Genomic DNA, 144,179 nt, shown 5'->3' with positions numbered 1-144,179 from the left:
GCAAGCTCTGGGAGATGCTGAAGGACAGGGAAGCCTGGTGTGCTGCAGTCCATGGGGTCTCAAAGAGTCAGACAGGGCTGAGTGAACAGCAGCAACGAAAACAAGGGAGCTATAGTGTCATCAGAATTGTTTCTCTACTTTCCTTTGATGTATTCCTCCACAGGTTAGGTGGGATTAGCCCCCAAGCTCATCAGCTTCACAATGCCAGAGCCAGAACAAGGCAGTGTTTTGGGATGGCTCAAGTGGAAATGTCCTGGAAAGAATTCTGATTGGCCCAGATTTGAGCATGGGATCATCTCTGAATCAATATTCGGGACTGGGGACTGGGAAGCATTTAATTGGCCAACCTAGGTCACATGACCTTTTCCTTTTGTGACTGGAGGCATTCTTTGTGGGAAAGAAGAATTATTACTCAGTTTCTCTTTACTCCTCAGCTATGCCTGAGGAGGAAGATATCAACTTTCAAAAAATCACAAACCTATAGGAGCTACCAGTACACATTAGTGGAAAACCAACTCTGCTTATAATTTTTGGTAAAATTGACACTTATTTTTATTTATTATGATTGTATAAATACTGACTTGCATAATGTACCATGATTGCTTTTCCTTTCTACAACTCTTTATTCTTGATAGAAACTTGGTATTCTCTCAAAATATTCAAACACATCCAGATAATTGATTGTTCTAAGGATTCCCTTGGAGAAGGCAATAGCAACCCACTCCAGTACTCTTGCCTGGGAAATCCCATGGACAGGGGAGCCTGATGGACTGCAGTCCATGGGGTCGCAAAGAGTTGGACAAGACTGAGCGGCTTCACTTCCTTCACTTCACTCACTTCTTACTTTATCACTGGAGAGGGAAATGGGAACCACTCCAGTATTCTTGCCTGGAGAATCCCATGGATGGAGGAGCCTGGCAGGCCATGGTCCATGGGGTTGCAGAGAGTTTGACATGACTGAAGTGACTGAGCACGCACGCATGCAGGGATTCCCTTGGAGGCATTGTGTCCAGAGCCTGCCCTAAGATACACCTGTTCCTCCCTGTACTGCTGCTTTCTTATTCTTTAAAAGTTCCAGGTTTGTTGCATTCTGCTTTTCATTTTGTCATGGATATGATGTTTTTCTCTAGTCCACTTGAATATGTTAATTGTATGATTTTTTAATGGTTCTTTGGTTGCTTGCAGTGTTCCTATTTACTTGGACTTTGTCTTTTCCTGTTTGTTTTGGTCTGTGTCATTCTGGTGATTCGGCTGGCCATCATAATTTGGAGTAGAGCTGCTAAACAGATGTTTGACAGCCTGGAGCTCTTGAATGATACACTAAAGATGGGCAATTGGGTCCTTAACATTTTGTAGGAGGTCTCCAAAATGGCAGAATCTTTAAGTCCTCCAACCTCCTCTCTGGAGTGTGTAATCTTCATTAGTGTTCTAGGAGTCAAGTAGTCAGAGGGCTGCGTGGCTAATGATTTTTAATTAAATCCTTTTTTACCCCCAGTGAAATGACTCCTTCTTGCTCTCAGTTATTCGAGGGCCTTCTGAGCTAACCTTTACATCCTCTGGGGTAGGGGAACCATTCTAGGAGACTGAACTTAGAGGAGAGATCTGAGGATTTAACTTAGTCCTTGTGAAGATTTTCAACCAACCTTCCTGTTTTCAGCTGCATCCTTTATCCTGGTCTTCAGATATATTGACTGCCTCCAACTGCCCTTTCCCTACTTTGAGAACAATTTTGTATAAATTAAAGACTATGTAATACTTGATGGTTCAGGTAAAGCATTTTTAAAAAAACTGTCTTCTTCTGGTGTTTATTTTTCTTCTCATTACAGAAAATTTTCAAACAGTAAAAATAGAAAAAATAATATGATGATCCTTTTGTACCTACAAAACAGTTTCAATAATGCTTTTCAAAAGGCAGCATAACCATTTCAATTAGTGTTATTGTTGTTTAGTCACTAAGTCATGTCTGACTCTTTTGTGACCCCTTAGATTATACCCTGCCAGACTCCTCTGCCCATGGGATTTCACAGGCAACAGTACTAGAGTGGGTAGCCATTTCCTTCTCCAGGGAATCTTTCCAACCAGGGACCAAACTCACATCTCCTGCATTGGCAGGCAGATTCTTTACCACTGAGCCACCAGAGAAGCCCTTTCAATTAATGGTTACTAGTTAATTCAGGTTTTCTAATTCTTTAAAGTTATTTGATTATTTCCATTATTTTTCTAATCAAGTATCTATTTATTAGCCTTGTGTCTAAGAGCTATAGTTCCAAAAACTGTTTCAGACAGTCTGGGTTTGAATCCCTGTTCCCCCATTTCAGCAGTCAGTTAAGCTCTCTGTGCCTCAATTTCCTCATCTGTAAAATGGGAACAATAATGTTACTTAATTCATAGCAAAGATTCAAGTAATTCATATATGCAGAGCAGAGCATTTAAAACAGTGCCTAGCATATTGTAACAGTAGTTGCTATTATTATCTAAGTTAAATATATTGACATGAAATTTTTCAATGCATTCACTTGTAATTTTTACATTCTCTACTATGTTTGTAGTTACATTCCTTTTTCATTCCAAATTATGTTTACTTATGAATATTCTTCTCGATTAGTCTTGCACGATTTGCCTATTTTAATAATCTTTTCAAATAATTGCCTTCATATTCATTAACCATCTCTATGCTTGATTGTTTTCTATTTCATAATTTTTTACTTTCATCTTTTATATTAACATTCTGCTTTCTTTTCTCTCTTATTCTTTTTGTAGGTTCTTTGGTTAAATGCTTATCATATTTATTTTCCTTCTATCCTGCTCTTTCCTTTCTTCCTTCTTTCTCACTCTAAGTATATTACACTCCACAAGTTTCAAGTTGTAATTGTTCACTTCTAAATATGAAATAATTTCCATTGTGATTTTCCATAAAATCCATCTTTAGAGATTATTTTAGTTTCTATATATATGTATGTATAATACATTTATCATATATACATTTATAAATAAATGTTTGTTTGTTTATATATACAGTCATTCTTCAGTATCTGTGGAGGATTTGTTTCAGGTTCACCTCCTCCATACCAAAATCTGTGATGCTTAAGTCCCTTATATGAAATAGCATAGTATTTGTATATAAACCATTTTCCTGTATGCTTTAAATCATCTCTAGATTACTTATAATATCTAACAATGTAAATATTAAGTAAAAAGTTTTAAATACAATGAAATATTATGTAAATAGTTGATAGTGCATGACAGATTCAAATTCATGATTTGTGGAATTCATGAATGCAGAATCCACAGATAATATGTATAGTTTTGGGGGGGTTGTTTTTGTTATCTTATTAATACTATAGAAGTATGATACAGATTCTTTAAAATTTGCTAAAGCTTTCCCAAGACCTAGTTTATGTGCTCTTTTTGTGTGCTCTTTGTAAATATTCCATTTGTACTTGAAAAAGTACACCTCTTTTTTCAAGTACAAATGGAATATTCCCCAACATATGGCTTCTCTGATAGCTCAGTTGATAAAGAATCTGCCTGCAATTCAGGAGACCCTGGGTTGAGAAGATCCCCTAGAAAAGGGAAAGGCTACCCACTCCAGTATTTTGGCCTGGAGAATTCCATGGACTGTATAGTCCATGGGGTCACAAAGAGTCGGACACAACTGAGTGACTTTCACTTTCACTTTCCCCAACATACGTGTATTTGAGGTTCCTCAGTTTGTCTATATGTTCTTTTGTCTTAATTGTTTTCATGCGCACTAAGGTCTTCCGCTGTGAGTATGAATTTGACCATTTCTCCTTGAAATTCTACCTTTTTATGTTGTGTACATTTTGAGGTTGTGTTCATCTTTTACTTTATAGACATGAAGGTGGAGGAGGAAGAGGCTGGGGTAGGGAAGCTGGACCCCGCTAACTACAGGAGGCGATGTCAGGATCAGGAAGGTAAGTAAGGTCACCGTGAGAAATTGATGCCAATTCTCAGAGGGTCTAGACTTTCCTTGGATATCTTTATAACAGCCCTTTCAGTTGGGGGAAGCTACAGAGCTCATCCCTTTCCCCTGACCCACCCACAGTGTCTACCCTAGATCTGGTGGGACGAGCTTTAACCATATCTTAAAGGGACCATGTGGTCAGGTTGGAGACTGGAAACTTGGATTTTGCTAGGATTATGGCATAGCTTCCCCAATTCAAACTCGATTTTACAAGCTCTACAAATCAAGCCAAATATCAACATTTTATAGATTTTAAAAATAGCAGCTCAGTTAAAACCAGTGAAAGAGGGTATTGAGTGGTGATATTTTTGTTGGTCCAGAATTTTTTACCCAGAGACCCTAAGTATACTATATTCTACAGAAAAGCAGTCACAGAGTTTATAAAGAGGCACTTCCCCAACTTTTTGGAAGCAGATAACAATCTTCCTGTCCAGCTTGATGCTCCCTGAGCTGAGGAACATGTAGCACCACTCTGGGGCTGTTGATGGAGAAGAATGTGGTGAGGAGCTGGCACTGTCCTGAGCCAAACTATAAGATGTTCACAGGTCATACAAGCAAAGAAAGAAGCTTTGGTGTGGGTTAGTGATTCCCTACAGTTCACCAGCCGAACAGGCACACTCTGATGGTTATAGTAGAAAAAATAAGACAAGTTAGATCCAGGGCAAAACCAAAATATGTCCCTGACAGCCGTCTCCCCTGATTTTTTTTTAAAAAAGGTGCTCTTTGCACAGTTTTCATAATCATGTTCCCATCCACCATTCTATTCTGCCTTCTCAAAGATCATGCCTAGTTAGTAGAGAAAGAATTTTTATTCCTGCAGTATCAGTGAGAACACTGAGTCCCAGATGCGCATGGTCATACAGCAAGAGAAGAGCAAGTCAGGGAGCAGTCAGGGCAGCTAACACTGGATAAAGGGCCTTTCTGATACATCTGCTGCTTCCCATCTCCATTCCTGGTCTCAGGGCGGAGAATACAATCTCATCATTGAAAGAATCAAGAATGCTAAACCTTTAGAGTAGAACTGCCTGCCTGCCTACTAAGTCACTTCAGCTGTGTCCCACTCTGTGCGACACTTTGGACCATAGCCCACCAGTTTCCTCTGATGGAATACTCCAGGCAAGAATACTGGAGTGGGTTGCCCTTTCCTTCTCTAAGGGATCTTTCCAACCCAGGGATCAAACCTGTGTCTCTTTGTCTCCTGCATTGGCAGGTGGGTTCTTTATCATCAGCGCCACCTAGAGTAGAACTCAGTTCAGTTCAGTTCAGTTCAGTCGCTCAGTCGTGTCCGACTCTCTGAGACCCCATGAATCACAGCATGCCAGGCCTCCCTGTCCATCACCAACTCCCGGAGTTCACTCAAACTCATGTCCATCGAGTTGGTGATGCCATCCAGCCATCTCATTCTCTGTCGTCCCCGTCTCCTCCCGCCCCAATCCCTCCCAGCATCAGACTCTTTTCCAGTGAGTCAACTCTTCGCATGAGGTGGCCAAAGTATTGCAGTTTCAGCTTTAGCATCAGTCCTTCCAATGAACACCCAGGATTGATCTCCTCTAGAATGGACTGGTTGGATCTCCTTGCAGTCCAAGGGACTCTCAAGAGTCTTCTCCAGCACCACAGTTCAAAAGCATCAATTCTTCGGCGATCAGCTTTCTTTACAGTCCAACTCTCACATCCATACATGACCACGGGAAAAACCATAGCCTTGACTAGACGGACCTTTGTTGGCAAAGTAATGTCTCTGCTTTTTAATATGCTATCTAGGTTGGTCATAACTTTCCTTCCAAGGAGTAAGCGTCTTTTAATTTCATGGCTGTAATCAGCATCTGCAGTGATTTTGGAGCCCAAAGAAACAAAGTCTGACACTGTTTCCACTGTTTGTCCATCTATTTCCCATGAAGTGATGGGACCAGATGCCATGATCTTCATTAAGATCATTTAGAGGTAAGAGTAGAACTGCTTACCTCTAAATATTGGTGTTCATGGCTTACCTCAAATTCTAGCTTTGTTCAGGCTTAGGGTGGGGGACAGAAGGAAGGAAAAGCATCAGTCATTCTGATACTGGTTCACTAGGAAGTGAGGCTGCACTTCATAAAAATGTCTACCTCACATTTCTCATTAACCCAAGGGAGACTGAGGATCCAGAAGAGCAAGCAAGGATGTGGTGGGTGAGCTGGAATTCTAAACAGATCTGGACACTAACATCCAGGTAACCTTACTCTCCAGTGCCTAGGAATGCACCAGCCAGAGTAGGCACACACAAAATCTGCTTAGCAGAATGGACACCCAACATGTCTAAAAGGTTTAGACATGCTTCTTCAAGGTTCAGCTTCATGTGGTTTCACTGTGACATGTGCAGTCAGTGATGCCCAAGCATCTGGTATGTCAATTTCAGGAATTTGAATCAAGAGGTAGCCTCTCCTCCAGAAAAAGACTAACAAACAGAAACAACAGGAAAAAAAAAAAAAACAAAGTTAATGTAGAGCTTGATGTAAGAACACAAAGTCTAATTTTTCAGTCTGCCACAGTCTTTCAAATTTTAGTTGCTGGGCTTCCCTGGTGGCTCAGAGTGTAAAACGTCTGCCTGCAATGCGGGAGACCTGGGTTCGATCCCTCGGTCAGAAAGATCCCCTGGAGAAGAAAATGACAACCTACTACAGTATTCTTGCCTGGAGAATCCCATGGACGGAGGAGCCTGGTAGGCTACAGTCCATGGGGTTGCAAAGAGTCAGACATGACTGAGCGACTTCACTTTCTTTCTTGGGCCTCAGAAATAGTCATAATGATCATTGTTTGCTGATCAGTCCTAGGGAAAGCTTTTATCAAAAATTAATCAATGTGAAATGCCACATTAATAAAATGAAGAATAAAAATTATATGGTCATCTCAATAGATGCAGGACAAGCATCTGACAAAATGTAACATCCATTCATGATTTTTTAAAAAAATCACTCAACAAACTAGGTATAGAGGGAATGTATCTCAATATAATAAAGGCCATGTATGACAAGCCCAAACCCATAGCTAGCACCATAGGAAAGGAAAGGAAAGTGAAGCTGCTCAGTTGTATCCAACTCTTTGCGACCCCATGGACTGTAGCATACCACGCTCCTCCATCCGTGGGATTTTCAAGGCAAGGGTACTGGGGTGGGTTGCATTTTCCTTCTACAGAGGATTTTCCTAACCCAGGGATTGAACCCAGGTCTCCCACATTGCAGGCAGACGCTTCACCGTCTGAGCCACCAGGGAAGCAGAGCTGAAAGCTTTCCCTCGAGGATCAAGAATAAGACAAAGATGCTCACTCTTGCCACTTTTATTCAAAATAGTACTGGAAGTCCTAGCCAGAGCAATTAGGCAAGAGAAAGAAAAGATAAGAAGAAATTTTAAAATTTGAAAGGGAGAAGTCAAACTGTCTCTATTTGTAGATGGCTGCTGCTGCTAAGTCACTTCAGTCATGTCCGACTCTGTGTGACCCCATAGACGGCAGCCCACCAGGCTCCCCCGTCCCTGGGATTCTCCAGACAAGAACACTGGAGTGGGGTGCCATTTCCTTCTCCAATGTGTGAAAGTAAAAAGTGAAAGTGAAGTCACTCAGTCGTGTATGACCCTTAGCGACCCCACGGACTGCAGCCTACCAGGCTCCTCCATCCATGGGATTTTCTAGGCAAGAGAACCGGAGTGGCTTGCCATTGCCTTCTCCGATTTGTAGATGGCATGATATTGTAAATAGAAAACCCCCAAAATTCTACCAAACTTTTAGAACTAAAAAAAATTAAGATTTCAGCATACAAAATCAATATACAAAAAATCAGTTGCATTTCTCTATACTAACAATGAACTGTCAGAAAGAGAAATTAAGAGAATAGTTCCATTTACAATTGTGTCAAAACTTAGAAATGAAATTTAACTGAGATTAAACATCTGTACACTGAAAACTATAAAATACTGATGGAAGAAATTGAAGACAACACAAATACATGGAAAGATATTCCATGCTCATGGGTTGGAAGAATTAATATTGTTAAAATGTCCATATTACCCGAAGCAATCTATAGATTCAATGGAATCCCAATCAAAATTTCAGCGATACTTTCCCCCACAGATATATATATATATATATAAATCCACAAATTCATATGAAACTATAAAGGACCTTGAATAACCGACACAATCTTGAGCAAGAAGAACAAAGCTTGAAGATCACACTTCCTGATTTCAAACTATATTACAAAGCTATAGTATTCAACATGGTATTGGCATAAAACCAGACATATAGATCAATAAAGATCAATAGAGAGCCTGGAAATAGGCCCACACATATACAGTCAATTAATGTACAACAAAGGAGCCAAAATATATGATGGGGAAAGGTAGTCTCTTCAATAAATGATGTTGGGAAAACTAAACAGCTACACGTAAGAGAATGGAACGGGACCCCTATCTTACAACACACAGAAAAGTCAACTCAAAATGGCTTGAAGACTTGAATGTAGAACAGGAAACCATAAAATTCTTATAAGAAAACATGAGGGGTGAGCTCCTTGATATCAGTTTCGGCGATGATTTTTTAAAATTTAATATTAAAAGCAAAAGCAACAGGATAAAAGACGAGTTAAACTACATCAAGCTAAAAAGCTTCTACATAGCAAAGGAAACTGTCAACAAAACAAAAAGTCAACCTATGGAATAGGAGAAAATATTTGCAAATCATTTATCTGATAAGGGGTTAAATCTAAAATATATAAAGATCTTATAAAACTCAATTACATAAAGAAAGATTATGCCGTTAAAAAACAGGAAGCAGGACTTCCCTGCTGGTCCAGTGGTTAAGAGGCTGCCTTGCGATGCAGGGGATACTGAATTGACCCCTGGTCGGGGAGGATACCACATGCTGTGGAGCAACTAAGCCTGTTCCCCCAGCTGCTGAGCCTGTGCTACACAAGAGAGACCACCGCAAGGAGAAGCCCGCACACTGCAAAGAAGAGGAGCCCCTGCTCACTGCAAACAGAGAAAGCCTGTGTGCAGCAATGAAGGCCCAGTGCAGCCAAAAATAACTAACTAAATAATCTTTTTTTATTGGGAAGAAGAACTGAATAGAATTCATCCCAAAGAAAACATACAAATGGTCAACAGGTACATGAAAACGTGCTCAACATCATTAACCATCAGGTAAATGCAAACTAAAACCACAAAGATATATCACCTCCCAACTGTAAGGATGGCTATCATCTAAGACAAGGGATAACAAATGCTGGCAAGGATATGGAGAAAAGGAAACCACTTTGCATCATGGGTGGGAATGCAAATTGGTGCAGACACTGTGGAGAACAGTATGGAGATTCCTCAAAAAATTAGTAACAGAAATACGGTTTGATCCAGCAATTCTACTTCTGGATATATATTCAAAGGAAATGAAATCATTATCTTGAAAATGTATCTGTACTCTCATGTTCATTGCAGCATTATTTGTAATAGTCAAGACATGGAAATAACTTGTGTCCGTCAGCAATTGAATATTTAAAGAAAATGTGATATACACACGAATATTATTCAGCTATTAAAAAAGAAAGAAATCTTGCTATTTGCAACATGAATGGACCTTGAAAGTACTATGCTATGTGAAATAAGTCAGAGAGACAAATACTCTACGATCTCACTTACATATGGAATCTAAAAATCCAAAGACGTAGAAACAGAGAACAGGTTGGTGGTTACCAGAGGCAGGGGGTGGAAGGCAGGGAATTGGGTGAAGGTGGTCAAAAGGCACAAACTTTTAGTTATAAGATAACTGAATGTAACGTACAGTATGGTGGCTATAGTTAATAATACCGTATTATATGCTTGAAAGTTGCTAAGAGACTAAATTTTGAAAGTTCTCATCACAAGAAAAAAATTCATAACTTTGTGTGGTTATGGATGTTGACTGAACTTATTGTTGTGGTTGTCATTTTGCAGATATACATATATCAAATCATTATATTATACACCTTAAATTAATATAATATTAAATGTCAATCATATCCAAATTTAAAAATAATAATAGGGAAAACTGTAGAGGTGGCAGTATGGTTGAACTTAAGTACATGAAACTTAATGTACTATCTGCTCAATTATTCTGTTAATCTAAAATTGTACTAAAGTGAAAGTGAAGTCACTCAGTCATGTCCAACTCTTTGAGACCCTGTGGTCTGTAGCCTACCAGGCTCCTCTGTCCATGGGATTCTCCAGGCAAGAATACTGGAGTGGGTTGCCATTTCCTTCTCCAGGGGATCTTCCCAACCCAGGGATCAAACCTGGGTCTCCCGCATTGCAGGCAGACGCTTTACACTCTGAGCCACCTGGGAAGCCCAACAACTAAAATTTTAAAATTGTACTTAAAAGCTATTAATTATTTTAAAAATTGTTGACCAACTCAAGCCAATATAGATGAAAAACTGATAGTAGAAGGTCTTTCTGGAGAGCTGAGGGGATTCTAGTTGCCTCTTTCAGCACAGATATAGTGGTGGCTTCTTAGTGGAATTCTGAATTAGGGTCCTTGTTAGCTCCTGAAAATTCTAGCTTACAAAATCATTTTTGAGAAATCCTTAATAACTCACTTCTCTGATAAGTAGTAGTTCACATGGTCCTTGGTTGTTAGTAAAAACAGCCTTGATGGAAATGCATCTGGTTTTCCCATTAACAATCAAAGCTGAGACTTGGCATTTTGGACTAAATCTGTGACTTGCTGAAGGCCTGTCTCCTGGCCCATGTGTCATAAATCATATGTAGTTATTGCTGCTCTGGACTAGCAAGAATGGGGAGATGGGAGTTCTGCTCATTCTGAAAGAATTCTAACTATAGGCCCAAAGGTCCCCCTTCCAGCAATTGCTGAGTTGGTTCAGAATTGGAATTCTGAAGCCCAGTAGCCCCTTCCAGGAATCCCATGTCTTCTGATCTTTTCTGGTGGCCTCAGCAATTTGTAACTGGAGAATATGAAGGAGAAATGCCAGCTTTCAGTCACTCTGCCTCCCCTCTCTTTTATTCTGTGCCCACAGACTGCCGTTCCATTCACATTGGGCTTTCCGTTCCCAGTTACCCTCACAGGAAAAGAGACCAGAAGGGACATCTTCCAGGACTGCAAAAGGTCCACTGGGGCTTGCGGCCAGACAAGCCACAGCAGGAGCTGGCCAGTGCGGGCAGCAATGTGGACCATGTCAGCAAGACACGTGAGTTTTGGGGAACATTCTGGGGGCCATCTGCTGGGGCGTCCAGACAGGGCAGGGCAGGGGAGGGGGACTCTCAGGAGAATGTGAGGAATGCCCCACGTGGCTCAGGCCTCTTAGGCCCCTCTGCTCTGCTGCCACAGCAGACCAGCCCCTGCTCAGAGAGTCCCTTCAGTCAGGCTGAGCCCCTGTCATCTCTGGTAACTTTGAGACCTCCGCTCTGGCACATTCCACCTTGATTTCGTGGTTTAATTCTCAGAATTATTTCCTGTTTCTAAATTCCTAAGGGCAAATTTCCAGCCGCCCTAAGAACCAATAACAAACATGACTGGTGTGAGGTGTTGTGCTCAGTAAATCGAATTCTTTGCTGCATTACCTCCACACTCTCTCTTCACCTGAGCTTGAAGGAATGGTCTGGAATTGTCTGGGTGTCCGCACCACAGTTTCCAGAGTCCTGGAGGCTTTCTCCCAGGGCAGCAGAGCCCCTGAGGCATGCCTCTACTGCTGCAGGAATCAGTTCTGGGTTTGTTAAAAAGCAGTCTTGTTTCTTTCTGTGTAAAGAAAAATATCAACCTTGAGAGGAGTGAAAAGACTAGAGCACAGATGTTGTGACATTTTATCATTTTGTGTCTTACCTGTTTCTAGGGATATGATTTCACCTGCAGCACATCCCAAATCTGTGAAATAAATAGCATCTAATTGGTTTCTACTATACATTTCCATGGTCTTGAACAAAGCAAAATGAGTTATCTTACCATCTGAACCTTCAAAGGAATGTCAGGCAGTAGCAGCTTCTTAACATTCCTATAGCAGACTGTGACACACACACTGGCAAAGACCATCTGAGTCACCCCCATCCCAGCACTGCCCTGAACAACTGCGGTTATTGGCACCAAGTCTACCAAGGCCTATGGCTTCTCCTGTGCCTATGTGGGAGAGGGGTTAACAGGGAGTCCTTTGGCGGTGTCTAGTGTAAGAAATGAGCTCTGACACACACATACACACAAACATGCATACACAGGCATGTGCACACATACATATTTGGGGGTTGGCATATCCGAGACCCAAAGGAGGGCAAGCCTGATAGGGAGGCGTGCTCCCCAGGTTGGGTCTGGATGCCTCCCACTCACTCTCTGGAGCGTTTCCCTGTCCCCCACCACATTCTGGGATGCAGTCACCTTTTAAAAGTGGTGTCTGCTGGATCCTTCCTCAGTCAGGAAAGAGGAAAGTGGGTAAGAGTTGGTACTCTCTGCAAATGGTATTTATTGATGCAACATGGTACTTCACAGAAGTGGTCATGAATGTTGGATTTTGTGTTTGGGTGGTTTCTGGTTGAGTTAAGGGGACACTGGTTTTAACTGGAAACCAAAGGAGAGAGAAAGGAGAATCCTTTGGTACACTTGCACGTTCAGTTCATTCCCTTTACAGCCTGCTGTTCTCAGGCACGGCACATGGCATGGCTGTGGAACAGGGGAGACAATGGGAAGGCACAGGAAGACAGGAAATTTCAGGCCATGTCTTTCAAGCTTGGGTAACATAAGAACTTCTTTTAAAGGGAAAATAACTTATTGTAGACTCATGAAATTGCATTTGTATATTTGTAGAGCGCCCCAAGGGACCATAAAAATCCCAGTTTGAGAAATAATATATTAATTCATTAAGCCTTTTTTCCATAAAATATCTTACAATTTTGAATTATAAGTTTTATCCTTACAGCTAATAAAATAAATCATTTATAGATTATCTTCAAAATGGAAACATGAACTTTAAAAATTCTGATAGAACTCACCTACCTCTAAGAATACTTTCCAGGCCCCAGTTACAGACATTCTTAATTTAAGAGGGCCACAAAGCCTGCAAGCAAAGTCAACAACCACAGTGAGTTTTCACCCATGGCAGCTGAACTTGTTCCAGCCATTCTCTTAGGGGTGGTAGAGGTCCACCCCTCTATCCTTCACTTCTTCCAAATCAGAGGGGGCATTGTGTGTGAGAGGCAAATATAAACCCTACTCTATGAGATCCCCAGGTCAGTGACAGTGACCTGAGGAAGGAAAACAAAATCATTGCACTGCATCATCTAGATAATTTCCTGAATCTGCCACTTTCTTTGCTGCAGGGCAACTGACCAGATGTGTTTTTCCTCTCTGAGTGCCTTGTCTATTCTGTGAATCCATTCAGACAGCCCAGGCAGGCATTTCAGCTGGCCACAAAGTCTAAGAAGACCTGGCTTTACAGAAGAAAGGAATCGTGCAGAATGGGGTCAGGGGGTAGACCAGGCATGGTGGCTAGACATAGGTAGGCCTGTGAGTAAAGCAGGCTGTGTAGTTGAAGGATTGACAGGTGACTCCTTTAGTTCATGCCTCACAAAACAACAATAGGAATCCAGCAAGATGATGTGTGTGAAAGAGATTTATACCGTGAAATGGTATTTCATTATAATTTTGTTAACTAAATCTGTCACATTAATAAAAAGGAGATATTATTATCCTCATCTTCAGATTGGGAAATCAAGGTTCAAAGAGATGTAGTGTGGTACAGCAGGAATCTGTGAAGCTAGAAGTTGAAAATATCAGTAGACTCCAAAACCTGTGTGTGTCTCTTCCACTACACTTCTGCCCTTTGTAAGTCATCACCAGTCAGTCATGACCAGTTGGACATGGGCTAAGAATTATATTTTTTCAAGCAACCAAACTACCTTATGATGAAAGGGATAGGTAGATAGTAGTTACCCCATAATATAATATGCCACAGCATAGGATTATTTGTCCCACCTCCACCCCTTCCTCCAATATGAATATTATTTTGGCCACCCCTTCCTCCAGTTTTGACTCTAGCAGAACATATACAGGGAATAGAACCATCAAGCTGTGGTGAGAATCAGTAAAAGCCATATTTCCTTCCCTTGGAAGAATGCATTCTCCTGCTCTGAGAGCCTCTGGAGAAGCTATTAAGAGCAAGGGGGTGAAGAGCAGCGGTAGAAATATGACTGCTCTTTGGTTCTTCCTGGCTGGTACTAAGAACTGGAGCCAAGATCTAAGAGAAAGGAGACAGGCCAAGCCCAGCCTGGTGTGTAGGCACTGGGGTCTCAGTGCCTTCATCTGCAGAGTGGAAGATTGTTGCAGGGTGACAAACTGTTGCAGTTTGCCTGGGATAGAGGGCTTTGCCAGGACAAGAGACTTGGAACTGTCAGTGCTAAAGTCGGTCAGTTCAAAGAAAATCAGGATGTTGGTCACGCTGAGCTGTGAGCTGCTAGATAGAATAAAAACAGACACAATGTACTTCACGTTGTGCATGGTACATCACAGGCACTTGACATATGTTACTTCAATTGATTTGTGTTAACCCAATTTGAAAGCAAGGAGCCCAAATCTTTTTTCCTTTATGAGTAGACATCTAGTTTGGCTGTTCTCATTGGTACTGCGAAGCTTATAAGATCCTTCTGGTGGGAGGGGTGTGAAAAAGTATTAAGGTCTTCTGCTACTTGCCGAGCACAGAACAACTCTAGAGTCACTGAAAGATCAAACCACCAAGATGAGCAGTAGGGGAGAAAGCGGCTGTTTTCTCAACAGGTGTTTGAGCCTCATGTGACTTCAAGGCTTTAGGACCAAAAGTAGATTTCATACGGTCTTTCCCATTTCTGATGCAGAAGGTGTGAGGGTTGGGACAGAGAACAAATTTATCTCTAAAGCATCTCCTCCGCTAAGGGACTCCTGAGACAGGCTTTGTTTCCAACATAGGAACAAAGACAATTGGATTTCTTTTATTTCCTGAAATTATCAACATATACAACATTCAGACAAACAAAAACCCCTATTGGAAGAGAATCCTGAGTCAGTGAACTTTACACCTTAAGGGAAATTTAAGGTTGAAAGTTCAATTTTGCAAGTGAACCAATTAAAGTTCTGATAAATATAAAGTTATTAGGGCTTTCCTGGTGGCTCAGTGGTAAAGAATCTACCTGCCAATGTGGGTGACATGGGTTCGATCCCTGATCTGGGAAGATGCTGCATGCCACGGAGCAACTAAACCCATGTGCCACAACTATTAAGCCTGTGCTCCAGAAACCGAGAGCTACAACTGCTGTGCTCACATGCCACAGCTTCCGAAGCCCAAGTGCCCTACAGCCACAACCAGAAAAGACATCGCACTGAGAAACCCGCACACTGCAGCTAGAGTCGCCCCTGCTCACTGCAACTAGAGAAAGCCTGTGCAGCAAAAAAAAAAAAAAAAAAAGTATATATATATAAAGTTATTATAACACATATGTTACTTAGGATTTACCTTATTCCTTGACAGTTGGCGTCCTTGCCTCTGCCTAAATGTCTGTGAATTTCCGGAGGCGTCCAGCCCCAGTAGCACTCCTGCTACAAGACCTGCATGCTGGGCTCACAGTCTCGCTGTCTCTCTGTTCTCTGTTCTCACCTCCAGGCAAGCTGCAGCTCAGGAATGGGGTTCAGTCCTCCTTTGGTCTCCCCCAAATTGGTCACCTACCACATATAAGTGAGGAGCAGGCTTTCTTGAGGTTCAGAACCATGGAGCCTTTTCACCTTGCAGAGATACACAGTTTTTAAAGAGAGATACTAAATATTTGGGCTTCCCTTGTGGCTCAGCTGATAAAGAATCTGCCTGCAATGTGGAAGACCTAGGTTTGATCCCTGGGTTGGGAAGATACCCTGGAGAAGGCTACCCACTCCAGTATTCTGGCCTGGAGAATTCCTTGGACTGTATAGTCCATGGGGTCACAAAGAGTCGGACGCAACTGAGTGACTTTCACTTCATTCACTATATATTCCCTTTCTTAAAAATCCCCTTGTCACTTGGAATTTCCTACTGGCCACTTTTCTCTACCATATTTTTGGCAGCTCCCACCTCACCCCCACTTCGCCTCACCAGCCCCATCACATCTCCTGATTCTCTTCAGCCACCTCCACTTCCAGCTTCTCCCCTCCCTCTGGGTACATACACTCACTCCCCTCACTCACTTTTTGGTCACATCAGTTTCCCTCTGCCCCACCTTAGCTCACCACCCATTTTTGTACAGCTAAAGACACACAGAGACTGGAAAAGGTCAGTCTTCATTCCAATCCCAAAGAAAGGGAATGCCAAAGAATGCTCAAACTACCGCACAATTGCACTCATCTCACACGCTAGTAAAGTCATGCTCAAAATTCTCCAAGCCAGGCTTCAGCAATTTGTGAACCGTGAACTCCCAGATGTTCAAGCAGGTTTTAGAAAAGGCAGAGGCACCAGAGATCAAATTGCCAACATCCGCTAGATCATGGAGAAAACAAGAGAGTTCCAGAAAAACATCTATTTCTGCTTCATTGACTATGCCAAAGCTTTTGACTGTGTGGATCACAATAAACTGTGGAACATTCTGAAAGAGATGGGAATCCCAGACCACCTGACCCGCCTCTTGAGAAACCTGTATGCAGGTCAGGAAGCAACAGTCAGAACTGGACATGGAACAACAGACTGGTTCCAAATAGGAAAAGGAGTAAGTCAAGGCTGTATATTGTCACCTTGCTTATTTAACTTATATGCAGAGTACATCATGAGGAACGCTGGGCCGGGAGAAATATCAATAACCTCAGATATGCAGATGACACTACCCTTATGGCAGAAAGTGAAGAGGAACTCAAAAGCCTCTTGATGAAAGTGAAAGAGGAGAGTGAAAAGGTTGGCTTGAAGCTCAACATTCAGAAAACAAAGATCATGGCATCTGGTCCCATCACTTCATGGGAAATAGATGGAAAAACAGTGGAAACAGTGTCAGACTTTATTTTTTGGGGCTCCAAAATCACTGCAGATGCTGATTGCGGCCATGAAATTAAAGACGCTTACTCCTTGGAAGGAAAGTTATGACCAACTTTGCCAACCAAGGTCTGTCTAGTCAAGGCAATGGTTTTTCCGGTGGTCATGTATGGATGTGAGAGTTGGACTGTGAAGAAAGCTGATCGCTGAAGAATTGATGCTTTTGAACTGTGGTGCTGGAGAAGACTCTTGAGAGTCCCTTGTACCGCAAGGAGATCCAACCAGTCCATTCTAAGGGAGATCGATCCTGGGTGTTCATTGGAAGGACTGGTGCTAAAGCTGAAACTGCAATACTTTGGCCACCCCATGTGATGAGTTGACTCACTGGAAAAGACTCTGATGCTGGGAAAGATTAGGGGCGAGAGGAGAAGGGGATGACCAAGAATGAGATGGCTGGATGGCATCACTGACTCTATGGACATGAGTTTGAGTGAACTCCGGGAGTTGGTGATGGACAGGGAGGCCTGGCATGCTGTGATTCATGGGGTCGCGGAGAGTCAGACATGACTGAGCGACTGAACTGAACTGAAAGACACACAGAGTTGGATACAACTGAGTGACTGAGTATGCACACACAATAAAACTCACAGCGTATTAACTAAACACACACACACACAACTGAGTTACTGAGTACACACACATACAAACACAGAATGTATTAACTAAACACAAAGTCTGTCTCCTCTAAGTTTAGCCCTTTAGCTAGACTTATTCTTTTATAACGCTTAAACTTGCAGTTTTTGAGGAGGAATACAGAAGAAAATCTCCATGCCCTAGAATTTCGGGGGACTCATGATTAAAAAAGTAATTTCATCACAAGTATCATAACCTCCTGGAGAAGGAAATGCAACCCACTCCAGTATTCTTGCCTGAGAAATCCCATGGACAAAGGAGCCTGGAAGGTTACAGTCCATGGGGTCTTGAAAGAGTCAGACACAACTTAGCGACTAAACAACAATCAGAAACCTACTTGAGCTCTCTAGAGCAAGGAGGGAGTGAGGGATAGTAAAAGTTTATACTACATGAATAAAGGAGTTTCTCACAGTCCCAAAAGAACAACCAACCAGGCTCAGCAGGAGGATGAACACCCTCTCAGTCCCCTCTTTGGGACTCATGGCCTTCCCCCTGCTTCTTCTATAAGTCTGCTTCATTTCTCGATGTGTGTAGCCTTGACTGCCTCTCCGTGCCTTCAGCTTTCAGTTTATACGCTCCTTCCATTAGGAAACACCCAGCTATCTCAGAAACCAAGTTCAAAATTTCCAGGCTTGAGTCAGGTGTCCAATTAACTGTTCCTGGTTCAATTAACCATGGCCAAGAGGCACAGCTCAAGTACTCCACAAACACAGCCACCAGAGCATCATCCCTTGGGTGAGGGAGTGTATGGGCCAGCAGATGACCCGAAGCTACTGACAGGACAATTCCCATAAACACTACAAGTTCGCAGATTCTCTTCTCTGCCTTCCCGGAGAGCACATTTTGAGTTTATGGACTGCTTTCTAGGAAAAAAAGAAAAAAAAAACAACCCTACTGTCCATGAAACTAGGACTTGGGGCCCTCCTGTCTTCTCTTGAAGACCACCTCAGATGGATGCAGGCATGACTTTGGAGCCCTCCGTTCCTGTCTCTCCCACTCCTCAGAACCTGGGGGCCTTGACCTGTTCTTGATCCCCTTTGTTGCTGCTGTTCACTTGCTCAGTCGTGTCCAACTCTTTGTGACCCCATGGACTGCAGCACGCCAGGCTTCCCTGTCCATCACCGACTCCCAGAGCTTGCTCAAATTCATGTTCATTGAGTCGGTGATGCCATGCAACCATCTCTTCCTCTGTCATCCCCTTCTCCTCCTGCCTTCAATTTTTCCCAGCATCAGGGTCTTTTTTAATGAGTCAGCTCTTCGCACCAGGTGGCCAAAGTATTGGAGCTTCAGCTTCAGCATCAGTCCTTCCAGTGAATATTCAGGGTTAATTTCCTTTCAGATTGATTGGTTGGATCTCCTTGCAATCCAAGGGACTCTCAAGAGTCTTCTCCAACACCACAGTTCGAAAGCATCAATTCTTTGGTGCCCAGACTTCTTTATGGTTCAAATCTCACATCCATACGTGACTACTGGAAAAACCATACCTAGCTCCATTTCCTTGTTCACAGCTTCTTTCCACTGAGGCTGGTCCCTGCTGATATAGTCAAGAGTGTTAAAGCAGTGAAATTCATTCACTTAGCAAATGTTTACTGAATGCCCATGCTGTGAACCCTTTTCTGGGGTCAGTAACACAATGTAAGCAAGACAGACCTTGACCTCACCAAGCTGGGTGTCCAGTGACTTATGTGGAGCCTGGGAGAGAGTGCCTCTGAGAAGACTCTGGGCTGAGGACCCCAGGCCCTCACACTGACTTCCTGGTGGTCTTACACACCTCCTGGGTCCTCTAGGAGTTGAATACATACAGGTTGCAGTCCAGTTGCAATCCAGGTGATTTTGTGCTTTGCTCAACTAATGACTAGATAGGTGCCCCCCTCCCTGCCACCAGTAAAAGCACGATTCTGTTTGCTTCTTTTTGTGTGTTTCCTCAAGCTTGGTCCTGCCAAGGTTGGATTTCTCCCAGAAACTGCTAATTTAGTCCACTTGGGCCATCACTGTGTGACTGTTGCTGTGAGCTCTTGACCAGAGGGGCTTTTATCTGCGGCCTCCCTCATTTGTGGATGAACTTGCATGTGGGAACTGGAGTGCATTGGAGATGAAGTGAAACCCTGAGGCACGAACCCAGCACATCACTAGGTTTCTGTGGACCCAGGGGAAGGGAGATGTGGAGGGGTAGCATGGGAGTAGTAGTGTTCAGAAGCTGAGAAGGATTGAGCTCTTGGAATGTTTAAAAGAGATGTTATGAGGGAGGAAAACGTCAGATCTGTTGGCGACATCAATCATAACAATGTTTACTGGGTGACTGGCATATGCCAAGCACTGTGCCAATCATGTCACATACATCGTCTCATTTGATGGTCTCCATAATTCAGTAAAGCAGGGGTGACTATTCTCACTTTATAGATGGAGAAACTAAGGCTCAGACCGCTTAATGCTTTGACAAGATCCCACTGCCAGTAACGGTCAGAGTCAGAAGCTAAACCCAGGTCTGAGCTCTTAAAGCTTACATGAATAAAGAGAATCCTCTGGAGTCCTTGGTGATCTCTCTTTGGGTGTTCCTCTGGGGTTTCGAGATCAGACACAGCCTCTGACTCAGTGTGGCATGCAAGGTCTGCCCAGTGGTGTTCAGAAGGAAATGGGCTGACGTCAGCCACAGTGCAGAACAAACAGTAGCCTGAGACCCTTTAGGAGCCCATCTCCTCACTGCCCTGCCCTGCTAAGGAGCCCGCCAAAGCAGGAACTCTTTGGTGGTGGCATTTGCTTGGGGTTTCCGACCTAACCACACAGCCCTGAGCCTCTGCTGCTATGTTTTCAGGTTTAAAGTGGGCACACTTGATCTTTGAGTCTCGGGCCTGAAGATGTGGTAAGGGAGCCAGTGGGAGAGGCAGGGGGTTTGGGGGTTGCAGTGCGGGGTGAGGGTGTCAGCAAACTGCTCTCCTCTAGCCTCCCCTAACTGGGGCCCCAGTTCGGCCTTCTATGCTATAAACCAGTTCTCAGATTTCTCATCCGTGAAGTGTTTGGATTCAGTCATCACTCAGCTTTCTCCCAGCTCTGAGACTTGGCAAATTCAGGGTTCAGAGCTTCTTGGAGCAGCAGCCACTCATGACCTCTAATCAACCTTGGCACATTCTAAGTACTCAGTAAGTACTTGTTGAACTGAACCCAGGAGATTAGGAGTTTCCCAGCAGAGCAAAATAATTCCCCAGGGGGGTTCACCACTTACCCTGAAGTGACCAGCTCCCCTGCCCATGGGCTCTCAGAAAACACCCACCAAGTGATATTTGGCATTTTGTCTTAGAAGCAGACTTAGATGGAAAGGGTCAGGAGTTGGGTTGTTAAGTTGGGGAAGGGGAGAAACCAGTTTTAGGAGACATTATTGACCAAGGGCAGTTGCTATGAAACTTGAGACCCCACAGCACCTCTCCTCATACCACCCCACCTCCACCCTGGGGCCGGATGACTGAGCGATTCCGGGCCAGGACTTGCTCCAGCCAGCTCACCTGCAGCCAAGGCTCTGAGGAAGCTCCGGGGAGTCTCAAGGAAAATCCTACCTCTGCCTTTATAAAGGGGACTGAGGAGAGGTGCCTGGGCTCCCCTAGGGCCCCCAGGCTCGGCGGGAAGGGCTCATGGGGGAGGGGGCAAAAGGGCTGTCCTGCCAGGCCTCTCAGCGCCTGCGGGTGCCACCCCCTGCTGCTGTGAGACCTGGCTGCCTGCGAGAGGTTCTGCCTCGGCCGCCACCAAGACCTTCTCTGCCCAGTGCATCTGACAACCTGAGAGTCTTTCCTCTCCTGCTCGCTGCTCACTTGCTCTCTCTCCCTCTCTCTCTCACACACACAATTCTCTTATACTCAGAGCGTCTTTAATGCACTCTTTGCACGTTTACTACATCTTCTCACATAACGCTCTCCCCACTCCCCCAGGCTTTCTCATATTCCTTCTCTCTCTCCCTTTCCCTCTCCCTCTTCTCCTCTCCCCTCACCTCGCCTGGTGCTTAACTGGAAACAAAAGTGAGTTTGTTGAGCCCTGCTGGTGGGGAAGAGGCGCCAGCGGCAGCAGCCAGGGTGGCAGCAGCGGAAGCAGGCTGGGGCCAGAGGCAGTGTCCACAGCCGGAGACCCCAGCGCTCAGCCCCTCCGGGCAACAGGTACTGCCTCAGACAGAGCTGGCTCAGGCCCCCTGCTCTTTGTCCTGCCTTGTCCTTCCATACCAGCCCCACTTATCTGCCTTCTAACTTGGCCTTGAAGGGGGAGGGGGATTGAAGAGTTAGGGAACGGCAGGCACAAAAGGTCCAAGGAGTCATGTGCGCTCCTCTTCAGGGAACTGTATGTGGTCTGATGTGGCTGGAGTCCAGGGCATGTGGGGCCAAGCAAGGGTAGCTGAAGTTAGAATATACAGGGTCCAGGGTGGCTGGGGTGTCTGGATGAGGGACATGACAGAACCTACCCAGGCAGGTTAGGGCCAGATCGTGAGGGATGTTTTGAGCCATGTCATAGACCCTACGACATGGCTGTTTAGATCCTAGAGAGCTATTGAATATTTTTCACCTGAAGAGTAACATAACCAAATCTACATTTGAAGAGAGTAATACTTGAACTCTCATCCCACGGAGAACTGGTTTACCCTCTCAGAATAAAACAGTCCTAGTCTTCTCCCAATTTAAGGAAAAAATAAGGTTATTTGTTCGACTGTTAAATTTTCTTCTATAAAATTTCTGTAAACCTTTGATGCCTGCCAACAAATATCAATAGTCGATACAAAGGATGTAAGTTTAAAGTAGGAGAAAAATTCAGAAGTAAAAAATCATTTAAGTAAATGCAGTCCTTTAAGCTGTGTACAGATAAATTGGTAGTATTCTCTGCTAGTAAAATTATTTTCAACTCATATGCACAATATTTTATGGTGCTGCCCCCCCAGAATACCATGACTCCCAGGAGTTTGCCAGAGGAGCAGGTTTGAAATGTCTTTAAAGCTAACTCTGCTGCTATCTAGGGCATGGGATGGATGGGGCAACCAGAAACAGTGGGAGGAGTAGGTGGCTATTGTGATGACAGGAACATGAGACAATAAAAACCTGAATAAAGGTGGCGGCAATGGTGGGAAAGGGGAGGGAGCCAAAAAAATAGTCAGGAAGCGAGTGAAAGACGTTAGTGTCTGATCAGGCATGGATGATGAGAGAGAAGGTGGCTTCAAGAGTGAGCCCCACACTTCTCTAGATGGCTGGATAGCTAGGGGCACTATTAATCAAAACAGAGGAGGATAAGGCTGGGGTGACAGAAGAAGAGAGGCAGAGCTACTTTGAATATGTTGAGGCTGACTTGAGAAGACTGCCAAACGCCCAGACGGAGCAGTGCAGTTGGCAGTTGGAAATGCTCAGTAGAGTTAGGACCTAGAGACACTGGTGACCTTGGTTATAGGAAGATGCCAGAAAGAATATGAGATGGTCCAGGAAGAGTGTAGAAAGAGGGGAGACAAGAAGGCCAAGGAGGAATCCTGAGGAAGATCAAGATTTAAGTGAGACACGCAAGAGGTGCCAGTAAGGACATTGAGAAGGAGTCTTCAAAGAGATAGGAAAACCAGCTCTCCAACAATTGCTAAAGGATCTTCTATAGACAGGAAACACAGAAAGAGTGTATAAACTTGAACCCAAAGCAATAAAGAAAATGGCTACGGGATCGTACTTATCAATAATTACCTTAAACGTAAATGGGTTGAAATTTTCAAAAAGGCTAGGAAACAATTCTCATAGCCATCAATAGTTCAGTGTTGAGTTCATGAATAGTTTTTAAAGTTTGGGACAAACTGTAGTATTTGCTATTTGAAGTACTATTTGTAATTGGCATATTACGATGTAACATTGGTCTTCATTTCCAACTTAAAATGCCTAAAAATGCCTAACAGGTTTTTAGATTTGTGAATTTTAGTTGAAATGTATTTTATGATGTTACTAAACCTGCAGAAATATTGAAATATTTCAGAGAACTTATTCACTGTACATTTAATTTATTTTATTTATAAAAGTTATGAACTGTAGAAAGTTTTACTTGTTGGGTCAAATGCTTGTTGCTTCAAATGCTTGTTGCATTTGAAGTGCTAGTTACAAGAAAATCAAATACCTTCAATGTATAAATGCTATTAAGTTTTTAAAGGACTCTGGAGTATAAGTAAGTTTGTTTAAAGAAATTTAGTCTGTTCAACTTGAAAAAAATAAATAAATAAAATTGGAAAAAAAAAAAACAACAATGCATAGTACAGGGAATTATATTCAGTATACTGTGACAAACCATAACAGAAAGGAATATGAAATATATATATACTTGTATATATGTATGTATATAACTGAACCACTTTGCTATACAGAAGAAATAAACACAACACTGTAAATCAAAAAAATAAATAAATAAATAAATAAATAAACAAAGGGATAGGAAAAATTATCTAGAAAGTACTGCCTTAAAACAACCAAGAGCATTTCAGTTCAGAGGGAGCAGTCATCATCACTGACATCCCAGAGAGATAAGCCAGACCATAGCTACACAGTGTTGTTGATTATTTTATTTTATTGACTCACTTATTTGAGAATAAGACGAAAAGAGAGACCTGAGAACAGAGTTATAAACTTGGGTGCTTAGCATAAATGAGATTAGCAGGATACAGTAGGGAGTAGTGGGGACTGTGGCAAACTAAAATGCATATGCTTATCACATCACTCAGCTCTAATTGATTGTTGCCGAGTAGAAACATGGGCACTGTCATCAGAGTGTCTGAATTTTCAAGAAAGGTCAAAAGTCTAGATTTTTACATGAAATCTTATAATTCTTTATGTTAGAAACAATTTAAAAAACTATTATGGTCTATGAGAGCTGAATTAATATGTGCTGCCAGTTTAAAATCTCTGCCTTAGTCATCGTCTTTAGTGTGGTGGGGATGAACCGCTGCAGCACATCGGGAAATGATCGGCAAGGAGGAAGTAGAGAGAGTGAATGTCAACCACCTCTTCAAGAAGTTCAGGGGAGAGAAAGGAAAAGAGAATAGGATCAGGTCGGGAGAGCTGTTTACAGGCTGAGAGAAAACGGGTGGAGGAGAGAAGCTGAAGACCCAGGTAAGGAAAGGCTGGTTGAAGAAATAAGAATTCAGTAGAGGGGAATAGATAGGGCCAGAGATGGGCTAGAGGAAGAATTCTTCTGTTCAGAGATAAACTGCAGCAACGGTAAGGACACAGAAGGACTAGAAGGGAGAAAGTTGATGGATTTCATGCCTGGAGGCCTTATTTTCTAGGTGAGCTGGGGTAGGAGATGCATCAAGAGGCTTGCTTAGAGAGACATGGGAAAGGACACTGACAAGAATGAATGGAAGTGGCTGTACTTCTGAGACCTGATAACAGTGGAAACCCTCATTTGTACAGCTGGGTGGTTTTATGCAGAGGGACTCATGAGCCTGGGTGCTAGCATTGGTGGCAAGGAGAATTAGCACCTGTTATATTCCAGGCCCTGTGTCTTGTGTATTATTCTCCTTATCTGATTTATTGGGATAACAACCTTGTTCGCTCAGACTGAATTCACTCGTGAGTAAGTAGCACCTCTGAGATTCACACTGACATCTAGCTAGACTGAAAACCTAGCGGGCGCCTTGCATCCACTGTACTATTGTGTACCACACTGCCTCTCCCTGCACCCCAGGACACACCTGCAGAGGGAGAGACTGGGCCAGTTCGTTCTTATTTGGGCATCAGCTGTCTGCTTTTACTAGGAAGTCAGAGAGTAAGAGGGTAGAGTCTGTGATGAAACAGTAGCTAAAATTATTGACTGTTGGGAGTCAATGGAGAAATAAGTGAGGGCCAAAGGGGATGATAAACTGAGGAAACAGAGAAGCTTGGAGGGAGAGGAAGACTTGATGAAGCCCAAAGATAGTCAAAAGCAGAGACATTACTTTGCCTACAAAGGTCCGTATAGTCAAAGATACATTTTTTCCAGTAGTCATGTACAGATGTGAGAGTTGAATCATGAAGAAGGCTGAGTGCCAAAGAATTGATGTTTATGAAATGTGGTGCTGAAGAAGACTCTTGAGAGTCTCTTGGACTGCAAGGAGATCAAACAGTTAATCCTAAAGGAAATCAACCCTGAATAGTCATTGGAAGGACTGGTGCTGAAGCTGAACCTCCAATACTTTGGCCACCTGATGCAAAGAGACTAAAGAGACTCTTTAGAAAAGACCCTGATCCTGGGAAAGATTGAGGGCAGGAAGAGAAGGGGGTAGCCAAGGATGAGACGGTTGGATGGCATCGCTGACTTGATCTTGATTTCTTGATCTTGCTATCTCATGTAGCTTCATGGTCTTTGAGCAAGCTCCAGGAGTTGGTGAAGGACAGGGGAGCCTGGTGTGCTTCAGTCCATGGGGTCACAAAGGGTCAGACACGACTGAGCAACCGAACGGCAACAAAGAGAGTCGTGAGAGACTGAACCAGGGCAGAGGCAATGGGATTGGTGAGGAAGGAAAGGATTCTCGAAAACGTACGATGTGGGAGTGGAGGTGAGGTGAGAATGATCCAGGGTGTCTACCCACGCAGTTGGGCAGACAGTCATGCTTTTGATGTCACATGATATGTCTCTCTGTTTCTGGCTCACATGCTCTGGGTACGCTAACCAGCATGCTCTACCTCAGACCTTAGGCACACTGTCAGCACTTGTAGAAGTGGCTCATTCTCGTTCTTCAAGTCACAGGTCAAATATACCCTCCTCAGAGAGGCCTTTCTTGATCTTGCCATCTAACGTAGCTTCATGGTCTTTTCTTTTTTTCCGAACACGTATCACTGCCTGAAATGACTGCTTATAGATGTGTTAACTTGTTTATTGTCTGGATCTGCCACTGGAGAGGCTCGAGAGATCAAGGATATATGGGCCTTCTTCGCACCTAGACCAGTGCCTGACACAGAGTAGACATGCCTTAAATATTAAGTGAGAGAAAGAAGGAAGGGAGGGAGCGTGGGAGAGGAGGAGGCAGGGAAGACTGCAGAAGGATGTGTGGGGAAGGGTACCTGTTCTGTGTTTGAATGCTGACCTGAGGTGCCTGAGCAACCCCCAGGAGGCAACACCCCCTGAGCAGTTGGAAAGCAGACTGGGAGTTCAGGGACAGACTGTCATCTTGCCCATGAAGAAAGTGGGCCCACATGGCACACTGGTGCAAGCACATCCTTTCACAGGGCTGATCGCCCCTTTAAGGCCAGTGTGGGAGGTGACTCTTTGGGGCCCGGTGGAAAAGGGATCCCTCCGTTATTCTGAAGTTGGGGCAGAGTTTTTCTCACCTCGCTTATCTGTTCTGTTCCCTATCCTCGCTGTTGCCCTGGCTTTGGCCATTTTCCATCTTTCTTCAGCGTCGGCTACAAGTCCCTGGAGTCTGAACACAGAATAAATCCTCTCATCTCTTTTATCTGGGAGAATATCCCACCCACATCCACCCACATCCAACTATAGCTTCACCTAGAAGGTGGACTTAGTCTTACCGAATAGGAAATACTTTCCCCTTGCCCTTGGCTCCTGCTCCATTTCAAGGGCCTCCACCTCCCACAGGGCACTCAGCAGAGCTCACTGCCCTCCTTTTGCAGGGTCTCCAGCTGCTGAGCAGCTCCAGGACATCCTGGGGGAGGAAGATGAGGCTCCCAACCCCACCCTCTTCACAGAGATGGACACTCTTCAGCATGATGGAGACCAGATGGAGTGGAAGGAGTCAGCCAGGTGAGTCCCTCCCTGGAGGGCGGCAGAGGGGACCTCTCACGGCAGTCTGCCTGGGCCCGGGCAGAGCTGACCAGTGGCACCCTGAGTCCTGCCAGGGCACTTCCTGGCCCCCAGAGACCAACCTACCTGCCTTTCCTTGGTGTCCAGAATTGGTTTGGACCCTAAGGAGCAAACAGAAACTTACGACTGTTTCATCCTCGAAGAAATGAAAATCCAGGTGGGAAAGTAGAACAGACACCCATGAAACTATGAGAGAATAACACAAGGGCATATGTCTTTTCATGTCAAACTAAATGTTGTAAAAGGGAAAGGCTGGGATAGATGCAAGTGCTGCCTGGAGGAAGGAGAACGTGTCCTGGGAGAAATCCAGTTCGGGTGCGCCAGTGGGCACTGAAGCAAAGGGACTTGGTAGAGTGTGCGGCAGGACAAGCAGAGTGGAGCTAAAGAGGCACATGTGGGGATCAGAAGGAGCTGTATGTAGGGGTGATAGAAGACAGAGGAGAGCCAGATGGCTGGAGGGGACCCACACAGTGACGTCACAGGAGCCAGCGGAGAAGCAGGGTAAGGAATAGTGCTGATCGTGCCCGGTGCCTGAGGCACAAAGGCCTCTGAACTAGACTGATCAACAATGCCAAATGCTGCCTAGGGCTCAGGGTAAAGACAGGATATAGGAAGGGGCAGCAGGAAGGGCTGGGGAGAAAAGGAGGAACCCTGGGACAGAAGTTGAGAGTCTGGAAGACAGAATATAACAGTGTTCTCCAACTTTTTTGTACTAACGCCCCCACACCCAAATTTGTAATTAAAATTAACTTTGCTCAAATAGAATTAAATTTTTTTTCTAATGAGAGAAATGCAATGCTAATAAATTATATTTTTTCAGGTAGGGTTGAGCTTTGGAGCCCCACAAACAATATTTTAAACTTTTTTGCTCTCTTAAGAATGCATTTTTGCCCCCTTGGGGCTGATATTGCCCCAGTTGAGAATGCCTGGACTTACTGCCAGCTGTGCCCAAGGTGGCTCTGCCTGGGGGCCACCACAGCACCCAGAACCTGGCAGCTGCCCCAGTCAGAGCCTGGGCCCCATCCTCACCCACCAAACTCTCACCTCAGTAGTTGTTCTATAGAACGAGGAGCAGATTTTGACATTCCCAAGCTTCCCCGCTCCAGTCTTTCCTGGGAGGAAAAAGAAGCCATTGAGTGACTAGCAAATTCCTGCAGGCCTTAGAAGGATTGAATTCCTAGCCTCATGGCTGGGCCCAATCCCTGTACGGAAGGCATGGAGCCTCTTCTTATCAGCCCATTGAAGGAGCCCTTACTGCATGCTAACAATTCACAGGCTCCTCTCATTCAGTCTGCACAGTGACCCTGGGGAGGCAGGAAATATTATTATCCTCATTTCATAGTTGAGGATAGTGAGATTAATAGTCAAATCAATGCAAGAGTCAGAGCATGCAGGTAGCCAAGTCTGGATGCCAGTCCAGGGCTGTCTGAGTCTCCAACTTGAGTGCTTACGCGTTTCCTCATGTTTTCCCCATTTTCCCAGCCACCTCTCTCCCCTTCCTTCAACTTCTAGGGACTCTGTTCTGATTTCCAGGGGAGGACTTAAGTCTGGAGAGAATTTGACTGCTGTGAGAGATAAACAGGGACAGCCACAGAGCCCAGGACATCCATCTGGGGCTGATAAATGAGGGGAGGACATTTCAAATGCCCAGGGCCCAGTGTGGGCTACTGTGGCTTAATGCCTCTGAAGAACTTATAACTCCCTGGGCAAATGCCTTTCTTGTCAAAAGCAGGGCATGTTGAGAGAACAAAAGTTGAGAAAGGCTTTCTCCAATGCTCAGTAGGAAGAGGGTGACTTCTCCCCATCCTGGGCAAGGTGTGCATTCAGAACCCCTGGCAATAATTGCCAGGACTAGGCCTCCATGAGTGCCTGTCACTCATACACACAGAACCTTTTCTGAGGAGCCCTGAGGCCCTCGGACACATGGCTGTTGCCATAGGTGAGACACCTAGTTTCTAATCTGAGTGTGGATCCTTAGAGCCTTGCACACTATAGACCCTGAAATGAAAGTGATAAACTGTAGATAATGATGCTTCTAGAAGAAAGCCCCTTATAAAATATAAAGGGGCCTGGCATTGCCATCAGCAATGGGTATGGGTGTTTCTCCACAGGCAGCTTTCCAAGGACAGTATTTGAAGAGACCTGGGAAGGGCCCCCAGTGTAAACCAAGCAGCTCCTCACACACACAGTGAGAGGAACCTGGAGGCTGGAGGAAGTTTAACAGCTGAACCAGTGCCAGGCTTATGGAAAGAGTAGCATCTTGAGGGTCATTTTTGAGGAAGGAAGCATTCGGGGGAGAGCCACTCAGTCCTCCTTATCTTGAGCTCCTTTCTCTACCCTTCTTGCCACTCCCTTCTCCAGGGGATCTTCTTGACCCAAAGATCAAACCTGTGTCTCCCACATTGCAGGCAGATTCTTTACCGTCTGAGCCACCAGGGAAACCCTTCTCACCCTTTAATCGTCTCTCCAGCTCACCCTGGCTGGTTTGCAGCTCACTCTTGGAGGTCTGGGCAGCAGGCCTCTGCAGAGGTCAGAGACAAGATTTGGTTACTGGCCAGCCAGTCCAGCTTTGTCTGGACAGCTGTACTGGAGGCTCCTCCTGGCAGACTGCAACAGAAGAGGTGCATGGGGGCCTGTTTGGGGCCTGTCACCCCCACCAGAGAATGGTAAGAATTGCCCTCAGCTGACAGGCTGTGCAATCAGGGAAGCCAGAGGTCTCAGAAATTTCCAGAATCTAAGAACAGCAAATCCCAGTGGGTTCTGAGCCTCCTTGGAATAAGAGCCCAGGACATCCATCTGGGGCTGATAAGTGAGGGGAGGACATTTCAAATGCCCAGGGCCCAGTGTGGGCTACTGTAGCTTAATGCCTCTGAAGAACTTATAACTCCCTGGGCAAATGCCTTTCTTGTCCAAAAGGAGAAAATGATAGGAGGCAGGAACAACCCCTCCCAAGGACACTCAGGCCCTGAGAGGGTTGCAGGTCTGTACCCACATCAAAGCGGTTGGGGGAGGGCACCCTTTAATAAAAGTGTTTAATTTGTTGGGAGAGTTCTTGCTTTATTGAGTTAGGAGATTAACAGAGTGAAAATCTCAAATCCGCAAGGAATTTTCCCCAGCACTGCTTTCTGGGGGTTATTAGTTTGCGGGGATGTTTTGGCCCCTTAGAGAAGGAATCACCACTGGATAGATTTAAACGGCTTTTTGAGCTCCGCTGAGCCTGGTCCCTGTGTGCGTGGCTGGGAGTATACATGTGGGCGTCATTTCTAACGTGATCAATGCTGGTAGGTCAGGCTGTTAATAAAATAGATTTTTATTAAGTTTGTCTCTTTAGGGTTCCCGAGAGGGGAGTGCAGCTGGCTCTTTGCTGATACTGACCTTGCCTGAAGGGAGGGTTGGATGGGTGGGGTCGGGGGGACTCCCTCACTGTGAGCAAACAATTTACCCAGGATTCCATTGTCTCTCAAGGTTGGATCTGCCTGACCGCAGGGGAGGAAGGGAAGGAGGATGATCTGGGCTGGAAGCCAGGCAGCAAGCGGAGGGGCTTTTGGGGTTACTCAAAAAATAGACATCGGAGCCTTCCCTGAACTCTGAAAGCGAACTCCAGATCCAAGCTGCCTCTGATCTCAACTCTGCAGACCTGAGCTGAACTTGCAGAATGTTCTTACAAGGCACATACGCTCTGAAAATATTCCTGCCATGATCAGGAAAAGGCAGAAAGAGGGGCAGGAGAAGTAGGTCAGCTTAGTTGTGTCAGACCAGATCAGTGCATTTTCAAAAGCCCTGAATGGTTCACACACAGGCAGAGACGCTTTCTCACTCTGCACCTGATGGAAAAGGAAGCCTGAATTTTGCTTCAGCCCTGAAACTGCTCCTGCTTACAGCCTTGTCAAATGTTCTCCCAATATCATCTGCCCTCTTCGTCTGCACCCCAGTCCTCTGGTCTTGCCACTCACCTGGAATCACCCTTAAAGGGCCTGAGATGCCCTCTCTATGTAGAAAGCAGAGGAGGGAGCTGAAAGTTCTTAGCACAGATGTCAACAAATGCCACTCATTCACTCAGCTACTATTTACTAAGCATTTACTGTCTCTAAGATGTGAGCCACATGCTTAGAGGTACAAAAAACATGGCAGATGCCATCCCTGTTCACTCAGACTCTCAGTCTAATGGAGCATAGAGGTAAATAACCAGATGCTTGGTGATGGGGTGCTAAGAAAGCACAGTGTAGGGGCACCTAACCCAGACAGAAGGGATGTACAGGAAGAAAAGCTGTTCACATAGACACCTGAAGGATGAGTCAAAGTTAGCCAAGAGAGGGTACAGAAGGGGGAAGAGGCCCCTGGAACAGGGGGAGCAGAAACAGAGCAAGGGGCAGAAGTTCCCTGTAGCTGCCCTAGAGAGAGTGGCCAACGATGCAGGCCCTGTGCAGACCATGTTGTGGAGTTTGAACTTGATGCTGAGAACTTTGGAGAACCACTGCGGGGTTTGGGCTGGGAGAGGGACAAAACTGTCTGCTTGAGAGAGATCACTCAGGCTTCAGTGTGGGGCAAGCCTGGGCTGGTTAGGAGGCTGGTCCAGGAGAGAAGTGATGAGGTGAGGTGGGGTGGTTCCTATCTGAACCAAGATGTTGACAATGGAAGTAGAAGGTGTGGACTTGAGACATATTTTTGGAGTATACATGTGTATATATATCTATATATCTGCATTTCCTTTTAAATATACTTTTATTTAGAGCAGTTTTAGATTCATTGCAAAATTGAGCAGAAGGTAGAGTTCCCATGTGTCCCCTGCCCCTACATATTCATAGCCTCACCCGTTATCAACATCCTCCACCAGAGTGGTGCATTTGTCTCTGTTGATGAACTTTGCTGTCGTTCAGTCACTGAGTCATGTCCGACTCCTTGCAACCACATGGACTGCAGCACACCAGGCTCCTCTGTCCCCCACTATCTCCTGGAGTTTGCTCAAATCCAGTCCATTGAGTCAGTGGTGTTTTCTAACCATCTCATCCTCTACTTCCCCGTTCTACTTTTGCCTTCAATCTTTCTCAGCATCAGGGTCTTTTCCAATGAGTTGGCCCTTTGCATCAAATGGCCAAAGTATTGGAGCTTCAGCTTCAGCAACAGACCTTCCAATGAGTATTCAGGGTTGACTTCCCTTTGGATTGACCCAAGGGACTCTGGTCTTCTTGAGAACCCAATTCAAAAGCATCAGTTCTTCGGCATGCAGCCTTCTTTATTGTCCAACTCTCACATCTGTACGTAACTACTGGAAAAACCATAGCTCTGTTGCTTTTTAATACTCTGTCTAGATTTGTCACAAATTTCTTTCCAAGGAGCAAGTGTCTTTTACTTTCGTGGCTGCAGTCAGCGTCTGCAGTGACTTTGGAGACCAAGAAAATAAAACCTGTCACTGCTTCCACTTTTCCCCCTTCTATTTGCCATTAAGTGATGAGACCAGATGCCATGATCTTAGTTTTTTTAATGCTGAGTTTCAAGCCAGCTTTTCCACTCTCTTCTTTCATCCTCAAGAGACTCTTTGGTTGCTCTTCACTTTCTGCCATTAAAGTGGTATCATCTGCCTATCTGAAGTTGTTGATATATTTTTGATGAACCTAAATAGACATCATTACTACCCAAAGTCCATAGTTTATACTGGGGTTCGTATCTGTTACTGTGCTTTCTATGGATTTAGATAAACATGTGGTGACATGTGTCCACCATTTTAGTATCACATGAAGTAGTTTCACTGCCCTAAAAATTACCCATGTTCTGCCTATTCATCCCTTTTTCCTTCTTAATTTTTGGCAACCACTGGTCTTTTTATTGGATTTGAAACATACCTTAATAGGACTTAATGACAGATGGCATGTGGGAGAGAAGGATAATCAAGGAGATGCCCAGGTTTCCAGCTTGAGAAAGTTGTTAACTCATGGTATCAGTTTAGGAAATACAAGAGGAATAGTAGGGTTTTGTTCTGTTGGGTGTTTTGTTTTCTTTACGGGAGGTTGGTGATGAGTTCCATTTTGAACATGTTATGTTTGAGGAAACTCCAAGTGGAGATGTCCAGCCAATCACCATGTAGACACAGAGGTCTGGAGTTCAGTAGAGAAGCATAGGTTTGTGAGTCATCAGAGTCTAACTGGAAATCAAAGGAAAGGATAAGGTTGTCCCCAGTGTCTGTGAAGTGAGGAGAGCACACAGGACAGAACCCCCAGGAACCGTAATATTGAGATGGGCACAGCAAGCAGAACCCACAATGGAGACTGAGAAGGAGCAGTCAGAGAGGTCGGAGGGAGAATGAGAGGAATGCTGTGACCAGGAAACAGGGGCAAGACGGGGCAGTGGCCAAAAAGTGGTGGGAGCACTGCAGCGTAGCCGGGTGAAGAGACGCCTCAGGGGAGGGGAGGGGCAGAGGGTGGAGGAGAGAGTCAGGAGGGCCAGGCGGGTTCTCTCGGGCGGCTCTTCTGATGCGCTTCTCTGTGGAGGGCAGGAGGCTGTCAAGGCGATCATGGGGTCAAGGGAGGCTTTTGTTATTTGAGAGAGATCGGAGCATATTAAATGCTGACAGAAAGGGTCCAGATGAAGGAGAGTGGTTTAAAGATGCAAGAAGCAGAGAGGACCTGAAGAATGGAAGGCTCAGGGCCCAGGGCACAGTTTGGGAGCGCCCCGCGTCAGGAAGCCCGCTCTGTCCCCCGTGACAGGCCTGAGGGTGCAGAGAGCTGGGCAGCTGCAGCAAGGTTTGGGGGCTCTGGGCAGGAATGGAGAGTTCTGAGCTGATGATTCCCAAACTATCTCTCACGTGGAGAACAGAGTAGAAGAGCTGACTGGAGGAGTTGCAGATTGCCACGTGGTCCTGAGGCAGGTAAGTAGCTCCAGACTCTGGCTATAGTGGAGCCACTGCATGGAGATTGATGGTCAGAGGAAAGATTTTAAGACCGTTTGACTCTGACTTGATGCTTATCTCCTGGTCTAAATAATCATACTATTCATCATTGTCAAGCTACTTTCAGTAGCTCAGTGGACACATCCAATATCTAACACGGTCCTTCCTTCTCTCTCTACTAGACGAACAATGATACCTGATGCTTATGCTGTGAAGTGATGTGAATGTGAAAGTCGCTCAGTCATGTCTGACTCTTTGCAGCCTCATGGACTACACAGTTCATGGAATTCCCCAGGCCAGAATACTGAAGTGGGTAGCCTTTCCCTTCTCCAGGGAATCTTCCCAACCCAGGGATCAAACCCAGGCCTCCCACACTGCAGGTGGATTCTTTACCAGCTGAGCCACAAGGGAAGCCCAAGAATACTGGAGTGGGTAGCCTATCCCTTCTCCAGTGGATCTTCCCATCTGAGGAATCAAACTGGGGTCTCCTGCATTGCAATTGGATTCTTTACCAACTGAGCTATCAGGGAAGGACTAGCTAGAAAAAGTGATTTTTTTTTCTTCCAGTTTTATTGAGATATAACTGACATAAAGCACTGAATAAGTTTAAGGTGTAGAGCATATTGATTTGATTTATATACATCATGAAATGATGATCACAGTAAGTTTTGTGAACAACAATCATCTCATAAAAAATTAAAGAAATAGAAGAAAAATTTTTTTCTTGTGATGAGAGCTCGGGATTTACTCTTTTAACAACTTTCACATGTAACATACAGCAGTGTTAATTACCTTTATCACGTTTACATTACCTCCCTAGTACTACTTATCTTTTAACTGGAAGTTTGTACTTTGACCACTTTTATCCAATTCTCCCTATTTCCCCCACCCCCTACTTCTGGTACCTACAAATCTGATCACTTTTACTATAAGTTTGTTTGTTTTATAAAGTATTTTTTAATCGTTTTTAAAATGTTTTGCCTGTGATGGGTCTTCGTTGCTGCATGTTGGCTTTCTCTTGCTGCGGTGTGCAGACTTCTCACCGTGGTGGCTTCTCTTGCTGCAGAGCACAGGTTGTAGGTGCATGGGCTTCAGTATTCGGGGCTCACAGGCTCTAGAACACTGGCTCAGTAGTTTCTCTGAAGTATGTGGGATCTTCCTGGACCAGGGATCGAACCTGTGTCCCTCGCATTGCAAGGTGGATTTTAACCACTGGACCACCAGGGAAACCCCTGTTTGTTTGTTTTTCTTTCTTTCTTTCTTTTGCTGCAAAAAACATTATTGTTTCCACTTGGTCCAAGGCGTGAGAGAGGGCTCCAGGGTGTTAAAAGTCTGCTTAGTGGCTGCAGAGAGGGGCTTCAGGCAGCCCTGATGTTAGGGGGCACCTCAAAGGCCACTGGTCCCCAGAGGCTCCTAGCTGTGCTTGAGGGTGAGCCTTTCGAATAGATAGATATTCGCCCAACCCAGCCTGGGGACCAGCCAGCCTGCGGAGGTGGGTCAGGTGGTCACCCATCCTTCTTGATGAGTTTCGCTTCCTCATCTAGGAAGTGGTTGTCCACGAAGTCACAGATGTGGGAGTCTACATGGGCAGAAACCAGGCCATGCCAATCCAAAAGGGCAGGCTCAGGTTCTGCACTATGAGAAGGGTGGCTTCCTTAGCGTCCTGGGTTTTACCTCACTCATCTTGAGAGGCTTCTGCATGTCCAGGAAGAGGGTGTGGCTGCCACGCTGGTTTTACATTCTCAAGAGACACTGTGCACCCTGGCATTTCTCCTTGGCCATCTCGCGAAAAAAGTGGCCCATACCCTCATCGGTCACAGTCAAAATAGAAGCCCAGAGAGGGTAGGAGGTGTAGTAGGAGGTGTCGGAGGCCCACAGATGCATGCTAACCAGGCAGTTGACGCGGCCTCCACCTCGGTGGAATAATTCTGACAAATCTGGGAGCTCATGGTTGATCAGTAATAAGGAGTTCAGCGCAAAAAACGGTGGCTGGTCCCAGTGATCGTGTATAGCTGAGTGGCTGATTCCGAAGGCTGCGACTGGAAAAAGGGTTGGAGGGTGGTTGGAGGCTGGAGCAAGGGGCATCCCCGGGTCTGTTTCCTCCAAGCACTGTTGCAAGAGACAGATCCGCGGGGCTGCAAAGTGCACTTCCTGTTTGTTTTTGAAGTATAATTGACTTGCAATGCTATATTAGTTCCTGTTACACAACACAGAGATTCAATATTTCTATGCATTTCAAAATATATAGATAAATCTAGTTACCAGCTGTCACCATACAAAATTATTCCATAGATTTTGACTGTATTCCCCACACTTTACGTCTGGGACTCATTTGTTCTGCAACTGGAAATTTGCACCTCAGTCTCCTTCACCTATTTCTCTTTCCTTCACCCTCCTCTCCTCTGGCAGCAACCTCTTTGTTCTCTGTATCTATGACTCTGAATCTGTTTTACTATGCCTGTTCATTTGTTCTGTTTTTTATTGATAGATTCCATTTTTTATAAGTGAAATCATACAGTATTTGTCTCTGTCTAACTTATTTCACTTAATATAAAATCTTCTAGGTTGTTGTTCACTTAACATAAAATCTTCTGCCATGTTGTCACAAATGGCAAGATTTCATTATTTTTATGGCTTAGTAATATTCCACATATAATGGACTATCTATCTATCTATATATTTTATCCATTTATCTGTTGATGGACACTTAGTTTACTTCCATATCCTGGCTACTGTAAATAATGCTGTAATGAACATAGGGTTGCATATATCTTTTCTAATCAGTGTTTTTATTTCTTCAGATAGATACAAGGAGGGAAGAACTGATTTTATATGCATCAGATCCTGGACCAAGTCAGGTTCCCCCAGGTATCAAAGGTCCTGATTCTAGCCAGCACTCTCACCTGTGAGCTGTGTGAACATAGAATGGGGGCTATGCTAGGGGCATTCATCCCCCAGGAACTTAGTGATCACTTACAGTTAACATAGCCAGGGCAGGTTTGTATGAGGTCTAGCAGACCAGAGGGAGCTACCTTCAAAGAGCCTGTAGTCACATTGGGGATGCACCAGTGCACATCCACAGGGAGAGTGAAGCAAGACCTCGCACAGTGGTCTGAGGGTGGTAAGATTGGATCAGCTGGCCAGTGAGTGTGGTAATAAGTCTAGTTCAGTGAGCAGAGAGGGCTAGGACTCTTCTTGGATAGGGCACGACTGGCTGGCTGCTCCTTAGAATTCCTGGAAGTGGGTCATCTGGAAGGACCACCTCCTCTCAACAAGGACATCCTTGGTCAGCTCCCACAAGTTCGAGCTGTCAGGGTGAGAGAAACCCCACCACCAGACTGTGTTACACGCCAAGACTCCAGTTATCTACCCATACATATTTTTATTACCTATTTGTTGTTGTTCAATACTAAGTCATGTCTGACTCTTTGTGACCCCATGGACTGCAGCATGCCAGGCTCCTCTGTCCTCCATTAGCTCCCAGAGTTTACTCATATTCATGTCCATTGAGTTGGTGATGCTATCCAACCATCTCATCCTCTGCTACTCCATTCTCCTTTTGCCTTCCATCGTTCTGAGTATCTAGGTCTTTTCCAATGAGTCAGCTCTTCACATCAGGTGGCCAAAGTATTGGAGCTTCAGCTTCAGGTCTTCTAATGAATATTCAGGGTTGATTTCCTTTAGGATTGATTGATTTGATCTCCTTGCTGTCCAAAGGACTCTCAAGAGTCTTCTCCAACACCACAGTTCAAAAGCATCAGTTTTTTGGCGCTCAGCCTTCTTTATGACCCAACTCTCACATCTGTACATTACTGGAAAAACCATAGCTTTGACTATAGGGACCTTTTTTGGAAAAATGTCTCTGCTTTTTAATACACTGTCTAGGTTTTGTATTACATATATAAATTATATATATATAGATATATACAAATTATATATACATATATCTATCTAAAGTTTTTATGAAAAATTTCAAATACAAAAGTAGAGAAAATAGGGTAATAGTGAACCCCCATGTATCCATCATTCAGCTTCATCAGTGATTAATATTTAGTCTCCAAAAGCAAAATATTTTGTTTGCTTTTAGGGATTTTGTTTTGTTGCTTATTTTTGCTGGAATGTTTTAAACAAAACCCCAGATGTTGTAAACATTTTAGTACACGTCTTTATGAAATTAGACTTCTTTTGTAAACACAATCACAATGTCATTATATCTCCTAAGAAAATTAAGAATAGTTCCTTAATATGATGGGAAATCCAGTCTAGATTCAAATGTCCCCTCTTATCTCAAAAAGCATCTTTTCACTGTTGGTTTGTACAATTTAGGATCAAAAGAAGGTATACACACTGATTTGGGTGGTTACATCTCCCATCTTGTTAGGATCACAACCTTCAGACTCAAGAGGTGCTAAAGGAATGGTCCTCTCTGAAAATCCTTTGTCAGAGTTCTAAAGTCAAGAGCCCCCACCCTCCCCACCCCCATCTGATATGTCCAGCTTTGCAACTACAGCCCAAACTCAGGTGAGCTGTCAGAGCCTGTGTATGATGTTCAAGGGAAAGAGAAGTGCCACTTCATTGACAGGATATTTTAAATGCTGCTGTCATTGTCAGGATATTTTAGGTTGTAAGTAACAGAAGCCCATTCAAGCTAATTTATGCAAAAACAGGGAGCATCAGCAGAACACCGGACGACCTCATGGTACCCAGAGGCAGTCAGATCTCTCAGGGGCTGGACCTGGGAAGTCAGGCTGTCCTCTATCTCTGCTTCTGGTCTCTGCCTCTCTCTCTGGGTATCTTTTTTTCGTCTGCTGCAGCCAGCTTCTTCTCTTGTCCCTGCCCTAGGCCATTCCTCAGCCTCTATACTCACAGCTACTCCACTCAAGGGACCATCCTAGAATGTGTTCCTCAATCCATCAATATGTAATTCTTCAGAGATAATCGGATTTGCCCAGCTTTGGCTGTCCCATCATTGTGCCTCAGAGCAGAGTTTAGGGAAGTACAAGAGGGCCGGCCATAGCCTGGAGACGGCATTTATATGGATGGCAGCAGAGCAGACACCCCGAACATGCCTTTCACATGTGTGACAGCAAATCTGTGCGCTTTGTGTTGTCTGTTCGTTGGCCACAGTTGTCCTCCTCAGGACAAACGGAACTTTCAGAATTCCTCAAGTGTCCCATGAGAGTATAGGTAGTGGAGTTTTGCAAACCCTTTCAGACAGGAACCTTAGGGGTGATGCCCTGTCTTTGTAATGGACACCAGTTGATGTCACTACAACACCACACCAATCCCCAGGGTACTGGAAAAGTGAAAACTCTAACCTGTGTGTCTAGGAGAATTTTAGAAATCTTGTCTTATCTACTACACATTTCTTCTTTCAGTCTAAACACATTTTAGGGGTTGTTATGTTAGGTCCTGTGGTTGAATTAAAATGATTAAAATATGAATCTGTTCTCGAAATGCTTCTTCTCTGGTACAGGTGTCAACAAATTTTTCTGTTAAGGGCCAGACAGCAAATGTTTCAGGCGTTTGCTTATATATGATCACTTCTTCTTCTTGCTTCTTCTTCTCCTTTTTTTTGCCACAGCTCTTTAAAAATTTAGCTAGCTGGCCATATAAAAAACAACACAGGCTAGATAGTCGTTTTCCCAGCCTGATCTAGAGTAAAAGGCAGATAGGACTGAGCCACTTGAGCTGGAAACCACAGTTATCTCTCTGGTTTTGCCCTCTCACTTCCCTGCATACCCAGTCAGTAAGTTCAGAATGCTCCCATGCATGCTAAATCACTTCAGTCTTATCTGACTCTTTGCGACTCCATGACCCGCCAGGGTCCTCTGTCCATGGGGATTCTCCATGCAAGAATACTGGAGTGGGTTGCCATTTCCTCCTTCAGGGGATCTTCCCTACCCAGGGATCTAACTCGCGTCTCTTATGTCTCCTGCATTGGCAGGTGGGTTCTTTACCACTAACACCACCTGGGTAATAGTCTTAAAAGCTGCTAAAATGTTCTCTTCATTCCCATTTCCTCTCCTGTATTATTGCTGCATTCTCCACATGTCTCCTTTCTTCTAACCATTTTTGCTGCTGCTTAGTTTTATCTCTCCAAACCATATCTTTGGTTTTATGTCTTATTACTACTTATTTCAGGGAGCAGTGCCTAAAGTGTTTTTCATCCTAGGTTACCACCCATTACTATAGATCCATTTAGGGGGGTAAATTAGCCTTTAAAAGTTCAGTCATGTCCAACTCTTTGTGACCCCATGGACTGCAGCGCGCCAGGCCTCCCTGTCCATCACCAGCTTCTGGAACTTGCTCAAACTCATGCCCATCGAGTTGGTGATGCCACTAGCCTTTAAAAAACAAAGTAAGATAGAATAGAGTGCATGGCACATGGGTTGAGAAGTATTATTTAAGAAACTTAAGTTCTAAGCACATAATCATGAATATAGATGTATAATAGATAAAGATAAAAAATACAAAAGGGCAGCACCTGTGAAATGGTGAGAGAACGGCTCTCGTGAGGGCAAGAGGCTCACCCTCAAACCCAGTCTCTTAGAAGCTGCCTGACCAGCCCCTCATCCTCAAAGAGTCTCCCTGCCTATACAGTTTAAGTAGTAACAGAACTCGGGGATCGACTTGCTGATTAAAGGAAATAATACATGTAGCGTTTAGCATAGTGTCTGGCACACAGAAGGGGTTCAGTAAGCTTTAACCACTGTTGGTATTATTGTGCGTGGACCAAGTGAATGGGAATCAGAGGAAGGAGGGCTCTTCAAGCCGGGCCCCTTGGACGCCTTGGTCATGAAGGAGGTGGCCTTTGAATCAGGCCCTGAAGAGCAGAAGCGGAATGGGTTTCCCCAGTGGCTCAGTGGTAAAGCATCTGCCTGCAATGCAGCAAATTCGACATGTGTCCCGCAGGGACATGACTTAGCCATTAAACAAGCAAAAGTGGAAGAGAGGGCACCCAGGAGGAGGAGGGGCCTCTCTTTGGAGGCAGTGAGGAGAAGGTGCTGGCTGACTCTGAGGAAGAGTCTATAGACTCTGACAAGCCTATCAATGACCGAACCATGCTGCTGCTACTGCTAAGTCACTTCAGTCGTGTCCGACTCTGTGCGACCTCACAGACGGCAGCCCACCAGGCTCCGCCGTCCCTGGGATTCTCCAGGCAAGAACACTGGAGTGGGTTGCCATTTCCTTCTCCAATGCATGACAGTGAAAAGTGAAAGTGAAGTCGCTCAGTCGTGTCCCAACTTTTAGCGACCCCATGGACTGCAGCCTACCAGGCTCCTCTGTCTATGGGATTTTCCAGGCAAGAGTACTGGAGTGGGCTGCCATTGCCTTCTCTGGACAGAACCATGAGGTAATTATAAATACCCCTGGACATCCAGACAAGTAACCTTCAGAGAAGTTTGGCTCCAGAATTCTATCCTGAAGGAGCCGGTTCAGAATTTGCTGTAGCTTTTTTGTTGGCATTCACTTAGCCATGGCCTCCTCCTTACCCCTGAACAAAGATGTAACGTGCAGCAGGATGGGCCCTTCACCAAACGCATGAGCTGCATGCAAGTCCCTGAGCCCATTCAGTTCTTCACAGCTCCTGAAATGCCACACCGCTGCCCTGTCCCTACCACCTATACTACCGGGTATGCTTCTGGGGAAGAAGCCGTTCTCCAGTAATGCCTGAATTGCACTGCATAACTGAAGGTCCTTAGAAGAGACTCCTAGGTTTGCAAGAGGAGAAACTTTCAATCACCAGGAGTTAGTCGGCCATGGAAGCTCATAGGTTCATTCCAGAACAACCTAAGACAGAGTCTCTGCCTGTCTGGTCCCAGTCCCAGGCAAGTCCCATTTGCAGGGATAGAGGATTCCCTGTCTGGTCCCAGTCCCAGGCAAGTCCCATTTGCAGGGATAGAGGATTCCAGGCATCTTGCTGCTGCTGCTGCTAAGTCACTTCAGTCGTGTCCGACTCTGTGTGACCCCATAGACGGAAGCCCACCAGGCTCCCCCGTCCCTGGGATTCTCCAGGCAAGAACACTGGAGTGGGTTGCCATTTCCTTCTCCAATGTGTGAAAGTGGAAAGTGAAAAGTGAAAGTGAAGTCGCTCAGTCGTGTCCAACCCTTAGCGACCCCACGGACTGCAGCCTACCAGGCTCCTCCATCCATGGGATTTTCTAGGCAATAGTACTGGAGTGGCTTCCAGGCATCTTATTCTGAGTCTATTAAACCTTTGAATCACTTAGCTAATGTGCCTCATTCTGATTCTATAATTTTCTAATGATAATTTGACTTTCCAGGTATGGCTGCCTGTAAGGAGACAATGCAGGGGCTAGAAGATGAGAATAACTAACCCTTCATTATTGTTGTTCAGTTGCTAAGTAGTATATGATTCTTTGCGACCCCATGGACTGCAGCATGCCAGGCTTCCCTTTCCTTCACTGTCTCTGGAGTTTGCTCAGATTCATGTCCATTGAGCCCATGATGCTCTCTAACCATCTCATCCTCTGCCACCCTCTTTTCCTTTTGCCTTCAATCTTTCCCAGCATCGGGGTCTTTTCCAATAAGTCAGTTCTTCACATCAGCTGGCCAAAGTATTATAATTGTTGTAAATCTTATTGTAAATTAAATAAATTGGCCTTTGGGTTTATATAGCAACCCTTGTGAACTTGGTTAGTGTTTGTCAGTATCCATGGACCTAATCATCTCTGGGATAATGTAAAGGCAAATTTCTGAATCTAGTCTGGAGTGGATACTCCAAGAATCCTATGGGGACTTTCTGGTGCCTTCAGCCCCTGTTTATACCTTCTAAATTCCGACATATGCTTGTTGACGCTTGACTCATGCCTCCTTGCTCAGTCTTACATACTTCACAGTCCTTCAAATTCACTGTCATGTTTGGTTTATGAGCATATTACTAAACTTAGATTTGGCTGCTCAGTACTCAAAAGCCAATACTCAAAAAGCCAAGTGTTGGTATGATGGAAGGACAGCAACCTGGGGAGATGGCAGACATCTGTCCAAAAGCCAACTCCAAAGATTCTGCTCGACCATGGAAGTTTGTTTGTTTGTGTTTGTGATCATAAAAAATTTTAAGTGGAGAATCATTTGGGAAGGGTATCAACATCTTCATTATCTTCCACTGTTTGCAGACTTTCTTCTAATTGGTTGGTGGTAAGGTAAAACGAATCTTGTGCTCAGCCTGAAGTTACCAACCTCCACTTGAGTGGAGGCTTTTGTTCCTACAGAATAGCTAAAAAATATTGTTATGTATATTCTTTGGGGCTTCCCATGTGGCTCAATGGGAAAGAACCCACCTGCCAATGCAGGAGACACAGGAGATGCCAGTTGGATCCTTGGGTTTGGAAGATCCCCTGGAGAAGGAAATGGCAGCCCACTTCAGCATTCTTGCCTGGAGAATCCCATGGACAGAGGAGCCTGGCAGGCTATAGCATCGCCAAGAGTCAGACATGACAGTTGGAGGCTCTTATCTAACACTTGGAAAGCAATTGTCCAAGGAGACACCCGTGCTGACCAAGCAAGAGCCTTCATTGGGAACAGGCTTCCAGGTGGAGAGCAGTGGGTAAGGGAACCCAGGAGGAACCCAGGAGCCCAGGACAGAACTGCTTTGCCGTGTGGTGCGCAGTCTCGGGGTTTATGGTGATGGGGTTAGTTTCCGGGTTGTCTCTGGCTGATCATTCTGACTCAGAGTCCTTCCTGGCGGTGCATGCATTGCTCAGCCAAGATGGATGCCAGAGAGGAAGATTCTGGGAGGTGGGAGGACATATGGTGATTCCTTTTGACCTGTTCGGAACTCTTCTGGTTGGTGGTGGCTTATTAGTTCCATGTTCCTTATCAGGGCCTCCTGCCATAAAATAACTCGTGAAAATGGTTACTATGGTGCCTGGCTGGGTGGGCAGTTTCAGTCGGTGTGTTTCCCCTAACATGACTGTGTGACTGAGCATGAGCGCAGAACTGCATGCCTATTTCTTGAGGAGGAACCAGGACCCTGCCTTAAGGTCGTACTATTGTTTCTTGTCCATTCCTCCTTCGTTTCTGCATTCTTTCCCTCCCCTAATAAACAACTACTTTAATCTGCTCTTTGGAATTCAGAGAAGGTCAAGGATACTGAGTGAAGTTTATTCCCTATACAAACAAGAAATGGGGGACAAAGAATTTGTACCTAGGAGGGTCCCACAGGGTCCTGTTCTCTTTTGTCAACTTAAAAATATTTATAACCTAAAAGTTTTTATTCAGCAGGAAATTTTAGGACTTCAAGTCCAGGAGATAGCATCTCAACATCTCTCATTTCTCCCTGAGAGAAATGCTCTGAGATCACAGGTATTCTCCTTCCTGAGTGCCCTTAGGGCTCACCAGCTCCCATTGAGGGCTGCAGTCACCGAGACTGTGACGTCCTTGTTTACTGATATGGCAGGAAATATTCCATTTTTCACTTTTAAAAATACACATTATATGTGTAGTTCTAATCAGTTGTGTAAATAACTTTTTACATTATTTCAAATACACATTTTAATGCATGCACTTGTCATCATGTAGTATGAATTTGCCAAATACTGTAGGAATGGGTTTAGGAGTTCCTCTTTCAAAAAGCTTTTCCTCATCTGTTGGTGCTCTGTCAAAGACAGAACCTAAGGAGCATCTAACAGTTCCTCAGGTAGCTCTAGGAAAGCTCTTCATTGGCCCATACAAGAGAATTAAAACTGGCTTTTGGTTTCTGCTGGAATATTCAGGGTGCTGGTAAGACTCAATGTTAAAGAGCTTTGCTGGATAATGGGGAAAACTGACCTTACTTTTAAGAAATGAGTCTTTTACAATCACAAAATTTATTACAAATCAGCATCAGGCAGAAACTGACAACACTGTGTTTTGATACTCTGTAACTAATACATGGCAGTCAAGTTTTAGGAGGATGGATGATGGGGTGGGGATGGAAGAGTTACAGGATGAAAGTCAATGAGGCCATGTAGATAGAGAATTACCACAGTGTGTGTATGTACTTTACACCTTTGAGGTGAGTAAACTTCATCTGAGAAATAAATTTATATAGTTTTAAATCTTAAAGCAAGTGTTTAGAGGCTACATAACCTTATCATTACCCCACTCCTGTACTCTTGCCTGGAAAATCCCATGGACGGAGGATCCTGGTGGACTGCAGTCCATGGGGTCGCTAAGGGTCGGACACGACTGAGCTACTTCACTTTCACTTTTCACTGTCATGCATTGGAGAAGGAAATGGCAACCCACTCCAGTGTTCTTGCCTGGAGAATCCCAGGGACGGGGGAGCCTGGTGCGCTGCCGTCTATGGGGTCGCACAGAGGCGGACACGACTGAAGCAACTTAGACTTAGCAACCTTATCATTAAAGATTGCATTCTATAGAAAATTACATTAAAAAAAATCTTTAAATCAGGATGTCCTAAGGGGAAATTTTCAACAAATTAGCCAGGGCAAACTTTAATGATAGTGATATGCAAAATAAGTGCAGAAGAAAGGGACAATCACTCTAATTGATATATGTACATACACACATGGCAGATTTTACTCTTATTTAACCACACATAAGGGCTCTCCTGGTGGCTCAGCGGTAAAGGTCTGCCTGCCAATGCAGGAGATGTGGGTTCAGTCCCTGGGTTGGGAAGATCTCCTGGAGAAGGAAATGGCAACCCCTTCCAGTATTCTTGCCTGGGAAATCCCGTGGACAGAGGGGCCTGGTGGGCTACAGTCCATGGGGTCACAAAGAATTGAACATAACTTAGCAACAAAATAACATCATCAACCACACTTAATGGTCCATTCATTGCTTTCTCTTCTCAAAGGCCTGTGTGTTCCTTTTAAAAAGTATTGATGTCTGATTCTCAGACCCCTAGATTCTGATATTGTTAGTCTGCAGTCACCCTGGATGTTGGAATTTTTAAAAAATTCCCTGATGATCCTATTGCAACTAAGAGTGAGAGCCATGATACAAATGCTAGTCAGGGCAGGGCCAATGCAGGTTATAATTTGTTTCCATCTGAGGATAGAACAAGAGTTTAGGTTTGTCGGTTTTCTGCCCTTTTTGGTTCCTTAAAAGGAGACTTTCTTATCTGGTGATTTGGCAGTGCTTAATATTAATAGCTACCACTCTTGGAATTAAATGAAAAGCAACTTTCACTAATCGTATAGTGACCGAGTTACTAGTCACAGAAAAGGCCTCAGTTCTGGACCTCAGTTCAGTCACCTTTGCGTGACTGAGAACTGCTTTCTGTGACATGTGACTCTTGAAGCTTCCATTCAGCTCCATCCCAGCTGGGAGGGGCACTTGGTGCCTACCCTGGCCTGGACAAAATCTCTTAGAGTTCTTTTCCAGCCCAGAGATTTTCTTTCCACTTGACCTGCTTCTCCAACTCTAATTCCCCACTTTTGAAGCCAGCCATGGTATAAAGGTCACTTTGCAATGAGCTGCTTGGGATTACACACATTAACCATTTCATCAGGCTTCCAAGAGTTTTTAAGCCTAGCTTTGGCCAGAGGATTTTTAGAGTCGATTCCTTTGAAACCCTGTGACTCAGCTTGGGATGTGTATCCACACGGCCAAGACTCGAACCCGGCCAAAACCAGCTTGGGACTTGAATCCACAATCTTTTAACTGAGATCACACACCTGGTTTCAGGACTTAATGAGGCTCAGGTTCTTGATGTCTTATTGCAGAAAAAATTCACTGAGAGGCAAAGTGATAACTAAGAAGTAGACTTATTTAGAGTGAAACACACTCCACAGAGCATGGGCCATCTCAGGAGGTGAGAGCAGTCCCCAAATATGGCTTGGTTAGTTTTTACGGGCTGGGTAATTTCATAGGCTAATGAATGGGAGGATTATTCCAACTATTTGGGGGAAAGGGTAGGGATTTCCAGGAATTGGGCCACCACCCACTTTTTGATCTTTAGCATGCAGCCTTGGAACTACCATGGCACCGGTGGGTATCTTGCTTAGCTTGCTGATGTGTTATAGTGGGTGTACACTGAGGCTCAAGGTCTAGAGGAAGTCAACTCATCTTGGACCTATTTGGTTCTAATCCGTGTATGCCATGTCCTCAGGCTATATCATTCTTTGAAAACTTGTGCTCTGCCCCCTTCCCTCCTATTTCACCTTTATTCAGTATGAAAAGTGAGACTTTCCTGGTGGCTCAGACAGTAAAGCATCTGCCTACAATCTGGGAGACCCGGGTTCAAACCCTGGGTAGGGAATATCTCCTGGAGACAGAAATGGTAACCCACTCCAGTATTCTTGTCTGGAAAATCCCATGGATGGAGGAGTCTGGTAGGCTACAGTCCATGGGGTTGCAAAGAGTCAGACACGACTGAGTGACTTCACTTTCTTTCTTTTCTTTCAGTATGAAAGGTAGTTAAATGTTTTATTATGGAAAATTCAAATTTAATTTTCCATAGAATGACCTCCCTCAATGTGCCATCACCCAGCTTTAATGGTTACCAGCTAATTCCTGCCAATCTTGTGCCTCTATTTCAACCCACTACTTCAGATACACACACCATGTTACGCTGAATCAAATCCCACACACCGTGTCAATATCTGTAAATATTTTAGTTGCTGACTCTAGATGATAAGGCTGTTTCTTTCTTCCCTCATTTTTTTATTATGGTAAAAATATGCTTAATATAACATTTACTGTCTTAACTACTTTTAAGTATGTAGTTTAGTGGTGTGTGTGCTCAGTAGCTTCAATCGTATCCAACTCTTTGCTACCTTCCAACAACACAAGAGAAGACTCTACACATGGACATCACCAGATGGTCAATACCAAAGTCAGATTGATTATATTCTTTGCAGCCAAAGATGGAGAAGCTCTATACAGTCAGCAAAAATAAGACTGGGAGCTGACTGTGGCTCAGATCATGAACTCCTTATTGCCAAATTTGGACTTAAATTAAAGAAAGTAGGGAAAATCACTAGACCATTCAGGTATGACCTAAATCAAATCCCTTACAATTGTACAGTAGAAGTGACAAATAGATTCAAGGGTTTAGATCTGATAGAGTGCCTGAAGAACTATGGATGAAAGTTCATGACATTGTACAGGAGACAGTGATCAAGACCATCCCCAAGAAAAAGAAACACAAAAAAGGAAAAATGGTTGTCTGAGGGGGCCTTACAAATAGCTCTGAAAAGAAGACAAGTGAAAGGCAAAGGAGAAAAGGAAAGATATACCCATTTGAAAGCAGAATTCCAAAGAACAGCAAGGAGAGATAAGAAAGCCTTCCTCAGTGATCAAATGCAAAGAAATAGAGGAAAACAATAGAATGGGAAGAACTAAAGATCTCTTCAAGAAAATTAGAGATACCAAGGGAACATTTCATGCAAAGATGGGGACAATAAAGGACAGAAATGGTATGGATCTAACAGAAACAGAAGATATTAAGAAGATGTGGCAAGAATACACAGAAGAACTATACAAAAAAGATCTTCATGACCCAGATAATCACGATGGTGTGATCACTCACCTAGAGCCAGACATCTTGGTATGCGAAGTCAAGTGGGCCTTAGGAAGCATCACTATGAACAAAGCTAATGGAGATAATGGAATTCCAGTTGAGCTATTTCAAATCTTGAAAGATGATGCTGTGAAAGTGCTGCACTCAATATGCCAGCAAATTTGGAAAACTCAACAGTGACCACAGGACTGGAAAAGGTCAGTTTTCATTCCAGTCCCAAAGAAAGGCAATGCCAAAGAATGTTCAAACTACCACACAAATTGCACTCATCTCATATGCTAACAAAGAATTGCTCAAAATTCTCCAAACCAGGCTTCAATAATATGTGAACCATTAACTTCCAGATGTTCAAGCTGGATTTAGAAAAGGCAGTGGAACCAGAAATCAAATTGCCAACATCCTCTGGATCATCGAAAAAGCAAGAGAGTTCCAGAAAAACATCTACTTCTGTTTTATTGACTATGCCAAAGCTTTTGACTGTTTGAATCACAACAAACTGTGGAAAATTCTAAAAGAGATGGGAATACCAGACCACCTGACCCGCCTCCTGAGAAACCTGTATGCAGGTCAGGAAGCAACAGTTAGAACCATACACGGAACAACAGACTGGTTCCAAATCAGGAAAGGAGTACGTCAAGGCAGTATAATGTCACCCTGCTTATTTAACTTATATGCAGAATTCATCATGCAAAATGCTAGGCTGGATGAAGCACAAGCTGGAATCAAGATTGCTGGGAGAAATATCAATAACCTCAGATATGCAGATGATACCACCCTTATGGCAGAAAGCAAAGAAGAACTAAAGAGCCTCTTGATGAATGTGAAAGAGGAGAGCAAAAATGTTGACTTAAAACTCAACATTCAGAAAACTAAGATCATGGCATCTTGTCCCATCACTTCATGGCAAATAGACGGGGAAACAATGGAAACAGTGACAGACTTTATTTTCTTGGGCTCCAAAATCACTGCAGATGGTGACTGTAGCCATGAAATTAAAAGATGCTTGATTCTTGGAAGAAAAGTTATGACCAACCTAGACAGTTTATTAAAAAACAGAGACATTACTTTGCCGAAAAAGGTCTGTCTAGTCAAGGCTATGGTTTTTCCAGTAGTCACATATGGATATGAGAGTTGGACTATAAAGAAAGCTGAATGGCAAAGAATTGATGCTTTTGAACTGTGGTGCTGGAGAAGACTCTTGAGAGTCCCTTGGACTGCAAGGAGATCCAAACAGCCCATCCTAAAGGAAATCAGTACTGAATATTCATTGGAAGAACTGATGCTGAAACTCCAATATTTTGGCCACCTGACGTGAAGAACTGACTCATTGGAAAAGAACCTGATGCTGGGAATGATTGAAGGTGGAAGGAGAAGGGGACGACAGAGGATGAGATGATTGAAGAGCATCACTGACTCAATGGACATGAGTTTGAGTAAGCTCCGGGAGTTGGTGATGGACAGGGAAGCCTGGTGTGCTCCGGTCCATGGGGTCACAAAGAGTTGGACACGACTGAGCGACTGAACTGAACTGAACTGATGTATGGGAAGATGCAAGCATTCTGACTCACAGAAATCTTTCCCTTCATGTGCATCTCAGCTACCTGGGACCAGCATCCTGATTCTTGATTTTTTATATCCTTTGCTCCTCACCATAGGGAGTGGTGGCAGCCAACAGCTGCTGGATCAAGGCATTGTTCTCACACTTGGGCACTCTCTGCTCTTAGAAATTCATATTCGGAGGCCTGAAATCACTAATGGCTGTGACATACTTGTTTACTGATAAGGTAGGAAATATTCCATTTCACAGTCCACACACTGCATTTGGGAGATTTATCTGCTACATCTTTTTTGATCTACAGGTCTCTTCTCCTTTATTTTTCCCTTGCTGCTGCTGCTGCTGCTGCGTCACTTCAGTCATGTCCGAAAGAAATTTCATTGTTTGTCCTATACGGTTTTCTAAATACTGAATTTTTTTAACTGCATCCCTGCAGTTGAGTTTTCCATGTTCCTCTGCCCCTGTCTTTCCTGAAAGTACAGTTGAGTTCAGACTTATTTGATTCCTATTTGACTTTTCCACAAGACTGTTTCATGGGAAATAGTGTTTGCTTCCATCAGAAGGCAGTTCCTGCCTAGCTGACCTTTGTGTGTATGTTTGTGATGTTACTAGACTCTGATGATCATTGCTTAGATCATTTTGAAAAATCTTTTTTTTTAAAATATTTTTCAAAAAGTGGGAATCACTTCTCTGGTGGTCCAGTGGTTAGGACTCCACACTTCCAATGCAGGAGGTGTGGGTTCAGTCCCTGGTAGAGGAACTAAGATCCCACGTGGTGCTTGGTATAGCCAAAAGTTTCTTTTAAAAAAAACCACAGTTAAACCCCATGATTGTTGAGATCTCTTTTTCCCAGTCATTTCCTCATAGCCAGACTTCACCCAAAGTAATATTGAGGCTCACAACCTCAAAGAGGAGGGAGAAAGCAGTTAATGGAGCTACTCTGGGTAGGAGACCAGAAAGGACACCAGAGAAGAAATGATGGTCCCTATCCTCAAAAAGCTTGATGTCTATATGGAGAGGCAGGTATACACTGAAACAATTAGCAAAGATGATTGACTAAAAATTAAATGTCATTTTAGCCTCTGGGCCCAGAAGTCAGGAACTTTACTTGGAATAACCTGTAGCAGAGTTGCCTGTATCTGACCCATATACTCTGAGGTAAACTGCTCTAGGATAAGATAAGACCTGGATGTTAAGATTTTAACACATTATTGACCGAAGGAGTTTTTGCAGAAACTTACACCTGTGGTGCTAATAAGTCTCTAGTCACTAATGTTTTAAAAGTATTCGAAGGGACTTCTAAGGTGGTGCAGTGGATAGGAATCTGCCTCTCGATGCAGGAAACATGGGTTCAGTACCTGGTTCTGGAAGATTCCATATGCCTCAGAGCAACTAAGCCCATGTGTCACAACTACTGAGCCTGCGCTCTGGAACCCATGAGCCACAATTACTGAGCCGCCTGCTGCAACTACTGGAGCCCGCCCATCTGGATCCTGTGCTCTACTATGAGAAGCCTGTGCATTGAAACAAAGAGTAGCCCCCATTTGCAGCAACTAAATAAAAAGCCCACGTGCAGCAACAAAGCCCCCGTGCAGCCCACAAAGAGTATCTGAGGGGTTTTGTTTGTTGTTGTTGTTTTTTATCACCTCGGGTCTTAGTTGCAGCTTGTGAGATCTTTTGTTGCAGTGTGCTGACTTAGTTGCTTCATGGCATGTGGGGTCTTAGTTCCCTAACCAGGGATCAAACCCACCTTCCCTGCAATGGAAGGCAGATTCTTAACAACTGGACCACCTGGGAAGGCCCATGTGAGGTATATTTATATGCAACTAAGTTTAAGAATCATCATCCTAGGATCAGTTCAGTTCAGTTCAGTCACTCAGTCGTGTCCGACTCTCCACGACCCCATGAATCACAGAACGCCAGGCCTCCCTGTCCATTACCAACTCCCGGAGTTCACTCAAACTCATGTCCACAGAGTCGGTGATGCCATCCAGCCATCTCATTCTCTGTCGTCCCCTTCTTCTCCCGCCCCCAACCTTTCCCAGCATCAGAGTCTTTTCCAGTGAGTCAACTCGTCGCATGAGGTGGCCAAAGTATTGCAGTTTCAGCTTTAGCATCAGTCCTTCCAATGAACACCCAGGATTGATCTCCCTTAGAATGGACTGGTTGGATCTCCTTGCAGTCCAAGGGACTCTCAAGAGTCTTCTCCAGCACCACAGTTCAAAAGCATCAATTCTTCGGTGCTCAGCTTTCTTCACAGTCCAACTCTCACATCCATACATGACCACGGGAAAAACCATAGCCTTAACTAGACGGACCTTGGTTGGCAAAGTAATGTCTCTGCTTTTTATAGCAGGTCTTAAAGTGTGGAATATTACTCAGTCATAAAAAGGATGAAATAATGCCATTTGCAGCAACATGGATGGACCTAGAGATTATCATACTAAGTGACTTAGTATGACAGACAGAATGACAAATAGCATATGTGGATATCACTTATATGTGGAATCTAAAAGAATTATACAAATAAACTTATTTACAAGCCAGAAATAGACTCACAGACATAGGAAACAAGCATGGTTACCAAAGGGGAACGGGGATGGGGGTAGGGGATAAATTAGAACTTTGGGATTAACAGATACACAGTTCAGTTCAGTTCAATTCAGTCATTCAGTCATGTCCGACTCTTTGTGACCCCATGAATCACAGCATGCCAGGCCTGTATGTAAAATAGAAAACAACAAGAACCTAATATAGAACACAGGGAACTATAGTCAATATCTTGTAATAACCTGTGGAGGAAAATAATCTAAAAAAGAATATATATAACTGAATCACTTTGCTGTATACCTGAAACTGACACAACATTGTAAATCAACTATACTTCAGTAAAAAAATTTTTAAAAAGAAATGCAGAATTTGGGCCCCTTCCCAGACTTGCTGAATTAGAACCTGCGTTCTAACAGGATCCCCAAGGTACTTGTATGCTCGTTAGAATTTGAGATATGCTAGTGTAGAGGTATGCACTCTACTTTAAAAATCAGAGAAAAGAAAGTATAGAATGACCAAGTTGGAAAAGAGCCTTCAGAGATCCACTCCACCTCTCCAACTGGTATTCTCAGAGCCATTCTAAGGGAAGAGGTCATATCCCCTCTTATACAAAAAGAATGGCACCCATGTGTACAGAGCTGTTTACCAGCATTGGGACCTCAGACAAGTCCAACTATCCCTGAGCCACAGAGTTCTATACAACTGTAGGGTAGAGCTCCCACAGGGCACAAACAACCTAGGAGCTTCTATGGCCAGGCTGCCCTGCTGGTGGTGTGTATTCAGGCAGCAGTACTTTTAAAAATCTCTTTCAGTTTAGTTCAGTTCGGTCACTCAGTCATGTCCGATTCTGTGCGACCCCATGAGTCACAGCACACCAGGCTGCCCTGTCCATCACCAACTCCCAGAGTTCACTCAGACTCATGTCCATCGAGTCGGTGATGCCATCCAGCCATCTCATTCCCTGTCGTCCCCTTCTCCTCTTGCCCCCAACCCTCCCAGCATCATAGATAGTTGGACTTGTCTGAGGTCCCAGTGCTGGTAAACAGCTCTGTACACATGAGTTCCATTCTTTCTGCATAAGAGGGGATATGGCCTCTTCCCTTAGAATGGCTCTGAGGACAACAGTTGGAGAGGTGGAGTGGATCTCCGAAGGCCCTTTTCCAACTTGGTCATTCTATACTTCCAGAGTCTTTTCCAACTCTTCGCATGATGTGGCCAAAGTATTGGAGTTTCAGCTTTAGCATCAGTCTCTTTAGGCAGTTCTAATAAACAGTCAAAGTTGAAAACCAAGCTACAGACCTTGGGTTCTCCCCATGTTTCTATGTTCTACTCAAGGTGAAAAGGAGCTTGATTTCTAGCTGTAGTCATTAAAAACACAAAATCAAGTTCAGGTCTTGGGCTTACTATTTCAATATCTGGATTCCCAAAGTAGTTGCAAGGACAACTGAAGACATATCCATAGTGAAGCTGTTGAGTATCCTGGACTTTTTAAAAATCAAGTTCTCAAGGGATGCTGGTAGCAGGAGTCTAGTTCTGCCACTGTCCTGAACCTGGAAATAGATAACTTGCTTTTCTACAGACTGTGCTCAGGTTGATTGAGACCTTGTCTGTGTATAGAGCTTTTTTTTTTAAATGAAGGTAATTTTTGAGATAAAAATGGGCAATTTGAGTGATTAAATAGGAGAAAGACTCTCAGGGAGAAGAGTAACCATCTCCTGACCAAAACATTTGGACCTGTCCTTTGATTTCTTCCTTGTAAACCCTTATGTTAATACAACTTTTAGAAAAACTTTGGAGGGATATCATAGAGACTTGGATCTAGCATAATTTAAATTATGTTCTCCCAAACATATTTCCCAATTAAAGATGTCCGCTATACCTTTGTGAGTCTCCACGGCAAGTCCCTGAGTCTCTGCTCCAGCCCCATGTTTTCGGTCTTCACCTCCCAGGACTCCTCTAATCAAACCTTCCCATCCTTCCGAGTTTGAAATAGTTAGCAGTTGCAAGCTATCATATATACAGTGGATAAACAACAAGGTCCTGTTAATAGCACAGGGAACTTTATTCAATGTCCTATAATAAACTATAATGGAAAAGAATAGGAAAAGTTTATATATATATAACTTCCCTGGTGGCTCAGACTATAAAGAATCTACCTGCAATGCAGAGATCTGGGTTTGATCCCTGGGTTGGGAAGATCCCCTGGAGGAGGGCATGGCAATCCACTCCAGCATTCTTGCCTGGAAAATCAGCATGGACAGAGGAGCCTGGCAGGCTACAGTCTATGGGGTCGCAAAGAGTCAGACACAGCTGTTTGACTAAACAGAGCAAAGCACACAGCATATTAGTTTAGTTCAGTTGCTCAGTCATGTCCGACTCTTTGCGACCCCATGGACTGCAGCACACTAGGTTTCCCTGTCCATCACCAACTCCCAGAGATTGCTGAAACTCATGTCCATCGAGTTAGTGATGCCATCCAACCATCTCATCCTCTGTCATCCCCTTCTCCTCCTGCCTTCAGTCTTTCCCAGCATCAGGGTCTTTTCCAATGAGTCAATTCTTTGCCTCAGGTGGCCAAAGTATTGGAATTTCAGCTTCAGCATCAGTCCTTCCAATGAATATTGGATCTCCTTGCTGTCCAGTGGACTCTCAAGAGTCTTCTCCAACATCACAGCTCAAAAGCATCAATTCTATGGCATTCAGCTTTCTTTATAGTCCAACTCTCACATCCATACAGGGCTACTGGAAAAACCATAGCCTTGACTAGATGGACCTTCGTTGGCAAAGTAATGTCTCTGCTTTTTAATATGCTGTCTAGGTTTGTCATAGCTTTTCTTCCAAAGAGCAAGCATCTTTTAATTTCGCAGCTGCAGTCACCATCTGCAGTGATTTCGGAGCCCAAGAAAATAAAGTCTGTCACTGTTTCCATTGTTACCCCATCTATTTGCCATGAAATGACGGGACTGGATCTTAATTTTTTGAATGTTGAGTTTATGCCAGCTTATACAGTCAATAAACACATGTATATTAGAAAAAAAATCCTCTTCATCCTGTGTCCCTCTAAGCCCCCAAGTCCTTCCAGGCTCCCAGTTAACTATTCTCAAATGAATGTATTGAATCAGGATGTTAAACATTAATACAGCAAAGTACTCACACAATTGTGTGAAGAGGAAATCTGACAAAGGAAAAGATATTTAACCTCACATGTAGTCAAAAGAATGGAAATATGATATAATTTTTCAATTACTAAATGAACAAAGTTGAAAAGGAATGACAATATTAGCGTTTGAAAGACTTCAGAGAAATGTGAGGTCTCCTGTATGCTAATGGAAACAAGAATTGGCATGGCTTTCTGGAGAAAGTTTGACAAAGTATGTCATACACGTAAAAATGTGCAGACAGGGGCCAAGGATATTCAAACCAACCTTATTTACAATACAGAGTAATTATAAATCATATAAATGTCTACCAAATTAGGATTATTCTAATAAATGTTGGTCTGCTCATACAATGGTGTGCTGCTGCTGCTGCTGCTAAGTCACTTCAGTCGTGTCCGACTCTGTGCGACCCCATAGATGGCAGCCCACCAGGCTCAATGGTGTGCTAAAGAGCCTTTAAAATGATATGAATATTTATGGACATAAAATGTCTAACAGGTAATATGGTTCTTTAGCGCTGCACATGGGCTTCCCTGGTGGCTCAGATAGTAAAAAATCTGCCTGCAATGTGGGAGACCAGGGTTTGATCCCTGGGTGGGAGAAAAGCATGGCAACCCACTCCAATTTTCTTGCCTGGAGAATTCCATGGATAGAGGAGCCTGTGAGGTTACAGTCCATGGGGTTGCAAAAAGTCAGACGTGACTGAGTGACTTTCATTTCATAGATGTGAAAGGATATCCATTAGATGCCACGTCCTTATACTGTCATTAATATAAAATGTGTGTGCATGTGCGTGTTCGTGCACACAGAGATCTAATATGTAGGTCATCATAATATCAGCCATAATGTCATCTGGTTGGGAGAGGCTTGAATGCCTTTACTTTCTTATTTGCTTATCGTCTCTAAGTTTACAAAAGCAATGTTCTTTCCTTTTACATTTACATAGCTAACACTAACAGAACCTGCATTATGTGCCAGGCACTTCTCTAATTGCTATAAACTATTGTTATTCCTGAAGAAAACAAAGGTGGTAAGAGATTGAGTAACATTCAAAGTCCATAACTAGTAAATGTGAAGCTGGGATTCAAATCCTGGTTGTCTTGTTCCACAGGCTTCACTCTTACTATACTGAAAGTGAAAGTGTTAGTTACTCATTGTGTGTGACTCTTTGCAACCTCATGGACTGTAGCCCACCAGGCTCCTCTGTCCATGGAATTCTTCAGGCAAGAATACTGGAGTGAGTAGCCACTCCCTTTTTCAGGGGATCTTCACCACCCAAGGATCGAACCCAGGTCTCCTGCCTTTCAGGTGGATGCTTTACCATCTGAGCCACTAGAGAAGAAAAGTCCATCGCTGGTGAATGTGAAGCTGGGATTCAAACTAGTTGTCTTGCTCCATAGGCTGCACTCTTAATACTAATTAACTAATTAATTAATTAATACTAATTAACACAATAGAGTGAAAATGTCTTAAATCTTGCCCCCAACAACCTCCTACCTCCCTTCAGAAGTAATCATTTAACCACCTGATAGGCATCCATCCGAAATTGCTGCCACATTTGTTCAGACACATGTGTAAAGACCCCCATGCACACATGCATGTGTTTTCCTTCTTGCTATAAAGTGGGACGATATTGCCCATCCTGTCAGTGAGCACCGTTCACCCTCATACTTCTTATCTCTGAGGGGTATTCCGTGGCATGGACGTATGGAATTGATGTAACAAAGTCCTTACTGAACACTGGTGGTTTCCAACTGTTCACCCTAATGGACAAAGCGGAAGTGAGCGTCTCCTAGTATCCACATCACTGTGTGCAGATGTGCACTGACACTCCTGTGATAACTTCCTAGAACTGGAACTACTGGGTTGAAAGACAAAAGCGGCTCCCCAATTCCTCACCTCAAGAAGGCTGTGTGGCTACACTATACGTATCTATCTATATACACACACACATGATATATATATACAAACACACATGATATAAATATGCACACTGTATCTATACACACATACTATGCACACACATTCAGTATATGAGCGCCCACCTCCCCATGTTTCCACCGACACAGGGAGTTGTCAGTCTTTTAAATTTCTGCCAGTATGAGAGGCAAAGGATGTTGTTTCACTTGCAACAATGTTCATTTTAAGTTCATTCATTTTTGGTTGTGCTGGGTCTTTGTTACTGTGCAGACTTTTCTCTAGTTGCTGTGAGCGGGGCTACTCTCTAGCTGTGATGCTTGGGCTTGTCGTTGCAGTGGCTTCCCTTGTTGCTGAGCATGGGCTGAGGGGCTTGCATGTTTCAGCAGTTGCAGTAGGTGAGCTCAGGAGCTGCAGTTCCTGGGCTCTAGAGCACAGGCTCAATAGCTATGGCACTCAGGCTAGTTGCTCCTTGGTGTGTGGAATCTTCTGGGATCAGGGATCAAACATGTGTCTCTGCATTGGCAGATAGGTTCCTTACCACTGGGTCAGCGGGGAAGCCCACAACAACATTCTTTAAGGGTTCTTGATTAGTAGGAAAGTTGAACATCTTTTCAGAAGTTTATTGGCCATCTTCATTTCTCTTCAGAATTGTTCACTTTTCAGTTGGGTAACTTGAGTTCTTCCTATTGTTGTGAAGAAGCTTCGTGAATTTCCCTGCCAGTTCAGTGGTTAAGACTTATACTTCCAATGCAGGGGTGTGGGTTCAATCCCTGGTCAGGGAACTAGATCCCATATGCCATGTGGTGCAGCCAGAAAAAAAAAAATCCTTTGATGTCCTGTTTGTTGCAAATATTTTCTGAGTGTATTGCATTTCTCTGAGCCTCATTTATGTCTTATTGTGTTATGCACAGGTTTTAGTATATTTTTATATAACAAAGTGCCCATTTCTTTTCCTTTATGGTTTACATACTGTTTAGGAAGTCTTTCTCCCCAACCAAGGATATAACAATATAATATTATAATAAGAATTATAATATATATCATATAATATTATAGTAAGAATATAATATTCCCCTATATTCTCTTCTAGTATATTTATATTTGTGTTCATAGATTTTCACATTGCTATTTATTTAACTGTGGCAAATAGATATAGCATAGACTTTACCACTGAGCCATCTTGAAGGGTACAGTTCAGTGGCATTAAGTACATTCACACTGTTAAAGAACCATCACTACCATCTGCCTCCTGAACGGCTCCACCCGGCAACACTGAAACTCTATGGCCCTTAAACAGCAATTCCTCCACCCGCCTCTCCTCAGCCCCTAGCAACCACCTGTCTCTATGAATCTGACTACTCCATGACCCTCACATAAGTGGAATCTTACAGTATTTGTCCTTTTGTGACTGGCTTATTTTGCTTAGCATAATGTCTTCACGTTTCATCCATGCCACAGCAGGTGTCAAGATTTCCTTTTTTTTTTAAGGCTCAACAATATTCCATTATAGATTAATTTTTTGTTTAGCCTTTAATCCATATAGGATTTAGTAGTATTTGGTAAGAAGTAGGGACTTCATTTTTTTTATACTTAGGTTGATCATCTTTTAATTTTAATCATTGTATTTGTTTCTTGGCTGTGCTGGGTCTTCATTGCAGCACGGGGCCTCTTCATTTTACACAGGCTTCTCTAAATCCAGTGCGTGGTTGTGGTGCATGGGTTTAGTTGCCCATTGGCACATGGGATCTGAATTCCCTGACTAGGGATTGAACCCTTGTCCCCTGCATTGGAAGGTGTGCTGTTAACCACGGGACCACCAGGGTAGTCCCTAGTGGACTTTTAAACAACTCCCCCATCAAAACCCAGACCCCCATGGGGGCTCAGGTCTGTTTCTGGGGTGTTGTTTTCTAGATCTCTTTGTCTATATCTGGGCTAGAATTATAATGCTTTAATTACTCAAGGTTTTCAGTAAGTTTTTATATCTGCTAAAGTCATGTCCCATCCCCATTCTTCTTTTTTAGACTTTCCCCATCTATTCTCTGATATTTACTTTTCCAGAGGAACTTTAGAGTTAGTCACAGCCCAAAAATATTCCCATAAGATTTTAACTGGAATAGTTTGAAGCTACTCAGTAATTTGAGGTCAACATTTAATAAAACTGAGCTAGCAGGTCTCCAGCTTGTGGCTCTACAGGCTGTCCAGTGCTGCCCTCTGCAGAAGAGTTACAGGCCAGTGCTGCCTCTGCCAGTGGCCCAAGGCCTTCCCACATCACCCACCCCCTAAGCCTATGATCCCGAGGCTTCTAGAAAGGACAAATTCTTACACATCTTTGGTTTAATTTCTTTCCTCCCATAAATTGCATTTGGATTTTACCCTGAACTTTCAGAACCAAAATCCGAGTGTGATTCATGGAAACCTCAGGCCCTACAATAGAACTGTGGGGAAATGATCCCCTCTCCCAGCAAACCATACCCTCATAAGGCAGGCACTGAACACCCATGTGACCAGTAAACAGGTAACTAGGATCCAGTGGATGGTTTGTTTTTTAAAGAGCTCTATTATTGTAGGATACCGTAAAGTTCCCTTGTTTTAAGTGTATTAATTAAATGATTTTTAGCAAATGTGCAGAGCTGTGCCACCATCACGAAATCCAATTTTGCAACATATCCAATAAAGCAATTATCCTCCAATTAGAAAATAAAAGGAAAAAAATGAATAGTCTTCACACCCATTTATGGTCATTCTCTGCTGCCACTTTGCCCTGAGCATGCCCTGAGCATGGCCACATCAGGAGGAGTGAGGGATGAGTCCCCAGGAGACCCTCTGCCTGTGAGTAGAGGGTCAATGCCCCCACAATGTGCAAAGCATGACCTGCAAGCCATCATCCTCCCGAAGAGGCCCAGCTGGGGGCTCCTCCTGAGGGCAAAGGCCATGCTGAGCCCCATCCTTACCTCTCCAGGTGGATAAAGTTTGAAGAAAAGGTAGAGGAAGGAGGTGAACGCTGGAGCAAGCCCCACGTGTCCACTCTGTCCTTGCACAGCCTCTTTGAGCTCCGCACCTGCCTGCAGACAGGAACCGTGCTGCTGGATTTGGACGGTGGCTCCTTACCACAGATCATAGGTGAGGCAAGGACTGCTGTGGCCCCGCAAACCAGGGCAACATCCCCCTTCCCCTGCCCTGTCTCTTGCCCACCCTTTGTCTATGTGGCATGCCCACCTCTGATGCCTGCCTAATTCTGCGGAGACCAGGTTTTGGGTCTGATGCGCCCAAAGCAGCGTCACAGTTGCTCCTAGTTTCAGATGCCTATAGAGAGGGCAAGATCAGCTTCTGAAATGCCATTCAGCAATGGAACAAAAGGGAGAGCACTTCTGAGCCTGGTTGGAGACACCCAATGCCATGGCAACCTGCTTCTTATCAGGGTAAATGGATCATCACTCATCTTCAGGAAATTAACTCTCGTTTGATGGAGTGACAAAGGAAGGGAGTAGCTTGCCTTACCATCCCTGAAAATCCTTGTGAATTTTGTTTTAGCACATTCAGTTTTATCAGAAGTATGCTGCCCCAAATACGTTTCTAAAAAGAATTCACACTAGTACTAAAACCACTTAGCATAGTACCTTGTGCCTCTTAGGGTCTTTCATGGTTACAATTTCATTTACTTTCCACAATATAATTGATAGAAAGAGCAGAGAATCCTATATCCATGTACGTCTGCACACTTGCGCCCACATGCACATACCATGCACCCCCATGCACACACATGCACAAACTCCCAGAGACATGCACACACACTTTTATACATAAGGAGCCTGAAGGTTCATGCTGGTTCAAATTTTCAGCTTGTGGCAAAGGTTGGGACTATTTCTACATTCCCTGCCTCCTTTAGTTCACTTTTAATCCCACAAATAGCAGGTGAAACTGAAGACCCCCACACCCCTGGTCATTCTGTCTCCCGTGGACAAGGCGTGTTTGTTTCCCACTTAGATGATGTCATTGAGAAGCAGATTGAGGATGGCCTCCTTCGCCCAGAGCTCCGCGAGAGGGTCAGCTACGTCCTCCTGAGGAAACACCGCCACCAAACCACAAAGCCCATCCACCGCTCCTTGGCTGATATTGGAAAGGCGGTCTCCTCCACCAGCAGTGAGTTGGACCATAGCGCTTGTTCTTTGCATGCATCTCAAATCTCCAACCCTCCACTCTTGATATCCCAGAGTTGAGATGCCCAGACTCTAGCCTCGCTGGACCTGTCAGATAAGTGCAGGAATCAGTACAAAATTGATAATGCTGCTAGCTGAAGAGACTTGAGGAATCTCTTTAGATCAATTATTTTAAAATGGAAAATGTTTAGCCTGCAGCAGGTACATACGCAGCACTTACCCTGCTCCAGGCATGAGGGCTCCCTAGGTGTAAACTCACGTCATCCTCACGAGAGGCCCATGACCAGCTGTTGCTCTCATCATCCCCAGAGCGGGAGGCTGAGGCATGGAGAGGTTATATTACTTGCCTCAGGCCAAATGGTCAGTATGTTGTGGAATCAGGAGTGAACCTCTGTCATCCACCACACCTGATGCCTATTTAATCAATTGTGCAGCTATCCCACTTTCAGCAGTACAGGTATTTTCTGTAATCACATCCACACTATCCACTTGCTCCAAGAGATTCTGAAAAACAAGAACAAAATCCAAAACAACCAACCTACCCTTTCTTCCTCGAAGGGGAAGAGATCTGTCTTGTAGCCTAGCATTATTCAGGTGAAGTGAGGGTAAGCGAGGACTGTGCTAATGTGCGTCACTCCAGCAAGTCTGCTGGAGTTAAACCCCTTCGGTGCCTCCCAGGTCGCAGCCCAGCGCGGAGCCCCGCGGCCGGCCCGAGCCTCCACCGCTCCACTGAGGACCTGAGGGTGCGGCAGAGTGCGGATTACGGCCGTCTGTGTGAGTGTCTTCTTTCTCCGCCGCGGCGCAGCCCCTTTGTTCTGGCTGGGGGCACTCTGAAGGCAATTTTCACACTTTCATAGCAGAGGAGGTAAAGACCAGGGTCTGTCTAGAATTCTCAGGCATCAGAAGAAATCTAACACTCACCTTAAACCCTGGGCTGCCCTCATAGTCTAACTTACTACCAAAATTTTCTAAATAATCATTCCAAAAAATGCAACTCTAAATCAAGTCCTGTCATAATCAATACCCAGTCCTACGTGCTGGGCTTCCTTAACTTGGTCTATGGCTTTGTTTTCACCAAACTGATCACTAATCCCATTTTTGGAGAGAAGTCTTCCTAGAAACAGAATTTAAAGCAGGTTAGATCTGTCTTATAGCCCAGCTTTTCCTCCAGGACAGTCGGGGAATGTTCTCATCCTGCCTGACAGTCTCGGGCCCCGACAGTGAAACACTGGTGGAGCCGCAGCCCCCACAGGGGCCTGTGAGGGGCACGTCACAGACCACGCTCTGTCAGGCAGTCTGTCAGGGATGAACAGACGGGTGAACTGTGAGGCAAAAAAAAAAAAAGAGGAAATTTGGGAAGTGAAAATAAAAAACAGTGTGAAGGAGTATTTTCCTTTAAACACTTTCACTAAAATGACAAGATGTGAACAAGCACAGGCCAGGGCTGCGCCGCTGACCAGGCCAGGGGAATGCTTTGGGACAGCAATGACGATGTGAGCACAGCTACAGCTGGCTGTGCCGCGGTCTCTTCTGTCTGTTCTCAGTGACCCCAGGGTGTGCTTAGTCTCCCTGGCCTTGGTTATTCTGCAGAGCAGTGCTGGCAGTCAGAGGTGGTGAATGGCTTCGGCATGAGCCTTCTGCTCATTTATTCACTGTGTATGAAGTCACCCTGTGCCAACGCTGCCATGGTGGGAACCTGGATAAAAGGCATGAATGAGTGTTTACAGCTTTGTGTGCACACACCCCCCCACCACAAGACGAAACCTGGGAAGGCTCACAGAGGAGGAGACGCTTGCTTGAGTCCTGGAGAATAAATAGAAGTCTTCCAGTAGCATGGTCTTTAGAGCAAAGGAAACAGCAGGCGAAGGGAAGGCGCTGTGAAGGGCACCGCATATTCGGGGAAATGCAGCGATTCAGTTCCCCGGGGATGTAGGATATAAAGGAAAGAGGGTCCAGATCGAAGGGGGCCTATGTGTCTTGCAAAAGGTCCCGGCCTTTCTTCTGAGGGTAATGATGAGTTCTCCTGAGAAGTCTGATGCGGGCATCATGGTCAGAATTAAGCTAGAAGGGACTGAATGACTGGGAGCGAGAGATGAGGGCCGCGCTCAGGCGGTGAGAGCGGGAATGGGAAGAGGAGGACGCTGCTGGGACTCAGCGAGTGCTGGGGAGCGGGAGATGAGGGAGAGAGGAGAACTGAAGCTGGCTCCAAGCTCTGCTCTGACTGCCCGCGGACACGTGGGGCAGGGCATTGGGCGATGTAGGGTCCACAGAGGGAGTGATTTGATGGAAGACAATGAGTTTTGTGTCCTAGTGTGTGGAGTCTGAAGTGCCAGACAGGGCTGCTCAGAGAAATCTGGAGCTTAGGGGAGAGATCTGGGCTGGAGACACAACTTGGGCACCCCGGCACAAGTGTGGGTGGGGAAGAAACAGAAGTGGATGGGATTGACCAAGGAGGAGGGGCTCAGGGCTCTGAAGGGTTTGAGTGCAAAGCAAGGCCCTGAGAAAAGCCCAGCCTGAGAGGATCCTGGATGGAAATAAAGGAAAGCAGCGTCTGGCAGTCCAGGGACTCCACAGACCACTGAAAGCCTGAGGGGGCTCACTGGATTTGGCTGCTGATGGGAAATGAGAGCTGACCTTCTCCTGCCTTCATGCAGCAAGGAACTGTCGGCCATGGGGAGCCCCACCTACCTCCCCTCTGCCAGCCCAAATCCCCAGCCTTCTCTGAAGACTCACACGGGTCATGGCAGACAGACGTGAAACTGCTCTTCTCTCTCCAACAGAGTCGAAGCTTAGTGACGCCTGGCTCCTCACCCAGTAGGGTGTCTGTGTTCCTCCCCACCTGCAGGACCTGTGCAGGGCAGATATCTTAGTCTCTAAGAAGGCAGGGCAGTGGGCTGGGACCAGGGAGTAGCGTATTGAGGAGTGAGAAGGAAGCAGTAGAACCTGGGGTCCAGCAACTCTTTTAAGAAAGCGGCCATTGAAAGGAAGAAAAGAGAGAGGATGCTAGCTGAAAGGGGCTGCAGGATAATAGGGGAGTTTGCTTTGGTTGTGAAGATGCTAAAAGTCTGTGTAGAGACCAAGAGAAAGGGATCTGCGAGAACCTGTCTTCCCCTGATGGACCTCCTTTTCCTTTTCTCCTAGGTCACGCCCAGAGCAGAAGCATGAATGATATTTCTCTCACCCCAAATACAGACCAGGTAGAAAACCCCTGCCCTTGGCTGCAGCGGAGGGCCAGGGCAGAAAGAAGTTTTTGGTTTTAGGGGTGGGGAACCCTATGGGCAAAACCCTAGTCCCATGAAAAAGTGGGGTTCCCCAGGAAGGATCCAGGTGGGGCTCTGGGCAGCCATGGTGACTGACAATCCTTCACTTGCGCTGTGTGCTAGGTAGGCCCTAGGGACAGAGAAATGTGATCAGATGAGGTGTCAGCTGTACTAGAAGTGGGGATTTATTGTGAAGAGACTGCCAGAGTTTGTCTCCTCTGTGACCCATCCACGAGCACTTTGAATGATGAAGTGGGGACTTGGGTGGATAGAGAAGCAGTAGGGCCTCCCTATGGAAACAGTAATGATAGTGAATCAGCTGGACTGAGCAATAGAGTATCTTCTCCTTGGCTGGTGCTGGATAAAGTCAATTCTTGTTTCTCACCAGCTTGGCTGAAACCTTGATAAGGTCAGAAGCCTGCAAACAACCCAGGAGCCCCATGACTATGCCCCTGAGGGAAGCGCACAGGAGGCTGCCCTCAATTCCAAACACTCACATTTCAGGGGCAAAAGGTCTCAAGGTCCCCTTGCCTGTGCCCCCAGGCGTGGAAAGGAAGGTGAGGAAGTGCATCTGAAATTTGGTACCAACTTCTCAAGAGCTCGGGTGACTTCCAGGGTTTCAAGGCAGCCCCAAGTTTGGGAGTAGCCAAAACAAAAGCATTCCCTCAAGTCAGTGAAGTCAGTGTCTGGATGGCCTTTTGGTGGCCAAAATAATTAAACAACAATAACAGCATCAACCAACATTTGAGGTCCACAGATTTTATGCACTACACTGTGCGGGGCATTTCTTGTGCATCATGAAGGTACTATGTCATCTTCCCTCTACAGATGAGAGCAAAAAAAGCAGTTAAATAACATGCCCAAGTTCATGCAGCTGAAAGGTGGCATGACCATGATTTGATCCAGATAGTCTGACTCTAGAGCCCTTAATTTGGGACTGACTTAGGAACGAGTACCCTGGAATATTATTTAGAGAAGAACCCCGCTTAACTATGGTCATGGGCAGACAGTTGAGCCATGACAAGAAAGCAGTGACTAGTGGAAGTTTTTCACAACCTATTTTTTCACTGCCTCAGTGATACCAAGAATACTATCCCCTACTTTCCCCAAGCAGAGCTGCCTTTCACTGAGGGACTGGAGCCCAACACCAGGCACCAGCGTCCAGTTCTCTAACTGGTTGTAGGATGCTGCTTCTCAGTGTTTGTAGCAGCAGCTGGCTTGTTGTGGGGACAACAGTTTGTACAACAGTGGGTTTCTTTAGGTGCATCATTTTTTTTTACCACTCCACATTGGCCCTGAGTTCCAGTGAGTTCCCAGTGGGCAGAGATGGATTCAGACAGTGTGGCTATGTGCAGAGACTTGGCAGAGCTGGGTTAGAGTCCCCTGGTTTTAGGCAGTGGGGTCAGCAGGACCCTGGTTAGACAGGCCCACGTCCAGACCATCACCCAGCCAGAACGCTGTCATGGTCCATTGCTGGGGTACTACCACCCTCGCCTCCTTACTGGGACCACAGGCCCTGATTTTGCTCCTCTCTGCTCCTGGTTACACATGTGCTACTTGGGCTAACCCAGATCAGTGTGGTTTTAGAACCTTGTTCTCCAGGACGCTCCTACCACCGACTTCTCCTCCAGTCCCCTAGAGCTTCTCCCTGCCTGGTGCCCAGGCACATGGAACTGGCAGGGGCACAGTGGCTGCCCTGGCATGCTCAGCCCTCCATCCTGAAGAACTTGCTTATGAATCAGCTGACAAAGCTTGGGACAAAGGGACCTTTTGAGTCCTGGGGATTCTGGCCTTCCCATTAACACCTGCTGTTGCTTCTTCTCACTGCATTAGGGTCCTTGGTGTTGATGCCTGGGTGGTTATAGACAGTTTTATGTTTCTGAGTGGTTTTAAGAGATTATAAGGGTGTAGCCCTTACTCATAGAGCTTTCTGGAGTGTTGGTAGGGCCCCAGCCCAGTCTGTATCACGCACTCCATGAGTCAAATCAGGAAATGGCTGTGGGCCCAAAGGGGCAAGACCTGTTGGCCATGCCCCTGCCTACAGCTGACCCCTCTCCAGGGACAGAGGAACCTATCTTCGCTGAGCTGCTGTGCTCACAGGAGAGACTCCCATCAGGTGGGGAGTGGGTGGCAAAATTGTGGCATCCAAGGATGCCTCTGAAGCACTTGCCTGCTCCTCCTGGGCCCTTTCTTCCTTCGTCAGCTACTGTGGACTCCCACCAGCCCTGTGCTACCAAACACCCCTCCCCGCCTCTTTCTATGAAACTGTCTCTGCTCCTCACCCAGCCCTTGCTACCCAGAGGGAAAGTGATCTGAAAAACTAACGCACCCTAAGATGTTCAAGATGAAGAAGAGCATGTATGTGACCAGCCCTGGGCGTTTTCTTTGTCTGAGAGGACTCGGGAGGAGTCAGTGTCTTATCCACAGCATGGAAGTCATAACCACAGAGAGTGGGCAGGGGGCTTGTCTCCGGCACCTCTCACATCAGACCCCACTCACTCTGCCTATTTGACCTTTCTGCCCTGAATAGACACCAGCCAGAGGGACTGGCTGGAGGACACTTTAATAGTCTCAGCTGGAAAGGCTCAGAGACTACAAATTTCCTGGGAGGTTCCCTGGGGGTGACTCGGGGGCCCAGAAGTCTCCCATAGACTTGGACCCACAGGTACAGGGATTCCCATCAGCCAGAATGCTGGTGGCAAAGAGAAAACAAAGTCCATCCACTCTGCCCATCAGGATGGTTTTGTTCCTCCCATAGACACTAGGGTGAAGCAAAGATGGAGGGCTGGGCAATGGAGTGTATGAGCCAAGACCCCCGTCTGCTTGAGGTGCAGCTGGGGGATGAGACCTGCTGTCCAGCAAGCCTGGCTCTCTTCTCTGACCCCTCAGCTCATATTTCAGTAGAACAAGGAATGTCCGGGGTGGTTAAGTCATTGCCTGCTCCTTCCCATCTACGAAAGGCTTAGTTGGTCCATGGGGTTAACCAACTATGAGTTTCCTCATCTGCAGACTGCAGGAGAGTGTTGGGCTATTTCCTTCAGTCTCTAGAAAAACGCTGGGAGAATTTTGTAAGGTTAGGCCTCCACAGTAATCTGAATGAGCTGAGTAAGAGCCACTCATATGAGGACCCATGGGTATCTCATGTCCCCCTCAATGACCAGCGGAAAAACAAATTCATGAAGAAGATCCCCAAGGACTCAGAAGCCTCCAACGTTCTCGTGGGCGAGGTGGACTTCCTGGACCAGCCGTTCATCGCTTTCGTGCGTCTCATCCAGTCAGCCATGCTGGGAGGTGTGACCGAGGTGCCTGTGCCCACCAGGTGAGAGCCATTGATATCCGCCCACCACACCCACCCTTGGGTGGCCAGCTGTCCATGCAGGCAGCCAGCAGTGCTGCTGGAGACACCCCTAAAATGAAGGAGGAAAATTAGGGAACTGGCTGGGGAGGGAGATCTGACTGTGGAAGAGGTTTATAGAGTTTATTTAAAATAATCATAAACAAGAAGTAGCCAACAGGTGGGAGGGGGTTTGTTGGGTGAGTTCTGGGACACCAGGGCATTGTGAGGATGCCTAGACAGAAGTGAAGAGGAATGTATCTCCAAAGAAAATATGGGATTCATGGGAGGAAATATGGGAGAGATTTATGGTCAGTTAAAAAGTTGCGAATGGATACTATTTCGGACCAGAAAATCCTTCTCTCCATCTGGTTTTATTTTTCCTTCTCGCTTTCCTCCTCCTCCTCCATCTTCTTTTCAGATTTCTGTTCATACTGCTGGGACCTTCCGGGAGAGCAAAATCCTACAATGAAATTGGCCGTGCCATTGCAACCCTCATGGTGGACGACGTAAGTGCCACGAGAAGCAGGTACTCCTGAATGTCATGGCTCCTGCATCAAACATTGCACCCTCATTCATTCACTTATTCAACAATCACATTTGAGCATCTCCTGTATGCCAGGCCCCGTACAGGTGTTAGGATTATGACAATGAGGGAATAGTCACTGCCCTTTAGGAGCACCAATCGAATGGGAGACACAGCCTGACAACCCTAGAGTGAACCACATGCCAACTACCCAGGCAGTCAGGGGCCTTCACACACGATGGAGCTTCACAGTTAAGGATGAGCACAAGCTTAGGAGGCAGGCATTCCAGGCAAAGGGTACCGGGGTGACAGCTCAGAGATGGAGAGCTGGCTGGGAGTGGTTTGATATAGGCTCAGTGGAAGAGTTTCCAGAGCAGAAGGTGACACCAAAGAGAGGAGCCATAGCCTGCAGGCAGAGTTGAGAGTTGACCATCTGTGATGGGGAGACTAGAGGAGTTTAGAAACGACCGTGACCCAATCAGATCTGTAAAGTCGGAAAGAACATGCTGGAGACAGTGTGGAATGATGCAGCTTGACCCTCCAAAGATGAAAGGCTGGGACGTAAAACAGACTTGAAATACCTGAGCTCCTTTGATTGGGCTGCCCACAGGTTTTCTGATGAGCTTGCTCTGTGGGAAACAGAGCAGGAAGGTAACTCAACCCAGGTCAGATAACTGGAATACCGAGACCTGGCTTTCAGGTCCAGGAGGCACCTTTCTTTGAAAGTGTATGCAGTGTGCCCCAAGGAGGTGAATGAGATGGGGACGGCAGCAAGGCAGCGGCCCTCTCTCTTCCTACGCCTCTCTCCCTGCCAGCTCTTCAGCGATGTGGCCTACAAGGCCCGGAATCGGGAGGATCTGATCGCGGGGATCGATGAGTTTCTGGACGAGGTCATCGTGCTTCCCCCGGGAGAATGGGACCCAAATATCCGAATTGAGCCACCCAAGAAGGTGCCTTCTGCTGACAAGAGGTGTGTGTGAATGAGCGGTGTCAAGCGGGGAAGTGGTCCAGAGGGAGATTTCAGTTTGTTCCTTTCTTGTTTGGGTTTGAAAAAAAGACGTCAACATAAATGGGTTTGTACTTTTTTTCCTCCAGTTTTCTCTAAAAAAAAAAAATCAGAAGCAAATATGCTGAATGTGAACATCTGTAAAACCTGGGTGACCTGTGAGGGGGTATTGCTGGATCCTTTTATGTATTTTTCTCTGTATTTTAAGATATCTGATGATTGTAGCTGAAGAGGTTAAGGGCGTGATGAGGCCAGTCCTGGAGGTGCTGAGCTCTTCCCAGGATTGGGAGCCCTACTGCCCCTGTCCCCCTTCTCCTTCCAGGAAGTCCGTGTTCTCGCTGACTGAATTAGGCCAGATGAACGGCTCCGTGGCCGGAGGCGGCGGCGGGGCTGCTGGAGGAGGCGCTGCAGGCAGCGGAGGCGGCGGCGGGGCCGGCGGAGGGAGCAGCGCGGCTGATGGAGAGATGCCAACGGTGCACGAAATCGGGGAAGAGCTGATCTGGACAGGAAGGTGCCCACTCCAGGCCTGGCGGCCCCTCCAGCGGTCTTAGATTTCTCTGCTCCTTTTAGGAATCTTCTCCTCTGTCTGCGGCACCCACTCCAGGCCTTGGGGTCTGACCGTTGCAGGCCTTTCTCCCACCACCGCAAAGCTCCTCCTGGATCCGACAGGAAAGGGGAAGCGCGCATAAAGTCAAGGAACCCAGACTTTTCTTAGCACACCCTCTGTTAACTGTATGAGTTTTCTAGGGTTGCGGAAACACATATCACAGACTAGGTGGCTCAAACAATAGAAATTTATTCTCTCGAAGTTCTAGAGTCTAGAAATCCCAAATCAAGGTGTCAGCAGGTCCAGGCTCCCTCTGAGATTCTGGGCGGACTCCTTCCTTGCCTCTCTCACTAGCTTCTGGTGGTGGCCAGGAGTCACTGCTGCTCGCCATGCATCCTGCCTGTGTCCTCGCATGGCGTTCTGCCTGTGTTTCTGTCTTCATATAGCATTTTCCTCTTCTTGTGAAGATGCCAGTCATACTGGATTAGGGTCCCCCGCCTGGAAAATCCCATGGATGGAGGAGCCTGGTAGGCTGCAGTCCGTGGGGTTGCTAAGGGTCGGACACGACTGAGCGACTTCACTTTCACACATTGGAGAAGGAAATGGCAACCCACTCCAGTGTTCTTGCCTGGAGAATCCCAGGGACGGGGGAGCCTGTGGGGCTTCCGTCTATGGTTCACACAGAGTTGGACACGACTGAAGTGACTTAGCAGCAGCAGCAGCAACAACAACTTCGTCTTAACTTGATTTCATGTGCAAAGACTCATTCCAAATGAGGTCACATTTACAGGTTAGAATTTTGATACATCTTTTTGGGGGACACAATTCAGTCCATAACAGTACCTTTTGAATTTTTTAACCTTATGTTACCTAGTCAAAAAACTTGTTTTAAAAGAAAAGATTTTCCTGGCTTATTTGGGTTTCTTTGCCAGCTTTAGAATAACTTGGGTTGATCTGAATTTAGGAAAGGACAGAATCAGTCCTGCAAAGCTATGACTTTGAGAAGGGAGTCACGTTTTATATGCCTTTGGCTTTCTGCAAGCCAGTGTTTCCCAACTTTACCCACTCCCTACCCTGATCCTCACCCAGGGGACATTTGGCAATTTTCAGAGATGTTTTTTGTTTGTCCCAATTTGAGGGGAGATGATACTGTTACCTATCAGATAGAGACCAAGGATGCTGCTCAATGTCGTCTGATGCACAGGACTGCCCTCCCCATTAACAAAGGATTATCCAGTCTTAAAATGTCAGTAGAACCAAGGTTGAAAAGCCCTGCTGTATGCTAAACCCTGCTCACTGTGTTTGGAGCTTTGGAGAATAACATCCCCAATAAACACTCTCCCTAAACCTTAAATTTCCCACTTGTTTGTTCCTCGGAGTAAATAAAACAGTTGTAAGGTTCAGAATCTGCCCTTGATGAATCTGCTATAAACCAGGATCTCTCCATCTCCTAACGCTGGACACACATTTACTTAGCACAGAAACCCTGCAGATAATCAGGGACACGAGGAAGATAGCCATCTTTGGACCCCAGGATTTTCTCTTCCTGTAGAATGTTAGGTCTGCCCCCAAGACATGATCCCATAAGACCTTCCCTCTCCCACTCGGTCTGTCTGTGACCACCCTTCCCAGTGGAGATGGTGGGTCTAAGGAGAGAATTCTTCCCTGGTGAAATGTTCTGGTGAAAAGATCCCTTCCTCCATCCATCCCTAGTCAAGTTCCCTTCCTTGCCACAGGCCCTGCAGGCTCCTGGGAATAGCTCTGTCCCTACACTGGCATTTGTGGTGAGAAAGCAATCTCTGGGCCTGTCTCGAGCAGGTTCTTCGGTGGCCTGTGTCTTGATGTCAAAAGGAAGCTGCCCTGGTTCCCAAGTGACTTCTACGATGGCTTCCACATTCAGTCCATCTCTGCCATCCTATTCATCTACCTCGGCTGCATTACCAATGCGATCACCTTTGGTGGGCTTCTGGGAGATGCCACTGACAATTATCAGGTGTGTGTAAGTTGGAGACGTGAGTGCAAATCTCAGAAAAATCTGTTGCCACAAGGTGGTGGTAAGGAGCTACAAGCCATAATCCCAGAACCAAGGTAAGAATTCCATCAGGGTCAGTTCATCACTTTTTGCAATCCTTTACACTTCAAAATGGCAATCCACTCCAGTACTATTGCCTGGAAAATCCCATGGACAGAGGAGCCTGGTAGGCTACAGTCCATGGGGTCGTAAAGAGTCGGACATGACTGAGCGACTTCAACTTACTTACACTTCAGAAAATAATAATAATAATAGCAAGCTGACATAATGGAAAATCTAAAGCTAAATCATATTACTAAAGACATAAGTTAAAGCTGATGTAAATAGATCAAATGTTTAAGGGGAAATCATCTGCTTTGGTATTTGATATTTTTCCTACCGATGCTTGAATGAATTTAATCATCATAATTAATTTAGTTGCTAATTGTGACCTTGTTCTTGTACTTTTTTAAAAACCTAACCTTAAATTCTTGGCTTGAAGTTAAGATATGTTTAGAAATGTCTATCATGATAATAGGACAGGTCTCCCTGGGGAAAACAGTTCAGCAGTAACACTAGCCCGAGAAGGGCCTTCTCTAACAGGGGCCTTCAGGATAGCACCACTGGGAAGCTCAGAGCACCAAGGTGAAGACCCATGTTCCTAGATAAATCGAAATGAGTGCCTGTCTCCAGCCCACACCACTCTCCTGAGCAGCAGGTTCAATACCCAACTCCTCCTGGGCATGTCCATATCGCTGCCCCTGTGATTCCCCAACTCACTGGGCCAACATTGCATCTACTGTCTTCCCTCCAGACCTGATGCTACCCCCGCCAGTGAGCAAGACCATGGCTGACCCAGATATTCACACATCATCCTGACTCATAAATCCCAGGGTTCCCCGGTAGTCCTCATGACATGGTCCTACTTGCCTCTCAAGCCTCATCTCCCAGTTATTCCCCTTCTCAGATTTCTGTCCTCACTCATCTGCATTGTTTTCTATCAATCCTGATCATCTTTCAGGTTTTCAAGGCCAGGTTCCCTTTCCGCTCCCGCCTCTGTAAACACTGTTCCCTTTTCCCAGACCCCACTCTTTCTCATCACTCCACTTACCCTATGCTCCTGGTCTATTCTTGGCTCAATTTTGGGGTCTCAGCTTCAGTCTATCTACCTCTTGGGAGACTTTCCTGACCACCCTTCACTCCTACTGTGTGCTCCTGTGACACCCTTCCCTTACCCCAGCTTATCACATTCCTTGGCAGTGGTTCTTAATAAGAGATGATTTTGACCCCTAGGAGACGTTGGGTAACATCTAGAGAGATCTGAGTTATTATAACTGGGTGGTGAGGTGCTACTGTGATGCTAGTAAACATCCTACAATGCACAAGGCAGCCCCCCACAACAAAGAATGATCTAGCCTGAAATGTAAGTAGTGCTGAAGTTGAGAAACTCTTCTGTATGGAAATTGCCCAGTTACTTGTATCTCCCACTAGAATGAAGATGTATTTTCTTGTTTGTTCATGGGTCCTCAATGCCTAGCACAATGCCTGATGCATAGTTGGCCCTGAATGGATTTTGAATGAATGAATGATCTGATCTCTAAAAGCACCTCCTAGATCTTTGAATGAAAAAATGATTGGGTAGATGAATGGGCTGTCCTCTGGGAGTAAAATGGGCATGGGGTACAAGCACAACCATTGGCAGTCCTGTTTTTGAGGCCCTGCTGCTGCTGCTGCTAAGGCGCTTCAGTCATGTCCGACTCTGTGCAACCCCATAGACGGTACCTGTCTGGCTCCTCTGTCCCTGGAATTCTCCAGGCAAGAATACTGGAGTGGGTTGTCATTTCCTTCTCCATTTGAGGCCCTAGCATGCCAAAAGGAAGTCATATGGGACCTAGAATTAGGGAGAGTGATGCTGGCAACTGTGGGAGGTTGTGGAGTCAGAGATGGGGAGCAGAATTTGAGGAGGAGAGGACCTAGGACAAAGGACAGGCACTGTGGCCTGAACCCTTGCCAAGATAACTGGGTTCTAGCTTGTCGGAGAGGCCCCTTCTCGTGCCTCTATTGAGCTTCACACTCCTTGTGCCCCCAGGGAGTGATGGAGAGTTTCCTGGGCACTGCCATGGCTGGCTCCTTGTTCTGCCTCTTCTCGGGACAGCCTCTCATCATACTCAGCAGCACGGGACCTATCCTCATCTTTGAGAAGCTCCTCTTCGACTTCAGCAAGTAGGTGCCCTTCCTTCTCCCACCCACCCCCACCTCCCGCCGCCTGCTGCTCACTTGCAGCAGTTCTGTGGGGATTTGGGTAGGGGAGGAGCCCCGAGGGGGAGACCGGGTGAGAAGGTACCAAAACTGTCTTTACCTGTAGGAGGCGCTGCGAGGTGGTCCATCCTGACTTCCCTCCACTACCTGCCTTAAAGCCATTTTAGTACATATAATGGCAACCCACTCCAGTGTTCTTGCCTGGAGAATCCCAGGGATGGGGAAGCCTGGTGGGCTGCCATCTATGGGGTCGCACAGAGTCGGACACGACTGAAGCGACTTAGCAGCAGCAAAGCACATAGGAAGAAATCCAGACACACCACTAGCAGAGTGAGCAATTATGACTTGAAAGCCAATGCAGTGTATAAAATGTTTCAGACTGCAGGTCGGAAGGCTATACCCTGACTCAGACAGCTCTGGGCTCAGTTGCTGCACCTACAACCTGAGCCCATTTCTAAGGCCTGCTCCAGCTTGATCATTCTGAAATTTCGTTTTCATTCACTCTGGCTGTTTGTTACCAAATGTTTCAGAACAGAAGTGTGTGAGCACCTTTTTGCCACCCCATGAGATCCTTGCCCCAGAATTCTCCCAGACCAGACAACCCCACCCAGGACCTGCCCACAGTCCCAGTCCTCTTGTAGTTCCTAGGTGGGTATCTGTGCCACAGGAGGAGCTGATGAGCCCCCCAGGGTGGGTCTGGGGAGCTGAGCACAGCCAAGAGCCCTGGGCTGGAGGTCTTTGCTTCCCTCTGCCTTCCAGAGGCAATGGCCTGGACTACATGGAGTTCCGCCTCTGGATTGGCCTGCACTCAGCCGTCCAGTGCTTCATCCTGGTGGCCACAGATGCCAGCTTTGTCATCAAGTATATCACCCGCTTCACTGAGGAGGGTTTCTCCACCCTCATCAGCTTCATCTTCATCTACGATGCCATCAAGAAGATGATTGGTACCTTCAAGTACTACCCCATCAACATGAACTTTAAGCCTGACTCTATCACCACCTACAAATGCGAATGCGTCGCCCCTGACACAGGTGACCGGTAACCCCAGAGATGCCCTGAGCCCTCACCCACCACCCACTCCCCCCACAACATCCAGGCCCCTTCTGACCCCTATTCCTCTACTCAAATGCAGGAGAGTGAGGCAGCTTGGGAGGGACAGTTCAGCCAAGGGCTTTCTGACCCAAGGGTGCAAGTACAGGGGTTTAAACCAGTTTTTGGAAGGAATCCAAAGGGACGAGAGCTCCAGTGAGGGTCAAAATCCCAGAGGCCAGGGTTATAATCCGGAGGGAGCGGTGATGGTGAGACCCTGGGAGAGGAAGAAGGCATGCTTGGCCTCAGCATGGAGTGATGTGCAGCTCCATCTGTCAGGGGTGCTGCTCAGGAGTTCCTGCGTGAGGCCAGAGGTAGACTTGATGGGACCTCAAGTCCCTCCCCGTTACATGAGTTCATGACACCATGAGCTCTCCTTGACACATCTCTGCCAGTGTTTACAGCCGAAGGATGAACATCCCTGCAGATGGTGACATGTCCAGGGTATAGGGCCAGTCAGGGTGAGGAGAGCCTGGTAACCATGTCACTGAAGAATGACTGGAGAACCTGGGGTTAACCAGATTTTAGAGCGGTACGAGAGAAGGACTGTCATGTCACAGAGGGGCCAGATTCACCCTGTGTAATTATAAGATGCAGAAAGAAGGCTGAGGAACAAAAGCTCCAGGAAGCCAAATGATGGCTGAATTCAAGGTATAACTTACAGTGGTGAGACCCACCACCCTGAGAGGTCCGGGTCCCCTTGGGTAGTAACAAACTACTTGGACACTAGCTGGATATCATCTGCCAAAGGTATCTTGGAAAGGATTCCTGCTCTGGGTGGGAGGCTGAATCAACCAACTCGTCAATCCGATAATACTCAGTGCCATTCCTCTGGAGTTCCTTTCTGACCAAAAAAGTATCATCTGTAACGTTAGGACTTTCCATTCGTGAACCACTGGCCTCCTTCATAGTCGTAATCTCGCCCTAGGAGCCCTCAGAGGGATGCACCCAGAGTGCCCAGGATGCTGTAGAGCAGAGGCTAGAGGGACATCCACGTATCTCCTAGCACCACCAGGCTGGACTCACAGAGCAAACTGAGGTCCAGAGACACCCAAGGTCACACCAGTTTCTTAGCTGTAAAAGAGGGGTATCAGTGCTGGCCCTGTTGGTCTCATGGGATGCTTGTGAGGTTTTCATATCTATACTCAGATTGGATTGGAATTGCACCTAAGTAGACACTGTGTTGTTCAGCACCTTAATACATATGATTGATTAAAAATAACTGATCATAAGTCAACCAAAGTATTTGTTGCACAATTACCATGCACTCTACTTTAGACTTCCCGCACAGCTCAACTGGTAAAGAATGCCTGCAATGCAGGAAACCCTGGTTTGATTCCTGGATCAGGAAGATCCCCTGGAGAAGGGAAAGGCTACCCACTCCAGTATTCTGGCCTGGAGAATTCCGTGGACTGTATAGTTCATGGAGTGGCAAAGAGTCAGACATGACTGAGTGACGTTTATTTCATTTCTACTTTAGAAATACCTTATAAAGATATAAATACCTTATAAAGTTTTCTGACCTCAGAGAATGTGGTTTTGGTTGTATACTCTCACCCTCTGTCACTGCACTGAATTTGTAAAGATGTCTAGACCTAATTTTTTCTTTTTTTTCCTCTATCATTAATTTTGAGGTATTTCATTAAAATCCAGCAGTAGGTGAAGCTGTCCTTCACCCTGAGCCAGGGCATGTTGCTTGCCCAGGAGACTGAGGAGATCCTACCTGCTGGCTCTTGTCATCATACCCTAGAGTAAATCCTGTCTCTGTGGACCAAGCTCCATTGGGGCACTTTCATTTTCTGCTCACACCCTTTGAACTACTGATCCATTGCATTAAACACAAATGTTCCCACAAACATGGCTTTTAGAACTACACGTGCTTGATTTCTTTCAGAAATGGTCCAAATTCTGAGGTCATATGGACATTCTGGGAATTATCTATCCATAGGAGAAACCAAATATAGGGGGTTCCCTAGGAACAGGGGATGTAAGCATGAAAGGACATATAAGGTAGGATTTGAGAACCATTATCGAATCCACCTAACTCCAAATAGCGTCTAGTCTGGTCTGGCCCAGGTCCCTAATGTCACTGCATTCTTTTGGGTCATGCTATTGCCTTGGTTCTCACAGTTGGTCCCTAGAAGCATCATCAATACTATCTGGGAACTTGTTAGGAATGCAGATTCTCAGGCACCACCCCAGACCTGCTGAATCAGAAACTGTGGGGTAGAGCTAGCTGTATATTAACAAGCCTTCTGGGTGATTCTCATGCTTAAGTTTGAGAACCACAGCTCTATTAAACCAAATCATTATTTACAACTAGCCCTAGTGAGATTAGGTTTTCAGTTTCCTCATGAAAAGTAAAGAAACAGGAAATAGGACAAGTTAGTTTTGATTAGGAGAATATGAAAGGGAAGATTCTAGATGTTTAGCAGGCTGGAGTGAGGGAGCTAACTAGGACAGTTTCTTTCCCAGTCCATGGGTCACTCATTTTCTAATAGTTCCATAATCCTAGTGTTACTGCAAAACCCAGTTTGACCATGGCACTCTCACTCTTTATCGTAAGAGCTTGTTTGGGGGCACTCTTTTTAATTTAATCTTGTTTCCATTGTAACTGATTTGTATTCTGTTTATGGATGCTGCATACACTGACTTGGCTGCTTTCAATCCCAAGTGAGTACCACTTTGTAAACACTAGAATTTAAAACTAGTTGATAGTTGGACCTTTTCTGGGATTTTCCATGTTATAGTTCTTCCTTCATCTCCAAACGGCTTTCAGATAAACCTTATATTGTTCTCAATATCAAAGAATGATAGAGCCTAAGCAGAAGACATCAAAGGAAAATCTGGTCTGACAACTTGGGCAGTAGAACGGCGCTGCACTCCCCAGCTCAGGTGTTAGCTGGGAGCCCTGCAGCATTTGTGCATGTCGCCCTGAGTCAGCCTTCCTGCCCGCCTTCTCTGCTGCATCGTGTTCCTTTGGTCACTAGTGTGCGGAAAGGCAGCAGCTGTCCTTGATTTCTCTTCAGAACAATTGTAACAAACCTCTGGGTTTGTAGATCTTCTCAGAATATTTGGCTATGGGTCAAGACTGAATTCCTTAGCCTCTCCCAGCCCCAAATGCCCAAGTATGGGCCACATTAAAGGGTCCTTGATCACATCTGCCCCATGACAGTTTATTGGAGGTTGCAGGATGCTTTAAGAATAGCCTCTTCTTCCTTCTGGGTTCCTAACCGGAGCCAGCAGGAGCCAAACGGGGCTTGTGATGGATTTCAGGTCATTGCCAGCCAGCTGTCTGGGCCTCCTTCCTTCCTGCTCAAGTCAGCCACAGAGGAAGAGCTGAGTCAGCCTTCATTTGGAAGGCAAGGAGGCTCTGGCCCTGCTCCTTCACCCATGCAGTGCAGGAGCAAGAGAGATGGCAACAAGCAGCCCTCCAAAGCCGCCTTTTAATAAGTGGCCGCATCCCCCAGGGATGGGGGTTGTAGTTCCTCTCACTCGTCTCACGGCCTCTGAAAGGAACCCTCCGCTGCTCCACTCACTCAGGGGCATGGAGGCTGGGGCAGGGGAGTGTGGACAAGGGGTAAGAGTAAACGGCTGAGAGCAGCGCCTTGGGGGCCTGACTCCCCTTAGGTCCTGGACCCAGCTTTAATTTTCCTCAGGAAGCACTTAAGGGAAAGATTAGGAGAGATACTAAACAAGTTCCTGCAGGCCCAGCTGACCTAAAAACCAAACAAAACACATGTGGAGAGCGCGGGAGAAGGGAAGTGTACCTTGAAAGGGAGCAGAGCAGGAAAGGAAGCTCGCTGTCTAGAGCTGGGACATGTGTCGGCTCCAGCCAGCCTGTCTGGGATAGATAGTGGCTCCTTCAAGTAGGAGTTGTGTGACCTTGGGCAAAGGGCAGGTTACTTAGCCTCTCTGGGCCTCAGTTACCTCATCTTTAAAATGGGGAGATTTCTTGGGGATTTAGGAACTTAGCAAGATGATGTGTTTAAGTGTTTGGCATAATGCATGGCAAAGAGTAAGAGCTTTGAAAATGTTTTTTAAAGTCTAAGAGCAGAGACATTGGTCAGGTGAGTGGTGGAGTTTCATAAGGCACATTATTTACCCACTTGTGTTAGAGTTTTGTCTTGGCAGCAGTTTTTAAAGCCAGTCCTTTGAGATCAGACAGGATCTGTCCTAACCTGATGCAGCTAGTCTATCAGAACTGTGGCCTAGGGTCCCTCCCCAGGCAAAATGAGAAGAGTGAAGAGGAGCAGCTACCCTCACAATGAAAACCAGTCTTTGGCCCTAAGGAACTGGACGGAAATATGAAAGAGTGGGGCCCGGGGTGGGGTGCAGGCTCCCCATCCAGCAGTTGATGACCCTTCCCCATGCCCTTTGCTCATCCACAGCGAATACAACCGTGTTCAATGCTTCAGCCACGCTGCCACCAAATACCAACACTTCTCTGGTAAGTCCTTTCCTCTTACTTCAGACATTTAAGGGCTTTTGTCTGTAGGAGAATGGTGGATATCACATTGCAAAGGCGTGTGAACATAGGGTGGCATGATTCATTGGAGACCATCATTATATCAAACTACCACACTTCTCTTAATACAAACATACATAATGGCTAGAGGCAAGCATCTGTTTATTTCATTATGTGGGTTCCTGAATATTTGCACATTAATTTTTCAAAATATAAATGTTTAAATAAATTACTCTCCTTTTATTATACTTAGAGACATGTATATGAATGTATGTACACGTAGATGCTTAGGAACACATACATATGAATGTGTGTAGGAATGTATATTATATACACATATGTAGTTGTTTTGTGTGCCCTGGATTTTAAGCATCTGGGACACCAAAGGTCAAGTGACTGAAGTGACTAACCTTACAGAGGTCTGACAAGGGTGGGGTGTGAGCCCCAGTATGTGAAAGGGCATTCAAAGAGGAAGGGAAAGGGAGGATACATGTGAGACACTCCAGGAAGGCGGTGTGGACAGGACCCATGGTTGACTGACTGGGATGGGAGCCAGACCTGAACTTTTCCTCCTAACACAGCACTGCCTCCTAGAACACAGTGAAGAAGCACGTGTCAGCTTCTGACCTTCCCAGGGAGCCTCCTGCTTGTCACTCCTTGAAACAGCCTATCCCAGAAACATAACTCTGTTGCTGGGCACCATCATGGGGCAGGAGAGCTGGGGGCCCCCTGCGAATATGGGAGGGCTGTTTGGGCTGCCTGGGAGCTGCAGGTGGGGGGACACAGCTGACCTGCCAGGAAGGCCCTGACTGTTTCTCTCCTGTCTTGGTCTCCCAAGTACAACCCCCTTAACCTCACAGCGCTGGACTGGTCCCTGCTGAGCAAAAAGGAGTGTTTGAACTATGGTGGGCGCCTACTTGGGAATTCCTGCCAGTTCATCCCAGACCTGGCCCTCATGTCATTCATCCTTTTCTTCGGGACATACTCCATGACCCTGACCCTGAAGAAGTTCAAATTCAGCCGCTATTTCCCTACGAAGGTAACTTCACCCTGCAATTAGAAGGGGGCCTCTTGTCAGACAGTTCACGTGGCAGCCTCTGCTGACCCATGTGATGGGTCCACATCAGCTCTTGCTCACTGAGGTTTTTTTTGTTAAGAGTACAGACTTTGTAGTCAGAGAGAACTGGGTTCCTTTGTTGTCAGTTCCCCATGACAACACTTGATGTTATCAAACTTTTTTCTTTAGCCTAGTAGCATATTGTGGTTTTCATTTTATTTCCTCAGCGACTAATAAGTTGAAAATCTTTTCATGTGTTTATTGGCCATAAGGCCTTTGACTTTCTTCTTGTAAGAGGCTGTTTCAATTTCTTGCACATGTTCAACCGGATTGTCTTTTTCTTTCCAATTTGCAACTCTTTATACAATTCTGGATAGAAACTTTTTTGTGATCATATATCTTCTGCTGCTCTATGACTGGCCTTGTTACTTTGCTAATGGCACCTCCTTTTTTTCTTTTTTTTTTTTGGCTGTGTTGGGTCTTCACTGCTGCACAGGGCTTTCTCTGGTTGCAGTGAGCAGGGGCTGCTCTCCTGTAGTACACAGGCTTCTCATCGTGGCGGTTGCTCTTACTGCGGTGCATGGGTTTAGTTGCTCTGGCGGCATGTAGGATCTTCCCATGTCCCCTGCGTTGACAGGCAGACTCCCAACCAGTGGACCACCAGGGAAGTTCCTTAATGGTATATTTTGATTAATGGAGGTTCTTAGCTTCACTGTAATCAAATATATTGAATTTTTCCTCAAAGAAAATATTGGATAGGAAACATTCTGTTATCTTCTAAAAGCTTCATTATTTTTCCTTTCCTGTTAAATCTATAATTTTCCAGGATTGCTTTTGATGTTAAGTGTGAGAGAGTGGCTTTTATTTTGATAGTCAATTGCTCCAGCACTTTTTTTTTGTTAAAGAGGCTATCCTTTCCCCACTGCTCTGCAGTGTTTTCCTTGAAAGTGAAAGTTGCTCAGTCGTGTCCAACTCTTTTTGACCCCATGGACTGTAGTCCATGGAATTCTCCAGGCCAGAATACAGGAGTGGGCAGCCTTTCCTTTCTCCAGGGGATCTCCCCAACCTAGGGATGGAACCCAGGTCTCCTGCATTACAGGATTCTTTACCATCTGAACCACAAGGGAAGTGGTGTGTCCCTTGCCATATATCAAATGTTCATATGTGATGGGATCTGTTTCTAAGCTTTTTATTCTGTTTCACTGATTTATTTTATGTCAATATCTGTCTTCATTTCTAAGACTGATTAATACATATATATATCTTACAGACCAAACTTTCCCTCTTTTTCCTTTTTTTCCAATAATGCCTTGGCCTTTTGCATTTCCACATAAATTTTAGAATCTTAAATTTCACCAAAATAAAAACTTGTTGGAATTTTGATAGAATTATGTTGACTCTAAATGTCAACTTGAAGAGAAATTCTGAGTCTTCTGATCCATGAATATGGTATGCCGTGATGTGCTTAGTCACTCAATCGTGTCTGACTCTTTGCGATCCCATGGACTATAGTCCGCCAGGCTCCTCTGTCCATGGGATTCTCCAGGCAAGAAAACTGAAGTGGGTTGCCATGCCCTCCTCCAGGGATCAAACCCAGGTCTCCTGCATTGCAGGTGGATTCTTTACCAGCTGAGCTACCAGGGAATCTCCTATGAATGTGGTATACCTTGCCATTTATTAAGGTGTTTTTTTCTCTTCATAGTGTTTTATAAGTTTTGAACTTGAGGTCTTGTACATTTTTTGTTAGATTTATTCTTAGGTTCTTCATTTTTTTTTAACCTATTTACTCTTTCTAAAGAGTCTTTTATTTGGCCTTTACAAAATACAACTTGAGTGAAAAGTAGTGTACTTGCAACACAAATGCATTAAAACAAAGTCCTGGGACTTCCCTGGTGAACCAGTGGTTAAGACTTTGCCTTCCAATGCAGGGGATGCAAGTTTGATTCTTGGTTGGAGCTAAGATCCCACATGCCTTGTGGCTAAAAAACCAAAACATAAAATAGAAGCAGTATTGTAACAAACTCAATGAAGACTTTTTAAAAATCACCACCTTTTCCGCTGTCAAATTACTTAAAAACCACCACATTGCCTCTTGAAATTAAGTGTCACAAAGAAGAGTAAGAACATACCATTTCACAGCTGTCAGATTGGTAAAAACACAAAGGTTTTAGGTTCACCAGGTGTCACCTGGTTCATCCAACTTAGAGAACAACTGGCAGTCTCTGAGACAGCTGCAGATGGGTGTTCTGACTCTGGAGCTCAGGCTCTCAGCAGTTCTTCTCTTTGCTGCAAGAGGATGGTCTCTGCCTGGAGTGGGCAGGAGCTTCTCTGACTTGCTCATCTCTCTTTGGCAGGTTCGGGCCCTAATAGCTGACTTTTCCATCATCTTCTCCATCCTGCTCTTCTGTGGAATTGATGCCTGTTTCGGCTTGGCAACCCCCAAGCTGCTGGTGCCCAGCGAAATTAAGGTTTGCTCTGGAACCCTGCTCTGGGCATTTTTTCTGCCTGCCCCCCAGCTGCAGATCTCTTCCCCTCTATGCTGATGAAGTTTTTAATGTACTCAGCCAAGAGACCACATCAGTTCTCTGTATATGCTTCACACTTTCACCTCACAGCCTCCGGGGGGCAGTCCTTTGAGATGGCGGCTTGCAGATATATCCATAATGAATTTCTGCTGTGTAGCCACAGGATAAAGGGAGGAGCTGGAATCCACCCTCCAGTCCAGCTGAGGCCCCTTGGTTTCCACTTATGGGTCTACAATTCCCTCACTCATGGTAGTCTATAAGATGAGCCACTTGGGATCTGTTGAAAATGATCCTTTAAAACAGTGATCCTCCAGAGTTCCCTGGTAGCTTAGTGGTTGGGATGCTGGGCTGTCAATACCATGGCCCAGGATCAGTTCCTGGTCAGGGAAATGAGATCTTGCAAGCCGCAAGGTGAGCGAAACAAACACAAACCAATGATCCTCAGAGTGTGCTCTGAAAATCTGGGGGTGGGGTTCAGCACTCTGCATTTTAACAAGTCCTCCAGGAGCTTCCAGGGCCTGCTTAAGTTTCATAAATTTCCCATTAGTAGTGATGGTTTAGTTGCTAAGTCATGTCCAACTCTTGTGACCCCATGGACTGTAGCCCACCAGGCTCCTCCACCCATGGGATTTTCCAGGCAAGAATAATGGAGTGGGTTGCCATTTCCTTCTCCAGGGGATCTTCACAACCCAGGGATCGAACCTGAGTCTCCTGTGCTGTAGGCGAATTCTTTACTAACTGAGCCATTAATCCAGAATTGGTGCTAATTGCTTGTAGCTCTGTTTGAGCCCTGCTCCCTCACAAGGAGCACCGCCCACCTAAACTGAACTGGGAGGTAGAGGTTCTAGAACTGACCCTCCCTACTTTTGAGGGCTTGACTTTTGCAACATTATTTCAGCTTTCAGTTCAGTTCAGTCCCATAAAAACTCATGTTGGCCTTGAAATTTAAAAGACTTCTTTCTCTTAAATAAGCAGAATATAAACTTTAGCCCAGCTCCTGCACAGATAATGCCTTATTCTCAATATGCAAGAATGAATTAACGTTTGGTGTTTTACAGACAACACTATAACACTCCCCAGACAGTTGACTCAGAGGAGAGGCAGAAAGTGCCCAGCACTGGGCCTCTCATTTTTTTTTTCTTGCTTCTAGGCCTCACTCCCATTTCTTGTTAGCGTATTTTGCAGTTAGTGACCACAAACTCTCTCCCAGTGTCCTCTGACTCTCCACTGCCCAAACCAGCCCAGGGCAGCTGCAACAATCATGTCCTTTGTTGTGTAGACACCACATCCTTCCCAAGAACCCTGTGCCTCCTGGATCTCTTTAAAGTTGCAGGTGCCTAATGGCTTTAAGGGGAAAGAATATACTCGAAAAGTACTCCAGGTATGGAAATAGCAGAGGTCTGGGAGAGTGGGCTGGACAACAAGTGCTCCAGGACAAGGGAGAGAGGAAAGGGCCCTCTCCTTTGCTCCTCAGCCCACACGGCCTGACCGAGGCTGGTTCGTGGCCCCCTTTGGGAAGAACCCGTGGTGGGTGTACCTAGCGAGCATCCTGCCCGCCCTGCTGGTGACCATCCTGATCTTCATGGACCAGCAGATCACTGCTGTCATAGTCAACCGGAAGGAGAACAAGCTGAGGGTAAGCCTGGCACTAGGAGGCAGGGCCACAGCCTCTTCCCAGAGTCAGAAGGGATGAAGGAGGGAGGTGTTGCTTCTTGCAAAATGTTGGGCCATTTGTGAAGCAAGTATGAGGGCAGGAGACTGGAGTTCTGGAGGTTGGGTGGGGGGGAGGCAGGGGGAATGTGACCTCCAGATGTGGATAAAGCCAGAAGGGCCAGGGGGAGGCTCCAAGGGCCAGGGTCAAACCCAGGGTGGGCCCCTGGGCATGGACTCCTCGCTTCTCCCAAAGTGACTCTCCCAACTCTGTCTCCCAACATTGAACTCAGAAGTCTGAACAGATGCTAACGAGGGAATTTTGATCCAGAACCATAGACAGAGGAGCATTCTTCAACTTCCTGGCCCCTCCAGCTCCTCTCCCTGCCTCTGGGTCTGAGGAGATTCCAGCTATCCTCTCCCCCATCCCAATCTGGACCACTCTAGGCCTGGGCTAGACCTGCCCCATTTGGGGCTTCTCATTAGGGAATTGTAGAGATATTGTGCCACTGGGTAGGAGACCCTGCTTCCCAAGGACCCAAACCCAGGACCTCTCCGAGCCTGAACACCTCTCTCCTTCCTGACCTGTGTCAGTTCCCTGGTTCACCAAACTCTGGGGTTGGTAAGGCCTGACCACCTTAGGGTGGCAGTCCTTGCAGAGTACTGTCTAGAAGGCTGAGGAGAGCGCTCAAAACATCTTCCGCAAAACGGCTGCTTTGGGAGAGTTCTGTCTCTCCCGCCCCACCCCAACAGGTGGCTGGGAACAGGCTCCCTAAACAGCTTCCCCCCTCCCACTGCCTCTGCAGAAGGCGGCTGGCTACCATCTGGACCTGTTCTGGGTGGGCATCCTCATGGCTCTGTGCTCCTTCATGGGGCTCCCCTGGTACGTGGCTGCCACGGTCATCTCCATCGCCCACATCGACAGCCTCAAGATGGAGACAGAGACCAGCGCCCCGGGGGAGCAGCCCCAGTTCCTGGGGGTCAGGTAGGTGAAGGTCAGGGCCTGGGGACCACCTGAGCAGGAGTGGGGTCAGTCTAGGGGGTGGGGAAGTGGGTTTTTCTTACCATCGAGGTATTTGGGTGAGCAGGGCCCCTTCTCTAACAATCCAGGAACCACAGTGATAGGAGTGATAGCTCTGCAGGGAGGGAAGAGGAAGACAAAACTTCAGCTGTAGTGGCATTTTTTTCTTAACAGATTCCCAGCAGTACACCCCAGCCCCTTCACACACTCTCCCTTCTCGCCTATATAGGCCACTCAAGTGTTCCCACAGAGTACCTTCTGACCTGATTTTTGTCCCCTCTCTAAGACTCCCTGCCAAGCCATCCCTCAAACCCCCCAAATCAGGGTTCACGTCTTGCTCAATCTCATTCCTCCAGAAAGCCTTTCCAGGACCACTTCTACCCATGGGCTGTGGCCCATGGCCTGTCACTTCCGTTCCTTCCCCTGCCCCTCTGCTCATTCCCAAGTCAGGTCCCTGACCTGTTTCACGCAGGGCAGTGCATCTTCCACCCCTTAGGAGCTCTGGGGTGAGCCCACATCAGATACTGATCTTCTCATACATGGCTGTCCTAAGAACTTCTCCCCATGGCCTGAAAATACCTGGGCCACCCAGCAGGTCCCGAGCGAGGTTCCTGGGGTCAGGACAGTGTCCTCTCCTGGATCCCCAAGCCCCAGATGGCTGGGCTTGAGCAGTCTGCCACAGAGCTCCAAGCTCCCTCCAGGCTTGTGCCTGGGTCTCAGCACTCCAGAAAACACACCTGCCCTCCAGCCCCCATACCTGCTCTGCCAGCAGCCGGGCCCCCTTCCCCTACACCCTCATCACTCAGGTCCCACAGACATGAGGTCCTGCTACAATTGAAAGGCAGGGATAATGAGCACTTCATCTCCCACTTCATCCTCACAGCCACCCCTCAGGTGGGCGCCATGAAATACATTCTCCTGATCCTGAAGACATTTAGGGCCTTGCCTGATGCCACATGGCTAGTACGTGGTAGAGCCAGGATTCAACCCAAGTTGGTCTGGCTCAAGCACCCCCTGAACAGCCTCCTGAAGGCCCCTACAAATGCCCTCACCTCAGTCAGATTCACTCTCTACCCATGTGCTGGGCAGCTTGTCCTCGGGTCACTGGTTTACTCTCGGGAATGGGAGAGCAAGGCAGAGCCCAGGGCCTTGGACACAACCGTCAAGCGCCCACAGGAGGCTGGAATGTCATGGAGCGTCTCCCAGCCCACCCTGACCATGTGCTCTTCTCTGCCAGGGAACAGAGAGTGACTGGCACCATCGTCTTCATCCTGACAGGGATCTCTGTCTTCCTGGCTCCCATCCTGCAGGTGAGGCTCTGCACCCTCTGCTAGGGCCCTGTCCACCTGAGAAGGCACTGGCCTGATGCTTCAGAGTGCGAAACAGGCTCTCCACACGGCCCCTAATAGGCCAAAGATATCCCATCATCACCACTGTTTTCTGTAATATTGCATCCTTTGCTATCTCTGTTCCTGGAATTCCCTGGTGGCTCAGATAGTAAAGCGTCTGCCTACAATGTGGAAGACCCGGGTTCGATCCCTGGGTTGGGAAGATCCCCTGGAGAAGGAAATGGCCACCCACTCCAGTATTCTTGCTTGGAAAATCCCACGGACAGAGGAGCCTGGTGGGCTGCAGTCCATGGGGTCACAAGGAGTCAGACATGACTGAGCGACTTCTTACTATCAGCACCAGGCCATCCTCATTGCTCTTTCTTAGCCCTCCCAGGGTCCACCCTCACCTTTCTGGAGGACACGTCCCTCAGAAAGTTCTGCCAAGTTCTATCCTTGGTTAAATCAGTAGCTTAAGTTGGTTTTTTCCATTTTGTGGTTTTTGGCCTCCTTGTTCACAGGTTTTCTGAAATTTAAAACTTGCAGGGGGAGGCTTCCGTCACTGCTCTTAGGGCCTATTTTCTGCTCATCTGTCTTGCATGTCTTGGGCACATAAGTGACTTTTTCCTCTTACTATAGCTTCAAATAGTCCCTTTAGATCAGCTGGAAGAGGTGATAGCGATGGGGAGTATATTTGGAGCATATATATCCCAGAATGGCTCATTCAGGGGTGAGCTTGTGGAAGAAAAAAAAGACTGAAGAACCATGATGTTAATTGATTTATGATAGGAAAAATTTCTGGCTTGAGAACTGGTGCTGAACACAACCAAACAGTATTAAGGTTGAGTAATTTTTTTAAGGGATGTTTCCATTTTGAAGGAAGCAGATTACATACAACAGGGGAGAGAGGGACGTTTTGTTAATTTAAAAGAGTATTTTAAATGGTCAGAGAATATTTGCTTTTACAGAGAGGCTTCCAAAGAACCACTGTGCCTGTTAATCCCAATACTAACAACTGAGTGTGTGTGTTAAAAAAACTCCAACAGGCACTTTAGGAGCCAACAGTTCCTACAAACACTGCAGATGCAGTGTCTGCCTCCCTGTAAGAGAGGCCTGCTGCCCCAGCTGTTGAGTGTTCAGCTATTTAGTAATTTCTCACAAGCTCTTGTTTGTATTTGAATGGAACATAAAGCAATTAGAAAATTCCACTCATTTCCCTCCTTTTGTTCCATTTGCATTTTAATCAGCTATCTTATGGACACATTATATTATGAGTATAAATCTTCTAGGGTTTTGTACTCATGTTTGCTGTGGGCTGTGTGTAGTCTCTCAGTCGTGTCTGACTCTTTGTGACCCCACAGACTGTAGCCCGCCAGGCTTCTCTGCCCATGGGGATTCTCCAGGCAAGAATACTGGAGTGGGTTGCCATGCCCTCCTGCAGGGGATCTTCTAGACCCAGGGATCGAGCCCAGGTCTCCCACATGCAGGCGGATTCTTTACCATCTGAGCCACCAGGGAAGCCCTGATTTTAGTAAATTTTTGTTTTTGCACTAATATTGTCTATCTTCTTAGCATGAATATCAACAGCATGCCCAGGGAATATACTTACAGTAATTGGGATGAAAACAGTTCTGTGCATAAGATACGCTATTGCCAAAGCCTTTGAAGATTGTACTCTAAACGATGTGCAGCCTCATTGCTCGTTCTTTGGTAAAATACAGGCTCCTATTGTAAGCAGTAGTGGAAACTCATTACTGAGTTTCCACAATTTTCCACACAAGAGGCTTGTGGACTGTATTTATTTATTAATTTATGCATCTTATAAAAACAAATGAGGGGACTTCCCTGGTGGTCCAATGCCTAAGACTCTGGGCTCCCAATGCAGGGGGCCTAGATTCAATCCTTGGTCAGGAAACTGGATCCCACATATGCCGCAGCTGAGACCCAGCGCAAATAAATAAATACATATTTTTAAATGAGGGACATTCCATTGTGTATATATATACCGCAATTTCTGTGTCCACTCATCTGTCAGTGGCCCTCCAGCTGCTTCCACGCCCTGGCTCTGCCAAGAGTGCAGCAACAAACACTGGCTGCACGCTTCTCTTTCAGTTATGGTTTCCTCAGGGTGCGTGCCCAGTGGTGGGACTGCTGGGTCATACGGTAGTTCTTTCCCTAGTTCTTTTAAGGAATCTCCATACTGTTCTCCATAGTGGTTGTATCAGTTTATATTCCCACCAACAGTGCAAGAGGATTCCCTTTTCTCCACACCCTCTCCAGCATTTATTGTTTGTGGTACATACATACAATGTATATTCAGTTCCGTTCAGTCGCTCAGTCGTGTCCGACTCTTTGAGACCCCATGATCACAGCACGTGAGGCCTCCCTGTCCATCACCAACTCCCAGAGTTCACCCAAACTCATGTCCATCGAGTCAGTGATGCCATCCAGTCATCTCATTCTCTGTCATCCCCTTCTCCTGCTCCCAATCCCTCCCAGCATCAGAGTCTTTTCCAATGAATCAACTCGTTGCATGAGGTGGCCAAAGGAGTTTTAGCATCAGTCCTTCCAATGAACACCCAGGATTGATCTCTTTTAGAATGGACTGGTTGGATCTCCTTGCAGTCCAAGGGACTCTCAAGAGTCTTCTCCAACACCACAGTTCAAAAGCATCAATTCTTTTGATGCTCAGCTTTCTTCACAGTCCAACTCTCACATCCATACATGACCACTGGAAAACCATGGCCTTGACAAGATGGACCTTTGTTGGCAAAGTAATGTCTCTGCTTTTTAATATGCTATCTAGGTTGGTCATAACTTTCCTTCCAAGGAGTAAGCATCTTTTAATTTCATGGCTGCAATCACCATCTGCAGTGATTTTGGAGCCCAAAAAAATAAAGTCTGACACTGTTTCCATCTATTTGGCATGAAGTGATGGGACCAGATGCCATGATCTTAGTTTTCTGAATGTTGAGCTTTAAGCCAACTTTTTCACTCTCCTCTTTCACTTTCATTAGAAGCTTTTTAGTTCTTCACTTTCTGCCATAAGGATGGTGTCATCTGCATATCTGAGGTTATGGATATTTCTCCTGGCAATCTTGATTCTAGCTTGTACTTCTTCCAGCCCAGCGTTTCTCATGATGTACTCTGCATATAAGTTAAATAAGTAGGGTGACAATATACAGCCTTGACGTACTCCTTTTCCTATTTGGAACCAGTCTGTTGTTCCATGTCCAGTCCTAACTGTTGCTTCCTGACCTGCATATAGGTTTCTCAAGAGGCAGGTCAGGTGGTTTGGTATTTCCATCTCTTTCAGAATTTTCCACAGTTTATTGTGATCCACACAGTCAAAGGCTTTGGCATAGTCAATAAAGCAGAAATTACTCAGCTTTTAAAAAAGAATGCATTTGTCAGTCCTAATAAGGTGGATGAACCTAGAGCCTATTGTACAGAGTAAAGTCAGAAAGAGAAAGACAAACATTGTATATGAATGCGTGTGTATGGAATCTAGAAAGCTGGCACTGATTAACCTGTTTGCGGGGCAGCAATAGAAATGCAGACATAAGAGAAGAGACTTGTGAACACAGTGTGGGAGGGAGAAGGTGGGACGAATTGAGAGGATAGAATGAAAACATGTACATTACCATGTGTGGAACAGATAGCCAGTGGGAATTTGCTGCGTGACACAGGAAGCTCAACCCAGTGCTCTGTGCCAGCCTAGAGGAGTGGGATGGGGTGGGAGATGATAGGGAGGCTCACAACGGAGGGGATGTATGTATGCCTGTAGCTGATTCATGGTGATATATGGCAGAAGCCAGCACAATATTGTAAAGCAAACATTTTGCAACAAAAAAATTTTAATAAACAAAATTTCAGCCCTGGGGGAAAGAGAAAATTCCCTGGCAGTCCAGTGGTTAGGACTTGCACTTTCATTGCTGTGGACTGGGTTCGATCCCTGGTTGGAGAGCTAAGATCTCACAAGTCATGCAGTGCATCAAAAAGAAGAGAAAAACAGGCTCCATAAACAGGGTAAGATGCCATCTATGGGGAAATGTTCATTATTGCTTTAGCTGTCATGAAAAAGTTTCTATGGGGTTATTATAGCTCCAAATGCTCTGATACTGTTGTTGCATTCTATCACAAAAGGATTTGAAAAATCTGGCTGCCATTCTTTTATAATGAGTGGGAAAATAATATATATATATAGATATAATCATTTTATTTAATCTTTTTGACACATTTTATAACAGGAAAGACATTTAAAGTCTTATTGACCGTAAGATTTAAGATTTCTGATTTAATTATATCAAGGTATATATCAAGGATTTCAAAATTGTTAGATGATTAAAGCTTTATCACTAGTTTGTTGTTGTTTAGTCGCTAAGTTGTGTCCCATTCTTGTGATCCCAAGGACTGTAGTCTCCCAGGCTCCCCTGTCCATGGGATTTCCCAGGCAAGAATACTGGAGTGTGGGTTGCCATTTCCTTCTCCAGGGCATCTTCCTGACTCAGGGATTGAACCCACATCTCTTGCAATGAAGGCGGATTCTTTACCCCTGAGCCACCAGGGAAGCCACCAGTTGACACCAGTACTAAACATGAGATTGATTTTAGGTAGAGATATTTGCTATAGCCAGTTCAAGAAAAATACAATTTTAAAACAGATTTGAATTACTAGATATAATCCCAGAATTCATTTCCAATCAAGAAAATTTTCCACGAAGCTTGTTTAAGATTTTGCAACTTTAAATTTTCCTAGTTCTATCAACATAGGCAAGTACTAGACTCATTGAGAACTTACACTAGACAACTATTTATCCAAGGCCATGCTTTAGTTGAAAATTTTAGTTTTTATTTATGTAGCCAAAAGAGAAGATGCTGCTAATTTTGAGGGTGCAAGTTAGATCCTAGTTGTTAGTGTTTTTATTGTTATTTTTGTTTCTATATCATTTATTAACTTCACCTATTTCTGAACCAATTCCTCCAGTAGAGTTCTGTTCCAGGTCTTCTCAAACTTTCATGTGTGTTAAAGATCATCTGGAAATTTTGTTAAATGAAGATACAGACTCAGTAGCTGTGTGGGGGGCCCCAAATTCTGCATTTTTAACAAACTGACCAATGGTACCAAATCATGCTGGTCCAAAGATCACACTTTGAGCAGCAAGGAACAAAACCGCCTCCTACCCATCTCTCTGAATCAATGAACGGTTAGACTGACATTAGATACAGTGATGTTTATTAGAGGATCAGTGATAATCTTCAGTCCTTCCAACACCAATTTGCAAATATTTGGTTATCTTGCCAAACAAGGGCACTGGGGATGAAGTGGCTGTGTATCTGATGGGCAGCATAAATGTCTTACATACTCAGTTCTGCAGATTCTCAGTTCATTCCAAGCCCCAAAGGGTTTTTCTTGTACTTTTTTGTTTGCAACTCACCACAGCTTGTCAGGATTGTAAATTTCTGCATACTGCCTCAGAGGAACTCCTGATCATATCAGAAGCTTCCCCTTTGGTCCCCATATTGTTCTCATGGTCTCAATCTCAAATTATATAGGAATGCCTTATGTTTGTAGGACTGTGATCCTTGTTCTTTGCTTTAGCAAGTGGTATAAAGCTGACACTGCTGCTGCTGCTGCTGCTGAGTCACTTCAGTCGTGTCCGACTCTGTGTGACCCCATAGACGGAAGCCCACCAGGCTCCCCCGTCCCTGGGATTCTCCAGGCAAGAACACTGGAGTGGGTTGCCATTTCCTTCTCCAATGTGTGAAAGTGAAAAGTGGAAGTGAAGTCGCTCAGTCGTGTCCGACCCTTAGCGACCCCACGGACTGCAGCCTACCAGGCTCCTCCATCCATGGGATTTTCTAGGCAAGAGTACTAGAGTGGCTTGCCATTGCCTTCTCTGAAAGCTGACACTAGAGGCACCTTTTTGCCACTTTACTCTGTCATTAATATTTGAGAAAAGCTCCTCCCTGGAGATCCAAGAAAGATTTGCACCAATTAATCTAGAATTCTAGATCACAGCCCCATCACTGTTCAGAGTGTAATGTCACAGGCCTTTCAGCTTTTCTGAGAAAGCTCTTTCAGCCTGCAAGTGACAAGATGTTGTTCAGTTGCTAAGTGGTGGTTGACTCTGCAATCCCATGGACTGCAGAACACCAGGCTTCCCTGTCCTTCACTATCTCCTAGAGTTGCTCAATTTCATGTCCATTGAGTCAGTGATGCTATCTTACCATCTCATTTTCTGCCACCCTCTTCTCTTTTTGCCTTCAATCTTTCCCAGCATCAGAGTCTTTTTTAATGAGTCGATTCTTCGCATCAGGTGGCCAAAGTATTGGAGCTTCAGCTTCAGCATCAGTCCTTCCAATGAATATTCAGGATTTATTTCCTTTAGGATTGACTGGTTGGATCTCCTCACAGTCCAACGGACTCTCAAGAGTCTTCTCCAGCACCACAATTCAAAAGTATCAGTTCTTTGTTGCTCAGCCTTACTTATGGTCCAGCTCTCACATCTGTACACGACTACTGGAAGAAACCATAAGTTTGACTATATGGACCTTTCTCAGCAAAGTGATGTCTTTGCTTTTTAATACACAAATGACAAGACTGGAAACAATTCCCTATGCTTAATAATGAGGTGATGATAATCAGTCACTGGTAACTGCAAACTAAGACAGTCCAGTTCTTCTGTTTGATGTGGTTTTCACACTCATTAGAGCGAAACAGAAGTTTTAAGCCGTATTAAATTTGTGTCAGACTTCCCTGGTGGTCCAGTGGTTAAGAATCTCCCTGCCAATACAGGGGACATGGGTTCAATCCCCGGTTCCAGGAAGATTCCACAAGCTGTGGGGCAACTAAGCCCATGTGCCACAACTATTCAACATGTGCTGTATAAGAGAAGCCACTGCCGTGAGAAGCCTGCAGACTGCAGCCAGAGAGTAGCCCCACTGTCTCAACCACACACAGCAACTAAGACCCAGTGCAGCCAAAAATAAATAAATTAAATTTTAAAAGATTTGTGTTGTTACAGATTATAGCTTAATCTTTTATTTAAGATTTCATTTCTCTCTTAATTGCTCCCACAGTTTGAGGCTGATTAGGCCAGATTTTTTTCAGACTATTTTCCAGTATAAGTAATTACAAAATATTGAATATTGTTCCCTGTGCTGTACTGTAGATCCTTGTTGTTTAAATGTTGTATATACAGTAGTGTGTATCTGTTAATCCCTTACTCTAATTTATTCCTCCCTCTCCCTTTCCCCTCTGGTAACTGTGAGCTTCTTTTCTTAATCCGTGAGCCTGTTTCTGTTTTATACAGATTCATTTGTATTATTTTTTAGATTCCATGTGTAAGTGATGTCATATAATATTTGTCTTGTCTGACTTAGTATGATATTGTCTAGGTCCATGCATGTTGTGCAAATGGCAATATTTCATTTTTTATTGCTGTGTAATAGGATAATATTCCATTGTATATATGTATGATGTATACCTATCTGTAGATATATAGAAATATACCAACCACATTTATTAAACCAATTGTCTGTTGACGAGTTGAAATTTTTACCTTATTTAATAATAAGGCAAAAACCTCCTAAGTCATATACAAATGGAATGATGTCATGGACCAATGTTTCCTTTAAGTTCAAATGTCATAGAGTGATGTTTATAGCATATGGGTCCAAATCATGCTTTGTGTTTAAAAAATGAACACAGTCTAGTTTATTTTAAATGAGAGGTTGTTGATTTGTTTGGATTTGCCAGAATTCTTAAATGGACTTCTAAAAGTTGGATATAGTACTTTGTGTTCTTGCAAGTGTTCAGCACAGCAGCCCTGGGAGGGAGCAGAGTGGCCTTGTGCGGGTAAAGGGAAGAAGAAGGAAAGACACAGCTTAGACAGTGGAGACGTACCTAAGAAGTCTTCTAAAGAGTCACAGTCCCCACTGTAGACCAGTATGAGTGATATGATCCCATGTTTGAAAAAGCGAACTACCCGAGAGCATGATGGGAAACTACCCGAGAGCATGATGGGAAGGACAGCTACCCACGAAACTATCAGCAGCAGTTGGTTGTCGCCCAGTGGCGGTTACTTCATACACTCTGTTTTTCTTCATACACTCTGTTCTGCTTCTTTTTTACCTGATTGTGTATGTTGTATGAGTTTTGTTCCTCAGCAGGTACTCCCCACTAGTAGGTAAGCTCATCAAGGGTCGCCAGCCCCCTGCAAGCCGAGCAGTGCAGTTTAGGGGGGCCCTTAGCTGGGGCTGGAGGTGGGAAGGGGCTGGCACGAACGAGCAGTCTGTAGAGATTTACCATGTTCCAGAAGGTTAATCTTCAGCCGGACTACACGGCTTCTGTAGGGCATAAAGATGGGGTGGCGGGGGAGGCTGGGCGAGCAGCTGTTCACTGGGCTAGAGAAGGGACAGCAGAGCCTCAGAGACCGTCTCGTCCCCCACGGACACTCTGGCTCCAGATGTGCTCAGAGACGCTTCGTTCCTCCAAAATTCCAGCTCTTTCAACGCTTGGGGAAAGCCGAGGCTGGCCAGGCTGCCTCCGTGACCTGGCAGACACTGCCATCCTGCAGAGTGGCCCACAGCCTGCTTTGGGCGCGGCCCAGTCCAGAGCTCGGCCTCCCCCTCTCGTTTCAGTACATCCCTCTGCCGGTGCTGTATGGAGTCTTCCTCTACATGGGTGTGGCCTCCCTGAATGGCATCCAGGTAAGGACACTTAGGTCCTCAGTTTACAGATGAAGAAACAGGTTCCGAACACAAAACCCAAATCACGTCAATTCCTATGAGCATTTCACTACCTCTCTCTCTTCTCTAAGGCAAGCTGCACAGAAGAAACCATTTTGTTTTGTTATTTACCATGATATACCAGATGTCTTGGATAGCTGGTGTTGCTTTTAAGTTGCATTTTCCTTGAAAGTGGACAGTGTTTACTGGGGCCTGCACTCCTCCCCAAGAGCTCAGCACCTCCCTCCATAAAACCTCATTATACCTCCTCCTAGACCGCCATTCCCCCTCCTTTGCATACTCGAGACCTGACCAAGGGGCTCCCCTCAATGAGACCCTGCTATGGCACCCATTCTACCAGACCCAAGCCCCCAGCAGTGTCCCCAAGCCCTGGCTGAGACTCACACTGTCCTCACCAGTTCTGGGATCGCTGCAAACTCTTCCTGATGCCCGCCAAGCACCAGCCAGACCATGCCTTCCTGCGGCACGTGCCCCTGCGCCGGGTCCACCTCTTCACGCTGGTGCAGATATTCTGCTTGGCTGTACTCTGGATCCTCAAGTCCACAATGGCCGCCATCATCTTCCCAGTCATGGTAAGATGGGCAACAGGGTTCTCCCTCCTTGCTCTGCAGGTTCAGCCAGGGAAGGTGTCCACGGGGAGACCCACCCTAGTCTCCTCCACAATGGCCTGACTCTCTTGGGGTCACAAAGGCAGGCGCAGATCACAATTCGGGTTGCGGCTCCAGGCCAGATGGAGCTGGGGGGTTGGTGGTGGAACGGAGAGGCTTAGAGGGGGCAGAAGTTGTGTGTGGTGGGTGGACACTGTAGCGACAATCCACACACCTGCCTCCACCCAGCTCAAGTCAGGGCGGCTTAGTGCGAATGCAAAAGCCACCCAAACTGCTCTCCTCTGTGGTGTGATGGAGCTGGGCAAATTCGACAAGGAGACTGAGTGCCCTGCTGCCAAAATTCAAACCAAGTGCAGAAGTAGATCTATGCTAAGTATAAGTCTACCTTTCAATATAACTGAATTTGAAAAAATGAATGGGAGGATGGGATAGGGAGAGCTAGAATCAGAGATTTAGAACTTCAAAGTTTAATGTCATTAACATGTCACTGTTTAGAGAGGCTGGGGAAAGTAAGTGAGAATTCTTTGGCTATTCTTGAAATTGTGGATAAGTTTTAAAGTATTCCAAAATTAAAAGTAAAAAGAAGAAAAGCCCACAACATTTTGCATCTGTCCTCATGGGGAGCAGTGGGCTCTGCCCCTGCTGGGGCCTGGGAAATGGAGGGGGTTACTGTGGGCTAATGCTTTGGGGAAGCCCTAGGTGGGCCCCAAAGACTGCAGGGCTGGATTAGGGGCCAAACTGAGGATACAGAGTAGATCAGAAATATTCTGGGAGGGCTGTGATTCAGTGCTTCTTGACCCTGGCTGCTCATAAGAGTCACTTGGGAGCTTTATAAAAGTACATGGAGGCCTCACCCACAGATCGATTAAGACAGAATCTTAGAAAAACCCAGGCACTGGTTTTTGTAGTAAGTTTACAGGTAAGCATAAATCTGCATCCAAGGTTGAAAACCACCACTCCAGGGAATGTGAAATGGATCCTCTCCAACAGTGGGGAGGTCAGGGGTGATGAAGGGCAGGAACTGAGTGCTGTTTCATTTAGTTGTCACTGGCCCTAAAGAACTACTAGTGACCCCATTTTACAGACTGGAACCCTGAGACTGTGAGTGACTCAGGTCATACAACCAGGAAGGACTAGAACCAAGATTCATACCTTCCCCCACATTGATGCTTTTTAATTTACATGCAGTAAAATTCACTCTGCCATTCTATGAGTTTTGATAAATCACAGAGTAGTGATTCCACCACCATAGTCATGAAACAGAACAGTTCTGTCACCTCTAAAATTCTATTTTGTCCCTGCGAAGACAGCTATTCTTCCCACCTTTGCCCCTAGCAACCATGATGTTTTCAGAGCCAGGATTTTTAAAAACCAGGTCTGTCCAACTCCCCAGTTCTGCTTGCTCCCAAGACACAGGACCCAGTGTTAAATCTGGCTGGATGGTTTTCTCCCTGATCTCATTTAATGCCCAGTTCTTGGTGGTGAGAGGACAATATTCAAAAGTAGCTACTTGGACCCACTGCATTTATTAAAAGGTCAGTGTTTAACCTTCTCCAAAGAACATGTTTTGCCTCTGCTTATCCTGAAGAAAACAAACTTTCTAGACTTTCCTTTAAACATGGCAGCATCCAGCTTCTGTTAGCAGAGAGACTGGCAGCTCTTGGAAATGGGGACATAGGCAATCTCAAAGTCTAATTCCTTAATCTGCAGCATCAACATCTCTGCCAGCAGATGCATCATCTTGTTAGAGATGCAAATCTGTGTGTTAAGTGTCTGCTAAGTGATTTGATGCAAGTTCAAGTTTGAGAACCGCTAATTTAAAGAATAACTAGTTTTCCACCCATGGTCCCCACCTGGTTTCCCACCTCAGCTGTCACAGGCTCTGTCCCTCAACTGAGGAAAGGTCAGATGAGAGGAACCAAGATGGGTGGGAGGGAAACCATTGTTTGGGGGAAATTTTGAAAAGGTTCCAAAGATACCAGCAAAAGTCCCTAAACATAGTTGACTGAGGGAGGAAAAACAAAAAAATGCTGGAGTTTGGGGCCTTGAACCCATGGTTTTCTCTGAACTCTCACCACAGATCCTGGGTCTCATCATTGTTCGAAGGCTTCTGGACCTCATCTTTTCCCAGCATGACCTGGCCTGGATTGACAACATCCTCCCAGAGAAGGAGAAGAAGGAGGCAGATAAGAAGAAGAGAAGGAAAGGGGCCCATGAGGACAGTGACGAGGAGGTGGGGAGGATGGGAGGCCTCAACTGATGGGCGGGATCAAGACCCTCCCTCCACCTCTGCCATGGCCAGGGAGGGGTGGCTTCTCAGGTAGCCGGGGGCACTGCCCAGGCCCAGCCTTGGTCTGGTGTGCTGAGATCACGTCTGTTTCTGTGAATACCATTAACGTAGGCCAGAATGTATGAGCCCCCTCACCCAGGGAACAGGTTGGCCAGGCCTACTGTCTCCAATTCCTATGGGCCCCTGGGCTCATTGTAACAGCAGTAAAGGCCCCAGAGGGGACATGGCAGAAGCCTCAGCGCCATCATCAAGGTTATGACGACTGACCTCCAGAGGACAGAACAGGCCTGGGGGGAGGGTTCTAATGGGGAGTCATTAGTAGACTGGATTCCTGGGCAAGTGGGAAGACTGGGGCAGAGTCTTGCTTGGAGCCGTCCCTAGGGTCCTGGGGAGGGAGGTGGGGGAGGTCAGGTCCTCACTGAAAGAGTGGCCTGTCCCCCAGATGGCTGGGGCCTCTCAGTTGCCCCATCAGTCCCTCTCTTCTCCCATGTTCCTCCCCGTCTCACCCTAAAACAGGGAGTCAACAGACAAGAAGCCAGTCCTGAATTTATAGTAAATCACAAAATATTCAGGGATAAGATTGTTTACTTCAAGTGTTCATTACAAATGATGAAACTGTCCCCAAAAGGGAAGTGACTCACCCAAGATGGGCATGTCTAGGAGGGAATTAAGAAAACCATTCCCCACTTTGAATCTGATCATTTCCAATATACTAAGCTGCCCATGCCATTCCTAATACCATGTCTGGCTCCCATTCTCCCAGTCTGACCCAAACCCATATCCCTGCCTCCACCATAAACTATTCTAGCAATCTTGCCTTTTGCAGATCAAAGTTGCTCATAGGCAAGCCCTTGCTGCCTAACTGGTGACAATTAAACCATCTTCTGATGATAGTGATAGGCCCAAACTCCCCTGGTCCTTAATTACCGTCCTCTTCCAGGAAGGTAAGAGGCCCATAATCCCTGTTCACATGTTTTTCATTGATTTCTTCGCCACCAAAGGGTAGCACTGCATGGCTTACAGGGTCTCAGCTCCCCGACCAGGGAATTGAACCTGGGTCATAGCAGTGAAAGCCCAGAATCCTAACCACTAGGCCACCAGGGAACTCCCCTGTGTGAATGAGTTAGATGATTTGAAAGTTAGGTTCTGCAAACAAAGAAATCGAGAGTCTAAGTGCCTTTTAAAGACAAATATTCTTTCATTGATTCATTTAGTAAATATTTGAGTGCCTACCACATACTAGGAACTATTTCAGGGGTGGGAAAAAGCATCTCTGGGTTATATATTCAAAGGGAAAATGGGATCCAATTTACGTAAGTTCATTTTACACACATCTTCACAGTTGGTGTAAGGTTCACTCCCAAATGACTGTTATCATGACAGTTGAAACAGTTCTAATGAGTAACATTCCTTCAAGAGTAGTGTCCTTTCCAGTGTCCTCAGTGGGCCCCAGGGTATTTGCAGTATCCACCACCTGTCTCGATGTGAAGAGGATGGTGATTTGCACACTGTGGATGCATGTGTTTTCCATCCTGGCAAGAAGGCCAACACTGTTGTACTGGTGGTGTTTATCAGCTCTTCCCACCGCTGCTCTCCAGCCCCAGTTCCCTGCTCCCTCAGTTATAAAGATTCCCATGGAAAGTGTCCAATCAGATCCCCAAAACAGTAGCCACTGCATTAACAGTAAGTAAAACACATGGTGCCTCTCCCATCCTGCCTTCTACTAATCCTCCACCTCTTCCTCAAGGAATTTTCATTTTTAACTCAGATTTATTGGTCTTAGGACTCCTGTGCTAGGCAGAACTCAAAGAGAACTGGGCTGTAAGAATTGGGACTCCAGCCAAATGGAAGCCCCACATCAGACTATATAGACCTCAGTGACCGTCACTTCAGTGGGGCAAACCCCCTCTTTCCTTCCTTACCCCCAGTGCCCCCAGCCCGCCCCCTCCTGCATTGCTTCAGTCTGCATTCATCCAAACATGGCCTGCTGCACCTCACATGTTTGCCCGTGATTGTTGAAATGATTGAGAGCTGAAATCCCAGCCGAGCTGTTCCCTTTAGGAGAGGAAGCAGCATCACACTAGGATTATAAACTAGTCAAGGTCCTCGGGGTTGGTCCCTGAGATTCTGAATGAGTCACAAGCACCTTCCACATGTTGTAAGGGAACCTGCCCCGGAAGGATCAGATGTGGCTTATGAAGAGCCTGGGGGATTTTTTTTTTTTTGCTGTCTTTACCCACTCCCAGCCTCAGCTTCCTATCAGTGGACAGTCCTGTCATCAAGACAACATAGTCCATCCTGGGCGTAGTCTGAAAGATCCCAACATGAGTCCTGACCCTGGTGCTCCTAAGGGCTTGCCACTTTCCTCAAAGACCCATTTTAGGGATCCTGCCAGCCCCCCACAAGGGCCTTCCAACGAAGGGGCTTCCCATTATATTCTCCCACAGAAGTACTTCTTCCTTTTGAATTGCCCATTCTCCTTCTCCTTTCCTCTTTGTATACTTCCATCTCCCTTTCTTATTTTCCACTGGCCCTTGCCATGCCTCCCACCTACCTCTAGGTGAAGGAATAACTGAAGCGGAAGCCACCCATCTCTGGGGTCCCCCGTATTCATCTTGTGTAGCACTGGCCACGGGGTTGGAGAAAAAATGGGTGAGGGAAGCACTGGAGAAAGACAGTATTCTCCAGAATAGTTCTCAAACCTGCTCCACATCTGACACTTTAATTTTCCTGCCAGGACAAAGATCTTCCAGTTGGAGTTACTCACTCTGATTCTTCCTTCAGTGATTCAGAACTTGACCGAAGGTAATAGCCATGAGACAGACTCTTTGGGTGTTAGATAAGAATAAGCAATGGCTTGAACTATGATTTCTCAAGCCAGTATCTCAGTAAAAGGCCTTTGCTGCTCCACCACAGGACACAAAGGCACAGACCTGATTAAGTATCAAATAACAAATCTGTCCTCTTACTGACATAATGAGATGACAACACACAAGGGTATTCAACTTTAGTAAAGGAAATTATTATAAAATATTAAATAGAATGAAAATTGAAAGTAAATATTGAAAAAAAGACAATAGAAACTAGACATGATTTAAGTATATATTATTGAAAGCCAGGATAAGTGAACTTTAAGGATCAAAACACCAAACATTTTAATACTCTGTGGAATAAAATAACAGCATGGTTAATTAGCAAAGGTGAGAAAAGGTATCAAGGAAAACTAAATATCAATGATCAAGTGGAAATAAAAATAGTCAAGAAAGAATTCAAGGCCCAGTTTCCAGCAACTCCCATGCCAACAATGTGATTCCTTGCTGTTTTTAATGAGAAGCCACCCTCAAAAAAGGTGGGACTACTTGATGACTGAAAACAAGGAAAGGGATCAAAAGTGGAAAAGAGGAATTCAGAGTCAACAGAGTCTGCCTCAGTCATTACTATGGAAGATGGTGAGGGCAGTCCTACTCCTACAGTGTACCCTGAACTGGACAGGAGGAGTCACTGTGCTAGTCTAATGGGAAAAGCATGGGCTGTCCCAAGACTAGAGGCAGCTGACTCAGATATAGATGGCACTCACCCAGAAGATTGTAAGACACATGTACAAGAGAGTGTAGATCACCCAAGGAATCTTCTGAGTTATAAGTCAAAGCTGTTACCACACTGCCCGGATGAGATTTATCACCACTACAAGCGTTAGGCCCAAGGCCACTGTAACCCAGGAGTATCAAGTCCAAATGACACATCTGCTTGCCCTCTCATCCCACTTCCCGAGCCAAGGCTCCTGTGCCCCTCATGCCACTGATTTTTATAAATAAATGTGTTAGGAGAAAAGCACTATCTTGATTTGTTTTCATTTTAAAGTAGCCTATACAAAATTGAATCTCCAATTGCTCCAATTTCAGTTAATGGAGAGAGAATTTGGATCAGGATAGAATATCTCCAAAACCCTGTTAAAGGACACAAAGCATAGGACAAGGTCAAAAATGCAGAATATTTCATAAATGGTAATGGTACCTCAACTACACAGGTATTTTACTAAATCTATGAAAGTAGATGGAAGCAAAGATGACTAAATAGCAGGATTCCATTTCAGTGAGGAAAAGAAACTCAGCAACATGATCTAGTTTAGCAGATTAGCATCCATGATCTACCAGGCATGGTGCTTAATCCCTGGGAAGAGAGGAAAACAGACATATGAACAAAGATATACACTACTCTGTGCCAAGGACAGCGGAGCACACGTAAGCATGTAAGAGAAAGGACAGGAAGCTAAGGGAGGGATCAGCCTTACCCAGAGAATCTGGGAACAATAAATAGGAGCCTACTGGATGTACACAGAAAAGGAAAAAAGAGAGAAAAGGCACTGCAGGTATCAACAAGAGGCCTGAAACAGAGACACAGGGCAAAGAACAGGGCAAACTGCAAGCAGGAGTCGGAGCAGAGGAGGTTCTTGTCTCGCCAGGCTAAGGAGCATGAATTCTCTCCTTTGAACAATGGGGGAACATTGTTCTCTCCTTTGAACAGTCAGGTTCATGATCCAGAAGTTCACTCTGGCAACCATGTGGAAAATAGGCTGAGGTAGGGCCAGAGCAGTACCTGTGACAGCTGAAGGCCAAGCAGATAGGATACTTCCAGTTCCTGTGTTAAGAGATCAACAGCAAAGACAGAACTGTCTGCCCTAGAACCCTGTTCTGGGAGACAGCATTTAAAAACGCCATACCCTGGAAACTCATTCTTCCCCTTCTCTTTCTCATCAGCATCACCCTGCACTTCAAAATCTCCTGTCCAGCCTCACCTGCCTTCAGCTACTCGCCGAGCCCCGTCTTCATGGTGCCACAGGTGAAGATAGAGATGGAGCCAGAGTGTGACTTCACAGACATGGGCAGATACGGGAGAGAAGCTGATGGCGAGACCACCCTCTAGGAGGAAGAGCTTCCCCTAGACAGGGCGCAGAGTGAGGGCCTGGTTTAGTCTTCACCGTGAGGGTCTGGGCCAAAACCCTTCACTTTTCAAAGCCTGTTCCTGTATGTACCAAGCAGAGAGAGTCATTCTGCCTGATCGATGAAAACTGGAGATGTCATGCAAAGCCCTTTCCTTCCCTTTGTAGTTATGAAAATAACTAAAGCTTACTGGTACAGCTTATTTTAAAATGCAATCCAGCATAGAAATGATAACATTTCTTTTGAGATGAAAAAAATGCTTGCCTCTCAAAACTGTAGATAAGATAAAGGGGCACTAGTCAGTTTTTATTTAAAACAAATATCAGTTAAGATTTTTTTAATGCTTAGATTTTAAATTATCTAGATGGTCTTAAAAGAACTGTTAAAATACTTGTACTTCAATAGACCAAGGTTGGAAATTTTGTTTTGCATATTAAGAAATGCTAAAAAGGTCCTCTTATCTCTCCATGCCATTCAGTTTTCCATGAAGAGTTTGAACCATCTGCATTCTGGGCCTTGTTCCAGCACAGAAGTATAACTGGGGCTTTCCCAGTTTGACAGCTAGTTCTGAAAGTCTGGCTGTGAAAGAACCAACACATTCGAGTGGATGTTTTAAAACAATTAAGTGAAATCTCAAATCACATGGCAAATCAACCAAATGATCCTTTAAATTAGTATCACTGGTTTTTCAAGCACAGAATCACATTTCTTGATGCATTTGTGTAGCTCTTTCATGCACGTTTTCAATGGCCTGATTCCCAAAGTCCAACTAGCATTCACATGAACACTGCATGTTAGGCAAGGCTAATGTAAACTTTGGAAGATTATAACTCTCTAATACTAGTCAGACTAGTACTTTAAGGAATGACTGGAAACAAACTGGGTAGATTAAAACCCATTACTCACAGACTTTGCTTAAGATCAGTCTTTTTATCTTCAATTCACATTTAACAAACACCAACCATGTTTATTTACCACCTCTGTGTGCCTGATAGCCACAGTGCATCTGACATTTACCTTCTCCAAAACAACTACGGATTTGAATCTTGTGTAAATTACTTTCGTTACAGTTACCAGACTTACTCAAGATGACAAATGCAGGTGCTTTTTCTTTATTCCTTTCTAGCGTCTAGAAATGACTCTAGATTCATTAACCAACTTGAGTATGAAGATAGCTAATCGCCTGTGACCCCCAGAGCCAGTATAGTGCCTAGTCCATAGAAAGCACTCAGTGTTTATGAGATTAAATATCAGAAGTCCCTTCTAAGGGTACTGCCATGAGGTAAAGCTCTAAACCTCCACCATTTCTACTGAGAGCAGCAGAATTACTTAGCTGCTCCCTAATCCAGAACCATTGCCTGAGCTTAAGTATAAATTCTTTGTCTTCATCTATACCAATTCTGGGAGAGCTAACAATCTACTCTTAACATTGCAGTTTTAAAACCTGGCTGATTTCCAATAGCACTTTGTCCAAACCGTGTTGTAAAAATCGTATGGATTCAGGAGTAAATGTGCTTGATTAATCAAACAAGCTGGAAAAGTAAAATGTTGATTTTTTTTTTGTTGTAAATTGATCACTGTAATTTTTACCTTGTATGTTATTTGCATTTTGTACACATACACAGGAACATTTTAATTTTAATAGCTTTTAACAGATTGACATATTGTTACTTCTTCATACAGGTCATACTTTTTTCCACTTGTAACTACAATTCAATAAAACTTAATCCCATTTGCTCATCTTGCTCCACATTTAATAATTCAGGTGAATCAGTAGGTATGACGTGCAGATAGGAACTATACCTCACTTACAAAAACATCTCTAGAACTATCACCTCTTCATCGCCAGAAAACTATCAAAAACATAAGGGCAACAAAGGAACAAGCAGGGGAAAAGGGCGGCTCTGCATTGTTCTCCTTCCTCTCTCTGCCTCAAGCTGCCTGGAGCAGGAGCTGCTCCTGCCTTTATGAAAGCCAGCTACTCGGCCCTCGAGCAGAACATACAGGACCCACCGGAGCCACCAATATGCCTGCCACAGCAAATACCTTCCGATCTGTGCAATCAAACTAATGTTTTAAACACACACACACAGAGGAAAAAAATTTATATATATAATGTGGAGGAGGGGGAGATTTGGCAAAACACATCAAGAAGTCCTGTGTAAATTGAACATATGGTTTAAAATACTCAGAACAAGACTAACCACTGAAATGAATCTTACAGATGAAACTTCTGGCGGATGTATGATTAAAAGGACTAGGCTGGTTTCTCCACAGCTCTTTAAACCAATTTGTTAAAGGCATAGGATTAGATGTTACCAAATATAGGAATATTTAAGTTGATTACATCCAATGAGAAAAATTAGGTCACAAGAAGATAGCAGCAGAAAGATGAAGTATTTCAGAAACTCATTCCGTATCAGTCAGAAGTGTTTTATTTAAAAAATCAAAATGATGCAAAAAAGTCCCTTAATAAAGTTTGATTAAATTCAGTATTAACTCTCACTCTCAAAAATCGATCAAGGAAAGCCAACAGGTGCAGCAGAGAAAAGCTGGCAGCTGTTGACAGTTCTTTGGTGGAAAAGTAAGTTGCATACTTATATATAGCTTCCCTAATGATTATCAAGCCCAAGTTATGTTTTCCAAAAATAGGTTTCAAGATACACTAAAGAAACCATACAGACACCTCCAATAGTATAAAAATTTGACAGTGAAGTTTGAGGATATAGGAAAACTCAAATATGACAACACACATGAATAATATATAAAATAAGCCTTTCAATCCTAGAAAAGTAAAATAGGGAGACCCCAAGTGGTAATGAACATAAAACAAGGGCTAATAGCAAATGGGAAAACCCCAAACATTTTCCCAATGACTGAGTCACAAAATGATAGCTTAGGAGACTATTAACATGCAGTTTTGCTTCTGTTTATCATCAATACATATATAAATTAGGATAAATTTTTTTCTACTCAATTACCATCATTTCTTTCTTTTTTAACTTTTCCCTGATTTTCTCTAGCAACATTTTTCCTTTGGTTTAACCAGCTGAACTCAAAAGGTTTGGAACCTAAAGTGAGTATCAACTCGTTATTGGAATAGCACTTGGGAAATGTAATCATAGAAAAGACAAGTTTTGGCAGCATTGGTGGTATAATGGTGAGCATAGCTGCTTTCTAAAGAAGACAAATTTTAACTGAAGTGGCCTGACAAAGTTAAGCAGCCATTCTCAGTGTGACAGGGTCCTCCCTGTTAATCCCTAGGTTAATGCTTCCCTTGGTTGGATCGCATGACCCATCACAATAGTGGCATGCTCCCTGGTAGGCTACTGCAGAGCTATGTGTGCAAATACCCACTCATTTAAGCTTACAATAAATACAAAGCATTGTTTAAAGCCATGTAAGTAGAGTAAAGAAAAAATATTGCATTTCTATTGACCTGGTTTTCCTCTTGAACTGGCTTGGAGTGCTGTTCATGACACAGAAGACACAATAGTTAATTACTTGCTACTCCAAGTTCCTTAGACTTCAGTACTTCCCGTTCTTCGAGCCTCAACACTTTTTTTGCAGCAATAATGGTATTCTTCATCAGCATTGCCACTGTCATGGGACCAACACCCCCAGGGACTGGAGTGATGTAACCTGCTTTCTTCTTGACTCCTACAGAAATAAGACAGGCAAACTCTTTAATTATGGCAAAGGAACTCTATGTACTTTAACATATCATGGAAGAAGCATTCAAAGAAAAAGCAATAATATACATAAGCATTTCAATAAGCCTCAAACTCATTTTAAAAAAAAGCACATCTACATTACCCAAGAACAAGGGCTTTTGAACATATTAACAAAGTAACACACATTTAGGGATTTCCCAGGCAATCCAGTGGTTGGGATTCAGCTTCCACTGCAGGGGGCACAGGATTGATCCCTGGTCAGGGAACTAAGGGCTTCCCCAGTGGCTCAGTGGTGAAGAATCTGCCTGCAATGCAGGAGACTTGGGTTCAATCTCTGGGTCAGAAGATCCCCTGGAGGATGAAACAGCAATCCACTCTGGTGTTCTCCAGGAAAATCCCATGGAGAGAGGAGACTGACTGGTGGGCTATAGTTTATGGGGTTGCAGAGTCAGACATGACTGAGCAACTGAGCACTCACAAGGAACTAGGATCCCACATGCTGTGCAGTGTGGCCAAAAACACCAATCATAAAATAACATGCATGTAATAAGCAGAGTTGTTCAGTGAATATACTTAAATAACCAGCCATACTTTTCCTCCATATTAAATCAATTTAAAAAGAAACATCTCAGTAGGTAACTGTATGGAAGTGTAACTATAATAAGGATTACTTCCATTAAAACCTGCCTACAACATTTTCTTAATTTTATTCTATTTATTTAACTATACTGTTTGCCCAAAGCACCAAGCAAAGTAATATTCTGGAAAGTAAAAAGATTTTTTTTAATTCAATCTGAAGGGAAATTACTTAGATACCTAGGCTTGCGTTTGACTGCTTGAGCATAGAAAGCTAGAAATAGAATTATCAGCATAAAATTCAGATAAATTAAGAACTGAAAGGAGAAATCTATCAGTGAATTCCAAAATTTTAGTAATATGGCTTTTTCCTGGATTTTTAATATTGCAACTCTGAGATCTCTCCTCTCAGTATGCAAATGAGAAGTCTGTAATACTTTTTAGGAGACTCAATGGTTTAGAAAAATCACTTCATTAAATTTTCAGACTGATTAAAAGTCTTGTTTTCATTATAGAATAACCCTAAAGGGAAGAAAGAAATTTCCTGAAAACTTTTTATTTGTTCTCCATAATGCAATGATACAAACACCTAAAATTCTAGAATGACTATAATTTTTTAAAAGATTTCTCTTAATTATCATGGAAAGCATGCTAATAAATGGTAATAATGATAATAATAATGGTAAAAATGATAATAAATGGTAATAACCAAGGTAATACAAGTTTAAAAGTTAAAGAAAAAGTAAATAGTCTGCCCTAACTGTCCAATAAAAGTAGTATTTATTGATTTTTATATTTTAAAAAGTTACCTTCAAAATCCACATCTCCAACCAACTTGGGTTTAGCAGTTATGGGATCTTGAATTCTATTTATTCCCACATCAATGACAGCTGCTCCTTCCTTGATCATATCTGCTGTGATCAGATTTGGAATACCTAAAAAAGGAGATAGCAATGATCAATTTAGTACTGAAAAGAATATTCCACCTGTAAGATTCTTATCAATTTCAAGATACCTGCAAGAATGAATTAGCTTGTTTTATAAAAACTGATAACAACTATTAACCAGGGAAACAATCAAACTTCATATAGTGAACAGAAATATTTTGAGGCTGTAGAAATAACATTTATCCATCAAATATATAAAGGAATGCCAGAAATCGGTATTCCAACCACAACTCTCATCTTTGTAAGCAGCTTCGACATTATGGTGAAACCTAGGGGAATACGGAATAAAACGACAGGGCAGCAGGCAAATTCAAAGATAAGAGGTCCATCTTCCTCCTCTGAGCAAGGCACTTCCACCCCCTCCCTGTTGCTCTTACCTGCAGCGGAGATCACAATATCTGCAAGAGCTGTATGTTTCTTTAGCTCCTCCTTAGGAGTGTATCGATGAGATATTGTGACAGTGGCATCACCTATGAGTTAAAAAACAGATGTCTTGATTTCTGAATCAAAGCTAGGAATGGATTAGATCTCAATTAGGCAAACCATGCCAGAAATTCAAGACCTCTGAAAAAATAATTGACAAATCTTACACCATACTTTCTGGGCAGCCAATAGTCATTAAACAACAACAACGAAAACTAATACTCAATTTCTTTAACTTTTAGCTGTTGGTCCGAGCTCTACCCTTTGGAGTCATATATCATTAGATTTATTCCTCATCCTTGTTAACAGTCTTTATAAACAAAATGTCACTAGAATTACTCAAGGATTTTTCTTAAAAGTGTGCTGAAAGATATGTGGAAATACTTAGTTCTGATATATTTTATCTCTGATATAATCATGTATGGTCATATTATGATAATAACATGTAACTTTGATTTGAGAGTTTTTCTCAAATTAACAGAATTTGACATAATGATGACACATTACAGTCATATGAATTCAGTCCTTTGCAATGGTCTAAGATCTTTCTTTTCCTATCAAATGGTACAGATCAGGATACTAACTTTGAGTAAGTTATACTTCTTAGCTCCAACTATCAAAGCCATAACTGAAAATTCTAATTGTCTATAACCATGCTTACACTCAAAACTCAAATTTCTGAGACATATCTATTTCTGAATTAGTTCCATACTAGTGAATATAAATGAACTCTCAAGTAACACTGAGTCCATCTTCTCCTACAAAGATTACTCCCCAAGTACCTATTAACAAAATTATAACAAAGAAAAATAGAGCTTAACAAACACTTCCAAGCATGCACAGGGCAGTCTCTCTCACCAGGGAGAGGAGGACACCCTCCTGAGAGCAACATTCTTACCTCCGGGCCGTTCATGTGCCCCATCTGTGTGCAGTAACATTGCAATGGGCATTCCAACATTTTTCGACCTTCCGGCCACAACCACATTCTTCCCTAGGGTTGGAATGCCTGTGAAAAATAAATACATTTGCGTCTGACATAGTGCCAGGTTATCTCAGAGCACCTGAGGAAAAGGGAGACTGGCACTGAGGGTGTGCCTCTCACTGTGACAGTGAAGGGGGTCACTAGCTTAGTGACTGCTGTCAGCTGAGCCACCACTTGCCACACACAGTGAAAGCTACAGGGAAACACAAGCTGCAACGTGTTATATGAACGTGCGCTATCGCCACCATCAAAGCTGCAGTTTCCTTCAGAGTTTTCTGGATCAAGCAGCAAAAAACAGCTGTAGGCAGTTGCTAAGGGAGTTAGGCTCTGCAGAGTAGGACTCGATGATCTGAGGAGGGGGTTTCCACTGTTTGTTCTGCAGGAATTTTTACCATTTTGTAAGTATGCTTTGATGACACTGAGATGGATATACCTACCAGTTCGCTTAATTATTTCCCACACACCCCATGGAGTAGCTGGTAACATGGAGCACTGGTCCAAACACATTCGCCCTACATTAATTACATGAAAGCCATCGACATCTTTGTCTGGAGAAACAGCATTGCAGACCTTTCTCTCATCAATGTGCTCTGAAAAAGAAATCAGAGCAGCAGTCAGGTCACTGTTACATAGTTAGCACTGCCTGACTTCAGCTTACCTGCTGCTGCTGCTGCGTCGCTTCAGTCGTGTCCAACTCTGTGCGACCCCATAGACGGCAGCTGACCAGGCTCCGCCGTCCCTGGGATTCTCCAGGCAAGAACACTGGAGTGGGTTGCCATTTCCTTCTCCATCAGCTTACCTGGTTTGCGGTAAAAACCCATTCCCCTTCTATAACTCACCCCATAACTTATTCATCTGTGCACTGGGAATACACATCAAGCAAAGCCAAATGCCAAGACCAAACCAATGTCCTCTTGTCCTCCCCAAACTGCTTCCCTCCACTGTCCTTTGTATTAAGATCTCAATACCAAGTCAGGGAGTAATTGGTATTCTGAGTAGGTCGGTCCCGTATCTAACATACTCACTCTCTTGAGTTTACCTCCCCTTTCTTTAAGACAAATACACATGAGGAGCCAATTGTATAAACTAAACAAGCCTCTCCATGCCTCAGAAATCATTTTAAATAGCGCTATATAAATCTCACCTGGAAGAGGCAGCTGAACAAGGAGGCCATCTACATTATCATCATTATTTAGTTTATTGATTAAATTCAACAGTTCTTCCTCTGAAATTGAAGCTGGTTTCACAATGGTCTCACTGTTGATTCCTATAAGAAATTTTCAAGGTTAAAAAAAAATAGATTATGGAAGACGGCGGAGTAGGAGAACACACAGTTCACGTCTCCTCACCATGTGTCAGAAGTGCATCAGAGAAGTTCTTATGGAGTGCATGCTGGGCACTGGTAGAGGGCCTTGGACACCTAGGGGGATGGGAGAAGTCCCAGCACAATATTTTTTTCAGAAAGAAAAATTTTTTTTTTCCTTTTCTGTTCAGCACCCTTCCCAGGTAGGGTGTGGGAAGGAAGAGGGGAGCAGTGGAGGCAGGACAGGACCAGCACCCCTGGGGGAAGCTGGGGGAGAGGAATCAATCCCACACTCAGCAAAGCATGCTCACAGTGGGGGTCAGCAGGGAAAGGCAGGGACCTCAGGGGGACCTCAATACGGGAGGGGAATGCAGCAGCCAGTGTGGGGGGCAGGATGGAGTGAGGCCTGTGCGTACAGTCCATGCTGCAGTCCTTCACACCCCAGTCTGTGTGTCTCACGGTGGGGAGGAGGGCTGCGTGCTGCAGAGTGGGATTTGGGGAGTGGATCCAGGGAGGCGACAGCAGTTGGCGGTAAGGGGATGGCCTGGTGTGTTGGTGGGGGGAGGGTCTTGGGCCACAATGGGAGCAAGGCACCATGGTTGAGTGGCACATGAAGGGTGGGGCCACCACTGCAGAATCTTTCCCGGCCCACCAACCCAGCTTCGTCGGGCAGTGATGGGAGCACATGCCTGCCCAGCAGCCTCAGCTGGGTGAGGTGTGGCAGGCTCGCTCACCCCTCAAGCCATGGTCTCCCCAGTCTGTTCAGACCCTAGCAAGCCTTCTGGGGTTCCAGGCCTGAGCCCCAAATCCACCAAGGCCTCCTCTGGCTGCTGGGGTGCCAGTGGACCCAAGCACCACCCCCGATCAAAGCCTCCGTGAGTCATGGGTCCAGGCAGGCAGAGGGCTGCCCCCCTCCAAGGCTTCTTCCAGTTGCTCCAGCCCCTGCAGACATGCGCACGGAAGCCTATGCTCCAGTCAGCCTGTGCTGACACATGTGCTCTGGGCCAGCTTCAAGAGCAGATGCTGGTGAAAGGAGCACAAACAGAGCTTTTCTTTTAGTTTGTTGTTTTGATTTTTTTTTTTCTTTTCTGTTTAGCTTTCAGTTTCAGTTCAGTCACTCACTCGTGTCTGACACTTTGTGACCCCATGGACTTCAGCACACCAGGCTTCCCTGTCCAACACCAATTCCCGGAGCTTGCTCAAACTCATGTCCATCGAGTTAGTGATGCCATCCAACCATCTCATCCTCTGTCGTCCCCTTCTCCTGCCCTCAATCTCTCTAAGCATCAGTGTCTTTTCCAATGAGTCAGTTCTTCGCATCAGGTGGCCAAAGTATTGGAGTTTCAGCTTCAGCATCAGTCCTTCCAATGAATATTCAGGACTGATCTCCTTTAGAATGGACTGGTTGGATCTCCTTGCAGTACAAGGGACTCTCAAGAGCTTTCTCCAACACCACAGTTCAAAAGCATCAATTCTTCGGCGCTCAGCTTTCTTTATAGTCCAACTCTCACATCCATACATGACTACTGGAAAAACCATAGCCTTGACTAGATGGACCTTTGCAAAATAATGTCTCTGCTTTTTAATATGCTGTCTAGGTTGGTAGACATAGCTTTTCTTCCAAGGAGCAAGTGTCTTTTAATTTCATGGCTGCAGTCACCATCTGCAGTGATCTTGGGACCCAAAAAGATAAAGTCTGTTACTGTTTCCATTGTTTCCCCATCTATTTGCCGTGAAGTGATGGGACCAGAGGCCATCATCTTAGTTAAGCTTCAGTTAAGTTCAGTCACTCAGTCGTGTCCGACTCTTTGCGACCCCATGAATCGCAGCATGCCAGGCCTCCCTGTCCATCACCAACTCTCGGAGTTCACCCAAACTCATGTGCATCGAGTCAGTGATGCCATCGAGCCATCTCATCCTCTGTTGTCCCCTTCTCCTCCTGCCTTAGGTTTGTTTTTATTATCAGTTTTGCTCTGGAGGCTCTCCTGTTTGTTTGGGGGTCTTCTTGTTTTTTGCTTTTCTTGTTTTTTTCTTTTTTTGTTGTTGTTTGTTTATTGGTTTGTTTTTTGGTTATTTGGATTTGTTTTTATTATTTGTTGAGAGTCATGTTTGTCTGTTTTCTTTTTTTGCATATTTGTTCCAGTTTTGTTATTATTTGCTGTGGGGTTTGTTTGTCTGGTTTTTTCCTTTTTTTTGCCATGCCACATGGCTTGTGGAGTCATGGTTCCCAGACTGTGGGTCAGAAGCTCCTGTGCTGGGAGCTTCAAGTTCAGGCTTCTGGACTACCAGAGATCTCTAGAAAATACTAGTTGGCATGAGCTCTGCCAGAGGTCCTCATTCAGCACCAAGATCCAGCTCCACCCAACAGCCCACAAGCAACAGTGCTGGATGCCTCAGGCCAAACATCCAGCAAGAAAAACACAGCCCTACTCAACAACAGAGAAATATGTTACAGATTGAGGAGCAAGGTAAAAACCTACAAAACCAAATAAATGAAGAGGAAATAGAATCTACCGGAAAAAGAATTCAGAGTAATAATAGTAAAATGATCCAAAATCTTGGAAATAAAATGGAGGCCTGGACAGCCTGGATGGGAGGGGGTTTGGGAAGAATGGATACATGTACGTGTATGGCCGAGTCCCTTCACTGTTCACCTGAAACTATCACAACATTGTTAATCACCTATACCACAATACAAAATGTTTTTGGTGTTAAAAAATTAAATTAAATTAAATTTTTTAAAAACTGGAGGCCTGGAATGAGACAATACAAGAAATGTTTACAAAGGATCTAGAAGAACTAAAGAAAAAAGTGATGAATAACACAATAACTAAAATGAAAAATACAGCAGAAGGTATCAATAGCAGAATAACTGAAGTAGAAGAATGGAAAAGTGAGTTGGAAGAGGGAATGGTGGAAATAACTGCTGAGGAGCAGAATAAAGAATGAAAAGAAATGGGGACAGTCTCAGAGACCTCCAGGACAACATTAAACACAACAATATTCGAATTATAAGGGTCCCAGGAGAAGAAGAGAAAGAGAAAGGGTCTGAAAAAATATTTGAAGAGATTATAGTCAAAAATTTCCCTAACATGGGGAAGGAAATAGCTACCCAAGTTCAGGAAGCACAGAGAGTCCCATACAGGATAAACCCAAGGAGGAACCACGTTGTGATACATATTAATTGACCTAATGAAGATTAAATTCAAAGAAAAAATATTAAAAGCCACAAGGGGAAAACAACAAATAACATACAAGGGTATCCCCTAAAGTTATCAGCTGATTTTTCAGCAGAAACTCTGCATGCCAGAAGGGAGAGGCAGGATATATTTAAAGTGATGAAAAAGAAAAACCTACAACCAAGATTACTCTACCCAGCAAGGATATCATTCAGATTCAGTGAAGAAATCAAAAGCTTTACAGATAACCAAAAGCTAAGTGACTGCAGCACCATAAATCCAGCTTTAGCACAAATGCTAAATGACCTCTACGTGAGAAACTTAAGATAAGAAAAAGACTTACAAAAACAAAGCCAAGGGGCTTCCCAGTCCAGTGGTTAAGAACCTGCCTTGCAATACAAGGGACACTGGTTTGATTCCGGGTCCAGGAAGATCCCACGTGCCATGGGTAACTCACCCCATGGACCACAACTACTGACGCCCATACACCCGAGAGCCTGTGTTTTGCAACGAGAGAAGCCACTGCAGTGAGAAGCCCACTCACCACAACTAAAGAAAGCCTGAACACAGCAACGATGACCCAGCACAGCCAAAATAAATAAATAAAACCCCAAACAATTTAGAAAATGGTCATAGAAACATACATATTGATAATTACCTTAAATGTAAATGGATTATATGTTCCAACCAAAAGATACAGACGGACTGAATGTATACAAAAATAAGACCCATTTATATGCCAAAGAACACACAAACTATCCCACAATTGCTCTCATCTCACACGCTAGCAAAGTAATGCTCAAAATTCTCCAAGCCAGGCTTCAACAGTACATGAACTGTGAACTTCCAGATGTTCACACTGGATTTAGAAAAGGCAGAGGAACCAGAGATCAAATTTGATCCGCTGGAGCATCAAAAAAGCAAGAGAGTTCCAGAAAAACATCTATTTCTGCTTTATTGACTATGCCAAAGCCTTTGACTGTGTGGATCACAACAAACTGTGGAAAATTCTGAAAGAGATGGGAATATCAGACCACCAGACCTGCCTCTTGAGAAATCTGTATGCAGGTCGGGAAGCAACAGTTAGAACTGCACATGGAACAACAGACTGGTTCCAAACCTTCCAAACTCCTTCGGGAAAGGAGTACGTCAAGGCTGTATATTGTCACCCTGCTTATGTAACTTATATGCAGAGTACATCATGAGAAACGATGGGCTGGATGAAGTACAAGCTGGAATCAAGATTGCTGGGAGAAATATCAATAATCTCAGATATGCAGATGACACCACCCTTATGGCACAAAGTGAAGAGGAACTAAAAAGCCTCTTGATGAAAGTGAAAGAGAAGAGTGAAAAAGTTGGCTTAAAACTCAACATTCAGAAAACTAAGATCATGGCATCTGGTTCCATCATTTCATGGCAAACAGATGGGGAAACAATGGAAACAGTGACAGACTTTATTTTTCTGGGCTCCAAAATCACTGCAGGTAGTGACTGCAGCCATGAAATTAAAAGACGCTTACTCCTTGGAAGGAAAGTTATGACCAACCTAGACAGCATATTAAAAAGCAGAGACATTACTCTGCCAACCAAGGTCTGTCTAGTCAAAGCTATGTTTGTTCCAGTAGTCATGTATGGATGTCAGAGTTGGACTATAAAGAAAGCTGAGTACCAAAGAATTGATGCTTTTGAACTGTGGTATTGGAGCAGACTCTTGAAGAGTCCCTTGGACTGCAAGGAAATCCAACCAGTCAATCCTAAAGGAAATCAGTCCTAAACATTCATTGGAAGGACTGATGCTGAAGCTGAAACTCTAATACTTTGGCCACCTGATGCGAAGAACTGACTCATTAGAAAAGAGCTGGTGCTGGGAAAGATTGAAGGTGGAAGGAGAAGGGGACGACAAGAGGATGAGATGGTTGGATGGCATCACTGACTCAATGAACATGAGTTTGAGTAAACTCTGGGAGTTGGTGATGGACAGGGAGGCCTGGCGTGCTGCAGTCCATGGGGTCACAAAGAGTTGGACATGACTGAGCAACTGAACTGAACTGAATATGCTATCTACAATAGATGCACTTCAGACCTAGGGACACATACAGATTGAAAGTGAGGGAGTGGAAAAAGATATCCCGTGCAAATGGAAATCAAAAGAAGGCTAGAGTTGCAATTATCATGTAAGACAAAAGAGACAAACAAGGACACTACATAATGATCAAGGGATCAATCCAAGAAGATATAACAATTGTAAATATCTATGCCCCCAACACAGGAGCACTTCAATACATAAGGCAAATGCTAACAGCCATACAAGGGGAAATTGACAGTAACACAATAATCATGGGGGACTTTAACATCTTACTTACACCAATGGGCAGATCATCCAGACAGAAACTAATAAGGAAACACAACTTTAAATGACACATTAGACCAGATAGACTTGATATTTACAGGACATTCCATCCAAAAGCTGCAGAATACACTTTCTTCTAAAGTGCACACAGAACATTCTCCAGGATAGATCACATCTTGGGACACTAATCAAACCTCAGTAAATTTAAGAAAATTTAAATGGCATCAAGAATCTTTTCTGACCACAATGCTATGAGATTAAAAATCAATTACAGAAAAAAGAAAAAAAAACTGTAAAAAACTCAAACACATGGAAGATAAACAATATGCTACAAAATAACCAAGAGATCACTGAAGAAATCAAAGAGGAGATTAAAAAATGCATAGAAACAAATGATGATGAAAACACAATGACCCAAAATCTATGGGATGCGGCAAAAGCAGTTCTAAGAGGGAAGTTTATAGCAAGACTACCATACCTCAAGAAACAAGAGGAATCTCAAACAACCTAACTTACACCTAAAGCAACTAGAGAAAGAAGAACAAACAAAACCCAAAGTTAGCAGAAGGAAATAAATCATAAAAATCATAGAAGCAATAAATGCAATAGAAATGAAGAAAACAATAGCAAATATCAATGAAACTAAAAGCTGGCTCTTTGAGAAGATAAACAAAATTGACAAACCTTTAGCCAGACTCAAAGAAAAAAAAAAAAGGTAGAGGACTTAAATCAATAAAATTAGAAATGAAAAAGGAGAAATTACAACCAACACCACATAAATACAAACGATCATAAGAGACTACTACAAACAGTATATACAAATTAAATGGACAACTTGAAAGAAATGGACAAATTCTTAGAAAGGTCTTCCAAGACCAAACCAGGAAGAAATAGAAGAAAAAAACAGACCAAGCACAAGTAATGAAATTGAAAATGTTATTAAAAATCTTCCAGTAAACAAAAGTCCAGGACCAGATGGCTTCACAGGTGAATTCTATCAAACATTTAGAGAAGAACTAACACCCATCTTTCTCAAACTCTTCCAAAATACTGCAGAAGAATAAAAACTGCCAAAATTATTCTATGAAGCCGCCATCACCCTGACACCAAAACCAGACAAAGGCATGCACAAAAAAGAAAATTACAGACCAATACCACTGATGAACACAGATCAAAAAAAAAAAAAATCCTCAACAAAATACCAGTCAACAATCCAATAACACATTAAAAAGCTCATACACCATGAAAGTGGAATTTATCCCAAGGATGCAAGGATTCTTCAATATATGCAAATCAATCAATGTGATACATCATATTAACAAATTGAAAGATAAAAACTATAATCATCTCAATAGATGCAGAAAGGACTTTTGAAAGAACTTAACACCCATTTATGACAAAAACTCTCCAGAAAGTGGACATGGAAGGAATTTACCTCAACATAATAAAGATCATATACAATAAATCCACAGTCAACATCTTTCTCACGGTGAAAAACTGAAAGCATTTCCTCTAAGATCGGAACAAGACTTGGAAGTCCACTCTCACTGCTATTATTTAACATAACTTGGGAAGATACAGCCATGGCTATCAGAGAAGAAAAAGAAATAAAAGGAAAACAACTGAAAAAGAAGTAAAACTGTCACTGTTTGCAGATGACATCAATCTATACATAGAAAATCATAAACAGGTCATCAGAAAACTACTGGTGGTAATCAATGAATGTGGTCAAGTTGCAGGATACAAAACTAATGCACTGAAATCTCTTGCTTTCCTATACACTAACATGAGTTCTGAAAGAGAAATTAAGAAAACAATCCCATTTACCACTGCAACAAAAAGAATTAAACACCCAGGAATAAACCTACCTAAGGAGGCAAAGTTTGAGTGAACTCCAGGAGTTGGTAATGGACAGGGAGGCCTTTCGTGTTGTGGTTCATGGGGTCGCTAAGAGTCGGACACGACTGAGCGACTGAACTGAACTGAACTGAAAGGAGGCAAAGACTTGTACTCAGAAAACTACAATTATGATGAAAGAAACCAAAGACCACACAAACAGAGAGATATACCATGTTCCTGGTATGGAAGAATCAATATTGTAAAAATAACTATACTATCCAAAGCAATCTACAGATTCAATGAAAATTTCTTTTAAATTACCAATGGCATTTTTCACAGGATTAGAACAAATTTTACAATTTGTATGAAAACAAAGGCCCTGAAGAGCCAAAGCTATCTTTAGAAAAACAGAGTGGGAGAAATCAGTCTCCTTGACTTCAGAATATACTACAAAGCTACCATAATCAAGATAGTATGTATGGTATTGGTACAAAAATAGAAACACAGATCAATGGAAGAGGATAGAAAGCCCAGATATAAACCCATGCACCCATGGTCACCTAATGACAAAGGAGCAAACAATATACAATGGAGAAAAGACAGTCTCTTCAGTAAGTGGTGCTGGGAAAACTGGACAGCTACATGTAAAAGAATGAAATTACTCCCTAACACCATATACAAAGTAAACTCAAAATGGTTAAAGACCTAAACATAAGGCCAGACACTATAAAACTCTTAGAAGAAAACATAGGCAGAACACTCTGACATAAATCAAAGCAAGATCTTTTTTGACCCACTTCCTAGAGTAAAGAAAATAAAAAGCAAAAATAAACAAATGGGCCCTAATTAAACTCAAAAGCTTTGTACAGCAAAAGAAACCATAAACAAAGTGAAAAGACAACCTTCACAATGGAAGAAAAGATTTGCAAATGAAGCAACTGACAAGGGGTTAATCTCCAAATATACAAACAGTTCATGCAGCTCAACATCAAAAAAACAAACAACCCAATCACAGAACGGGCTGAAGACCTAAACAGACATTTCTCCAAAGAAATGAAGATAGCCAAGTTCAGTTCAGTTCAAGTCAGTCACTCAGTCATGTCCGACTCTTTGCAACCCCATGAATTGCAACACCACTAGTTATTAGAGAAAAGCAGATAAAAACTACAACGAGGTATCACCTCACACTGGTCAGAGAAGCCATCATCAGAAGATCTACAAACAATAAATGCTAGAGAGGGTGTAAAGAAACCGGAACCCTCTTACATTTTTCGTGGGAATGTGGATTGGTGCAGCCACTATGGAGAATACTGCAGTGGTTCCTTAAAAAACTAAAAATAGAACTACCATATGATCCAGCAATTCCATTCCTGGGCATAATTCCAAAAGATACGCTATTTACAATGTGACCAAATGCAGCACTGTTTACAAGAGGTGGGCTTCCCAGGTGGTGCTAGTGGTAAAGAACTTGCCTGCCAACGCAAGAGATATAAGAGACATGGGTTCGATCCCTGAGTCGGGAAGATCCCTGGAGCAGGGCACGGCAACCCTCTCGTATTCTTGCCTGGAGAATCCCATGGACAGGAGCATGGAGGGCTAAGTCCATAGGGTGGCAAAGAGTCAGACACAATGAAAGGAACTTAGCACATTTTACAACAGGCAGGAAATAGAAGCAACCCAAATGTCATCAACAGAGGAATGGAAAAAGTAGATGTGACACAAATAAACAACAGAATATTACTCAGCCATAAAAAGGAACAGAATTGTGCCATTTGCAGGGATGGACCTAGAGACTATCATACGAAGTCAGTAAGGAAGAGAAAAATAAATATTATATAGCAATGGATATAAGTGGAATACAGAAAAATGGTATGCTGCTGCTGCTGCTAAGTCACTTCAGTCGTGTCCGACTCTGTGTGACCCCATAGACGGAAGCCCACCAGGCTCCCCCTTCCCTGGGATTCTCCAGGCAAGAACACCGGAGTAGGTTGCCATTTCCTTCTCCAATGTGTGAAAGTGAAAAGTGAAAGTGAAGTCGCTCAGTCGTGTCCGACCCTCAGCGACCCCATGGACTGCAGCCCACCATGCTCCTCCATCCATGGGATTTTCCAGGCAAGAGTACTGGAGTGGGGTGCCATTGCCTTCTCCGAAAAATGGTATAGATGAACCTATTTGCAAAGCAGAAATACAGACATAGACATAGAGAACAAACCTATGGATACCAAGCAGAGGAAAGGGGATGTGGAATGAATTGGGAGGTTGGGATTTACATATATACAATCAGTTCAATTCAGTCGCTCAGTCGTGTGTCTGACTCTTTGTGACCCCATGGACTGCAGCACGACAGGCCTCCCTGTCCATCACCAACTCCTGGAGCTTGCTCAAACTCATGTCCATCGAGTCAGTGATGCCATCCAACCATCTCATCCTCTGTCATCCCCTTCTCCTCCTGCTTTCAATCCTTCCCAGTATCAGGGTCTTTTCCAGTGAGAACAGTTTTTCATATCAGGTGGCCAAAGTATTGGAGCTTCAGCTTCAACATCAGTCCTTCCAATGAATATTCAGGACTGATTTCCTTTAGGATTGACTGGTTTGATCTTCTTGCAGTCCAAGGGACTTTCAAGAGCCTTCTCCAACACTACAGTTCAAAAGCATCAATTCTTTGGGGTTCAGCTTTCATTAAAGTCCAACTCTCACACCCATACCTGACTACTGGAAAAACCATAGCTTTGACCAGACAGACCTTTGTCAGCAAAGTAATGTCTCTGCTTTTTAATATGCTGTCTAGGATTGTCATAGCTTTTCTTCCAAGAAGCAAGCATCTTCTAATTTCATGGCTGAAGTTACCATCCACAGTGATTTTGGAGCCAAAGAAAATAAAGTCTGTCACTGTTTCCATTGTTTTCCTATCTATTTGCCATGAAGAGATGGGACCAGATGCCACATTCTTAGTTTTTTCAATGTTGAGTTTTAAGCCAGCTTTTTCACTCTCCTCTTTCACTTTCATCAAGAGGCTCTTCAGTTCCTCTTTGCTTTCCACCATAAGGGCAGTGTCATCTGAACATCTGAGGTTATTGATATTTCTCCCAGAAATCCTGATTCCAGCTTGTGCTTCATCCAGCCTGGCATTTCACATGATGTATTCTGCATATAAGTTAAATAAGCAGGGTGACAATATACAGCCTTGTCATACTCCTTTCCCAACTTGGAAACAGTCACTTGTTCCATGTCTGGTTCTAACTGTTGCTTTTTGACCTGCATACATATTTCTCAGGAGGCAGGTCAGGTGGTCTGCATAAAAGAGATAATTAATGAGGATCTCCTACACAGCACAGGGCTTTCCTGGTGGTTCGGTGGTAAAAAATCCACCTGCCAATGCAGATGATGTGGGCTTGACACCAGGGTAGGGAAGATCCCCTGGAGAAGAAAATGGCAACCTGCTCCAGAATTCTTGACTTGGAAGTTCCATGGAAAGAGGAGCCTGGTATGTTACAGGGTTGCAAAGAGTTGGACATGACTTGGTGACTAAACAACAACAAGAACAACTGAATAGCACAGGGAACTCTACTTAATGCTCTGTGTGACCTAAATGGGAAGGAAATCCAAAAAAGAGAGGATATATGTATACATATGACAGCTTTACAAATAGTTGAAGAAATAAGAGAAGCAAAAAACAAGGGAGAAAGGGAAAGGTACACCAACTAAATGCAGAGTTCCAGAGAATAGTAAGGAGGGACAAGAAGGCCTCCTTCAATGAACAATGCAAAGAAACAGAGGAAAACAACAGAAAGGGTAAGACTAGAGATCACTTCAAGAAAATCAGAAATATCAAAGGAACATTTCATTCAAAGAGGGCCACAATAAAGGACAGAAATGGTAAAGATCTAATAGAAGCAGATGAGATCAAGAAGAGATGGAAAGAATACACTGAAGAATTGTACAAAAAAGATCTTAACAACCCAGATAACCATGAAGGTGTAGTCTCTCACTCAGAGCCAGATATTCTGGAGTGTGAATTCAAGTGGGCCTTAGGAAGCACTGCTGCCAATAAAGCTAATGGAGGTGATGGAATTCCAACAGAACTATTTAAAATCCTCAAAGATGATGCTATTAAAGTGTTGCACTCAATATATCAGCAAATTGGGAAGCCCAGCAGTGGCCACAGACTGGAAAAGGTCAATCATCATCCCAATTCCCAAGAAGGGCAGTACTAAAGAATGTTCAAACCACTGGACAATTGCACTCATCTCCCATGCTAGTAAGGTTATGCTCAAAATCCTCTAAGCTAGGCTTCAGCACTACATGAACCAAGAACTTTCAGATGTTCAAGCTGGGTTTAGAAAAGGCAAAGGAACCACAGATCAAACTGCCAACATTCACTGGATCACAGAGAAAGCAGGGGAATTCCAGAAAAAAATCTATCTCTGCTTCATTAACTATGCTAAAGCCTTTGACTGTGTAGATCATAACAAACTGTGGAAAACTCTTAAAGAGATGGGACTACCAGAATATCTTACCTGCCTCCTGAGAAACCTGTATCCAGGTCAAGAAGCAACAGTTAGAACCACACATGGAACAACTGACTGGTTCGGGATTGAGAAAAGGAGTACGACAGGCTGTTTACTGTCACCCTGTTTATTTAACTTACACACAGAGTACATCATGCAAAATGCCAGGCTGAATGAAGCACAAGCTGGAATCAAGACTGCCGGGAGAAATATCAACAACCTCAGATATATGGATGATACCACTTAAATTGCAGAAAGCAAAGAGGGACTAAAGAGCCTCTTGATGAGGGCGAAGGAGGAGAGTAAAAAAAGCCACCTTAAAACTCAATATTAAAAAAAAAAACTAAGATCATGTCATCCAGTCCCATCACTTCATGGCAAACAGAAGGGGAGAAGATGGAAGCAGTGACAGATTTCCTCTTCTTGGGCTCTAAAATCACAGTGGATGATGACTGCAGCCATGAAATTAAAAGATTACTATTTTTCGGCAGGAAAGCTATGACAAACCTAGATAGTGTTTTAAAAAGCAAAGACATCCACTTTGCTGACAATGGTCTGTATAGTCAAGGCTATGGTCTTTCCAGTAGTCATGAAGAGATGTGAGAGCTGGACAATAAAGAAGGCAGAGCACCGAAGAACTGATGCCTTCAAAATGTGATGCTGGAGAAGACTCGAAAGTCCCTTGGAAAACAAGGAAATCAGACCAGTCAGTCTTAAAGGAAATCAACCCTGAATACTCATTGGAAGGACTGATGCTGAAGCTCCAATACTTTGGCCACCTGACACAAACAGCTGACTCACTGAAAAAGACCCTGATGCTGGAAAAGATTGAGTGCAGGAGGAGAAGAGGGCGAAAGAGGATGAGATGGGTGGATGGCATCACCGACTCAATGGACATGAAACTGGGCAAACTCTGGGAGATGGTGAGGGACAGGGAGGCCTGGGGTGCTGCAGTCCATGGACACGACTGGTGACTGAAGAACAATGACCGATTCGCTTTGCTTTAAGAAGAAAGAAACACAACACTATAGAAACAATTATACTCCAATAAAAACTCCTGAAAAATTTTTGGCCAAAATATTCAAAGAATAAGAGAATAAAATAAAATAGAGGCATTTATTGAGCCAAGGCTACACTGCCTGCCACGCTATCAGCAAGGCTTTTAATCATCACAACCGCCCTGGTAGCTGGAAAGCTTAAACAGGTTCACAGAGGTAACCTTGAGTAACTTCTCAAACAAAACACTAAAACAGTACTAGCTTGATACTTTCTATGGATTATTCTACATAATCTTCATTAACCTCATCTTACAGACAAGGCTCAGAGAAACTGAAATATAAGCCGGCTAGTGACAAAGCCAGTCTTTGCAGTTCCAAAGCCCACATTCTTTCCACTATACCATGCTACCTCCCATTCCAACATTTTAGAAAGCCATAGCTTACTAGTTTCCAGAGGTTCTAAAGGTTTTACTTTTATAATTTTGTTTATAATTCCTTTGGCTGTGCTGGGTCTTTGCTACTGCGTGAGCTTTTTCCTAGTTGCGGTCGGTGGGGTCTGCTCTCCAGCTGCAGTGCGCAGGCTCATTGCAACAAGGCTTCTCTTGTGGAGAAGCTCAATAGTTGTGGTGCATGGGCTTAGCAGATCCATGGCACATGGGATCTTCCCAGATCAGGGACTGCACTTGTGTCTCCTGCATTAGCAGGTAGATTCTTTACCACTGAACTACTAGGGAAACCCTAAAGGTTTTTCAATGAAGAGGGCAGGAGGCCTCAATCCTCAGTGATAAAGAACAGAGTATGCCAAGGGCTCGTGGTGCAGTGGTTTCACAGCCCTTCAGAAGGGCAGGCACAGTGTGCTCAGACCACTGACCCACAGAGAAGCAGGCAGGGGCACAACTGAGCCTACCCACCTCTGATCTGTGGCCACGCAGTCTCCAGCACAGTGAGACCTAGAACCCAAACCTCCCATCACTCAGACCTGCTCCTTCTGCATCCAAACCCTCAACCATGTCTAAACTGTATGATTTAATTGGCTTTGGAACCCATTGGTGGAGAAACCACAGCCTATTTCAAAGAAGCCAGAGTCATTTCCTGCAAATCCATGACTGTACTCTAGGCCACATCACTGAGGTCTCCTCAACCAAATGCTCAAACACTTTAGTCACAGACTCATTGCTCAAGGAAAGCAGATGTAAACAGTGTTCAAGGTCACTTATCAAAGTTAGCCTATAACAGAATTTAGATTACATTCCAGAAGACACCGAGAAACCAACCATATTCCTCCAGCCCTAGTCTATAAACCTCCTCCCCAACATACAGCCTGATTTCTTTCTGACAAATATTTGGATTCAGTTGAATCACATTAGCCTCCTCTGTTTGGGTTTTTTAAGCAGAAAAAAGAAGCGTAAGTTACAATAGAGTTTGCCTCAAATTAAATCTCAATTTAACAGTAGCTGGGGTCTGAGAGTGACACATACCCACGCTGGCAGCTGCTCTGGTTTTGTTGAGGACGTAGGACTGACTTGCAGGGTTCTCTCCAACCAGAACCACGCTCAGGTGTGGCCGCTTGTTGCCTGACGCCACCCACTCTTCCACCTCCTGCCGCACTTCCTGCTTGATCTGCTCAGCAAGTTTCCTTCCAGAAATGATAACAGCTTCATTTCTGCAGAAGGCAATAGAATCACAAAAACAAACAGCTTGAGTTTTTGTAAAGAATAAATAAATAAAGACTACAAAAGTGTTATTAAATACCAAAAACTTTGGGTGGAAGGGGAGGAGGAATTGGAAGAAAATGGTCAAAAGGCACAGTGGGCCCTTCTATTTATTGGTTTCGCATTCAGGGATTCACCAACCCATGGGTTGAAAATACTTGGAAGGAAATTCCAAAAAGCAAAACATGAATCTGCCCTGCACCTAGCAACTATTTACATAGCATTTACATTGTATTTACAACTATCTACACAGCATTTACATAGTATTAGGTATTATAAATAAATAATCTAGAAACGATTTAAAGTATATGGGAGGATAGGTTATATACAAATAGCATGCCATTTTATATAAGGGACTTAGAGCATCTGGGAATTTTGGTATCCTTGGGGTTCCTGAAACTATCCTACTCATATACTGAAGGATGACTGTACAAACTTCTAGTTATAAGATTAATAAGCACTAGAGACATAATGTACTATATACAGTGAAGACTTTAGTTAACATTGCTGTATAATATATAGAAGGAGAAGGCAATGGCAACCCACTCCAGTACTCTTGCCTGGAAAATCCCATGGACCGAGGAGCCTGGTGGGCTGCAGTCCATGGGGTTGCTAAGAGTTGGACACGACTGAGCAACCTCACTTTCACTTTTCACTTTCATGCACTGGAGAAGGAAATGGCAACCCACTCCTGTATTCTTGCCTGGAAAATCCCAGGGATGGGGGAGCCTGTTGGGCTAACGTCTATGGGGTCGCACAGAGTTGGACACGACTGAAGTGACTTAGCAGCAGCAGCAGTGGTTCAGCAGTATGTGAACTGAGAATTTCCAGAGGTACAAGCTGTGTTTAGAAAAGGCAGAAGGACCAGAGACCAAATTTCCAACATTTGTTGGATCACAGAGAAAGCAAGGAAATTCCAGAAAAACATCTATTTCTGCTTCATTGACTACGTACACTAAAGCCTTTGACTGTGTTCAGTTCAGTTCAGTTCAGACACTCAGTTGTGTCCGACTCTTTGCGACCCCATGAATCGCAGCACGCCAGGCCTCCCTGTCCATCACCAGCTCCCGGAGTTTACCTAAACTCATGTCCATCAAGTCAGTGATGCCATCCAGCCATCTCCTCCTCTGTCGTCCCCTTCTCCTCCTGCCCCCAATCCTTCCCAGCATCAGGGTCTTTTCCAATGAGTCAACTCTTCGCATGAGGTGGCCAAAGTATTGGAGTTTCAGCTTCAGCATCAGTCCTTCCAATGAACACCCAGGACTGATCTCCTTTAGGATGGACTGGCTGGATCTTCTTGTAGTCCAAGGGACTCTCAAGAGTCTTCTCCAACACCACAGTTCAAAAGCATCAATTCTTTGGCGCTCAGCTTTCTTCACAGTCCAACTCTCACATCCATACATGACTGTGAATCACTGCAAACTGTGGAAAATTCTTAAAGAGATGGGAATACCAGACCACCTGACTTGCCTCCTGAGAAATCTGTATGCAGGTCAAGAAGCAACAGTTAGAACCGGACATGGAACAACAGACTGGTTCCATATCAGGAAAGGAGTATGTCAAGGCTGTATATTGTCACCCTGCTTATTTAACTTATATGCAGAGTACATCATGAGAAATGCTGGGCTGGATGATGCACAAGATGGAATCAAGATTGTTGGGAGAAATATCAATAACCTCAGATACGCAGATGACACCACCCTCATAACAGAAAGCAAAGAAGAACTAAACAGCCTCTTGATAAGGGTGAAAGAGAAGAGTGAAAAAGGTGGCTTAAAACTCAACATTCAAAAAACTGAGATTATGGTATCCAGCCCCATCACTTCATGACAAATAGAAGGGGGGAAAGTGGAAACAGTGACAGACTTTATTTTCTTGGCTCCAACATCACTACAGATGGTGACTGCAGCCATGAAATTAAAAGACGCTTACTCCTTGGAAGAAAAGCTATGATAAACCTAGACAGCATATTAAAAAGCAGAGACGTTACTTTGTTGACAAAGGTCCGTCTAGGCAAGGCTATGGTTTTTCCAGTAGTCATTTACAGATGTAAAAGTTGGACTATAAAGAAGGCTGAGTGCCAAAGAACTGATGCTTTTGAATTGTAGTGCTGGAGAAGACTCTTGAGAGTCTCTTGGACGGCAAGGAGATCAAACCAGTCAATCCTAAGGGAAATCAACCCTGACTATTCATTGAAAAGACTGCTGCTTGAAGCTAAACTCCAATACTTTGGCCACTTGATGGGAACAGCCAACTCATTGGAAAAGACCCTGATGCTGGGAAAGATTGAGGGCAGAAGGAGAAGCATGCAACAGAGGATGAGATAGTTAGATGGCATCACCGACTCAATGGACATGAGTCTGAGCAAACTCCAAGAGATGGTGAAGGACGGGGAAGTCTGGCGTGCTGCAGTCCATGGGGTCGCAAAGAGTCAGACACAACAACAACAACTGTTCTCCATAGTTCTTCCTCGAAAAGATTTTTCAGAAGGATAGGGATTGTGGACTTCCCTGGTTGTACAGTGGATAAGAATCCACCTTCCAATGCAGGGGACACAGGTTCAATCCCTGATCCAGGAAAATCCCACATACCTCAGGGCAGCTAAGCCTATGCGGCACAGCTAGGAAGCCATTGCTCTATGGCCTGTGAGCTGTCCCTACGGAAGCCCACACACCTAGAGCCCGTGCTCTGCAGCAAGAGAAGCCATGCAATGAGAAGCCTGTGCTCTGTAACGAAGAGTAGCCCCTGCTTGCAACAGCTAGAGAAAGCCATCGCACAGCAAGGAAGACCCAGCACAACCAAACATTAATTATTTTTAAAAAGAATAGGGATTGGAAGGGGAACTAGGGCGAACCCATCTCAAAGATGGCAGTGTGCTCTACCATAAGGCCTCAGTACCCCATCCACAGCTGACATACCAGGAGTGAGTATCTGATGACCAGAACAACAGTTTCTAGGCTGGCGTGCAGTCTAGTTGGTGCAAAAGCTTATGCATCAGGAGTAGTGGTAGGGAACTAGATCAGTAAGAGCCTCTCTCTGATCTACATTCACATACTAGAATCATAGGGATGAGAAACTGCTTGTTAGGCGACAGACAACGAGACAACTCAGATCTCGAAGAACCTGTAGTCCCTCAAATACGTTCAAATCTCTGAAAGCCTATCTCTCCCTAAGAACAACTGATTATGCAGCTCTTCCTGGGTTCCAATGTAGAAGATTCCTGGCTTTCTTATTTCCACATATATCCATAAAGTCCACATTATTTCAAGTAGGACAAGAAGGTGTACCTTAAGAAAAAGGACCCCCACTGAAAACAAGACTTTCCCTTCAGATTTTTGTCCCCAGTGTCATAAGGAATGCTACAACTCAACACTAATTAAGAATATGATTCTTTTGAAACATCGAAACAATCTATTTCCCCTTATAGCGCATATTTTTTTTAACAGCACATATTTAATACTCAGGGATGACATCAAGGTACTGGATATTTTGTATGGTCAGATATAATTAATTCCCCAGGCCACTGTTAATTAAAAATGTTAAAGCTCTAACAGTCCAAGTCTTCAATGCCTGCTTTTAAGTTGCATTAAATACCTACTTTAAAACAAGTCTCAGTGTCTTAGATGTGATGCAGTAATTTTATATCTAAACATTATATTAAGCTGTATTTCCATCTTTTGAAATATTAAGATGGTATCAACAGACTTCCCTGGTGGTCCTGTGGCTAAGAGGACTCCACACTCCCAATACAGGGGCCCCGGGTTCAATCCCTGGTCAGGGAACTAGATCCCACATGCCACAACTAAGAGTTTTCGTGCCACAACTAAGATCCCACATGTAGCAACTAAGACCTGGAAAATAAATAGTTAATTAAATAAACATCTTTTAAAGATACCACAATTTTATAGCAAACCAAATGCTTTTTACCTAAATTTTACTTGATAATACTAGTATAGTGTAAAATATACAACAGCATTTCATACATATTCATGGTATATTAAGGAAATTAAGGAAAACACATTAATATTTACAAATCCAATTCAGATTTAGGGTTGGAGGGAACTTCGTCAAAAGGGCTTTGCTGATACAAGTACCTCTGGCAACATTCTTGATCTATGATAACACCGAAAATACCTGTCCTGGGACAGAAATAGAGTGAAAGATTAGTTTAAAAGAGCTTAGAACAGTAATTCATGTTGAATGAAATAAGATATAAAGTGCTAAGCATATATATTAACTAAAAATTAGTTTCTAACTCTCTTCTGTAGATTTACAGAGAGACATCTTTAACAATATAATAGATATATTTATTTATATACTCATAAGGATCTATAAAAATATTGAGTGAAGTTAGATTTCACTTCATTAAAAAGTTCCTTTTGAAAGCAGTAAACTTAAGAGAAAATGGTAGCAGCACATTTGGGCTAAGCATGATATAATAAAGCTAAGGACACAGGGTTCTGGGAGAAACCAGTGTTCCAAATTTCAGAGGCAAGTTCTGGATGTTATGCCAATTTGCTTTAAAAAAAAAAAAAGTCAAACAGTAACAAGAACCAAAACAAAGCTGCAATGCAATAAGTATTGTTCATAATATAATTGTTTTAGCCCTCCTGCTCGGACTACAACTCTGCCAAATGTGAAACACAGTCCTATGAGGGCCTCCTTACCTAATTTCCCAACTTATTTACTTTTTTTGCTGAAGGCAGATAAAGTTACTGCTACCCCAGAATAAATGGAAATGGAGACTGAATAGTCCCACAGGGAATCCAAAATGTATTAACCATATTAGCTAACATTTATTTAGAAGTGCTTTCACAGATGTGTTTAGAAAAATTTCCCTTAAAATTATGAATCAACAGACTAGAAAGGACTGAAGGGCTGTCCAAATAAAATTAAAAACCAAAATCCAGCAGTAGTATCTTCACTTTCTTAATTCAGCAGATTACAGTACTAGATTTTCCATGAAAAATTAGTATCAGATATAATTTACAATTCATGATCATGACTTATTTTGGACAGAGTTCTGTTATCTACTAATAGTCAGTAATGAGTGAACAAAGACACAAAGGGAGATGGAACTCTACATTTATTAAACACTAGACATTTCAGTTAGAGTTTTACATACATTACTCTCAGTTACTTGGGACTATTATAATAAGCCTATTATACAGAACAAGAAACTGAAACAATAGTAACAAAATTCAAACACAAACTTCTGCCTCCAAAGTTCTTTTTCTTTTTTCTATACCCCATGCTCTACAATACTATCTAACCATGAAAACTCTCACACTACCCCCACCCACCCACCTAAAGGAATACACGCAGACCTATATTTTTTAAAAGATGTTTTAATTTTACCAACTAGCAGTAATCAAAGCAATACATCAGAACCCTGAATACTAAATGTACTTACTGCCTTCAGAGATGTGGAAACCTATTCATCCAGAAAAGTGAAAGGAGGACACTGGTTACTAACTGTTGTGAGCAAACTGTTCCAGTTCTTTAGATTACAAACTGGAAGCTCTATAAATCTCTTTTCAATCATGGAACCACATGTGGCCAGAACTCAGGAAGGGAGGAAGAGAAAGGAGAACAGAGAGTAATAAAAGATGGGGCTGGAAAGGCAGATCAGGGTCAGACTAAGAAAATCCTTGAATGTCTCCCTGGAAATCTTTCAGCAATGGATTAGAGACTTCCCTGGTGGTCCAGTGGCTAGAACTCCGACCTCCCAATGCAGGGTGTCAGTTACATCCCTGGTCAGGGAACTAGATCCCACTTGCCGAAACCAAGATCCAGTACAGCCAAATAAATTAATATTTTTATGTTAATTAATTAATTTTTGGTTGTGCTGGGTCTTCGTTGTTGCCTAAGGGCTTTCTCTGGTTGCGGCAAGTAGGGGCTACTCTTTCTTGCCAAGCACAGGCTTCTCATTGTGGTGGCTTCTCTTGTGGCCCTGGAAGCAATGGCTCTAGGGCTTGCGGGCTTCAGTAACGGTACTGGCAGGCTGAGTAGTTGTGGCACACGGGCTCAGTTGCTCCACCGCATGTGGAATCTTCCCAGACCAGGGATCCAACCTGTGTTCCTGCATTGGCAGGTGGATTCTTATCCACTGTACCACCAGGGAGGTCTCAAATAATACTTTTTAAAATGCATTAATCCCCGTTCTGTGCTCCAGCAGCACCTTGGAAAACATCTCTAATAGCATTTTTACACTGATTTGAAATTACCAGCTGTTCTGCCCCTCGACAGGTAAGGAAGTTCCACTAAAGAAAGAACCGTTTTTTACCATCTCTGAATAATGCACAGCCTAGCACAGTACCTGGAATAAAGGGGCTGCTGTTACAAATAAGCTCTAAAGACTGAAAGGAAAGAGGGTGCATAGATTTAGAGAACTAAAATCACAGCTCTCCCTCCCCCCAAAACTCTTCAATCTATGTTTAGAATGGGAATTTGTGTTTCAGAAAGATGTTCAAATATGTATAACCTCCCTAAGAAAACTCAAACAGAGCTTTCCCTGTTCTCTTCCCGGGTCTTCAGCACCTCAGTTTACTCGATCTGGCACTGACTAACTCCAGGCGGGCTGCAAAGTCCCGGTGGCCACTGCACATTTATTATTCTCTTGGGAGGGAAAGGGGCAGCTTGTAGAGCAGCGCGAGCCACATCCACAACCTGGAGGAGGAGGGAAGTGCTGGTACCGGGCAAGCAATGCTTGTGGGGGATTTCATCAGACTGCTCTAACCCTCTCCGCCGCTAGGGTTCCGGGAAGGGGCGGGTCGCTGAAGGCTGCTCACTCACAACTCTCACTCGCGCTCGCCAAAACCTCTTGGCTTTCCAGCTCTTGGTTTCATAGCCAAGGTCGGTCCTGGCCGGTGACTCCTATATGCGCCCACGTGAATCGTGGCGCCCCAGAGCCCGCCTGCACCTCTGCTGCACGCCGTGGGCCCCGTCCCACCGGCGGACTGGCCTCGAGACAGGGCAACGCCCGGAGCTTGCCGGAGACCGGCTCCCTCCGCAAGGCGGGCTCCCGGGCCCCGCCACACCCCTCTCCGTGGCCACCACTGCCCGGGACCGAGATGCTTCCGAAAGGCGTCGCCAAGGCGGGCCGGCGCTCAGCTCCCCTCGGTTTTCCCCGGGGACCCAGCCCGCCAACCCTCTTACCGCACTGCCGAGAGGTGGAAAGGGCGTTGATGGAGGCGGCCACTCTGCGCGGACCGGAGCAGTCGGCTGACCAAAGTGGTTATAAAGGACGCTGCAGCCATCGTCAGCGCGGGGAAAGATACGCGCGCCGGCCGCACGGTTATACCGCTGCGGCGTGGCAGGCCTCGCCTCCTCCCGGCACCCATTGGTCCCCGCCGCTCTCCGCTTGCAGTCTGTTGGGCCGCTGGAGATGAAGGAGCCAATCGTTGTCTTCCTTTACCTTGGAGGAGCCCCTGAGTGAGTCGGAAGACTGGACTGAGCAAGGCAAGCCTCCGCCAAACGTCGTCAGGGATGCCGGGCCAAGTCATTCATTCATTGAGCAAATATCTTCAGTGCCTACTGTGTGCCAGACGCTGTTAAGAGTGGATAAAAAGTTAGGAAGACGGAATAGCAGCTAGTATATGTAGAAGAAAGGTGCAGTTAGAAAACAACTATTTGGCAAAATCATAGTAAAAATTGAGACTCATCAATGAATGTCAAAACTGATTGAAGTTGGATGAGGAACAAGTGATTTACATATGGTTTTGATAGATCTTGCAAACAAAAATACAAGATGCCCAATTAAACTTGGGAGGACGAGTCATACTTTACTAAGAAAGCTTTCATCGGGAGACTTCCCTTGGTGGTACACTGGTTAAGAGTCCGCCTTCCATGCAGGGTACCAGGGTTCCATCCCTGGTCCAGGCACTAAGATCCCATGTATGGCAGGACAACTAAGTTCAAGCAGAGCAACTACAAAAGCCTGCCGGCTCTGCAAGAAGAGAAGGCAACGCAATTAGAGAGTAACCCCCAGTTCACCTCAACTAGAGAAAGCCCTTGCCTAGCAACAAAGACCCAGCAGAGTAAAAAAAAAAAAAAAAAACCACAAAGTATTTATCTGTTATCTGAAATTCAGATTAAACTGGGCTTCCTGTATTTGATCTGTCTGGCAGCGTTATGTAGTCTCAAAGTATCTCTCCCACAAAGTATTTTTATTAATAGCAAAGGGGGGAAATGGCACATTTACAGTGGAGAAACCTAACAATCATAACCTTAAACAAGTGATCAAAGTTAACACCACCAGTAACAAGTCAAGCACACATTATATGCCCTCAGATATGATGCATTGAGGAGGACATGTCACTTTATAAGTCACAGCCAGCCTGAATATTGAATGAAGTGCTTTTCCTAAACCACTGAATTCCCTAAAATCATTACAGATTTCTTATTTACACATATAGAGGAGAGATCATAGACCTGGAATGTTAAAACAGTCCAGGAAAAAGTCACAGCCCTGAAATTTTGGAAGGTGTTCGTAAATCTAAACACAAGAAAATATCAGACAAGTCAAAATTGAGAGAGGTTCTACAAGAAAAGCACCCTGTACTCTTCAAAAACATCAAAGTCATGAAAGACAAAGGATGAGGTCCTTTTCTAGATCAAATGACCCTGAGCATGATAATTAAATGTAACATGTGATTCCAGCCCCACCCCACCCCCACAATTACTTTTCTTTTTCCTTCATTCTTCTTTTTCTGTCTCTTTTTTTCCTATAAAGAACATAGCAAACTCTAGGAGATGGTGAAGGATAGGGAAGGCTGGCATGCTACAGTCCATGGGGTCTCAAAGAGTCAGACACAACTGAGCAACTGAACAAGAACCTCTAAGGCTTCTACTTTAGCTTCAGATTTTCTTCCTTTCCACTTTCTGTTAGAATCATTAGATGATGAGGGTGGTTCTCTTGCCCATCGAGAAACAGAGTGGCTCCTAACTTAGTTAATTCCCTTTAAAGGGATGGGACAATCAGGCATAAACAGCAAAAAATGTAGAAACCATTGGCCACTGATGCTGTACATAAGGCATTCCAGGAAAGTGCACCCCTGCCTCTTCCCTGACACCCCCTCACTCCTTATGATTGCTAAGGTTTCCAATTCTTCAGGTTAAGATTGAAAATGTTGCACTGTTACAGGAAAGGGAATCCTTTCTAGGGCCCCTGTGTGGGCTCTTGTCGAACACTCAGAAATTGTCTAAGGAGACACATGTACTGACAAAGCAAGAGACTTTATTGGGAAGTGTCCCCAGGCAGAGAACTTCAGGGTAAGGGAACCCAGGAGAACTGCTTTGCCACGGGGCTCAGAGTCTTGGGTTTTATGGTAATGGGTTTAGTTTCTGGGTTGTCTCTGGCTAATCATTCTGACTCAGGGTCGTTCCTGGTAGCACACAAATCGCTCAGCCAAGAGGGATCCAGTGAGAAGATTCTGGGAAACTGGTAGGGCATATGGACTAGTGTCTCCTCTCTCCTTTTGACCTTTCCTGAATCTTCTGGTTGGTGGTAGCTTGTTAGTTCTAGGTTCCTTACCAGGACCTCCTGTTGTAAGAAAACTTCTGCAAGTGGTTAATGTTGTGTCCAGCCCAGGCAGACAGCTTTTTGCCAGTGGCTCCCCTAATAGCACTAGTATCTATAAGGAATTCTATCAAGTAGCCTGCTACATCAATGACCACCTGAGGCAAGGCATTAGTTATGTAGACAGTATCTCTAGGCAGAGTCACTTTTGGCCTTGGGCCCCCTCAGTCTTCTGATTGCAAAACCCTCAATGGCCAAGGGGCCCCCATGGCTCTCTGGTGTCTGGGGCATTCCCTCTTCCAATGCCTTAAAGGGCGTATTTATTGCCATCTTCCCTCTGGTGACCCTTTTGTCCACACAGGGTACACTGGTCCTATCCAGGTACCCATGGGACTAATGGTCTGCAAGGATCAAATTGGTCCAGAAAAACCAGTTTCCCCTTTGTTGGCCTTTGAGTGATCAAAACCACTGCCATCATCTGGGCCTTTTGCATATCTCTCTGGGTGTGTTCAGTCTTTTCAGCCATATCCCTATTATTGAAAAACAACTAGGCCAATTGGAAGAAATCGTTTATCAGGAGTCTGAGGATCAGCAGCCGTTTTCTGAATTTTGTGCCTACTGTCTGGGGCACAGTGGGCTATGAAACTCATAGCCGAAAGGTTTTGTCCCTCATGGAGGAGGGAGTTTCGTTTGTGTGGGATCCTGACCCTGTAGGCTGGGTCAGTTAATATGTCCTCTGTGTCCTTCCTAAAGTCATACCTCTGAGCCACACATGCCTTAAATTCCTTTTGGGTTCCATTGCCAAGATACAAAATTTGAACATCTCACTCTATTTAAATATCCTAACTCGTATTGTGGCCAAAACAGATTACAAAAGTTAGTAAGTTTTTTCTCTTTTAATTCCTGTTGTCTTAATTTTTCCCAATCCCCTCCCAGAGTATGTGGCCCAGAGGGGACAGGATTGACACAGCCTGACCCATTTCAGACCCGAACCTGAGGTGATGGTTGCTAACTCCTGTGGTGATGTTGCTAACTCCTGTGCTATCTATAGGTTTTGATCTGCTGTCAAAATTCACCATTTCCTTCCCTGGCAGTCTAGTAGTCAGGACTCCACACTTCCAGTGTAGGGGTTGCAGCTTCAGTCCCTGGTTGGGGAACTAAGATCCTGCAAGCTGTGTGGAGTGGCAAAAAAGAAAAAAAAATCCACCAGGCGCTTATGATTTTAGATGTTATCCCTTTCAAGGTAGTCTCCCAACCAGATGTTAGTGCCCAAAAATTTGTTGCAAAGGAATGGTACAGAAGGTATCACCCAGTGTGGGTGATCAGCAGGAGTTGACCTAGTTGCAAGTTGGAAATAAAGGGTCAGCACTTGTCAACAGAGGGCTTCCCAGGTGGCGCTAGTGGTAAAGAACCCACCTGCCAAAACAGGAGACATAAGAGATGCAGATTTGATCCCTAGATCCGGAAGATTGTCTAGAGGTGGGCATGGCAACCCACTCCATTATTCTTGCCTGGAGAATCCCATGGGCAGAGGAGCTTGGGCTACAGTCCTTGGGGTCGCAAAGAGTCAGACATAATTGAAGCAACTTAGCACACATGCACTTGTCAACAGAAAGGACATCTTGGTAGCCACACCAGTTTTCTGGGGTTAAGAAAAGAAAGAAATGGAATAGGAATGAACACAGAAGAAAAAGTTCAGAGTCAGAACAGTATAAATTATCAAAACCTCCAGCAACATTTCTGTCCTAGAGCTGCTGTTGGATGTGCATAAGCATAGCCATTCCACACCATTTTTCTATAATAAACCATGCCATCATTCCTCTAGTCTGGACCTAGGTTCTGCATCAGAGCCCCAAAGCATTCTGGGTTGACCAGTCTGATAAAAATAGGTACATATCAGCGGAGCATCTTCCCTGGTACAACTGACTCGTGGTGTCCCACAAGCCCATCTAAAACCAACCCCTAATTCTTAATATTTTATTACCTTATCACTGTCCCTTCATGGCTCGCCAGCTGAAAACCTGCAAGCTAGATTGGGACTTGAACCCATGGTCTTTTTTCTTTTATTCAGTTATTTATTTTTAGTTTTGACTGTGCTGGGTCTTCATTGCTGTGCACGGGCTTTCTCTGGTTTTAGCAAGTAGGGGCTGCTCTTCATCGCAGTGTGCGGGCTTCTCACTGTGGTGGCTTCTCATTTCAGAGCGTGGGCTCTAGGGTGTGCAGGCTTCAGCTGTTGCAGTTCAAGGGCTCTAGAACACAGGCCCGGTAGTTGTGATGCTCTGGCTTAACTGCCTTGCAGCACGTGGAGTCTTTTTGAACCAGAGATTGAGCCCATGACCCCTGCATTAGCAGGCAGATTCCCAACCACTGGACCACCAGAAAAGTCCCCCATGGTCCTTTAATTGAGATCACACACCTAGTCTCAGGATCTAATGAAGTTCAGGTTCTTGATGTCTTGTCACAGGACAAATTCAGTGAGACACAAACTGATCTGTAAGAAGTGGACTTATTTAGAAATAAACAGACTCCACAGGCAAGGTGTGGGCCATCTCAGAAGGCAAAATACAGCATGATTGGTTTTTATGAGCTGGGTAATTTCATAGGCTAATGAGTGAGAGGATTATTCCAACTATTTCAGGGAAGGGGGGATTTCTAGGAATTGGGCCCACTTTTGGGCCTCTTACAGTTGGTCTCAGAACTGTCATGGCACCTGTGGATGTGTCACTTGACATCCTAATGTATTACAATGACTGTACAATGAGAATCAAGGTCCATTGGAAGTCAAATCTTCTGCCATCTTGGACCTAGCTGGTTCTAACCAGTTTTTCTCACGTCCTGTGGCTATGTTGGGGCTTCCCTGGTGGCTCAGTGATAAAGAATCCACCTGCCAATGCAGGAGACGTGGATTCGATCCTTGGGTTGGGAAGATCCCCTGAAGAAGGAAATGGCAACCCACTCTGGTATTCCTGCCTGGGAAATCCCATAGACAGAGGAGCCTGATAGCCTACAGTCCATGGGGTTACAAAAGTGTCAGACAGGACTTAGCGACTAAACAACAACAGCAACATGGCTATGTCATTCTTTTAAAGGTTGTGCCCTGCCCCCTTCCCTCCTGTTTCATATGATGTGGGCTTATTAAACCAAGACCACTCATATCTCCTGACTCATTTCATTTATGCAAGCACAAAGCACCTTTATATGTTTGGTTATACCAAACATCTATTAATAATCCTTCTAATAATAACTAAGCTTTACTGAATACTTGCAATGTGCTGCTGCTGCTGCTGCTGCTAAGTCACTTCAGTCGTGTCCGACTCTGTGTGACCCCATAGACGGAAGCCCACCAGGCTCCCCCGTCCCTGGGATTCTCCAGGCAAGAACACTGGAGTGGGTTGCCATTTCCTTCTCCAATGTGTGAAAGTGAAGTCACTCAGTCGTGACCGACCCTTAGCGACCCCACGGACTGCAGCCTACCAGGCTCCTCCATCCATGGGATTTTCTAGGCAATAGTACTGGAGTGGCTTGCCATTGCCTTCTCCGTGCAATGTGCTAGGCACTGTTTTATGAACTTCGCATATATTATCCTATTTAATTTTCACAATAACCCTATGAAGTAAGTGCCATTATTACCTCCATCTTACAGATAGGGAAAATGAGGCATAGGAAGTTTAAGGAACATGTCCAAGGTCAGGGAGCTAGTAAGGGGAGGGCAGAGATTGAAGCCAGCCAGACTAGCTCTGGAGCCCATGCTCTGCTGTTAGCTACAATTTATTGAGCACTTCTTTGGTGTCGGACCCTGGGTTCAGTCTCTTGGACTAGAAGGAGATCTAACCAGTCCATCCTAAAGGAAATCAGTCCTGAATATTCATTGGAAGGACTGAAGCTGAAACTCCAATACTTCGGCCACCTGATGCAAAGAACTGACTCACTGGAAAAGACCCTGACACTGGGAAAGATTGAAGGCAGGAGGAGAAGGGGACAATAGAATGAGACGGTTGGATGGCATTACCAACTCGATGGACATAAGTCTGAATAAGTTCTGGGAGTTGGTAATGGGCAGGGAAGCCTGGCATGCTGCAGTCCATGGGGTCGCAAAGAGTTGGACACGACTGAGCAACTAAACAGAACTGAACGGGGTTCAGAACCATCTTCTTTGATCCCAACAATCCTGTGGGGTATGTATCATGCTGAAACATGAAAGAACTGAGATTCGGCTCTTGCCTGAAGTCACTCACCAGCAAGATAAGCTAGATGGGCCTGACATAGAAGCCTTGCCTCTAGCCCTCCACTTCATGTGGCCTGAATATTTAACGAACAGATAAGAAGGAACCCAGACTACACCCAGGAAAAGTAACTTAGAACCATAAAGGGGTGAGAGAAAACAGTTGGACAGAGAAGGCCATTGCGGTAGAACCCACAGAGTTGATAGCTAAACTCTAACAGTGTCCCATATCTAGAAGCAACCCACAGAGATTAAGAACACCAGCCCATTCCACCACCCATCAAACCTCCAGTGTAACTGATTTACCTGAAGAAATCGAGGACTCATTATCATCCCAGAGCAATATCTAAGTAAGGATTATGCCAGGCAGCCCTCGTGATCTGGAACTCATAATGGCACCAGGAGAGCCACTACAGTTGTGAAAACACTGAAATATTTCTGTATCAATCAGTGAAACCTGCTCTCCTAAGCTCTGTGATTGTCTTCCACACCCTACCTTCTCTCCCTAGGGAAATTAATATTGACACCCAGACCAGGATCCTGCTTTCACTGCAGGCCAGTTTAGAACATGTCTGTCTGTCTCACATCCCCTGAATTTCTCCCATCTTAGAACATACTATTTTTTGGCCACTGTACCTTCTATTTTAATACCACTAAAGTAGACAGCACCGAGACAGGCTGCCCAGTCTCCAGAACATTCAACCAGAGAGAGCTGTGACTTTTTTCTTACTATGAAAACAATGTGTGTCCTTTGTTTAAAACACACACACACATATATGCACACACACTGGAAACTACAAAAGAAAAAGACTAAGAAGGAGAGACAAAATAACACTCCAGCACCAATCAGAAACACTCAGGATTAGGTAAATGGCACTGTGCTTGCACGTAAGGATATTTTTTAAAAGTTGAAAAAGTTGCATGCTGGTTCTAGCCCAGTGAAGTGGAAGACAAATCATGTTAATAGTTGAGTAGGTAAGTGCCAGAGGTTTGCCCAAGGGTCTCGAGAAGCTGAGTAGAGGGACCCCTGACTCGAGGCAAAGTGCTATCCTTGCTTTTAGACTGGGGTCACCTTTATGGCCATAGTGAAAGTGTAGCCTTGGGGAAGCAGGTTGAGGAGCATGTTCAGCCTTTTTGAAAGGGCCGTAGAGCAGACAGAAAAAAGCAGAGCTCACAGCTCACAGGCAGTAATTCACCTCAACTCATAAAAGCTGAGAACTTTGTACAGAAAACTGCACAGAAGGCTTCAGTGATTTATAGGCCCACTTTGCATATCTCCTTCATGAACCGTTAAGGGGTGAAAGGCATCTGGTTAAGGATCCTGTGGATGGAGAATACCAAACTCAGAATTTTCAGTATTTAGGTTCTTTCTTCAAGTCTTCTCTTTCTTATCTTTGAACTTGGGGTGACTTCTGTAAAGCATTCCAGGTACTGGAGGAGTATGTGTGGCACCCTGACTATTGCAGAGAAGAGTCTATTCTCACTCTATGATGGATCTGTTCCTTTGACTGTAACCTTTGCTTTTTGTTGCTTTTGTTATTATAATCATACATAATAGCCTGCCTCTTCATACTGTTCATGAAGGGAACCCTGCCCCTCTGCCTGGCTGTTAAACTAAGTTTGCCTTTGTTCAGCTCACAGGCAGATGATCTGACCCTGCCCACCTGTGAATGACTGTAAGAATGAAGAGTTTAACACATCCTCTCCCTGAGCCTGGCCATTCCAGGAGGTATTGGCAAGATAATGGCTTCTACTTTACTTCTTCAACTCCTTCCCGCCTCTGTTCTATAAAAGAAACTGGCATCTAGACCCCCACAAGATGGTTATCTTGAAACATTAGTCTGCCTTCTTTTTGGTCAGTTGACTAAAGCCGTACTATTTGCCTCAACAGCTCATCTCTTGGATTTATTGACCTGTTGAGTGGCAAGCAGAGCTAGCTTGGACTTCAGTAACATGCTGCTGCTGCTGCTGCTGCTGCTAAGTCACTTCAGTCGTGTCCGACTCTGTGTGACCCCATAGAGAGAAGCCCACCAGGCTCCCCGTCCCTGGGATTCTCCAGGCAAGAACACTGGAGTGGGTTGCCATTTCCTTCTCCAATGTGTGAAAGTGAAAAGTGAAAGTGAAGTCGCTCAGTCATGTCCGACCCTTAGCGACCCCACGGACTGCAACCTACCAGGCTCCTCCATCCATGGGATTTTCTAGGCAAGAGTACTGGAGTGGCTTGCCATTGCCTTCTCCGGTAACGTGAGGAGATGCAATTCGGTTTTCTTCTAATTTCAGAAGGAAGTGTCAGGTGAGTGTATGCTCCTCAGTTTTTGGCTTGTCACAACAAAGATTTGGGGTGACAGACATTAAAGCCCCCTCGGAGTGTCACAGCTCTCGGGTCTTGGACAGACCGTGTTATAGCTCTCAGGTCTCGAATGGACCATGTTATAGCTCTTAGACAAATCAATGTTACAGCTCAGTGTTACAGCTCTGTTTTATTTAGAAGATAGCAGGAAAATCCATCTTCAAGGCGTGAGGGCACGTCGATCCAAAGACGCGAAAAGAAGAGCGCCCAGCATGCAGGAGAGAGAGAGAAAGCTAGCTTTGGCTCCTGTTTTTATATGCTTTTCCCCCTGGGCCTGTCCTGTGTAAATTGGACCAGCCAGGAGTGTTGTTTGTTTTACCTGAGGTCCTCACTCTGGTCCTTGGACCTCCCTTTTTCTATTTTCATGGGCTTTTCCCTTCCTTGCCTTTTGGTCACCGCCATTTTGGACTCCTTTTCCCTATTCTACCTACCTAACAGAAGCAAGAGAACCTTATTTGACAGGATAGGAAAGTGGGCAGGGAGTTAGAGTGTGGAGAAAAGGGAACTAAATTTGTAGACAATTAACCATGTGTAAGGAACTATGCTGGAAACTTCCCCTACATCTACTCATATAATCCTAATATTCCTGTGATGTCAATATATTATTATACCTACTATAAAAGAAGCAACAAACTCACAAAGTTAGTTTGTCCATGACCACCAGCTAGTAACAGCAGTGCCAGGATTAAACATAGGTCTGTCTCCATTCAAAATTCCCTTTCTTTAACAAAATGTGCCAATCACAGCTGTGTGAGGTCAGTTTGAAGAGAGGTCATTTGTCAGAATGCAG

General features: G+C 44.6%; 2 protein-coding genes across 2 annotated transcripts; one reads left to right on the top strand and one right to left on the bottom strand.

Annotated features, from left to right (window-relative positions):
• Nucleotides 1-27,232: 27,232 nt before the first annotated feature.
• SLC4A5 (solute carrier family 4 member 5) lies at nucleotides 27,233-104,786 on the top strand. The gene is made up of 23 exons (XM_088841578.1): nucleotides 27,233-27,354; nucleotides 60,934-61,094; nucleotides 61,959-62,114; nucleotides 62,810-62,905; nucleotides 65,273-65,328; nucleotides 68,553-68,710; nucleotides 69,147-69,234; nucleotides 70,067-70,221; nucleotides 70,580-70,768; nucleotides 72,623-72,797; nucleotides 74,905-75,038; nucleotides 75,834-76,105; nucleotides 80,555-80,613; nucleotides 81,470-81,670; nucleotides 84,043-84,156; nucleotides 85,688-85,849; nucleotides 86,670-86,848; nucleotides 88,122-88,194; nucleotides 96,858-96,926; nucleotides 97,364-97,537; nucleotides 99,654-99,806; nucleotides 102,601-102,668; nucleotides 104,621-104,786. The coding sequence occupies exons 1-23, from the start codon at nucleotides 27,302-27,304 to the stop codon at nucleotides 104,784-104,786; spliced, it is 3,111 nt and encodes a 1,036-aa protein (XP_088697704.1). The 5' UTR covers nucleotides 27,233-27,301.
• A 2,436-nt stretch (nucleotides 104,787-107,222) lies between these two features.
• MTHFD2 (methylenetetrahydrofolate dehydrogenase (NADP+ dependent) 2, methenyltetrahydrofolate cyclohydrolase) lies at nucleotides 107,223-134,640 on the bottom strand. The gene is made up of 8 exons (XM_055399813.2): nucleotides 134,456-134,640; nucleotides 127,064-127,248; nucleotides 112,550-112,672; nucleotides 111,843-111,995; nucleotides 111,322-111,429; nucleotides 110,378-110,470; nucleotides 109,863-109,988; nucleotides 107,223-108,463 (listed from the first exon to the last, which is right to left on the bottom strand). Exons 1-8 carry the CDS (start codon nucleotides 134,638-134,640, stop codon nucleotides 108,300-108,302), a joined length of 1,137 nt encoding a protein of 378 aa, XP_055255788.2. The 3' UTR covers nucleotides 107,223-108,299.
• Nucleotides 134,641-144,179: the final 9,539 nt, after the last annotated feature.

The sequence above is a fragment of the Moschus berezovskii genome, chromosome 11, assembly GCF_049115385.1.
Source record: "Moschus berezovskii isolate FMDL1 chromosome 11, NW_MosBer_1.0, whole genome shotgun sequence".
Classification (NCBI taxonomy): domain Eukaryota; kingdom Metazoa; phylum Chordata; class Mammalia; order Artiodactyla; family Moschidae; genus Moschus; species Moschus berezovskii.
Note: the sequence above shows the minus strand (reverse complement) of the source record. Positions and strands in the feature narration are given on the sequence as shown.

Excerpts from the sequence above, each read along its gene's own strand:
- SLC4A5 (XM_088841578.1), top strand. The coding sequence starts at position 27,302 with ATGGACACTCTTCAGCATGATGGAGACCAGATGGAGTGGAAGGAGTCA. Across the intron at positions 70,222-70,579 it reads GTGCCTTCTGCTGACAAGAG|GAAGTCCGTGTTCTCGCTGA; the intron begins GTGTGTGTGAAT and ends TTCTCCTTCCAG. Across the intron at positions 80,614-81,469 it reads CAAATACCAACACTTCTCTG|TACAACCCCCTTAACCTCAC; the intron begins GTAAGTCCTTTC and ends TGGTCTCCCAAG.
- MTHFD2 (XM_055399813.2), bottom strand. The coding sequence starts at position 134,640 with ATGGGTGCCGGGAGGAGGCGAGGCCTGCCACGCCGCAGCGGTATAACC. Across the intron at positions 112,673-127,063 it reads CAGAGCAGCTGCCAGCGTGG|GAATCAACAGTGAGACCATT; the intron begins GTATGTGTCACT and ends AATTTCTTATAG. Across the intron at positions 111,430-111,842 it reads GGAAATAATTAAGCGAACTG|GCATTCCAACCCTAGGGAAG; the intron begins GTAGGTATATCC and ends TATTTTTCACAG.